The following is a 112,083-nucleotide window of genomic DNA, read 5'->3' as shown; positions in this document are numbered from 1 at the left end:
ACCGAAGTAGGAGTATATTTGCACCAGTAATTGATAAAAACAATGATTACGAAAGAACAAAAGATCAGTAAACATGACCTTAGAAATCGCTCTTAAAAGGTAGTTTTAGAAACGCATACCCTATTGTCGATGCGATGCACGCCACTGGCTCAAGGGCTGCCAGGCTAAGCGCTATTCGAATGGCAAGTCGATATCCCTGTTGACAGCGTTCTTCCGTCTGTTGTTTTTTTTTTTCCTTGACTCTCTCGGTTTCTGTTAATGTAGGTGCGCATTTGCCTTAACACGACATCAGACAGTCGATACAGACGTTTTACCGAGAAAAGCCCAGCCCGAAAACATCCGCATGCATTAACTTGCTGCTCACGGCACGATAAGCGCCAAGGTACACTGTTGTTCTTCGCTTACTGCGATGCACCGGTAGGACACTTCAAATAAAGCATAATAAAAAGCACCTACTGAAAACAGTTACTGTGAATCGGACCCTAACGTGAAAAATAGGGACAGTCGGCAAAATCAAAACAGCAAAGAAAACCATCTTCAGAAAATGTTGCTATATGTATTTTTTTTGGGGGGGGGGAAGCTTTTTCGGGAGATTGGGGATTTAATTCCCATGACCTCAATTCAACACACCAATAACACCTGATGTCTTTTCTGTTGCTACCGTAATGCTGTAACATTTCATTAAAACGGCGTATCTCAACGTACAACATTGACTGAATACGTGTTTTTTTAGTGTGAAAACTTTGATCAGAGCAAGTTCACATAGTGACTTTAGGTATTAAGTTCAAGATTTATTGAATGCCAGTTCTTTGTTGTTGTTTTCTTTTGCTGAAAAAAAGCGCCACCTAGAAAAGCAATTTCCTTACGATGCTGTTTTTTTTTTTCAGATGGGACGTGCCTCTTCCTGTGCGCTCCCTCTCCAGCAATGCGCTCTCATAAAGAATTTATAGGCATACTTTCTGTTTTCTGTTACAATAAGTATGAGCGTACTGTTCTTTCACATGGATGTTTTTGTGTGCGGCACAGAGCTTACGTGATGGCTTGAGTCAAGTTAGCTGAAGCACTGTGGACACGTGGCGTAGTAAGAGTACCCGACAGCTAGCTGTCATTCCTTAGTCTACTGAAACATATGTGTATTAACAGCGGAGCTGTTTAAGCCGGCTTTATTCTATCAAACGTGAACAAGTTTCCGTGGTACGATGAAGTCGCCGCGCGTTGCCTAGCAACCAGTTGCATAGCGGCGGCAAGGTATATTTAAACTGCATGGTAGCAAAACTTCCATAGAAGCCTCGGAATCGAGTTGTTGGCCACTCGTTGCCACCGTCGCTACATGCGTATAGAGAGGACAATTAACAGCTAACAAAAAATAAAAAATAATACATGACGTCACAACCAGAAGCGGTTGCGATGTCATGCATTTCCTATACAAGGCGCGAAGTTGAATTTTTTCCTTCATTGCTGAACGTTTACGTTGCGTTATAAATAGGCAAATTTATTGCATCTTATGGCTCGCTTATTGCGTGCGCGAGAGAAAAGAAGGATAAACATGAAAGACTGAGGAAGCAAAGTTGTTTTATTTGCAAAAAGAGTGTACTTGCAATATGCACCGGAAACATCGCAGTTGAAATTGTGACACAACTGTTCACGAGCACAATAGCGTTCCGCCCTGGTGGTTGGCTAAGGTACTCGGCTGCTGACCCGTGGGTCATGGGATTGAATCCCGGCTGCAGCGGCTGATTTTGCGATGGAAGCGAAAATGCAGTGTGCCCGTGTGCTCTGATTTGGGCGCACGTTAGAGAACCACAGGTGGTCGAAATTTTCGTAGCTCTCCACTACGGCGTTTTCTCATATTCATATGGTGGTTATGGACGTTAAACCCCACATATCAACCAATCAATCAACGAGCACAATAGCATAGTAATTGTGTAATAACAGCGTAATAATTGTGCGTTGCACAGTTGTGGTAAACCACTGCAGCGAGACAGCAGCCTTGATAATATCTCTTTGGCAACCGTAATTGATTTATATGTGGGATCTAACGTCCCATAACTACCATATGTATATGAGAGACTCTGTAGTGGAGGGCTCCGGAAATTTTGACCACCTGGGGTTCTTTAACGTCTACCCAAATCTGAGCAATCTTTGGCAACCGTAGAGTACAGCGTGTCGTTGCTTACAGTGTCGCATTCACTGTCACCAACGTCGAAGGCCGCGCGCACCAGCGATGGCAGTCGACAGTCACTTGTAGGAGCGGCTATTCATACAAACCATAAAAACTGTGTCGAGTTGTTGGTTTCAGTGATAGCCGTTATTGCGCACTCTAAAATTAATTTAGATTTGAAAGCGTTTTTAAGAGACAAAACACGCGTGCTCTTTGTCTCCGTTCGTGAAAACTAAATAATATCGTATTGCATGGATTGTTACATTACGTTCGGCAAACTGCGCAGTGTCTGCCGCAAAAAACAGTAGCCGGTAATTTTGCTCGCCGTGCCAGTCAAGAGCGATAGTCACAGTCCATTCGCAGCCCATGTGAATCAAAGCTAGTATTAGCGGTTGTTGCGAAGAGTGAATGGAGGGAATGGAGCATTTTTTTCACTGAATTAGTGGCATGTGAAACAGCCTTACGGCTGTTGCCTTAAAAATACGAAAATTGACATAGCACTGAGTTGTGTGTCTACAGTACTGACTATGTCTTTAGTGAACTAAACAAGTCTTGATTGATTGATATGTGGGGTTTAACGTCCCAAACCCACCATATGATTATGAGAGACGCCGTAGTGGAGGGCTCCGGAAATTTCGACCACCTTAGGCTCTTTAACCAAACAAGTCTTCCCTCTTTAGTTAATACATGTATGCTGCATGTATACGCATTCTGTACAGAGGTGGCGGTGGGTCGTTAAAGAAGGACAAACGTATATGAATACATAGATTGTATATTGTTTCACATGTATATTGATCTGTATGCCTCAAAACGCACTTTGGCCATCGTGCGAGCTGAATACCGTCAGTGCAACATATAATTACGAATGCGTTACTTAAACACAGGGTAGCCGTCTAAAGAACAGCGCTTCCACAAACATGTACACATTAACGATACTATATGTACACAAGATGACCGTCTCGAAAGACAGCGCCTCTACAAACATGTACACAGTCCATCATTACATGCTGCACAATCTGCGACGTATACATGGCATCGCTTATTAGAAAAAACTAGAGCCGACTGTAGACCGATAGAACAAAGCTGAAGATTTCACACTTGAACCACTATACATCCAGTTTCTTGCCGGGAATTACAAATCAGCCTATTAATACATCCTGGCTATATAGTGCAGTGCGAGATGATCAACGTATTATCCATCGGCGTTTCAGATAAATATTTCGAAAGCAATATCAAGATTCGTGGGAGGGTGCATTGACGTACGTTCGTGCGTGCGTTTGTATCACGTGTGTGCATATATATATATATATATATATATATTATGAAGTCTTGGTACTCTTGGCTGCGTCAGCGTTTATTTGAGGAAAGACCTCGCAAAACGAACGGGCAGAGCCAGTACACAGACGATGACGATGATGATGACCCAGAGTGGGAATGACGACAAAGAGACAAGCTGATGATGGTGATTGTGATCATGCAGAGTTGATGACGATGTAAGTAACAAATGCCCACACTAATTCCCCCCACTTGGAAGCGGACACCCTGGCCGCCGTAAGTCAAAGTGACGGGGAACGTCGCGTGAAAGGTTTTATGCGACAAATGTGGACAATCTCTGTGCTGCGGTAGCGGCGGTCTGTTGGGGCGACGAGTGGTGTGACACGATAATAAACTGGCGAAGTCTGATTTAAAACAATGTATGGCCCGATGAAGCGTGGTTGGAATTTGTCACAAAGACCAGGAGTGCGAATAGATGTCAAAAGCAGCACCTCGTCACCAGGTTGGAAAGACACAACGCGGTGGGATTCATCATAGATAATCTTCCGCTCGTGCTTTCTGCTTCAGTATTGATGCGAGCCTGATGGCGAGACTGGGCCAGGCAGGAAGTGTATTCTTCGCTAGAAGACTGACATGAATTCCCATGGCTGCTAAAGAAGGAGACGTCGAGAAAGGTAGTCGGGGTGCGTCCGTACACAAAGTAAAACGGTAAGTAGCAAGTTTTTCGCTGAACGGCGGTGTTGTAAGCGAATGTCAGGAATGGTAAAAGAGTGTCCCAGTTTTTGTGGTCGGGTTAGACGTAAACGGCTATCATGTCAGCAAGGGTTCGGTGAAATCTTTCTGTGAGACCATTTGTCTGAGGGTGGTGGCTTGAAGCTGTCTTGTGAGTAGTTCCAGAAGCACGCAGTACTTTATTTACCATTTGTTACAGGAACACTTTGCCGTGGTCACTAAGCAGTACACGAGGAGCCCCATGACGCAGTAGTATTGCGTGAAGAATAAAGTCTGCAACTTCCACAGCTGAGCCTGTAATAACACAGGAAGTCTCAGCGTAGCATGTCAGGTGGTCCACGGCGGTCACTATCCATCGTTTGCTAGCAGATGTGACGGGGAGAGGCCCGTAAAGGTCAACACCTACAACCTCGAACGTCATTGAAGGGCACGGAAGTGACTGTAGAGGTCCAGCAGGTGCAGACGTGGGGAGTTTACGCGACGCTGGCATGGGTAGCAGGAGCCGACGTACCGTATATATATATATATATATATATATATATATATATATATATATATATATATATAAAATTAAATACCCTGCGCCGAACCACTTGACAACAGCAACAACAGCCGGTCACGACGTACGTTTATTTGGGTGTGGAAAACATTTCGTCATCCCGTCAACAAGCAAATTGCTTGCAGTGCGCTGCCATCTATCAACAAATGTTACAAAAACAAGTGGCGCAACACTGGCAAATTTCTGCAAATCACGAGCCTGCGCGACTTTCCGCGTACAATGTTACGGGATTCGTGCACTACAAAAGCACTGACGAATAATGCAATATACATGTGAAAGAAGGTGAATTCCAATCAAATTCGTTAGACGAAAACATTCAACTAACCTATGCGGCTACAGAAAACCTTGCGAAGATTTATTGCATGCGTACTCTGAGGGCTATCATCGAAAGTGCGAGTCGCCTCAAATTCTCACGAAAATTCCGCGTGTCAAGAACGAATCAGATTTATCGTGTGACGAAGGGTTCGTATAATTCACGGACGCAGATAATGAGCAAAGTGGTAACGTTTTTTTTTTTTTTCTCGCTAACGCGTTAACACTGAAGCTAGCAGAGCCGAACTTAAGAGAGTCTGCCAACATACCGTCCATGAGAGGAGGCTCCTGAACTCCGCTTTTCGCTTGGCGGTATGACAGTCTATGAGCATTGCGGATAAGCCCGAGTCCAAAGCCTTCCAAAGACGGCCGTTAGAGCACCTGTCTTTCACAAATCATTGCCCATTAAGTATAACGCTAAGCGTGGCTAAGTAGAATTAGCGACGCTTTTGTTTTGCATACTAAACAATGCTCCCTCCTCGAATGGCAGCTGTTGCCTTTTAGCCTTAGATGGATATATTTGATACGAAGTAGCTTCTCGCGGAGTTCAATTCGGTGTGCGTAAGCACCTTTAATGCGCATGCGCAACAGCTGGCCAAAGCACTGCCAGAACCAAAGCCACCTAGCTGGCTTTGGTTCGGGGTGGCTTTGCCAAAAAACGCTCGCGTGTCAGCGCGTTCCGACCTGCGTAAGGGACTGGGTAAGACGTTGCGGCCTCTCCTTCCTACACTCTCTCAGCAGTCATGTGGTGGCGTCAAGGACGAGATTCTGCAGGCGCGCGATGAACCACTGCGCCGTGTCCTATACTCGGCGACCACTTTCTGTGGCAGCACAACCAAGGCTACGAAGCCTAAGCACGCCCTTTTTTTACTACGCTTCTACGCTTTTTACGACGCTTCAACGTATTTTATCCATGAACTCTAACAAAAGTTAGAGTTCATGGACTGCATGTAGATAAAATAAAAGATGTAAATAATATCTTCAATATATTTCTTATTATTATTGTGAAGCTTCACACGTGCAGGTTTTTTGTTCTTTGCTGTTTCTAGTTTTCTGGTGTCATTTCACCATTTTCCTGCCCCAAAGATGAATGTATTGGTGAAAGCTTTCTGCTGAACAAAGATTTTTACTGGTGCAAGAACATGTGCGTACTGCGATGCACCGGTAAGGCACAATAGATAAAACAAAACGCAGTGTAGCGCACGCAAAGCACCGTCAGCCACTAAGCTTTCCTCAACAGACTTATCGACTGTCCCACATTTCATGGTGAACAGAATGAGAGAAAAAACAATCATAATAATATAAGGTGCGAACGATGGTAATGAACGAATCGCACAGACATGCGGGCTTTCTGCGGTCTATCTTTCTCTCTTTTTCGTAATATGCAAATAACAACGATGTAAATAAGTAGTTCAGTCACGCTACATCAGTGCGTGGCAGGCGGAACACAAGCTAACCACGTACAAACAACACAGCAAAGGCGTGATTTAGTGCGATAGCGTGAAGAGAACTACCAAGGGCGAGCATCCCCATGAACACCAGAATGCGCTTTACTCGTGAAGAATGTTAACGTTGCATAGGCGTCGTGCACCGATTCAGTAGAGAAGAGCGTATTAACAGTACACTGTAGACAACGTATTTTATCCGCCGACAATCGGCTCAGGCCACACGCAACGAAGCGCCGCTGCGTGCATTTGTATACGCGCTGCCGACCATGTGTGTCTACCCCCACTTTCTCGGGACGGTGCTGCCACCTATAGCCCGATCTCGCCACGAATAGGTAAGTATATTCTAGACACTATACCTTTACACTCTATCTGCAATCACGTGATGGCGTCAGGGAACGAGATTCTGCAGACGCACGATGAATCCGTGTGCTCCCGCGTGGAGTGGCGATAAACCCGCGTGGCGTGATCCAACAAGAGTTCGGGACGAGTACCAGCAACAGAAAGTACAGTGAATTTATGATGGGCTCCACTTGCAAGGTTGCGTTAACATCGGGCAAGGTGACCGTGATAAACGGAACTTTAAGTCGACCCATGCGCTGCTACGCCTGATGGTTCCCTTTAGTGGGAGAAGGTGTAATTTTCTAATCGTTTTTAGATAAATAGACATACTGCAAAGAACAGACTCAAATGAAGACAGTGAGAGCCTCTGCAAAAGAAACAGCCTATCACAACAAGTGCGATTTTTCGTTATTACAGATGTCGGAGCTGCGTAGGCAGCATGATTTATTCACAGACGAGACGTATTGAAACGACGCAAGCAGTAAGTAACACACCAATATAGAACATAAACATACTCCTTTCAATGCCTACTATAGAGTGCTGCCAGTGCATTTATTGGCCGTCAGATCAAAAAGAAATATAAACCTCACGATTGAATGCTACACTTTGTGCAGATCAAAGCCGTAGTGAGCCGTTCGGATTCAGGTATCCCATCCTCGCCACAGCACGAGGGTTCATCTTGCAGTAGACTGCCATAGTACATAAAAGCACGGCCTGAAATTAAAATTGAGATGCATTGTGTAAGCTTCCGACGCGTGTACGTGCTCAAATGAAAATAAAAGGATTGTGTTGCACAAATGCTGCTTACCACAAGAAGCTGCATCTTCAGCAACGAATTGAGACCTTGCACGTATGGAAGACCTTCCATGACGTACGTGTCGAACAATATGCCGGCAATATTGCTGATAGAAAATCAAAGCAAATTTAAAGGAAAATGTCTGAGCGTCGATACTACCATACTCGATTCAAGAAATAAAAACATATGGCGATGCTTATATCATTTTGCGCCTCGTGAATGCAGCTGACCTCATGATGCTATAGCACAATGGCAGCACGTTCGTTTTTCGAACATTCGCCACTGTGGGCTATGGTGCTTGACTATATTGTGCCACAAGCTGTGAGATCGATCAATTTAGAACCGCGGTGGCCACATTTCGACGTAGTCGCAATGGTAGAGGTCCGTGCAGTCCCCGTATCCAGTCAGGAATATTTCTATGGGGGGGGGGGGGGCGCACGTGTCGCTTTTCTTTCAAAAAAACATTTATTGTTTCTCCTCGGTAAAATACCCCTTCCCCCATCAAAAAAAAACTTTATGGAGGGGGGGGGGGGGTCAGGCCATTTCTTTTCTCACGGTCCTGAGCACGTGTACTTCGATTTAGGTACGCGTCAATTAAAGATTCCCCAACGATCCAAATTTGGAGCTCTCTAGAGGTGTGTCACTTACAATCACATCGTAGCTTTGTGACGTAAAAAGTCGACAATGATCATGATTCTGATTGACAGACAGTCTTAAATTTAGACTTCTGGCCTCTTATAAAACAGCCAAACAACACCTACTCTACACTTCAAGCAAGCACAGTCACGTATTTCTAGAGAATTTAGTCTTTATAAAACCTCATCTGCATTCAAAATACTTATGCTTACTGCACATGCGGGATTTCTTTTGGACGTTATCTAGACGCATGCTTGCCACGTACGCAATCTGTTTGGCTTGACAGCGAACTTACCCAAAGCAGAGGGCTGTGCTTGTTACACCAGAGAGCACGATGAGAGAATACCTTGCCCCGACTTCATTCCTGAAACAGACCCAAAGAAACAAACAAAAGCTTGTGTTAGGAAGGCGTAGGCGTGGAGCGCAGTTGGTGCAAGGTGCTGGTTTGCTGTCACCACTTACACGTTGTGCTGATAACAGTGAACAAAGGCTGACATAAATGACATTCCGCAGCCTCCGATGATGAGTACCTGGCTTGTAAAGATTAAACACGTGCCATGACCTCTGCCAAGAAAGAAATTCGGCTATAGGAACTCAGTGATGACATCCTCTCTATACCCCTTCGATCAAAGAAAAGATCAACACTATCTTTTGCAGGCGCGCACAGTACTTATTTGCTAAGAGCTGTGCCATCGGTGGTTATTCAGAAGACGACGTAACCAGACGCTAGTTAGTATGAGATTTTATTTAATCGCTTGTGAGAAGAGCCCCAGTATTGGTTACGATAGTACTCTCTTGAGAAAGCTTCACAATTTGACCAGTATTGGAAAGAAAAGTGTGTCCTAATGGTCAGAATCTTGTAAGCAAGGTAGTCGTGTACCTCGTGTAAAATCAATTAAAGTCTCACCGAGCGCAGAATAACTGATAAAGTGTCATTCCCGACCTAATTTATGCTATAGATATAATAATGGCTGCATTCAGACGTCTTCGTGGTGATGGATGTAAAAAATGTTTATCACTGTATGTCAATCTGCAAATGTCGTCGAAAGACGATAGCCTTGCGTGTGGAGAGAGTGAACAAAACATTCATTTGATGTCTGCGCAAGAAAATTGGTGAATGGTATTTTGAAGGCGCTGCGTTAGAGCGCCTCGAATATGCAGTGAAGGTGAACGAGCGCATCCAGTCACGTCACACGTGAGACATGAGCGCTATATGGCAGTTTTCTTGAAAAACGAAGCATGCGGCTCTGAGACGGGCGTTCGCCTCAGAGGTGCTAAGGTATAGAACGCAAGGCGACGGGTAAATGCCACCACCGTGTCGTCTTAGCAAATTGGAAACACTCGCATTTTTGTGCAAGCGTTACATGGTCAGCGCAGCGTGATAAACGCTGCGTTCCTTAAAATTACTTATGTATGCCTTTTCTGGTAAAATGCCCACATACAGAATATATACATGTGGTTATGGTGCCTCAGATATGCGCAATATTGTTCTTAATTGACAATCGCACAAATATGAATGCTCAATCTTGAGCAACATTGGTGGGCGTTGCGGATGGGGTCGGCCGTTAGGGGTATCGGTAGTTACCGTTCAGAGTACCCGGCACTGTTAATGATGGACAAACAGACAACTATAAAGATAGACAGACAAAAGTTTTTGCGTCGAAGGTCCCCAAGAAAGATTATTGTCTTTAAAAAATGAAATAAGGGTTAGAGACAGGTGGGTGAGGCTTCTAGTCCAGGGCTGCACTGGTCTCAGCAGCCTGCCGCGCATGGTCCAGGAGCGCCACTTCGGCCTCCTTTTCCTCGCTGGCGAGCAAGGTCTCCCACTGCTCCATCGTGATTTTTTTTTCGCCGAAATCTGAGTCGTATTCATTTTAGCCGGCCTTAACTTACATTTTCATGTGATGTGGGTAAGTGTTGGCTGTCCTCCACATCACGGGCAAGAACCCGCGTAGGCGGTTGGGTGCATCGCATGTTTTACACGCAGGTGCCGATATGTATTTGTCTGCACGCGGCGCCATGGACTCATGCGCTTCTTTTACACTCAGCCGAGAATGGGACGGTGAGTATCGCCGTCGTTCTCGACGCTGGTGTTCTAAGATATCTCGAGGAGTGTGGGGAGCCTGGAGTAGCAAACGGGTATCTGGACGAGTGACGGTTGCTCGGTGAGTAATAGCTTGAGCTGCACTGTCTGCTCTATCATTACCCGTTTCCGCTACATGTCGGGGGCACCACATGATGCAGTGTTCCTGGTCTAGTGTTGCAGTTAGGTGGCGAGCGACGCACGCAGGTACACGGTCGTTAGTGAAATATCGACAGGCTATTTGAGAGTCCGTGAGGTTATAAGATTGCTGTCCCATTACGTCTTTGGTTTTGATGGCGAGCGCAACCGCGAGAGAGCTTCCACCGTGCCCGCTGAGTTCATCGTAGCTGAAGCACAGGTGAATAAAACCGGGCTGTGTACCGAACCAACAGCGGCCAATGAAATGCCATGGATACCGCAGCGCGCTGCGTCCATATAGAGGGTGTATTGGTCCGTTTCGAACTGTTTGGTGAGCTGCCGCACTCAGGCGTTCCGACGCGCTCGGTGCATAGTACAACAGATTCATGTTTTTCGGTATAGGAGTGATATGGATTTGGGCACGGATACGAGCGGAAAGGGGCACCATTTCCTCGTTACTGTATTGGGGCCGTGCAGGATAGCCTAAGCCACATAATATTTCCCTACCCGTAGGTGAGAGGCAAAGTCTTTATCACTGCGAGGTGAGGACCGTGGCCCTAAGCTCCTCGAAGGCGTTGTAAATACAGCAGTGAGGTTGGATTTTGTCAGCTTGCTTTTCAAAAGCCCTCGCGACATCTCTGCGCCCAGTAATTGTAAGTGTTGTCTGGACTTTCATAACCATCTCCGCGCTTTTTCCTGCACTATAAAAAAGTAACGGCGTCTTAATCAAGCCATGATTTTATATACCTTTTATCCCAATATGATTACCTATCCTGCGCACTCTGGAGAAAAAATAAATTCATTTTACATCCCCCTCACTATTACTAATTAAATTCTTAATACTTTTTGTTTTAGAAACTGTGTTCAGAAATGAGATGCCTTTGTTCCAGGATTTTGTATTATGTTCATGCGGCTCGCCCTCATCTCCCAACCACAATCTTCCTCCTCACTTTTTCTCCCAATGTGCCGGAGTAGTAGTGTGGATGTCAAATTAAAACGACAAACACTCACAATGCCTTTAAATAAATTTCGTTGTGACACCAGCTAACACGTTAGGGAAGCTGGACGACATTAAAAGAGTTAATCATGTACGACATTTCTGCAGCACGTTCAGGTTGTATGGTCAGTAACAAATCTAAGGTTCATGGCAAAAGAAGTTTGGCTTCGTACAAGAATAAAAAGGAATCGGGGATGACAACTAATCAGTGCACGCATTACGCTTTTTTCACCTCAACAGTGAGGTGTTATGTTGTATTATCTTTCCTCTGGCATCCCTGTCTGCTCGCCGACCTTTTTCATCTATAATCTGTACCAGCTAGATTTACTTTCTTTTGTTCTAAACAATGTGAATGCAGTGAAATGTAATTGTTGTTCGTTAAGATACTAGATGAGAAAACGTAGGAGTGGGACAAAGATTTAAGAATTGTGTACTAGTATGTTTAGAAAGTGGGCTCTGTACAGAGGTATCAGAGAATAATGTATACGTCGGTAACAATAAGATTACCCAGTTTATAGACAAGGCTTCTTGTATACATAGTCACCAATATCGTGAGGCCTGGGAATATTTTTACTTAAGTCATTTCAAATAACAGTAGTTGCTTTGTGATGCAACAATGAAGCAGCAATATGCTATTTGCAATATTTTCATTATAGCTCCTTTTTTTTTTCACATTCACTCACAGATAATTGACTTGCTCCCATACTTACAGGTCGTCGAGAAACTTCTCCAAGGACGCGGCAATACCGAGACCAACTAAGGACACTCCAACTCCCAGCAGTGACATCCGGCGTATCCTAACCTGAATGTTTATCAATATACAACGTGATATGCACCAGTGCGCGCAATAGTATTTCTAATGAAAAATAGTTATGCAGCCATTAGTCACTTCTGACGTTCTATTCACTGTTGAATAAAGCGGTGAATACTGAAGTGCAGAAAGAAATTAAAGACAGCTTTGCACTATAGTGGTGGCAAGGCTGAAGGAAAGTGCGGAGATTGGTAGCCTTCTTTGTTTCTTTTTCTACTTATCTGTATACTTTTCGTCTTTCTTGCTTTTTCTATATTTCCTTCTCTTTCTTTTTCGCTTGTTTCTACATTCCTTTTGTCTTTTTTTCTCTCTCGCTAATCGTTCTTCCTTTCCTTTCTCTCTACCTATCTCGCATATTTTTTATATGCTATACTTTACTCTCTTCCCTCCTCCTTTCTCTCCTTCTCCCGTTCGTGTCTCTCCTCTTTATCATCACTTTCCTGTCCCGCCCCTTTTTATACTCCACTACACAAAGCTATGCTGCGTTCTTCTAGCGTTCCCTGGATAGCTAAGCGGGACGCTCACCATGAGATAGTGTGTGCGCAGGTTCGGAATCCCACCTCCCCAACAATTTTCATTCGTTTCTTTCTCCTTTTCCTTTCTTTTCCTCTCTCTCTCTCTCTGTATTCATTCTCCCACCCACCAGAGTTACTGCACTCCGCACCAGGCAAATGGTTGCACACGTTCCACGAGTGAAGCAGAAGATGAAGAAGACGATGAAGATATAGTGTGTGCCGATCCGTGATGATACTTTCTGTCGACGTTTTAGACTAATAGTACGCTAAAACAGCTCCGCTGTTAAAACTCGTGCGTCGTGAGCCACCTTCTTCGAGTTTAGCCTGAGTGTAGAACATTTTTTAGAAGCTAGCGTTCGCTTAGTTAGTGAGAATTTAAGTATGAAGCTTTTATCTTGAGAATTAAGGCAACGGGAACAGCGTCTCAACATACTAATAGCCAGTGCGTCTCTTGTTCCCTACATAATGTAACTACATTGTCAGTGATCTCCAGTAATGAAAGGAGCAAATATTTCAAATGTTTCATAGATTTATAAGATTATCGGGAACATTTCACTTGCAAAATATTTTTAAAGAGGGAAAGAGAGAGAGTCGTTTGACAATGGCACTCAACTGAACTAATGTATACGCTCACAAACATTCCGCATACCCTCCACAAATCAATTTGGGGCATGAAAAACTTTGCTTCAACTTTTCCCCAGTTTCCACTGAGATGCGTAGTCGCATAAAAACGACTATACATCGTAATATTATCTTATCTGTGCTTACGCCTACGTGAAGACACAACGTATTTTGTCAAGGACTGCAATACCCTGCTAAACAATTTTAAATATATCATACACGAATCCATTACATTTGAAGTTTGTTTTCGAATAGGTGACTCTGGCGTGCGGTCATCCCAGCTATGGTCCCCTCCACTTTTGCAGCAGAGAAAAAAAAATTGCTCGCGGCTTTTTGAAGTAAGCGTTCGTAAGCGCAAGCATCGAGCCCCAGTTTTCACCATTTTGTTCACGCGTTATATCTGCATTTAGGTTTTAAACACAGCATCATTTTAAAGCATGTGCTATCTAAGGTACCTTTATTATGATTGGTGTAACTTTCCGAAGCAACGGGGTCGATAATAGATGCCATACAACGAATTAGTGCGCATTATAGTAAATTAATACGGACTGGAATGGCCTTTCTCTCGATATTGCCACAATCAACTGCTCATAAAGCTTCATGCATAGTATTTCAAATGTATATCTACATTGATCACTTTGACAACTCTGTCGATCGTACGTTAACTCGCCCCCTAGGGGGTGTTTAGAGAGACACTAGAGGCAAATGTCAACTTTATGATGACTGTTAGAATAGCGGTTCAGAGACCTTGGAGTGCTACTTTTGCGCCAAGGAAGTGCTTACTTTCAAATAAGGTCCTGTTTTAGAGGTCCACATAGCGTTATTGCACCTCAAATCCCCCGGCTTAAACAAATGGCAGCATATCCACGGAGTGAATGATGGAGAGTGGGGCGAAGCATTCATCCGTCCATGCGTCCGTCTGTGTGACCGTCCATGCGTCTGTTCGTGCGCCCGTCCCTGCGTTCGTTCATGCATCCGCTCCTGCGTCCGTTCATGCATCCATCCATGCATCTGTCTGTGTGTCCGTTCGTCCATCTATTCAACACTCCAAGTCCCACCATCTCGCATCTTTTCATCATATATTCCCCATATAGAAGCACCGCCATTCAGTGGACATTCCAAGGACTAAACGAGAGGTGGCACACGCACACTTTCTTACGGCTTGCGCTTCGGCTCTACTTCCCACCTTCAACCACCTTGAGTTCATGGTATATACTAGTTCACTGTATTAGTTCAACCTTTCTAAACCCAAGGAGGTTACGCCCAGCGAGTATAACGTAGCAACCTTTTCCTGTCAGATAGTGCTCAATGTACATGCCAGTGGCTGCTAATGTGAAATGAGAGAGAGGAGGATTCAGCTTTTAATTTCTTGCGGCTTGCGCTTCGTATTTGCTTCCCCCCTTAAACCACCTCGAATTCATTCATGGTATATATTAGTTCATTGTATTCATGGCCTGCGGCTCAACGCTTGCTAAACCTTTCTAAAACTAAGGAGGTTACACCCAGCGAGTATAATGTAGCAACCCTTTCTTGTCCGATAGTGCTCAATGTACATGCCAATGGCTGCTAATGGGGATCGCAGCGTGCGCATTGACTAAAAGCCGAATGCTCCTGTTTCTCATTCCCCATTAGCAGCCATTGGCATGTACATTGAGCCCTATTTTTTATTGTTAAACAACGCACAGAACAAATCTCTCACCGGCACCACCTTGGAGGTCAAATGTTATACCTATTTCGGGTATGTGCCATTGGTGGTTACGTACTACGAGGGACGCCCAAGCCACTCCATAAGAAGCTTCGCCCCTAAAAGGCCCGTCTCCCACACGCTTGCGGTGTACAACGTTGCCCAGCTTTACTGCGCGGCGGCCGACACTAGATGCAGCAACAGAAGCCATCGAACAATATTCTGCCATCTCGGAGGCTATGGTTCTGCTTTCTTGGCTCAACTGGGCTTCACTAGATGGCACCACCTATCTAGCCTAACCAGGCAAAAACGTGATTTTTCAACCTTGCGCGTCATTCCCCGTAGTAACGCCAGGCGGTTCTTTTTTTACAAGTCTAACAGAAATACACAAACAGCGTTTCACTGTGTCTCGTGATGCATAAAAGGTTCTTTTCTATTGCAGCTAGTTTGATTACGAGTGATTAATTGCAGTCCGACGCTCTCACATCACGGGGATCACTTCCAAAATACCCCACTAATTGGGCCCATCCTGTGGTATATTTAACTTAATTTGTCGGTAAGTAGGGCACCGCTGTATAATATGGCTGTTTTAGGCGTTGTCATACACTGAGCTTTTACTGTGACATAGATTGCTATTTGCTGTAGTGTCCTTTTAAGGAAATAAAAATGAAACAAAATAAAATGAAAAAATCAGTTACCAACACCTACTATTCTTTGAAGTGAACCGAAGATGCACGTTATGCAAGCGTAGTTGTGTCAGCGGCACTCGAGTTCGCACAGCTGAATTCTCCGGTAGCGTCTCCGTGCTTGCTCGGGAAACGCTGCACTGCGTTAACGTGGACTCCGAGCCCTGAGCGCGTCCACTCGACGCGGTTTCCCATTGGTTTAACGAACATTCAAAAAACAAAAAGTGAGCCTTCGAGCCGGGACCGCATAGCAACGCATCGCCAGAGAGGGGAGAACGAGCCGAGATTCGAGCCGGGACAGCAGAACAACGCACGGCAGAGCGAGCCGAGACGCGAGTGGCGTCGGACGTATCCGATCGAGCTCCTGCACCGAGTCCAGTTTCCTTATACATGTAACCACTGCCGACTCACCTGTAACTTAGCACAATACAGTTTTTCTTAAAATTTGAACCTTGCCTTGACTACATTCATTCGGACATCGCTGACAGTTGTAATACCATTATTGTATATCAGTTACTGCGCTGGCAGGGATGCGCAAGAACAATGCCAGATGAAATCACCTGGCTCATCCTCATGTTTGTCCACAAGCCAGCAGCCAGAATGTACAACGGACTGGAGAATGACGTCACTGTGTGGGTGTGAGCGCTGACGGGCCCAAACTGCAAGAAGAAAAAAGAAATTTCACGCTAAAATAAAACGTTTACATCACACACTACTAACTGGATGCATGACTGTTTACTCACGGCTCTGAAGTACGCCGTTTCCAGAGCATTTGTTATAAGTATTTAATAAGAATTATTATTATTATTATTATTATTATTATTATTATTATTATTATTATTATTATTATTATTATTATTATTATTATTATTATTATTATTATTATTATTATTATTATTATTATTATTATTATTATTATTATTATTATTATTCGGCAGATTCCGCGCCTTGAGGGAATCCATTGTATGCAAAGCAGTCTACGAATCATTTTCTATGCTGAAATTTTTCGCTTTCAGCGGCGTGTTACGGATTGGATCATCGTGTTTTATATGTATAAATGTGCGTGTACAGTGGAGTACAAGGCACGTCAACTAGATTGGCATTTAAAGGGTACCTTGTGTTCTGTCGTAACGTCAGTACTCACGGTAAATCAGGGACGGCAGTATTATCGAAACGAAGTGCGCTTTATGATGTCACGATCTAAATATCGCACGTAACTTTCGTTAGCGTACTCATCCACGGTCGAGCAACGCTTGAATATAGGTGGCTGAATCGTACAGGAATGCAAATTTCATTTTTCTTAGTCTGCTATCGAAGCGCAGCCAACCCTAAAACCGAAATGTATTTAGCCCTCTACATGACGCCTATATTAGATGAGCATAAATGTAATGCCTATTGCTCAGTTGTAATATTAGAAAGCCATCATTGTGACTACAATTAAGCTTGTACCAGCATTGCACCTGCATATAGGGCACTTTTACAAAGCAGTTTCAAGACCTCGCATGGCTGACTCGCATACCTGACTGGCAAGACATCTGATACCTGACTGGCACGCCGAATACCTTGGTGTGATTCCAGCTGCAATCCTGATGTTTTTTTAAATATTTGCATTCGTAGGGCCAACTCTGGCAATATCGGCCGTTTTTCGATGCTTTGAAATTTAAGTCGCCGATTTCGGCTCTCGCCGTTTCTGGGCAGACATATATTGGTCTAACACCTGTGGCTGATACCGGCATACCACGGCCCGTGGTATACGGGTATGTGCACGTGTCAGGAAGAGAGGGTTTGACGTTATCGCGGCATACCACGCCACGTGGTATACGGGTATGTGCACATGTCAGGGGGAGAGGGTTTGACGTTATAGCGGCATACCACACCACGTGGTGTACGGGTATGTGCACATGTCAGTAGGAGAGGTTTTGACGTTATCGCGGCATATCACGCCACGTGGTATACGGGTGTGTGCACATGTCAGGAAGAGAGGGTTTGACGTTATCGCGGCATACCACGCCACGTGGTATACGGGTGTGTGCACATGTCAGGAAGAGAGGGTTTGACGTTATCGCGGCATACCACGCCACGTGGTATACGGGTATGTGCACATGTCAGGAGGAGAGGGTTTGACGTTATCGCGGCATATCACGCCACGTGGTATACGGGTGTGTGCACATGTCAGGAAGAGAGGGTTTGACGTTATCGCGGCATACCACGCCACGTGGTATACGGGTATGTGCACATGTCAGGAGGAGAGGGTTTGACGTTATACGCGACAGGTTTCTCAATGCACTTTCACAATGCTATCCGCTCTTACGTGGCGCCGTTGCGGCTGTAACGATGCCGTAATAATAAAGTTACAGTAGTAGTAAGTGGTTCATGAAAAAAAAATGAGCTAATTTCTGTCTGGTGGTTGAACTTACGGCGATTTCCCGTTTCACTTTTTCCTTCGCTATCCTCCGTTCAACGGCTGGTCTCATCCCAAAGCTGCTTTCCTCCTCACTGAATGCCCCACTAGGCATCACGTGACGCACGTAATCAATGACGCGCTCTTCGGAACAGCGCCCTCTTCTGGTTAACATAACTCCATCAACTCCGTGCTTCTCGGCTAACCGCTGTTGGGGTCTTGCTGGCCCATGCTCCTACGGATCGTGCAGGCCCTGTGTTACGCACACGCTTTCAAATGTCGCCAACATGGTGGGCACGTTCGGTGACACACGGCGCTGGAGCACTTCCCCTAGAGCGCGGTCAGCTGCTTGAACACTAACTGAAAGTCGTAAGTTTTTGTTCGACCAATCACAGCATCGCTTGCAGGCAGCATGACACATTCAACGTGCTGACGTCCCTCGGCAAGCCGGAACTGCACGTAATAGATAAAAGGTTTTTTTTTTCTTTTATTTATTAGGATTTGTTACGTATCAGTGGCTTCTATAGCACCTCCAAGTGTGGCATCGTTAATCGTGACGGCATTTTGAATACAATGCATTGTTGCTTTCAAATGTTCGAAAATATATTGAAGGTAGTGTAAGGGGCCTTTAAAAATAATATCTGGGGTTTTACATCCCAAAACTAGGATATGGTTGTGAGGGACTACGCAGTTTAGGGCTCCGAAAATTTTGACATTCTAGTGTGTGTGTTTTTTTTTCTTGCGCGCTGACACAGTACACGCGCCTTGAGCATGCATTTTGCCTCCATGACTGCAGATGGCGGGATTGAGCCCGCGACACCTTCGTATGGAAAGTCTTTGAACGTGTCGTTGTCGTTGTCGTTGTTGTTGTTGTTGTTGTTGTTGTTGTTGTTGTTGTTGTTGTTGTTGTTGTTGTTGTTGTTGTTCTTGTTGTTTTTGTTGTTGTTGTTGTTGTTGTTGTTGTTGTTGTTGTTGTTGTTGTTGTTGTTGTTGTTGTTGCAGCAGCAGCAGCAGCAGCAGCTGCTGATTCAATGAGTTGCATATACTTTAATACTACAGTGAGCAGCGCCATTGGTATAGCAATGCATAGCAGTCCCGAAGTGTAGTGAAGTGGAGTAGGGTTGCCCATTTGACCTCCTTTCATTGATGATGATTTCAATCGTACCATTACATTGCTTTGTTCCATTGCATAAACCTATTTTAGGCTGGGTGGTGAAGGGAATCCTAACGTACGACCAGCGCTCATGTATCAATTGATGCCCGACATTCGAAAGAGCGTCCTAACGTGTGTGGCTATGGCTGGGATATTGTAAACCGTTCATATCACCATGTTATCATTGCGTGGCTAAGTCAGGATAAGGACTATTTAGTTTGGGAATATCCCTCAGCTAATTAATAAGAAGCATAATCTGTCTCTCTAAGAGTAATAGCAACACGTGCAGAACAACAGGGCAAAATAAGAATAAATGATCACCTTCTTAGAAACTCTGACGGCCACCCCTTTCAGAAATTATGTCAAGCGTAAACGATAACTTCGTCAGGGATATCTTTTTTTTTTTCATGCACATAGAGTGGTCGTTAAAATATCTTGGTTGCCTGGTTCCTTCGTTTACATAGCTAGCTCACTTCACCCGCATGTGGCTGAACATTTTGTAAGCAACCTGCATTTATCTATTACTATAGCCTTTTGAATGCGTCAGTATAGCACATGAAACATTGTGAACTCATAATAGGCACTACTTTCGACCTTCTAGTGAATTTGTGGACTTAAGCGGATCACGACGCTAAAGAAAGCCGGCTGTATAAACGTCCTGAATTTTGTTTGCCTCAAATTGTCAAAAAAGCTTCGTCAATCTATAGAGCCCCACAGTAGGTATACCTTGAGCAGGACGTCAGCTAGCGAGAAGCGGTTGCCGATGAATAGCAGGAACGCATTCGCCATTATCGCCAAGTCCAGGAGAACACTTGCGTCGGCGAGGAAGCTCCCAATCCCAGCTTTGAATCCACCATGTTTCTGCCCTGAAAAATTAAAGGGAATTTATCTCACGTATTGTAGTGCCGGACTAGTTGGCTGGTCGTTATATAGCGTGTGGCTGTGCACATCAGGTGAGAGGACAAAAATGAAAAAGGTGAAAAAAAAACAGCAGCGATGATATCGTAAGTGCTTCTGCTGCCTTTGTTTGTTTGTTTGTTTGTTTGTTTGTTTGTTTGTTTGTTTGTTTGTTTGTTTGTTTGTTTGTTTGTTTGTTTGTTTGTTTGTTTGTTTTGAAAAAGGGTTTGGAAAAAGGGTTTGTTTGTTTGTCGACCTTTCACTCGGTCTGCACTGCCTTACACCTTTACGTAGCCTCACCTTTACGTGATAGGTATTTGCGCTGTTACTGCAAACCTCTATCAATATAATATACAGAGGCAACGATCTCATTTTGGGTTAAAGAAACCCGTACAATCCTATGGAAATCATCAGAGTTATTAAATCTAGACAAATCGCTAAAGTTATGCACGTCCATTCTTAAATTAACCTTCGCAAACTTGCTCGAAGCTCGCCTTTAGCGCGGTCATAAACGTCCAAGATCGCTGGACGAGATGAACGATGCAAACGTTTCGGACTGCGACTATGGTGGCCCCGCCCTGGTCATACGAGTCTTCTAACGATTACCGCGCTGAATCCATAACAAACCTTCACTACGTGAACGTATATACGTATAGCAACTACCCGCCGCTTCGCAGAGCCGTGGTATTATAGATGCGTGTTGCGTCCTTTCAACTGACGGCAAATGCATTCTGTGCGCATACAGACGCATGGCGTGCGGCAGGCCACGTTGCCGAACCCCGAATCATATCTGAGTGAGAATACGTCGTCAAGTGTCCTTCTCCCGCTAGGTCTTCGCTTCCGAAAGATGTGGTTGCGGCTCAGCCAAAGCCGCACGCAAACGAAGGCGCTCTTTGCCGAAACCATCGAGTGGCCGAAATTGCCCCATTGTGTGCAGACGCTGTCCACGTACCTCGCTATTAGCGGCCCTAATTACAACTTGCAACGACGCCTCGACCGCGTGGGCGTAGTCGTACGGTGCGTTAACGTGTCCCGAGGAAATATGCACGAGCCCAGCATTTATCAAAGACAGCCGCCTCGTTTCCGAGTCCGAAATACCGCCTCCTGTCGTGTAGTTGCATACAGTGAAAAGGAGCCTTCGAGTATACGTGCACCCTAATGATTTCACACCTCTATATAAAGGTCAGCAAACAGAAATTCATGCCCTTTCACCTAAAAAGAAGGGGGGGGTAACTTCATTAACACTGTGTTTTAAGCTTTGGCGTTTCGCAGGTCGGCAACGCAATTCTTCCGCAACAAAGCTCGGTAAGATAAAGTTTTGTTTTTCCTGGTCCGCAAGGCATAACTTTGCTCCCTCTTTTTCTTTCTTTGGAGAGTCAAGACATTTGTGTAAAATTGTATAGTTCAGTGAAGGACAAACATTAATCTGCACTCATCTAATGCAAAACAAACAATATCGTTTCCATGAAGATTTGAACAAAGCTTCATGCAATTTTTTTTTCTTTTTTTTGTAGAGAAAAGGGAACAGGAGGGAAGAAGAACTAGCTTTAGTTCTTCTTGTAGTTAGCGACACAGTTCGACAATAATCCAGGCTACTTTAGCAGCGTTTAACTATAATCACTTAGTAGTGTGTTAATTCCTGGAGCATTATGCGCTTTTTGTATATTGACACAATGTGCAAATACTTGTGCCTTCTAGATGATTTGCGATGCACGAGCCTGCGGGACCCAGCTGCGCGCGAACCGGGTTGAAAGAAAAGAAGAACGTAGAAGAAGAGGCAGAAGGCAATCCTCGAGACAATCTAGCTGTGCTATATTTCTCGGGCACAAGTTCGCCCAGCCTACGTTAGCTTATTAAAAGAGTTTATTGAAAAGTGCGTTACAAATCTGGTGGAAGTGCTGGGTGTGATGCCAAGCCCCTCTCGAGTGACGGAGCACAGTCCAGAACCACAGCGATTTCGACCCAACGAGCTGACGCCTGTTCATCAGCGCTGCAGTCGACACCTACGTGGTGAGGGCCCTGAATTTTCACCTTTATCGACTTCGCTTGGAACATCAACGGCTGTGAACGGGTACGCAACTGACATGACAGCTCAGGTCACTCCAGCCAACATTGTCGTAAACCAGCCAATGCTACCAAAGCCTTTCCACGGTGAAAGCTACGAGGATGCAGAGGACTGGCTTGAGCACTTTGAACGCGTCGCAAAGGCTAACGGATATGGGGAAGAGCGCAAACTTGGAAGTGTTTACTTCGCACTGGAAGATAGCGCACGAACGTGGTATGAAAACCACGAAGCCACCTTCCGGTCATGGAATGATTTTCGACGGGAGCTGCTCGCTGCTTTCCCGAACACAGACCGCAAAGAGAGAGCTGAAGCTGCGCTCCAGACAAGAAATCAGCGCAATAACGAAACTGTCGCCATGTATCTGGAAGACATGTCTCGCTTATTCCGCCGAGCGGATCCAAATATGAGCGAAGACAGGAAGCTGCGCCATCTGATGCGAGGCGTGAAGCAAGAACTCTTTGCCGGACTAATTCGAAGCCCGCCGCGCACCGTCGCCGAATTTCGTTCCGAGGCGACTACAATGGAAAGGACGCTACAACAGCGAGCAAGGTTATACAACCGGGATGCGATCGTCACTTCCTTGGACATGTTGCCACCAGCCTTCGGTAACGGCATGGAAGCACTACGCGAGCTGGTACGGTCTGTTGTGCGAGAAGAGCTGCAGAGGCAGCGCCTTGACCAGAACGCTCCAATGCTTTCGTCTCTGGCCGATGTGATCCGTGAGGAGGTCAGGCAGGTGGTACGCGAACCTTCGAGCAACGCACAGCCAGGGCCGCCACTACAACAGAAGACGAGAATGACGTATGCTGATGTGCTACTACGAGGACCTCCAGGACGTGCGGACGTCGCGGCGGCTACACCTATGCAGTACCCGATGCCGCCGAGAACCCTGCAGCCAACGCCAGAGAGGAGACTAAGGAAGAGCGATGTCTGGCGCACTCCCGACAGGATACCGCTGTGTTACCACTGTGGGGAGCCTGGTCATCTCTACCGAACGTGCCACTACCGCCAGGCAGGACTCCGTGGTTTTCCAGTTAATGCACCTCGACCACGAAATGGTGAACGTCCCTTCGAAATTGAAGAATACCTGTCAGGTCGTCAAACCTCAAGTGGCTTCCAACGACACCAACCTCGGGCAACGACAACGGGGAGGTATAGATCGCCTAGCCCCCGACCTTCAGCAAGCACCCCAAGGTCTCGTTCCCCAAGCCCGCGTCGGGAAAAGAGTCAGCGACCTGTGGAGGCAAGGCCGCTGTCGACGCTAATGCAGAAAAACCTCCATTGCTGACTCTGAACGACCACCGATTCAGAAACCGGTGCTTCGATAGTGACGTTGCTTCCGATTTACGTGTGTTCGTTGACGGCTACGAAGTCATCGGACTGGTAGATACCGGCGCAGATTATTCAGTGATGAGTAGCGGACTTTCTAAAATACTAAAGAAAGTGCTGACTCCTTGGAAGGGACCACAAGTTCGCACAGCAGGAGGGCACCTCATCGACCCTACTGGAATATGCACAGCAAGAATCGGAATACGGGGTTTCACGTACGTCGCCAGTTTTATTGTGCTGCCGGAATGCTCAAGAGACTTGATTATCGGCATGGATTTCTTACGAGCTAATGGCGCTGTAATTAACTTGCGAGAATCTTCCGTCTCATTCTCGACTAGGCACGCGATTGGTACCTTTGAAACGGAAGAAAACGTATATGACCTTTGTATTGCAGATGATGGCGTCATGGTTCCGCCAAGATCGAGCATATCTGTCGCAGTAAACAACAAAGCATTCAGTGAATTCGAAGGATTTGCTGACAACAACACTGCCTTACTACTCCAAAAAGGAATCTGCATGGCACGAGGCCTTGTTAAGTTACGTGACGGATGTGCAAATGTTCTACTCACAAACTTTGGAAATGAGGTGCAGCACGTTGCAAAAGGAACCGTCATCGCCAGTCTGAATGATTTCGTCCAGGTTACGGAGCTGCGAACTTTTGAAACCAATGATTCTGATTTCGAAGACGTGGAGTCTGTCCTTGCAGCCATCGACATCGAGCCAGGCCTACTACCAAGCGAAAAAGAGCAAATAGAGCGTCTTTTAAGGGAATTCGCCGAATGTTTCTCGTTGTCATCTAAGGTTCGACGCACTCCTGTCGCTAAACATCGCATCATTGTCGACGAGTCAGTGAGGCCAATACACCAGCATCCCTACCGAGTGTCACCAAAAGAAAGAGAAGCTATTGGTAATCAGGTTAAAGAAATGCTCAAAGACGATGTAGTCCAGCCTTCATCAAGTCCATGGGCGTCACCTGTTGTTCTTGTGAAGAAAAAAGACCAAACCTTACGTTTCTGCGTTGATTATCGGAAGCTGAATGCCGTCACCAAACGGGATGTTTATCCTCTGCCAAGAATTGATGACACTCTGGATAGGCTGCGAAATGCCAGGTATTTTTCCTCATTGGATCTTAAAAGTGGGTATTGGCAGATAGAAGTGGACGAAAGAGATCGCGAAAAGACAGCGTTTGTGACACCGGACGGTTTATACGAGTTCAAGGTACTCCCTTTCGGCCTTTGTTCAGCACCCGCCACATTCCAACGGATGATGGACACAGTCCTTTGTGGTCTTAAATGGCAGTCATGTCTGGTTTATCTCGACGATGTTGTAGTTTTCTCTGCTACCTTTGAGCAACATTTGGAAAGGCTCCGGGCCGTGCTCACTGCGATCAAATCAGCGGACTTGACGATAAAACCGCAGAAATGTCATTTCGGCTTCCGTGAGCTCCTTTTTCTCGGCCATGTCATCAGTGCAGAAGGCGTCCGCCCAGACCCTGCAAAAACTGAGGCCGTAGCAAGATTTCCGAAGCCAACAGACAAAAAGGCTGTTAGGCGATTTTTAGGTCTCTGCGCCTATTATCGACGGTTCGTTAAAAATTTTTCACGAATTGCTGAACCACTGACACGGCTGACAAAAGAGGAAATGCCTTTCGTATGGCTTGCCGAACAAGAGGATGCCTTCAATGAACTACGAAAGTGCCTTCAAAGCCATCCTGTTCTGGCGCATTTTGACGAGGAAGCGGAAACCGATATCCACACGGATGCAAGCAATTTAAGTCTTGGGGCCGTGCTCATCCAATGGCAAAACGGACAAGAACGAGTCATTGCGTATGCCAGTCGCACTATTTCGAAAGCTGAGGTGAACTACTCAGCGACCGAGAAAGAATGCCTTGCCGTGGTATGGGCTATCAGCAAGTTTCGACCATATTTATATGGTAGGCCTTTTCGAGTTATAAGCGACCATCATTCGCTATGCTGGCTGGCTAATCTCAAGGACCCATGTGGACGGCTTGCACGATGGAGCTTGCCATTACAGGAGTATGATATCACGCTTGTGCACAAGTCAGGTCGCAAGCACAGTGATGCGGACTGCTTGTCACGTGCTCCGATTCAACCTGCTGCTTCTGCTCCCACCGAGAATGGTGAAGATTTTATTTTCTTGGGAGCTGTGACACCATCAGAGATGGCACATCAGCAGCGATCCGACCCTGAGATACTCCTCTTGATCAAGTACCTACAAGGACAGTCTGTCGATGTTCCACGACCTTTTGTCCGCGCCTTGTCAGCGTTTGTCCTACGAAACAACATCCTGTATAAAAGGAACTTTGACAACAATACAGCGACATTCCTGCTTGTCGTCCCTTCACCTCTGCGACCAGAGATTTTGGAGGCTTGCCACGACGATCCATCAGCTGGACACTTAGGAGTAAGCAGAACGTTAGCACGCATCCGCACTAAATACTACTGGCCGAAGTTGCTTAGCTCTGTACGACACTATGTCAGAACCTGCCGGGACTGCCAAAGACGTAAAACGCCACCGCTAAAACCAGCAGGTCTCCTTCAACCGATAGAACCACCAGAAGCCCCATTCACACAAGTGGGAATGGACTTACTGGGCCCATTTCCTACGTCATCATCGGGAAAACGGTGGATAATAGTTGCGACCGACTATTTAACCAGATATGCCGAGACATCGACTCTAGTTAAAGGATCAGCCGTTGAAGTAGCCGAATTCTTCGTCTCCAACATAGTACTGCGGCACGGAGCTCCAAAAGCGTTGATCACGGACCGAGGGACTGCATTTACGGCCGACCTGATGAAATGTATCATGAAATTGACGCACACCAGTCATAGAAAAACGACGGCATATCATCCTCAAGCAAATGGTCTAACGGAACGACTGAACAGAACGCTGGCTGATATGTTGTCAATGTACGTTGATATAGAACACCGTACTTGGGATAAAATATTACCCTATGCAACATTCGCATAACACTGCGATGCAAGAGACAACACGGATGACGCCATTCCAACTTGTTTTTGGCCGGACGGTAACGACACCTTTAGATGCAATGTTACCTATTGACGAGACGCCCGAGAATTACTATGACGTTCACGACTACATACAAAGAACAGAAGAAGCTAGACAGCTGGCACGATATCGCATTCTCCAACAGCAGAAAACCGACACGCATCGATACAATCTGCGAAGAAGAGACGTCCAGTACGCACCAGGAGACAGAGTATGGGTGTGGATTCCTGTACGAATACGTGGCCTGTCAGAAAAACTGCTTCGCCGCTATTTCGGTCCGTACAGAGTGCTCCGCCGCGTCGGCTCGCTCAACTACGAAGTTACGCCAGAGGGACAGGATATTTCATCCCGACGGCGGCATCGCACGGAAACTGTGCATGTCGTCAGGATGAAACCATATCACGACAGGCAATGAAACGCTGAAGATACAACGTTCTCTGACGTTAACGACATCCCCGACGAGGGTTTGTGAATGACTGCCATGCAACCAGTTTGACACAAGCATCGGGACGATGCACTCTGGAAAGGGGGGCAATGACACAATGTGCAAATACTTGTGCCTTCTAGATGATTTGCGATGCACGAGCCTGCGGGACCCAGCTGCGCGCGAACCGGGTTGAAAGAAAAGAAGAACGTAGAAGAAGAGGCAGAAGGCAATCCTCGAGACAATCTAGCTGTGCTATATTTCTCGGGCACAAGTTCGCCCAGCCTACGTTAGCTTATTAAAAGAGTTTATTGAAAAGTGCGTTACAATATAGAATGCGGACAAAAAAGAAACAACTGTTGCAAAACTATTCTATATCGTGGCTGGTACAACAAATCAAGACGAAGAGAGCTTCCTCGAATCCGAAACGGGCAGCGCGGAATTAAGCTCTTTTCTCGTGCGCATGCCTCATTTCCTCGAATTTCATGAATATTTTTTTACTCACACGTTCGACTATTTGAGATAAAGCGTCCGCACCAGACGAGAATTTCTTTCGCGAACGCGCTCTCAAACACCGCAGCTCTAACGCTTTCAATACACTGCATATAATAAACCACACAGCTTCTATATCCGTGCACTCTGCGGCAAAGTCGAAAGTGCTCAGCGCTGGCCTCTTTTACAATAAACCCCTCACGTTTCACGCATCGCTACACACTGAGGAAGCTTAACTGCACTGCATACCATTAAAACTAACGTCATATCTAAGTCCATTCAGTGCACTGCGATGTCGACAGTGCTCAGCGCTGGCCTCCCTTACTGAACTCACTATGTTTCCTTCATCGCTGCGAATAAACGGCGGTGATTCGCGACTCTACCGGCATTCGTCGCAGAGAGTGAAACAGGTCAAAGGCGTTTTCACAGCCCCAACTTCTATTTATTTGCGTAGAAAAGTTCCGAGTGCGTGTCTGATTAATAGCATGACGGTTATTCCCAAAACGTGTCAAGGCGAAACCGCGTGCGCCCACGGCCGAGTCGAGAGCCGCTTCGCTTAATTGCCGAGACACTTTTAAAAAACGTCTTCCGGTTTATTTTTATTAAAAGGACTAAAATCTAATGGAACCTATTAATAAAAGCGAAAGTGGATAAAAACACCGTATCCATCCCTACTCTACTTCGGTTAGGTATCACAGAGCTATAAATATAAGAAAATTTAAGTAATCGCAGAAAAAAAGACCCTTCTACTTCGTTTTGATAGTCCCTGTGGGGGGGCAAGCTATCTTTTTTTGTCCTCATAAATTTATTTCCAATTATAACACGAGCACCAGAAACAAAGTCTCCTTTCTTTGGCTTAATTGTCTTTCGCTTCCCATTAAAGTTGTGTGTTACCAAGGACGCTTCGATGCGATCTGTTAAGAAAATCCTCTCTCGTAATACACGTTGACATATTAGAGGTGTTTAAATAAAAACTTTTAACGTTTTCCGCGAAGAGATAATGTGGGCTAGAAAACGCTCATAACAAGTGAGATGCGAGACGCTTAATTTTCGGAGTGGAAATTAATGCACGCGTGATCCGTGAGCATCTATTAAAGGCGAGGGCTTTGCCCGTACGTTACCAGCCGACAAAAATTCAGCGCAGGTATTCCAGCGTTCATAATTATCGCATGCATTGAATAAAGGCAGTACCCCCGCTTGAACATCAAATGAGTTAGTGGAAACATCGCAAAGTTTTGAGGGCGAGAGATGCTTAATCACTTAGTTCACTTGCGATTTTCTCGCGACCATAAGAATATCTTTAACGGCAAGCTTTACTCTTGCCGTAAAGTTTCTACGTGAACGGCACTATCGAGGAAAGATAGCCACAAGGATCGACCACAAAAAGAGTGAACAAATGTGGCTTCCAGTTCGAGTCTACGGGCTGAGAAAAATTTCACAGCGTCTAATGGAAAGTTCGCTTTCGACTTACGGTATTGAGGAATCATGAACGGTGCCCAAAACGAGCAGATAATGAGCAGGCATCCGACGCAGGTGAACGGGAACATCAAAACACGAGCCTGTAGAAGTGGAGAGAGGGATATTGTGCCCGTTATCAGTTTAAAGATAGCAATCTTCGATCACTCACTTTTTGTGAGAACATTCATGTAAGAGCCTTAATAAGAAGCAAACAATATCTTCGTATGGTGCATGCTTTCGGCACTTATACTCTGCCAAATATTCTAGCAATTAATAGGAAGATACGTTAGATATCCCCTATTATCTCAACATTCCACCCTCGGTTGAGCTGAGAGGCTTTCGAAGGGCTACCATGTGTGGTGGCCTTCCTTTCTTTTTATCCCACTGCCCTATCCCTTTCAAGAGGAAAGATTAAGTTTTTACCTACGTACCTACCTCGCACTGCACCGAGTCTGCTCAGCTTGAAACGTTTTACGACCGTGGTTTAGTGCAGCGTGCCTTCATTTTTTGTAAGCGCGCTTGGAAAGAAAAACTGCTACGAATCTCCCCCATTTGGACATGTCACGCTCTCACACTTCTGCGGTTTCTTTCAACGCAAATAAATACCTTCTCAAATAATGAGTTCAAATACTTGTGCTTACCCGTTGCTACCAGAAAACTTGAAAAATCTTCGCGGAACTGGAATTCCCCGGGTTAACACACCGCAGAGCCGCGAAAAACATCTGTTGCCTGATTTAGCCATCTTCGTCGAATGCATGATCGCCTTGCTGGGCGTCGGTCACTGCGGCTTCTGTTCTCTGCCCGCCACAACTGGCTGTCTTTATCGTTCGCGAGATAACTGAGCGCAATCCAACTCGTAATGTCACTGAGCGCAGGGGCGAGAAGGAGCTGAGGCTAACTCAAGTGAACTACTTCCAGCACTTCGCCTGATTTAAAATTCACAAAATAAGCATCAAAAAAGACATTTCAACAAAAGAAAAGTTTGTACACCGGTATAGCATTTCTTTATTTGTGAAAACTTGCGAAACCCTATAAATGCGTATACATTCACATCAACTTCGCTCCATTCGACCGGATCTTAGGATGCCCGGCAACCGCAACGAGCGTGCATGTTTCTTGAAACCGAAACTACCGCTGTGTTTACGGGGTCTCATTAAGCCTGTACGGTACAGCGTGTACTGATCGCCGCACACAGCATAGTTACACTTGCCTTTGTGTCTGGCTTCACGTGGGTAGCAGTGAATACTAACTGCACAAACAGTTCGGGCTGTCAGTCCGACCACGCTGTCGTGTGTTCAGACGCTAAACATGCGAAAGCCGCTCAGAGTTGAGGATGTAAAAAAAAAACGGATCGAAGTGAACGGGCTACCAACCACCCCCGGCACACATGCGTGACTGGCCTTCTTGATTGAACCAAAGCTGTCTCAAAATGCTCGCATGACAGTTCGATCACCAAGCGTGTAGCAAGACATGTGCTTTCAATCACAAGTAAACTTTCAACAAACTACAACCATCCGTTAGCAGTCTTCAGTAGTTTTCTTTCAGTTCTGGTCAGTGACGAAGAAGAAAACATTGATGCATACATTACAAGCCTTGGGTGAAACGAACCCATGAATAAAGCGCTGGTATATAGTTTCAGCTTATAGGCATTTGTGTACAAATAAAACTAACTTCAGTCTTTGTTCGTCGTTTGTTAACGCTGTGTCTAATTATATCCAATGTAGCATACTGACATTGATTACAAAGGAACACACCACCTGAGAAGCACTGTGGCAAAGGTTTTAGAGTGCCTTTTGTTGTTGTTTTTTACATACACCTTAAACATAGCACACATAAGAGCTTTTTTGATTTTGTGTTATGTTGTGTTGCTTTGTATGTTGTTTGCCACATCTTACACTGCCGCAACAACAGTCACAAATAGGACCTCAAAAATAACTAATTCACAGCACAACGACGCCATAAAAATTGGGTCACGTTGGTGAAAAGCACTGTTATGAGACGCACACAAGAACTTTGTTGTAGCACCGAAAGGCGGGCGAGTTGGAACTTATCCATAGTGGGCAGCGCACAAAAGGAAACACACAAGAGAAGGAATCAGGACAAGCGCTGGTCTAACAACTGAAAGTTTTATTTGAAAGAAAGCATATATATACATGTGTACACAGAAAATCAAGTGCTACGCAAGATTACATCCGATCAATGAAACCAATCTCCTGTTCAGATAAAGAAACAGATGGCTGGCTAACGCAAATGCCAACACTCTTCGCCATGTGGTAAGCCTCAGCAATCTCACGTGTCCTTTGATTATGATGGCGGTCGATGATTGCGGTTTGCTCAAAAGAAGGAATACAACCGCAATCGCGGCAATGGCTGGCGAGGTGAGACAGAACCCCACCCTTTAAAGAATTTTCATGCTCCCGTAGCCTAATATTAATACATCTACCGGTCTGTCCTATGCAGACACTCCCGCACGAGCAAGGAATTTTATAGACTACCCCGGTCGAACATGCGGTATACTTCTTAACGTGCTTGATTGAACAAGTGTTATCAACCGCCCTCGTAATTCCCTTAACGCGTCTATGAATCTTGCCACATAAGCTACCCAATTTATTCCCACTTGAAAAAACAACGTCAACCCCATACTGCCCCCCAACTTTCTTTAATCTATGTGAAATGGAATGTACATAGGGAATCACTGCAAAACGCTTTTGCTCGCGTTGAGAGGTTGCTGGTTGGTTGGTGGGCTGCGCGTTACTATTTACTTTCTTTAGCAATTGAATTTAGTGGATCCATTCTTGGTTAGGAATTCACTACAGGTTGTTGATTTCTTGGGTAATCAGAACCTTTGGGAAAAAAAGTCTGCCTTCAGTGTCGATGTTCAGGACCTGTTCTACTCACTGCCGCATAATTTTCTGTTACTATGTGTTAAGGAAACTATCACTGAACTAAATGAAGAAACGCGGTTTGTTGACAAATGTGGTATTTCTGTTCAAAGTTTCCTTGAACTTCTTCGTTTTTATCTTGATTCTACTTTTGTTTCTTGGCAAGGGGATTTGTTTGTTCAGGCCTCAGGTGTATGCATAGGTTCCAGAGTTGCCCCGGTCCTAAGTGACATATTGTTGAGTAGAATTGATCGCGATCTAGAAAGAGATTTTGAGGGTTGGGGGACTCGTATATTTAGGTATGTGGATGATTACTTGGTTTTTTTGGATAGTGTTAGTAGCTTACATGATAAGGTGAACATTCTCAAGGCATTTAGGGAAAGGGGGCAGGGTCTTCAGTTTACGTGTGAAGTTCCCAATGAAAAGAATGAGCTTCAGTTCCTTGACCTAACATTGCGATTCCAGGATGCGCATGTCTGTTGGTTATACGCTCCCAGGTCGGCTAAACCCCTCCTAAACTTTAAATCTGCTCATTCTAAACTGGTAAAAAATGGTATAGTCACTTCATGCCTTCACGCAGCTGTCGCAAAATCTTGTTTCCATGCCACAGAGGAAAGCTTTCGTAATCAGTGTGATCGGCTTAAGACAGCGGGTTTTCCCACCGCCTTTCTCGTTTCTGCTTCCGAGCGTTTGCTAAAGAAAGTAAATAGTAACGCGCAGCCCACCAACCAACCAGCAACCTCTCAACGCGAGCAAAAGCGTTTTGCAGTGATTCCCTATGTACATTCCATTTCACATAGATTAAAGAAAGTTGGGGGGCAGTATGGGGTTGACGTTGTTTTTTCAAGTGGGAATAAATTGGGTAGCTTATGTGGCAAGATTCATAGACGCGTTAAGGGAATTACGAGGGCGGTTGATAACACTTGTTCAATCAAGCACGTTAAGAAGTATACCGCATGTTCGACCGGGGTAGTCTATAAAATTCCTTGCTCGTGCGGGAGTGTCTGCATAGGACAGACCGGTAGATGTATTAATATTAGGCTACGGGAGCATGAAAATTCTTTAAAGGGTGGGGTTCTGTCTCACCTCGCCAGCCATTGCCGCGATTGCGGTTGTATTCCTTCTTTTGAGCAAACCGCAATCATCGACCGCCATCATAATCAAAGGACACGTGAGATTGCTGAGGCTTACCACATGGCGAAGAGTGTTGGCATTTGCGTTAGCCAGCCATCTGTTTCTTTATCTGAACAGGAGATTGGTTTCATTGATCGGATGTAATCTTGCGTAGCACTTGATTTTCTGTGTACACATGTATATATATGCTTTCTTTCAAATAAAACTTTCAGTTGTTAGACCAGCGCTTGTCCTGATTCCTTCTCTTGTGTGTTTCCTTTTGTGCGCTGCCCACTATGGATAAGAACTTTGTACTTACTCCGATAAGAACTCCGCTACAGAACAACCACAGCACCATTCCTAGGCTGAAAACTGCTCCAATCCTTGGCTGCAAAAGTAAAAACATACATTGCTTGTTTTCCCTTACTGGTTTACAGCAGCCTAAGAATATCATATTTGAAATCAAGAAGAAATGGACATAAAACGGGCACTTAGCGCGTAGACAGGATTACCGCTAATCACTAAGGGTAATTGACTGGATGCCCAGAGAAGACAAAAGCGCTAGGGGGAGACAGAAAATTAGGTGAGCCGATAAGATTAAAAAGTTTGCAGGTATTGGGTGGCCGCAGAAAGCACAAGACCGGGTTTATTGGCGGATCATGGAAGAGGCATTTGCGCTGCAGTGGGCGTAATCACTCCGATGACGATGATGATGATTATGATGAATCATTTATCCACAGAATATAAGTTGTGAACAATGTCGATTTATGATTAAATAGTTTAAATAATGCTCTCGTTTTCCGCAAACAACTGACAACCTCCTAAGTCCTCCCGTCACAGTTAAGTAAAGGCGTATATCAGTTCGTTTCTATATTTTGATGAGGCTTGAATGTCTTCTCCACCATTACAACGACAATTCCACTGTCACTTTGTTATTCTACGTCGACTATTTTGTGCCAGCCATCGAACGATTGCTAAGCTCAGTCCAGTACCTCAGAAGTGATTCAAAGGGTCTTAATCGCAAATTATGTTCCGCGTAGTCTGGCTTAGGTCACGCTGGACTAGCTTCATCTTATGCTGTTTTTCACTGGTAGATTCGGAGCAGGTTTTTTTGCTCCGTGGCGACGAAACCGCATTTCACTGGTAGATTCAGAGTGGATCCGCGCTTTTCACTGGTAGTTTCAGAGCAGCTCGCTCCGAGGCGGATTGCTCGCACTGCTCCGCCGACAAGTCGCAGATTCGGGCGGAAACACGACGAGCAGCATACGTCACTTCCGTCGTTGTACGTTGCTGAGTTTTGCAAAATGGCTGCGTTCGCTGCCTTGGCGGAACTTCTGTCTAGCGACGAAAGCACTTCAAGCAGCAGCTCGTCCAGCTCAGACGACGAAGACTTCGAGGAAAGACAAGCGCTATGCGAAGCCTTCTTTCGGGAAACTTTTTCGGAGTCCCACCGCGAACGTCCCAAAATTTTGGGGTTCATCGAGAACGTTGCGCGGCTGTACACAGACGAGCAGGTAAGCGCGGAGCTCCCTCTTTTCATAATACTACATGAACCTAATTTCATCTTTTTATCATTTCCTTCTCTGCAGTTCCGTCAAGACTTCAGGGTGTCGAGGCGTGTCGCGGAAACGTTGATCCGTGGTTTTGAAGGCTCGCGTCACTACCCATGCAGTGATCGTGGTGGGTCCCCCTCGAAAACCGCGGAAGAGCACATTCTGGTCTTTCTGTGGTAAGTCTGCACGCTGTTTTAAAAGTCATGCCTACCAGTGTGTATAATCTTAATGCTTTCAAGTGCTTCGGCGTAGAAGTACGTTTTTTCGTTGCGTGCGCAGAATTTTGACGGGGAGTCCAACCATTATAAATTTTTGTTCGTGTGTTTATGTGCGCGTGTGTAGAGAATATACACATGTGAAATTTAACAATTTCGGCGGCGTTAAATCTCCCTAGTAGCCTTCCCGTGGCTACGCCGCTTGTGCTTTTTGTCCTTGAAAGTTGCTAAGTGTGATGCAATGGAAACCAATGAAATATGACCGCTTGCAACTGCACAGCCAGAGAGAACAGTGTTAAGAGCTTCTACTTTTCTTACGGCTGCTAATTTTGATGCAAATATTTCATGCCTTTATTTCACAAAGCAGGCTTTACTTGATCACTTTCTTCCATAATGTGTGTTTGCTGTGTCAGGTTTGCTGCAAACAAGGCGTGCCTGAGGGACGTTGCTGGACGCTTTGGCATGGCAACTGCGACAGCATTTAGAGTCGTGGAGCGCACGCTCGAATATTTCCTTGATATAGCCGAAGAGGTAATATCATTTCCAGGAGATCTTGATCAGCTGTCAGCGGACTTCGAACAAGTAAGAATTTTAGGTATTTCACTGTTCCATGGCAAACACAACAAATGAGTTGTCTAATTGAAGCTTACTTTAGAGAATAGTCACATAATACATTGATTGTAGCAGGTTAAGCTGCCGTTGGGGCACAGGGGATGTGGTACTAAGTTGCGCTTGAAAGATGGGGTTATTGTCAAGCAGTCTCACTATCAAATGAGAAATGCTAGTGAAACATGTATTGTTCATTTACAGTGCACATAAAAGCAGGGTGTCTGCCAACGTGGAAAAGTCAGGGAATTTCAAAAAAACCAGGCCAGGTCATGAAAACTGACAGCAGTTCTGTGGGACCGTCACAAAAATAAGCATCGCCATTCATCAAAGCTTAAAAAGTCTCTCAGCTGCAACTACAGTGGGCTGCTGGAAGGTGTGTGAAAAAAAAAAAGGACAGTGCATAACTCTTGCTTCTGAGTGTAAACGCGAAAGGGACCCATAGAACACAAAGTTTACTGACATTTCAGTACCTCATATGGGAGAGAGCCTTGTTTAAAAGTCATGAAAAAGGCACAGTGTACTTCAGTACGCCTAAATACGTGACGTAAGCAGAGAGAGTACATTGTCAGAAGCCTCCCATCACTCCTGTGCAGCGTATGTACAGTTGTCTGTATCTGGATTCGAGAGTTTTACAAGTCTATTTGGTGGTCTGTGATTCCGTGTGTTCAGGGAGGGCAGTCGAAGCCACGCCTCGTTTTGTGGTATCATATTTGTGTTGTTTAACTTTTACCAGTTTCACCGATGTACTGGTCACAATTATGTCAGCCTATGGCATAAACTAGACTAAGGAAATTTCTGCTCGGCAACTTGTCCTTCACATTGGCTAAAGCATTCTTTAACATCCATGTTGGTATATCCACTCTTTTGGTGCCTGTTGCTTCTACATATCACACGGCATATCTGACTCACGTCTGTAGATTTATGCATGTTTTGTCTATGCCACGATTTCGGCCCGGCTTGAAGGCCGTCTGGTTTTTCTAGGCTAGAACTGCTATCAGCTGAAGCTTGCTGGGCTACTCATGTCTTTTAATAATAATAATAATAATAATAATAATAATAATAATAATAATATTATTATTATTATTATTATTATTATTATTATTATTATTATTATTATTATTATTATTGGTGGTGCAACACCAAACGTCTTCAGCTACACACTTATGCTGGTAGCTCGTGTTTCAAGGGTAGAACTTGGGTAACTTCAGCTAAATTTTTCATTTCAGTTTTGTGAGATTGTGTAAATAAATCTGCAATTATTTTTCAGTGTCACGTCTACAGCAGAGTACGTAAATCAAGGTAACATGCGGACATTCATGATTCATCTATAGAATCAAGGAAACTGTTCCACCTTGACAAATTCATTCTCACCACCACATATTCAAATGTCAGCACTTTAAACGTTGACCCCAGCTTTCATTTCACTTCAAGTATGACAGCCCAGATAAATGCATGTGCTTGTCGTAAAAAAAAAAAAAACATTTTGCAGTATGGCTATGTTCTTGCAACGTTGTCGTTACTCGTTGTCAAGGCAAGATACATAGAATATGCGAGTAGTAGTTATTTACTTTTTTTGTTGAAAAGTATACTTTAGAGGTGTGCAAATTAGGCGGCGGCGCAAATCAATAGTAAATACATCAATCTAGGTCGAATCAGTTCTAATCTAATCTACATATAAATAGGTGAGTCAGTAAATACAGTAGTTCAGGTCGATCTAATTAAATCCAATCCACATCCTAACCGGCGTGGGCTACAGCCATTATAGTAAAATAGATTTTACTCCAGTGGCAGAACCGGCCAGGCTCCTGTGTTTTCATTTTACACGAATGCCACCAAATGGCACCACTTCTAAGTTTCTCAGCAGCTTTGACTGCGATGTCAAACGATCGCAGACACCTTCAAACTTCATCTGCGGTTACTCTTAACTTGTGTGTTTTCTTCCTGGTTCTTCGGAACATCAAACAGCTGACTTGCTCACTGCCTAGCTCAGGGGTTTTATTTTGGCCAGATTTACATGTTTTTTCACAATTGTCGCATGCCCTGAGAACATTTTGAGTGCGTCTGGTAATTATGTTTACCTTTATAGAGCGCCCGGTTTTTTTTTTTCTACTCGGGTTTGTTTGCAGTGTACAGTGTTTTCCATGCAAACGTGGCAGTCATGGAATTTGCTTTGAATCATGATGGAAAACCTGGGAAATTCAAGGAATTTAGAAATATGAAATTGGTAGACACCCTGAAAGGGACCCCTGGCACTTAAAATTTCTAATGCCTTTTGCTGTGGTGTTCCGTACAATGATTCCATAGTTCTGGCATGTAAAAGACTTGTGTCACCTAAAGTTAACTCCGCTAAGACCAACAAAACTACTGCATCAAGTGTTAAGATTATTTACTTCAAGAAGTTCACTACAGGTGTGTTCTTTTTCTCTCACTGTCACAGGTGTCAGGAGTGCCCAACACGATCGGTTGCATTGACGGATCCTACATAAGCATCCGCTGCCCTGCAAAAAAAGTGCGTTCAACCTATGTGAACAGGCACAGTTATCCGTCACTGACACTGCAAGCTCTGTGTGATCACAAAAAGAAGTTTCTCGATGTGACTACTGGACACCCCAGCAAGATTCACGATTCGAGAATCTTCAGGACATCGAGGCTTTCTTCAAAGTTGCCGCATGTGTGCTGTTCCGGGAAGTACCACGTTCTCGGGGACGCTGCCTACCCGCTTCGAGATTACCTCATAACCCCATTCAGGAATTATGGTCACCTTGACGCGAGGCAGCGCGCCTTCAATTATCACTTTTCGGCAACGAGAGTGAAGATTGAGAATGCCTTTGGAGACCTCAAGGCCAGGTTCCGCCAGCTGCTGCACCTGGACTTTCTGTTTGTAGACAAAATGAACAAGTTCATTATAGCTTGTTGTGTTTTGCACAATATGTGCATTAATTGTGGTGATGTGGATGTGCCGCCGTACATCGATGATGAACATGCACCGTGGGAATGGGAGGCACAACCGGATGATGTTCCCCCCAACAATGGCCCGCTTGCATCAACTGAAGATGCACTGCGTCGCCAAGGCGAGGAGAAGCGTGAGCGCTTAATGCAAGCGATGCGCATTTGATTTAAAGTTAGGACTGCCTACGTGTACACAAAACAAGAAACGTTAAGGTGTTGTAAATTTTGTTTCGTGTTGTAGAGATTTCTAGCAGAAAATAACACTAAAAGACGGGACGAAGCAAGGACACAAACTACGGCGCTGACTAACAAGCAAATTCGTTTTATTCTTCTAATCCGCGTATATATACTTTACCACAATCTCAAGGAAACAAAAAAAAATAGAATCATGATAAATGCATGCCCCTCATTTCTGAAGCGTATCATTTACAACGGCGGCGAAACATGCATCAGTTTCCCTTATATTTCCCTCTCTCTGAAGGAGTTACCTCTCCTGTCTTATTGAGCATTTCTTTCCTCCTGAGTCAGCCAACATTTGTGTGTGTCTTTTTTTTGCTTTTTCTCACCCTTCAGATTAGTGGTGGAGTGTATATACCTAGACTGGAAGAATAAGACACATTTGGCTGTTAGTCAGTGCCATGGTTGTGTCTCTGCCATGGTTGTGTCCCTGCTTTGTCCCATCCTTTAGCACTGTTTTCTACAGGAAACACTGTACTAACCAGCTAAAATGCATGCCGCACTGTGTTGTAGTGACTCATCTTGCTAGGGCGCAGCCTGATTTTTTTGTTTCTTAGCTTTGTGACACGTAGCAGCTTCCACATAGCGTGAGTCAACCCAAGATGTTTGCAGGAATCTGACTGGATCAGTGTAATTGTTTCCTATGCGAAGCCATCAGCATGCTTATTGCTGACTAGTGCTAACGCCGCAGCGTGTTGGTCGGTATGGCTACTGCAGCTGAAGATAGCTGGTGATATTGATAGTAACTGCACTCTTCGTGCTGGTGAGACACGAGAAAGTGACAAAGTCAACCGGCCAAACATAGCTGGGCTCCAGCTCTCGTCAGCCACCACAAACATTCTGAGAAACATGTAGTGACATTGGCATAAGTCCAAGCTAGTGCAGGCTACACTGAGGAGCATTTGTGTTAATGGAACAATGTCACCAAAATTACGAGCTTGAAATGTTTGTGTTGTTTGTCTTGCAGTTGGGGCACTATGCTTGTCAGTTAAACCTGTCGCTTCGAGGAATATTCGTAATGAACACCCATCCCGACTCATTGTTTCCCACGCATGGTGCCCAAATTCAAAAAGTGCGCTCTGAACGTCACAAAAGCCCGAGTCTACATAGTCTTATGACTCCTGAGATTGTTCGCTGTGTAATTTTTTGTGATTCCAGTAGTAGTTTTACAGTGATGCCAAAATTAGTCACAAGGAGCCATTCTTGCATTAATTACACAGTACATTGCAATATTTATGATCAAAGTTTGGGGACTACCGGACACAATGCTCTTAATTAAAGCATTCAAGTCAAAACAAAAATTTGTCAGGGGTCCTTTAGGCATGGTGACTGCTGCTGTGAGAAATGGCTTCTTTGTCATGCAATTTGGTTATTGCTTGTGCATTAACATTTCATTTGCCTGATGAAAATTTGCATGGACAAACGTTCTGCATTTCTTAGTCTTTGTTCAGCTTTTCTTACCATCAAAACGGCGTGAAATTATAATGATCATTGCAACTTTGTCTTGTAAAAGGGCCCTGGAACCCTTATTTCACCTCAACAACAAACATTGTCAATCTGTTATCAATGCGCCTGCCAACGTGCACATGTGTACAATGCTTACAATAAACATGCTTTTCACATTTTATTCATTTTTCTTCAAGTTGAAAATTTCACGGAGAAGATTCATCTTTTCTTTGTGCATTTCTTCTCGTCGCTGTGTTTTAGCAAGTCGTCGCTCTTCCCTCTTGCTGTCTCTTTCAGCCTTTCGCTCTGCTCGCCGTTCATCTAACTCCTTCATTTTTTCAAAGAAGGTTTGCAGGTGGAGCTCGCGTGCTGAATTCGGGCGTTTTCTTTTTGAATCAGGAGTGTCGTCCTGCCCAACGGAGCTGGATGGAGAGTGTGACGTTGACGAGCTTGAACCAGCAAGTGGAACAGACTCGGTGGATGACTGTGGACATGTCTTTTTTGATACCACTCCACTTGCGTCGCGTACCACTTCTGGTTCCAAGCTGTCGTCCAGCCACTTGATTTTTTCAAGCTCGGCCTCGTAGGGGACTTCTTGTGGGGAACAGCCAGACGTATTATTTTTCCCAGCTGCCACATTTTTTCTTTTCAGTACGGTTTTGTACCGAGAGCAGCACTGCTCACCAGTTCTCATTACACCCAGTTTATTATTAATGTCTGTTGCAATTTTTTCAAACATGGCCTTTTTGTTGCGAAATTTTTTCAGAGGGCCAACTTGAGGGAAATATGAGGCGTAGAGGTCCAGCAGCAGCTTCGTCTCGCCACTCGTCCACTCACACCCTGCAGCTGAAATATGCATTATACACACATAAAATACATATAAACTGGCATTAATAGACTTTTTTGATACAGGGCACGAAGCTATATGCTCTCTGAGCCATAGAACACTTACTGTAAAGCATTAGTACTGTCACACTGTTTTGGCACAGCAAATATTGGGTGCTGTGGGGATCGCTTTGCATATCAGAACAGACAATCATGCAAATTCATAATATTACTATACATAACTTATTCACAGCATAATTTTCTTAGAGAGTAAATTTGAAAACACTGCATAATAAATATGGGGCCTCTTCGTGCAGCTGACTATTCGTTGAATTCAATTTTATTATTTAAGCACCCAATATTGAGAAGCGTGAGCAAGAAGCCATTAAATGGTTTTGCGTAATTCGTGGTTTTTTTGAGAGGGTTTGCAATCTGCTGGACCTATCTTCATCCTAATGCCACTAGCATGTTTGTGTATGCATGCTTACCACGTGCAGGAGTCCCTGGCTGACAAGCCCGACTTGGTGACGCACCAGTAGACGCTGCAGAATCTGTGTTTGATAATTGAAAAGCATTGTAGTATGTTAATATGTGTTAATTTTAAGCAGGTACACAATTTTCTTCAAGTAGTCCTTACACGTTGCTCGTCAAGGCATTGTCCTCTACATATATAGACGACTGTATACAAAACTAGTTCTACAGAGACACATGTAGACCAATTTACCATTTCCTAAAAATGCGCCCTGTGTATGTGACAAAGCGTCGGTGGCGTCACACTGTGTAGCACCTTCAAATAGAGAAAAAGAAAAGACATTTGCGGGTTAACACCAAAAGAGTAGAGGTCAAGAATCACCAAGAAAACGTTACTTCTCTAGTAAATTTTTCATGCATGTATTCATGCGCGAATACAGAGATCGCCATGCATTTTTATTAAAGGTAATACAGCAGCTTGGTGAGCGCTGCGAAAATTCCGGCGCTTGTGATATTCTAAATAGTAGGACTGTAAGGTGTTGGGTAAGCAACTGCTCTGATTAAAAAAAAAAGCCTGCTCACAACATGCCGTATTTTTGCGAGCGCCGATTGCGGCCGTTACCACGTGTACCCGCATGCTTTACAATTATCTGACCAGTCTTCATGCGGAGCTATCAAAGTTAGCATTCCGTGCAGAGTTTATTATCAGCGTCAAGTACGTCGCACTTACCGTTCAGATCGTTGCCGCTGTTTCTGAAAACGCCCAGCAACAGCCGACGCACAGCCGGTGTCAATTCCGCGTGCTCGTCCATACTTGCTACACAACTGCTGTTCGCGACTGCGTTAAAGTGTTCTACAAAGCTTTAACTGCGTGGTCGAAATGCGCGCCCTGCAGTGGCGGCCAAAGTTGCCAAGGAAACGAAGAGAGCGGAAAAATAAACTGTTTCCGGAACCGGTTTGCGTGACGTATGCATAATCAACTTCCGGGGCACCTCTCACGGAGCATTCTCGTGTTTCACTGGCAGAGGTGGCTTCGTGCGATCCGAGTGCTCGCTCCGGGATTTCGGCGGTCGCTCTGAATCTCCCAGTGAAAAACACCATTAGTCACACAGCTTGTCGCTTACAGATTCTAGTAAAAATGTTGGACTGCTGCAGATTGTCATTACAAAGGTTTCTACAAACGTCGCCACCACAATGAAGTGAAAAACCTTGGAGTTATTTCAGTATTAAAGAGGCTCCAAGTCAGCATCATCTCTGGCAATGTCTTCAATGTGTCTATCAGTTGGGGCCAGTCAAGAAAGTTTTAAAAGCAAAGCTCCTTAAGGCGTGGGTCTGTACATCCTCCGATGTTTTCGTACGTATTCACCAGTGGCACATACCCACTCTAGAGCTTGTATGGGCCACAGGGGATGCGAGATGGGAGATAGCGGTACTTGCTATGTGGACGCATGGACGGACGCATGGACGGACAGACAGACAGACAGACTAGAAAATGAACGGACGGATGGGCGGACGCGCAGACCGGGTATGTGCCCCAGGGGATGCGAGATGCGAGATGGCGGTACCTGGAGTGTTCACTAGATGAACGCACGGACGGATGGACAGACAGACTAGAAGACGGACGGACAGATGGGCAGACGCGCAGACGTACAGATGGATGGACGCACGAAAGATGGATGGACGGACTCACAGACGGACTCATGGACAGACGGACGGACGCAGGAATGGACGCATAGATGGTCGCGCAGACATACAGAAGCCCAAACGGACGGACGGAAGCACGGACGGGCTGATAGACGCTTCGCCCCTTTCTTCTTAATTTACTCCGTGGATATGCTGTGATTTTTTTTTTGCGTTATGCCCAGCCCGCAACGTGCAAGCGGCCTTACTTCATTTGTAGCCTAATTACGCACAATATAACTTAACATGCCGTACATTCTGTCAAAAGTACCGACATCACTCACTATTAACGTGGGAATCTCTCGTGAAAACTGGACGCACACAATGAAGAAGTAGCCGGGAAAGACCAACGATGCTCCGATTCCCTGGATGGCTCGAATACTTCCCGTCAAGACGGAACGCTGGAAGGGCTTCAGGAACCTGCAAACCACATGAATGGAAGCAGAGCTTTTTGTACTTGATTATGGTTGATGTTTCACTAATTACTCACTCAATTGCCGATTTCGTGACCACGTACACACTTGAATATAATTATTCGTTCGTTTGTGTAATTTCGAATCAATGTGTTTTCCATACAGTCCCGTGGAGGGCACTTACTCGTAACTGAAGCAGCAGGCTCCTTCGATGAAAAGGCCCCAACTGAAAAGCTTGCGCATCTTGATGTCCCTCAGCATCTGAAAGTCAATGTCGTACGACGCTAATATATTTGCATTTCAGACAAACAAAAGCGGTGTGACGGGGTTATGCGGAATGTCAAGAATCACTTATCTATAGGCTTCGTTACCCATCATACGTGTAAATATTTTCAAACAAAACGATAATGGTAAGCAGAATTGCTCAGGGACTGCCGTGTCTAATCCTTTATAAGACACCGCAGATAGTTACCGAAGCCCACAGATGACTCAACAGGATGACTTCACTGTTTAGCCTGGAATCTGGAAGTACACCTTACGTACGTTAACTTAGGACTTCAGTTTGAAGCAGAACATAAGTCTTTACTAAAGGTGAAGCCATTAAATAGCCGTACCAATGTCGCGGTCCATGGCGTCAGCAGCAGAGCCCCTAAAATGTAGCATCCGTGCAAGCCGTTTGAGCCGAGGGCCCCGGAGCCTTTACGAGGAGTCAGCTGTGCAAGAATGTTGAAATAAATCAGTCACAAACCCTTGCCATAATTGCTGGATAAATTATCATGCTATTGGAGTCCGTGTGGTTTCAATACGTATGCGGTAGTCAATGTGAATTGGCTTCTCTACTAAAGCTGAGAGCGGCGACTGCGCTTAACACCAAACACCCTGTGAACACGATGGCCCGAAGACGCAAGTTGCCTCTGCAGATGCCGCGCTGCCCAGTCAAACAGCAACGTGATAGGTCAATCCCAGAGTCGACACAGTATTGGTACGTGGGCTCATCCCAAATTAAGTGCAATAATAAACGCGCCAAAGCTTTAGCTTTTCAAATACAGTGCGTAATAATAAAACATGACGCTATTTATGACCACAAACCATACCATGAAGCCTTATAAACGCGGCATGTGCAATTATTGATTACTGTTGTGAATACACTCATGGTGCTGAAGTGGCCTTTTTTAAAGGGTAGAAAATACATACCCGTGCGCCAAGGCGACTTTCCGACGTTCCGGTGATCCCCTTTTCTGTCACAACGACCCCCCCCCCTCTTCCTTTCTCCCTCTAATCTGCCATGTGTGTCATTGTGTTTGATGGCACGATGCATCAATGCAAGTGCATTGTTTTTATTTAAAGAAACGTTTTTTTATAGGTGCCTGTTCCTCGCTTTTAAATGAACGGACACCGAAGCTGTATACTACTACTAAGCTGTAAACTACTGCTACTGCTGCTACTGTTGCTACTGCTGCTGCTACTGCTGCTGCTTCTGCTGCTGCTGCTACTGCTGCTACTGCTGCTACTGCTACTGCTGCTGCTACTGCTACTGCTACTGCTACTGCTGCTGCTACTGCTACTGCTACTACTACTACTACTACTACTACTACTACTGCTGCTGCTGCTGCTGCTGCTGCTGCTGCTGCTGCTACTGCTACTGCTACTGATACTACTACTACTACTACTACTACTACTACTACTACTCGATAGATATGATGACGACGACGGCTTATGGCAGACAAGAACCACAGCTTTTAGCTTGAACTAGAATTTCCATCTCCGCTGCAATAGAGGTCATATTGCTACGGGTAGCATCTCGTCAGTTCATCGAAGTGTTAAACGCTTCCAACCTCGTTCTGGCAGAAGGGCTCGAGGATGCCGCAGGAGATGCCCTGCAGGAATGACGTCAGGAAGAGGAAGCGTCGCAGCGTCTTGCTCGCCGTCTCGATGCCGTGTTCCTCGTCGAGGACGTCCCGACCGGGGCTGCCGGGGGATGCCGGACCTTCCGCGTCGTTCCCGGTGCCAGCCATTGTCGGCACGCTCAGGCTCGCCGCATCTGGCAAGTAAGCAAGCGCCCGTGGACCCCCGGCCATTTATAGGCCAGTCTACTTCAGTTTTCAGCTGGACGACGCGGTACTTTTAAACAAACGCACCTGTCAGTTACGAATGTTTGCTTACTGCTGTCCATAGTTGCGCGGTACAGACGCTCTAGAGCAATGGACCGGGCATTTACGGAACGCTGGCGCAAAGCCAGGAACATGCAGATCATTCGCCGATAGCTATAAACGTTTGCAGCCGCTTGAATATACCATCAATACAAAAACGAGCTCAGGGCCCTGTTGTAATGTGATTTTAGTTTCAGTTTCGTTCTGTTCTTTGTACCCGAGAGGGGGCGTTGTGTATGTGTCTCTGCCCTGGATATATGTAGGTGTCCTGAGTAATAAAGCGGCTTCGAGTCCATGTTTCGGACTATCCATGGTCGCTCTGCAGACACTATAGGCCCGTTTGTGGATTGTGGACAAACTCGAAGACAAGACTGATTTGTGGAAGTCAACGGATTCAAGCACAAGGTCGTTGTGCAGTCGCAACGTGACGTGCACAACGAAATGAATTTCAATTTTGCAAGATGTTCGAAATGAGCATGTCAGGTCACTTTCGAGCAACAAATTTTATAACATAAAAGTTCTATGTTGGTACTCTGCTACAAGTAAATCACGAACGACTCACCAAATTTTCTGGCACAATCGTCTTTGGCACCTACGCTTGTGCTCGCATCCATCTGGCTGGCTACAGCTGGAAAATATAGCGCCTTTTTCTGAAAATATACTGCAACGCAGTTGCCGCGCACATTTAGTGATTCTATTCGTCGTTCTTTCATATATGAAAACAGAACCAATATGTAGCATCTCATTCTGGAAAAATACGACAGCAAAGATAAGGTCAAAACAGAAAGATTTAACATATTTTTCCTTGAGCAGCAATTAAACTCGTATAATTAACACCATATGGTGTAGTGGTGTTTTGCCTCGCCTATGCTACACAGTAGCTCTAAATGTATTGCAAACAGCCTTCTGCGGCTGCCGTTACTTTCAGCTTTCATCAACTACGTCCAATAAAGTCTCTAGGAAGCGGGGATATCGACCACATAGAAAAAAGTAGTGTAGAGCCCCACCATTTTTTCATCTTATAGTTACACAGCGAATTACGGTTGAAAAGTTTCTCCTAAATGACATTATGGCACTGCGCTGCTTGTAGGATGACATCACTCCAACCTGGAGTCTTATACGCATCAAGGTCAATGTTAAGGCACAGAATACATTCACAGATGGTCCTTCCGCACGCATGGACTCGACGTTAATTAATTATTGAAACTCTCTTGCTGGTAGATAAGCGATTGCGAAGAGTGAATGCTGACTTCCTGTTCTCATTAGGTCATAATCGTCATCATCATTACCACCATCATGACAGTGAGAACATGAACTCAGCCTTCACTCCTCGCAATTGCTTATCTCCAAGCTGTGTGCATTGTCCTCGCCGAGTCCACCCATACTGGTGATGTGCCTCCCCAGATGAATGCCCTGACCGAACCATATCTGGGGCGTTACAAGCAAGACATCTCCTTGGGTAATTTTCTGTGCAGTTTTCAAGTGTACAAAATAAACTAGCACCGTCGTGTAATGGCCCAGCGCGTAACGAGTCGAATAGCAGTGAGGAACTCACCTGAATGAGCAGACCTCGTTTGGAGCAATTGTTGTTGTTGTTGTTGTTGTTGTTATCCTATTGTTAGTGGCGCATACCCACTGTGGGGGATTGGCCAAGAATCGAGTGGTTTCAAAATTTACTGTTCAGACTTGGAATGATGGAGGTTTAACAGAAAGATTACGATAGCCTAGGAAAGTGGGGTGCTTAATGTAATGAATACAAATATTTTCATAAACGAATTTATTTTTAGAATAGAGCAATAATGTGATTTTATACGTATATAAATATGTGAACCTGTTAGGATAATGAAACTGGTTAATTAGTTAACCTATTAGTTTCATCAATATAGTTCCGGACGGCCGCGCATACTGTCGCATTGGAGAAACCAGAAATGGAAGCTCCAAATGACAAAATGACAGGCAGAGATAAGTCCATACCAATACCACGTAAAGGTATTTCTCATAGGGTTTTTCGTAATGTGTTAAACCGCCTGCAGGTCAAAAAGAAATGGTCTATTGTTTACAGTTCATCACAGAATGCACACAGTGGCGAAGGTGCCTGAGCAGACCTGTGTTTATAGAAATTTAGATTTGGTACCCGGCAACGCAATTGCTGTCACGCAAGCCAATCGTATCTTTCTCTTCTGCGTTTCACAGTTGCGCTTCATATGGTTCTTTTTTTATAAATAGTTTATCAATTCGCAATGGCATGGGCGGTATATTAAATTTTTAATTTCTTCGACATGATAACTTAATGTTCATAAGATGCATAATGTTCCTGATAAAAACCTTCCGTGCAACTATAGGTTGTAATAGAACACAAGTCGAAAAAAAAGTTGCAAGATCACTCGACAAGCAGATGCTATCTCTGTTACGTCAGGCTACCTCAAATATACAGTCAGTGTTGTTTCTAAGAACGTATGTCAAATTAAATCTACCTCAATGACAAACATATTATATTAAGCCCAGAAAAAGTCAAAGGGAACAAAGAGGAAAGAAAAGTGCACAATTACTGAACAAACAAAAAATCTATATTTTTGTTATTATTTTTTTGGGTAGTATTTAAATATATATATATATATATATATATATATATATATATATATATATATATATATATATATATATATATTCCTTTTTGTTAAGCTACCTGATTCTCGGCCATTCCCCTATGGTGGGTGTGAGCCACAAGTTTAGGATATACATCTACATGGGCGACCCAGTATGCCCGTGAGGCGGCGTCGAGGCAAGCCCTTGACGTCCCCTCATGGGAGGCCTAGCATGGCCACCTAAACTTGCTGTTTTTTTTTTATTAAAAATGTTTGTAGCACCGTCGTCATCTGCATCATCACATTTCAGTCACAACGCTGCGCCTCTTGTGCCGCTCGTTACCGGAGCTCACGGCGTGAGCTAGACGAGAACAAGTCCTCGCACCTGGCGGCTAGGAAGCAGGACCCCATCGCCGCTCGCTTTGGCTTTCAAGAATAAAGTGGTGAAATCCCGCAAGTCTCTCTACCTCTCGCTACAAGTTCATTCTTTTTAATCCTCCTGATAATGATGTGTTCATTCTACCCATGTAATTGAGCGATAACTCGTGTATGCACGAAGCACTAATTGTGTGGTTAGAATATAGGGCGGTATCAATTAGGAGCACAATGCACGACACCAGTTGGTAAGAAACAGACAACTTTATTAAACATTTCGGCAGAAAAGCGCACAGTTTTTAACAATTTACGGACACCTTTATACAAAAACAGTCCACGCCAACACTGTACAGAAAGTTGGGAATGGGGATAGAATGGAAATTGCATCTAAAAAATCTTTGTTTGCCGGGGAGTGTTTGGGTGTAGAAAATGAGGCACAAAAAGCAGGGAAGTCAGGACAGCTGTTAAGTTTTTTTTTTTCAATCGGGAAGAGTTGATTGCTAAACCCTTCCTCAAGAATTTATTTTACTTTTGTTTTGACCTAGTTAAATGCTTCATTTGCTCTTTTTAAATTCTCTTCATAATCCGGATCGCTCACGTGATTACTCACGTGATTACTCTGCAATCTGTATCTTTGTGTATACGAGCCAATCATAAAATAAAACTATTTAGCCAGCTAATCAATGACAATTTTTCAGCATGAGCTTGGGCGTCCACATTTTCCGTTGGGTATAGATGCAGCAACCACCGCAGGGCTTTTCTTACAGTTTTAAAAGCGTGTCTTACATGACCATACGAAGCTAAATCAGTGTAGACAATGTTCCTATGGTGGTGAGGCATTATGAGTAAACATTGAAAAAAAATTAAAGCATTTCTGTTCTAACCTCACTGAAAGTGTACCGCGCACTAACCTGAACAAAACATTGAGTGTTTCTTTTTATCGTTTTTAAATAGAAAAGCTACGTTAACGAAAATCTCAGCACCTCATAGCGAAGTTAAGCAGTAACTTCGTGAAGTATTTGTTTTAATTTACGGCTCTAACGGTGATTGTGAGGCGGTAATTACAAAATAAGAATGACATGTCTCAGGTTTCATGTTTTGAATCAAGCACTGCTGATTTGTAGTTCTCTCTGGATACGCCAGAGGTAAATTACTCAATACTCCATTAAAATTAGTCACTTGCACATTTGTTTGCAACAGAGTTTGCAATCATTATCGCGTTCTCCTAGAACGTCTAGGTAATTCAAGAAATGCGAGATACATGCTCAGGCACGTTCGTTGCCATTAAAAAAAGATGGAAATTGCGGAGTTAAACGTAAAGTGATTCGATGAAATGTGACGTTAGTCTTCTCTTGAAGATCAGTCGGAGTGAAGACACGGGGAACACATGGTGGGTCTTGGAAGGTTTCATAGGTTCTGAAATGAACAAAAAGTATATAGCATAACAACAGATGCGCTAAAGAAAACACTACTGCTGAACGAGGCATGCGCGTTATGTAGCTCGAAGTGGAGCGCATAAACTGAATACAAACAAAACACAATATCAACGTGTATGAAAAAGAAAGCGGCACTCCAAACAATCTTTAAAAATATTTTCCACTCAGCAGATAGCATAACTCAATTGTTGGTAATTAAATTGTGTATCGTGTTTTTTTTTTGTTTTTTTACACGCGCCATTACTTCATGTATTGGCGAGGCTGACATGGGAGTACGTAAGGTCAGTTCAGCTTATAAATTTTATTTTTGTTATATACAAAGGGAAGCTCGTGGGTTGACCAGAACTACACAGCACAGTTAGCCCACTCAAAGTACATCGACGAATTTTCTGGTTTGCGCCTACGCTCTCCACGAGACCGACCACGCAGTAAAAAGAAAAATGACACCAGTATAACCTCAGCGCAGCAGAGATACCTGACAAGCATCGCAAACCGTGTAACTAAGCAAAGCTCTTTGTACCCTATTTCTCAAGTATGAGGTTTGGATGTGTTCTCTTGACATGCAGTAAGGTATCGTGTAATATGTCTATCACTCTTAGTTCCCGGCTAAAGGGCTAGTTAAAGTCGGGAACTAGGTGAAGAGAGTCCATTGTTCTGGTTTTATTGGGCACTTTATGCGGTACAAGATTAAGGGTGGCACCACCCTGTTCAGCCTGCCAACATTACAGCTAACGAACCAGTAATGTGACCCGGCCTATCGTATACAGGCAGTATAGTGTACGTTACAGAAATCGTATGCTCGAAGCAGCCGCGACTAGCCATCTTTCGTGGAATGCAAGAAATGCTGGAAAACATAATGGTGAGAAACGCAACGGGCAGAAAGCTTTCGAGGATATCACCCGTATCTCAACACGCACCAACAAAGAATGATAAACGCGTGTACGAATATCGCACACTAGAAAATTTTCTCCCTCATATTTCTTCTTTTCAGCATAGTATACTAAAGCCAGTGACGGCACCCTATGTCGGGTAATAATTCCCCTGGTTGAACTTAAATGCCATGTCAAAATATAAATAAAGCTAGTCGGCGCTCATGCACGTACATTCAACCACAAAAGTTTGCGAACCTTGCGAGCCCCTGCCAAACTGCTGTTATTCACTGGCCTTTCAATTTTCTACTGCCACGTAGCGCACTGTTAGTTCGCAGTTCTCACACGAAGCGCTCATCTGCACTATGACTGTCACATTTCTATTTTTATAGCAAGATCAACGCTATCACAGCGTGCCTTGAACGGCGTTTCGTTGGCTAAGTGTCGCTTTGTAATATAGATTGTAAGTGACTAAAGTAATTTTCATAAACTGCATTCGAGGCAGAAGCACGTAGACGCAGATGACAAAAGGCGCGTCGCGGTGAGAAGCCAAAGCTGAAAATTATTTGCACCCTCTCAGAAAACAGACAGGTCATAGATCAGGGAAGGATGAGCCTCAGGCGCGGAGGCGCTGTCGATCTCCGCTGACGTAGCGGAAGTGTTCTGAAGAGGCTTTTGGCCACGCGCTCACATGGTTCGTAAACTTTTCCGCTCGACTGTGCAAGACATTCTCGACAACTTCACGGGAATCTCAATGAGACTAAGCCCAATCACGTGACCCTCGAATGCATCTTGGGTGTCTATCGTAAACACACAATTCACAGCTCTGTCTTCTATACCAAAGGATTTCGTCAACTGGCACGCAAATGAACTGTAATTAAACTATTTCCAGAGACATTAGGCCAAACTATTCTGGATCGTTGGGTTTATGGTACCGAAAGTTCTAAGTGTATTCCGGAGAATAAAATAGCGGACGCATCTGGACTACTTTTGAACGCGTGTAGTGTTATTTAGCACACACGCAAACCTAAAAACAAGACAGAACTCCTGTTACGTCCTCATTATCAATAGCCTGGCCGGCAATCCTATTCACATCATCATTCTTTGGAGCGCAATAACAAACCAACAAGCCACCACAGCTGGCAAATCCGTAAAATAAAAGCTCGAACTAAGCCGCTTGAGTCTCGACCAACTGCTCTTTTTGATATCCCGACAAAACCGTTATAAAATTTTCAGTCGACCCTCACTAACCTTTAGTTAAAGCGAATTACGAAAGTGAGAACAAAATGGCCACTGAATCTTGCGGTTAATCTTCGATCGGCCCTCTGCTGTGCGCACTCGGCGGTTGTGCGTGACTGTGTGCGAGCTCTAATGGCTCTGCCGCGTGCGACTGGCTCTGCTGGGTGCTTCTCGGCCCCAAGTTTTTAGTGGTTTGCGCAAGGCAAGACGACTCCCTAGCGTGCTTGCTACATGCAGGTACAAACTTGGGGCGCTAGCAGTGCAAGTTTCTATCCCTAGTGAGCTTAACTTGAACGCACTTGCACGAATACTCATTAGGGGCGGGTAACCGCAATACCACTCCTTAATTTCTGCTTTTCTCGCATGATCGATGACAAGTAACGGCTACGACGAAATGTGTTGGGTGTTCTGTCTCATTTATTTCTCCCCCCTTTTATTTTTTCATTCAGTCGCAGGAAGTCAGTACCAAGGTGCTTTATATTTTCGTTCCTAACTAAACTCCTGCATAACTATACGTGTAAAAAAGAACCTATCAGGAACAAAATGAAAAATGGAATGGTATAAAGCATGAAGCGAGCTTTTAATCGTGAATCGATGCACCTTAATTTAAACCCCAACCGATAATCATTAAAGATATGCCTGGTAATGCAGCTGAGACGACACCAAAATCTGGTAAATAATGTTTTGTTAGCAGCGCAGTGAAAATTTCAATCGGTCAGGAGAAAAGAGCTTTTTATTAGGACGTTGCTGACTGGGAATTTTTTTTTTCGTATTAAGTGGCTCCAATGCTGCTGATACAAGCATGACACATCATCTGAGTAGGGCCAGCTGTATCAACAGCCGTATATTCAATATTACGATAAAAAAGCAAGAATTAACGGAGAAAAGCCTTGTCTCCGAAACGAGAAAATCATCTTATTGCGTTCACGCAATAATACAAACGCGTACAGACAGCTGTAATAGCTGCACTGCCAGGAGCAGCACGTAGCCCACCTGTTAAGCGTTCAAGGCGTAGATGGCGAGATGGTGGCTCCCATGCGCCTCAGGGCCAGAAATGCATTCACCATTTTCTGGAAAACACAGACACCAGGATGTGCTAAATATGCTCGAGCGTAATGGCGCAATGACACTAAATCAGCCGTTTTGGTCACTCTGTAGACGGAGCGAGTTCATTTAACATACAGCAAGAATTAGGTTATTGATTGCCGAAACTAATCGAATGCAGCGAAGCTTCGTAATTGGCCACTCGGTTGGGTTGACTTCACAAATCGCAGTGCCGTGATGCGCGTGCGGTGATACGACTCCAAAGATTACGGCCTCTCTAAAAGTGATCATGGGAGCAAGCCTTGTACTGCCAGAGGACGCTGCGGTAGATTTAAAGGAACGCTGCAACACATTTTTAGCTTGCTCAGAAAACGATGCCGATCGGTAGTAGAAGACCGTGGCAACGTGTGGCACAAGCATTAAAACACAGCACACGGTCTCAAATTTAGAATCAATGTTCAATATGAGCTATAAATCACCCAGTCTTCTCTGGACAATTGATGTCATAATCCAAAATGACTGCGTCATAAACACCCAGTCAACGGCCACTAGCATTTTTGAACATTGCGAGTTGCATAGGTAACGCGGCTTCCGCGAGATGCCGCGATGTGCCCGTGCTTTACTCAGTCCTAGAATTGTACACAGTTGCAAATGCATGCAGCAGTACGCTCGTGATAACCCTTCAAGTAAGCCACAGTTAAAGAAAAAAAACAAAGTGCGCAAGGTTAGGACGCGCGCTGATGCACGGACGAGCACCTTCTTGTCCCATTTGTCATTTCCCGCTGCGTAGCTTTTATGGCGTTTGCTGGTACGAAACGAGACAGAAAGTGCTTAAAGCGTGCGACAAAATCTTGCAACTTTGTTCGTGCTTGATAGATTCTGAGTAATGCTTGTGGTAGTAAAAAATCTGTTAGGAAATAAGCTCCTTCTTTATGAAATCGCTCGATGATTATTTAAAAAGGTATTGCAGGGCCCCTTTAGGCCAACCTTCGCGAAAGAAAAACTCCAAACACATGAACATATACATACGCGCAAAAATGCCTCAAACGAAAAACATTAGTGAACTTTAGAGCCCCGTCAACGTAATGTCAGGCTTGCGACTTTTTCTACTTACCAAAATTTGTGCTACCACTGCAACAGGTGGACGCACTTTAGAGATGGCGACTTCTTATGTATATAGTGTGGCATTGTTTAAGAAGTACATAAACAGCCTACGCTAATATGACACACTCAGATATGTGCACGATTGGTTTAGCAAGGTGTCTCCGCGTCATAGTACAAACGTCAATTCAGTAGACATTCGAAGAAGCTGGACTCGTACCTGCCACCTCCTCCTGATGACGAAACGTTTCAGCTTCTTCTTGTCCAATTGCGTGTCGTCTCTCTTCTTATCCTTCTGTATCAACAAAAAAATCAGACAGTGGACGTGAGAATATGAAACACAAAGTGCATAGAAATATGGAAAAACATAGAATTTTGCACCCCTCACATTACCGTCCCTCATTACTGTCCCTGTTAATGTTAATACTATAAAAAAGCTGCTTTTTTTGATGATTTTCTCATATATGTGTACAACTTGCTAGTTTAGCTTTTTAAGCCATGTGTGGAGATGTGCATTAGCCAACGCTTCTACATAGGTTCTTTGACAACTCACTATTAGCTCCAAGCTTTTTCTGCGCTAGCATAGCGTGAGTACACGTTTCTTCGTAGCTATATACCGCGAAAACCTACAGCGTTACTTCAGCGTTTGCCATGCATAAAAACTGGAGCCGTAAAAAGCGTTATATTTTCAAGATTTCATGCAGTGTCCAGTCATTTCAAGTATATTTCGGAATGTTACGGTCTTTATAGTTATAGCAACTAGATGCGAAACAATGACTAGCTTTTCCGATCATACGAAATTGAAAAAGTAAGCAGATGCGAGAACCAAAGCCCGGTGCAATTATTCATGATCAGGTATGTGTGCAAACCTTATTATTATTTCCTTGCAAGACTGGTTTTGTCCCAGATTAAAAAAAAGGTGCACCTGGTGCGTTCAGTATAAAGCTCTGTCTTTACAACACGATGATGGGATACTATCACGACGCAGAAACCACATAATGCGTGCATTAGGTCGATCGCTGCGGTGGTAGTGAGATTGCACTGTCGAATTTTCGCCCTTAATTTTCGCAATCGGCGTTTTAAGCATCTTGCGAAAATGTGGCATACGTGGCATATTGGTTTCCTAGTTAATGCTGGGAGTTTCAGTGGTGATTAGTGGGTTATAAGATTATGTCGCTTTATTCGTGTTAAATCTCTGAAGAAAGAGGGATTCTCGGTTGGCAGCTGGAAAACGAGCAATCACTTCCCCTTCTCAAATGAATCGACTAGGGTCACATTCACAACTGCAAGTGTAGCATACATTCATCATGAAGCAGGGCAAGCGCAACAAAATACCCCATCAGCAGGCTGTCAATTGCACGGGAATAATGGTCTTCATATTTTGTTTCCTACTCTACTCACTGCGTTTGCAACGAACACCAATTATATTCTTTAAATTGGCACTTCAATAATATTGCCCTCACAACTAATCCCTATAAACGATGGGCAAAGTTCAATAATCCACAAACACTAGGGATTAATAGGGGCACAGAGCCGCAGCCTATCATTCCAATCATTCGTTCCAAACGCGGTTCGGGGAGGGATGCCTGGAAATCAACTAAGTGATCTGGATGCAGGACGACAGGCCACAGGTCTCTGGATGGGGGACCGATGACAACGGGCACAAAGTGAGCCACGGGTCTTTTGTTTCTGTGGACGGGGCTTCATCGGTCAGGTGGTCGTGCATTCGGGGATGGCTACCGCGGTGCCAAAGCACTGCGGCAAATGACCAACCTGAAAGTCTGGTGCCTCAATTTCCTCTATAGGCTGAGGAGTTGTAACACCTACCCGAAGCCACGGATGGTTCAAGCCCTGGGCGGCTGTCATACGGTCACTGCGAAAACAAAATGACGATAGTCAAAAGTTGTTGGATAGGCACAACAATATAATCTAAAGAAAGACGAAGAACGCAACCCACGTAGACGCAAAAAAAAAAAGAAAGCGACAGGAAAGCGACCTTTCTTCAGAATGAACCCGCTATCATCCCAAGAACAGGTTCTAGTAAACAACAATATACAATTGAGTCATTTTAGATTCATTGATTGGTTGGTTGATTGATTGATCAATTGATCGATTGGTTGGTTGACTGGTTGATTAATTGGCTGATTGATTGATTGATTGATTGATTGATTGATTGATTGATTGATTGATTGATTGATTGATTGATTGATTGATTGATTGATTGTCGACTAACAGGCCAACTGATTGTAGACTTAAGCCTAGCTATCCCTGTAACTGCTTCATTAGAAACTTCCAGATCTTCTCGAACTCTTGCCGTTTGTTAGACGTGCATCGCTATACACTTGTTACAGAAGTATACACAAACGCATACGCCTGTTTCATATTACACATTGTCTCTATTTAAATACAGCTGCTGCGTCCGGAAATCCAACCTGCACGGTACGACAACAAATGGAAGAATTGAAAGTCGTAACATGCATCTCGAAACAAGGAACATGCCGAAGGGCATTTTGTATTTTGCACGCGTCTACATCATTCGCAGCTGACACTTATATGTCTACTTTATGGTTCATTCACATGAACTACCTGATCAACGTCTTTCGCTTTTATTGCGGGTGGATGTCCAGACAGCAGCTCATTCTTCAGTTCTGGTTAATCTCTACCATCAGAGTTGTTTTTATGACATACGCGTTTGACGACACTCACTCTTTGTCTTTCAACAGGAGCTTTGCTATGAAGTCTTTTGCTTCTTCGGAGATCTGGTCAAAGCTCTCATCGTCGAAGTCGTATTCCGCTCTCGTGACGTTTGCCATCGTCTCGAGTTCGCTGTTTCCCATGAAAGGTGAGAGCCCGGAGAGCCTGTGGATTGGTCAGTGAATAGTTCAGACTCTAATTGCACGAAAGAAAAGAAGGCAGTCAAAGAGTAACTGAGAGCGACCGGGAACAGTGAATATTTCACAAATCTATCACACTTACTACAAAACTGGAATTGGGAAACGAGGCACACCCATTATTGACGCTATGTCACTCCGCTGCTTATTATCGAATTATTGATATAGCATCCGCACAAACTCATAGCCAAGTTACTGGTGACTACAAGTTCGGTTTGAGCATTTTAAGTAAAGTTGGTTAGCTTGCGCTGCCTCTCCATATCGTGTTTCAATGCGCACAGTTGTGAAAATCAGCTGTCAGTGGCACAACATTAAAACAGGCGTTTTGCATAAGCTTAGGTTATTTAGATCATTTAATTTTGAGCAATTATTTCTTCCTTGTACTGCTCATGTCGGCATATGTGCCCAGCATTATGAGTTTTAAGAGGTGGTCTAAAACGCGAGAAGAGCCAGTAAAAGCATCTCTATTTTTTTCTTGACTACCTCGCATCAGAGTATGTCATTAATGATGTTATTAATGCTGTCACTAATGTAATGCTGCTAGTAAAATGTCGTGGGACTACATGTGTTAATGGCAGTATATGTATTCGTATTCTTATTTAGGAAAAAAATATCCACAAAAAAGTACTGTCACTTTTGCGATCGAAAGCAACGCTGGCTAACGGACTGAAAATTTGCTGGCAGGTGAGAGAACATGTTTGGACGTGTGGGCGTATACGAAATGTCCTATCCATAAGTTTGGTCGCGCATAGTTTCGCCAACGATGCTATTCGTGTGTACATTAGTGACATGGTTAACTGGGGTATTGCAATTAAGAAATCGAACCAGCAATGCATTCGCTAAAGTTTGCTCAAACATCCTGTATGCTTAAGCGCTTTCGTTTGTGTAGGACCTCGAAATGCGAGAGTGTGCATTGGGAACGAGTGAGTAAATAGGGGTCGAGAAGTTATCAAGCGGCGCAGCGACTAATTCAAGAGCCAAGTGAACACAGAAGTCACATGATGGACTGATTTTTAGTTTTATAAAGTGAGCTAGGGGCTAAGTGATCGAGTCCCTCAATATGCTGTTTAGTACATGGTACATTGATTGATTGATTGATTGATTGGTTGATTGATTGATTGATTGATATATTGATTGATTGATTGATTGATTGATTGATTGATTGATTGATTGATTGATTGATTGATTGATTGATTGATTGATTGATTGATTGATTGATTGATTGATTGATTGATTGATTGATTGATTGATTGATTGATTTAGTGAGTGGGTGGGTGGGTGGGTGGGTGGGTGAGTGAGTGAGTGAGTGAGTGAGTGAGTGAGTGAGTGAGTGAGTGAGTGAGTGAGTGAGTGAGATGGGCAGAACAGATCGTACTACTCACAGGACATAGCAGATGACGCCGACGCTCCACATGTCTGTCTGGAATCCGACCTTGTCGAAGTTGACGACCTCGGGAGCCACGAACTCTGGTGTGCCAAACAGTACCTGCAGCTTCTTTCCAGGCTCGTAGAAGCGCGCCAGGCCAAAGTCGATCAGCTTAATGCGGTTGCCCGTGCGCGTAGTGCACAGAACGTTCTCCGGCTGCAAATGCAAGGAACGAGCAAAGCGTCAGCTGCGCCCAACTGGGTGCGCGCCAGTTTTGCCCACCAGGCCCGGTAATTAAGCGTTACCCTTCGCTTGCAGTGGACCTTATCAAATGAGTGCACCGAGTTTATTACCTCTAGCAAGTAACGAAGAAAAAAAGTAACAGCGTGCTGGCATCATGCTGACACTGTCATCAGCTCACATGCGCACTTGAGTATATGAAATATGGCCCCAATCAAAGCGCGATGACTGCAAGCGACGGCAAAACACAGTAAAGAAAACCTCTTCCTTTACTGCTGTTATTGAAGTCATCTATAACGACGCCTCGTACAAAGCCGCGCAAGCGTGCATGATGTGTTTTCAGTGTGTCTTTAAATATTAAGTGTTGACTGACGTAGCACGTGTTCTGCATCGCCTCTTGCACGATTCTGAACGCTAGTACGTAATATACTCTTAAATACAATAAATTTGTGTAACGTCTAGAATAAGAAGGGCCAGCACAGCAAGGAGGTTTCACTGTTTATTACAAAATTGTATTATCAGTAAGCTTTGCTGGATTCTGATCTTTGGGTGTTTGTTGTCCGTGAGTCAATTTTTTAGCGGTATGCAACTCCATTACTCCCCATACTTGTCGTGAAGTGCTTGCTCCTAAGGCAAACTAACGACGCGTCTCCGCAATTACCGGCGGCATTTATAACTGTGACGTGTCGTAAAGCTACATCAGAGATATTACTTCCCACGAAATGTTCCGCAACACGAATCGAGCTCCTAAATTGGCTCTCTACGGTGGTCTCACTAGTATACAGGCACCGAAATGAGTGGCTGCCATCTCTCCCTTCCTCCTCCCTTTCTCTCTCTCTCTCTCTCGTCTCATTGGCTGCTTCTTCATCGCTACACCCTTCCTATTTCAGGTTACTATTTTAGCGCGAATACCTTGCCCAGTGCGTGACTCACGTGTAATCCGGTTCCATTCTTTCAGAGGCGAGTCACTCTCGCCGGCGCTGCAGATGTCCGCCTACGCATCTTCGTAGTATCGCAGTAAAAACCGCGCACCTGTGCTTAGAAGCCTTTTTATGTATTTGATTCATTATCTCAATGTTTCATCTCTCTCTCTCTCTCTCTCTCTTGACTTTGGTCGTCTTTATTTTTGGAAGGGGAGGGCCCGAGGCGAGTGCCGATGCAGTGAGGCAGCAGTGCGTGCCAAAACGCCAGATTGTCAGTAGCCGGTGGAAATGATTAATGACCCCTCCAGCCCACCCACGCGGACGCTATGCGCTGTTACTACTGCTTGATGCAGTGCAGCCGCGAGAAACTAATGGCCGCGATTATGAGGCCTTCGCCATTAGTCATGCAGCCCGCACAGGTAAGTTACGTGAGAAACGAGAGTTAAGACGAGCTCAAATACGGCCGTGAGGATAGGAAAGGGAAAAAGGAAACGATAAAAAATTGTTCATGCACACACTCAATCTGCTTAACATTCTCTTGAAATTTCGCTCAGAGTGTGAACTATGGCGCCCGCAACTCTTTCCCAAGCATGGTCTCACTGTGCCCGATCCACTTCCCCGCGCACAGATGCACGTATTTACATGTCTTGAACGAGGGCTCTTAGGGTGCCACTATACTGCTGTCTGGGTTCATATAAATATGTACGGCTCCCCAAACAAATTCACTGCCGAGGCAACGACGTCAGCCTTTGTACTCTTGCGCAACACTTCATAGAGGAATGCTCCTGTTATCTTCTGGAAAAGTCTATGTACCGGCAGAATTGTCTGTATTATAACAACAGCTATCTCTCTATCTTACTCTCTTTCTTTTATACAAACGCACACACGCAGGCACTGAGAGAGAGAGAGAGAGAGAGAGAAACTGGCCGATTCTCTGCTGACCGCAATTGAATTTACGTCACACGATTTCTTCAAACACCATAGGCCGAGTACTCACTGATCTACGCCATTGAGTCTAGCAGCCTAGCAAGGAAACAGTTCATAGCGTTCGCATGCACCAGCGCGCCGCGCATCTCGAAGGCCATGCATTCCCGTACTCACAGCAGCGTTACTGGATAGCGCAGCGGCGAAGAGCGAAGCGCAAGGGCGTAGAACACACGCCTCGACGTGCGGCATCGATATCGCTATTAAATACTGCGTACTTTAACATATCCCAGCCAGCCAATGTCTCGTTACATTCGCCATTTCATTCTACATTTGTGTGTACTTCAGCGTTGAATATGCGAAATTATGTCCTCGTGCTAATCATATAAACAATACTCTAAAATCCAATTATAACTCCTGCTTGAACATAAATATATCAAAATTGTTTCCTCCTTAGCCTTCACACCTCTATCACTAAAGTTTTTTTTTTTTTTTGCACTTGCTTCGTATAAACTGAGCTGGCTCATGACCACGCTACTTTTACATTCAGAATCTCTTCTACCGAATGGCTCAGTTTACTCGGGAGCCAGGCGGCTGTGCGACGCTAAAAACTGAAAATAACTGTTTTCCTGAAACTTATTGACCGGTTGGTGTTGGATAATATTTCCTTCTCTTCTATCTCTCGCTTTCTCTTTCTGACTCAGACGCGCACCCACGCACGCGCTCTGCATGCATGTGAGTGGTTCAAAGTGAACACCTCTGAGAGTGCACGTGCGAGGACCAGCCGGCCGTGTTTTCTTCTCGCGCATTTCGCAACCTTCCCTTAGGCTTGACCATTAAAATGAGCAAGCAAGCAGCCTACCAACGCGCTATTTTCTCCTTGAATGCTACGCTTTCGAGGGCCACATTCCTACGTTTGATTGACGTCATCAGTGAACGGTAGCGGGATAGTAAAGAATCGGGTTTGAGGAATGTGACTAGAGCAATCTTGTCTCACCTTCATGTCCAGGTGGAGGATGTTTTTGGAGTGCATGTAGTCGACACCTTCGCATATTTGCCTAACGAAGATGGCGCAGGCTTTCTCGGTGAGAACGAAGTCGTCATCAATCACCCTCTCAAAGAGCTCACCGCCTTCGATCCTGGAAAAAGACGAGAAAGCCGTCAAGAGGCAAAACAGAAAGATATGTTAAGTCAATAGCCGTCACCCTTTTTTATGGTTCGCTAAACATAGACGTGAGTGTTGTTATCTCGGCAGGCACCGCACCGGTGTCATCATTAGGCCGTGTCAAAGCAAGTCACTCTCTCGACTAGCTGTTAGCTGCAGGTACGTTCCTCACAAGGTCGGTCTAAATTGAGGCCAACACTAAATTAAAGTCCTGGCCTTTCCGAACTTCCTGGTTGGCCGGAAAACACAGGCGTGCGAAAGGACACGGACGTACGGCCCTCAATTTGCTACCGCTGACGTCTTCCTCAACGTGGGGCAACGGAGCTGCTTCGACGGCGGCCGCCCAGCCAGCACACGTCGCACCATTTCCGCTTCTCTAGTTCACCACGGTGCTGCTCTTGAACAGCTATTTCGCTTCGCAAAGTGTGTTATTGCAGGCAATTCGTCAGTTCCGAAGCCCCGCAGCGCTCGCACGAATCGCTGAATTGTCAATGATAGCTTAAAGTGGTCCGTTATGATAGAAAGATCCTAAATATTAACCTTATGGTGCTTATTGAAAGCTGGGAAAATCGTGCCGGTCGCTACAACTTAACCACTTTGAACTGAGGCACAAGGAAAAAAAAAGTTAAAAGTGAAGAGGAGCCACATGCGCGATCGCTTATTTTCTTCTGCTCAGTTTTTTTTTTTTTTTTCTTGCTGCCTTATGATTCGGATACCAAATAAAGCGCTAGACATTACCAGTGGACCAGACCTTCTTTCTCTAGTTTTCCTGGTGAAGGTAGTGCTATATAAAACGTCTGATTAATTATGACACTGCTGGAAATTCACGACACTCTCGGCACACACGTAGTTCAGGGCCAGTAGTGATAAGTGGAGAAAATGGTAAGGAAGTTCACCAGTTTGAGCCTCGCTGAGTGCCTTGCACGAGGGAGAGGTAGGAGAAAGATGAGAAGTGCGGCTGAAGATCTTACCTTGCCCAAATATATATATACCAAGAAACGTTTGTGTACGAATTCGTCAAAAGTACCTGCAGTGATCCAGAGACCCTCAGTCGTTGTCATGAGATTGGCGAGCCTTAAGTCTATTGTGATATTTTACAGATGCGCTTAGGTGCTTCTACATTGGACTTAAGCCTCGCTGTTTTGTATCTTTGATTGTAACTTAAATGGACACTAAATCCAAATAACAACTTAATTGAGAGTGAAATCTCTATGTATAACAACGCCTAAAATGACGAAATTATCAACAGCAGAGCCCTACTTAACGATGAATTAAGGTAAATGCACGAGAACACATGCGCTGCTGCAGAACATTCGCAAAGCAACCCCCATCACGTCAGAGTTACAACCCACCTTTAATCACTACTAATCGAACAATTGCAGTAAATAAAGAACCTTCCATTCATCAAGAGACGTAAGAAAATGCTGATTGATTGTGTATGTTTGGTTCATAAAAAATAAAGAACCACCGGACGTTACTATAACGCAAGTGGTTTAAAAGTTCAATTTTTGGCTGGTTAAACTGAACAGGTCCTGCCATCTAGCGGGACTCATTTGAACCAAGCAAGTCTGCCATCTCGGAACCAGTGGTAGGAAATCGTTCAGTGGCCGTTGTTGCTCTGCTGTGGCCCCCATCGCTCTAGCTCTGCTGCTACTATAGTGTCGGCGGCTGCACAGAAAAGCCGGGCAACGTGCAGAAAGGCACGGCAACAGTTGCGTGAGACGTTCGGCTTGAGGCGGGTAATTTGAAGTGCGCTAACCCGATGCAGACCACGAAAACGTGATTTTATTTCATAATAAGCAGTTATTTGGCCCCAAAGTAACGTCTGTTTGTTATGAGGGCGAGACACGACCATGAACGAGTAAGCATCTTGCGAATATAAATGAGAGCCTTACTTCTTTAATTACGCGTGGCTCAAAGCAAAAGCTTCATGTCCCAATAGTCTGACAATATTTGATACTGCCAGTTAGAAGTTTTTGTTGGTCAGGTCGGAACGTGTTTAGGTATCTTTTACAGTAAGGTCCAACAATAACTCGTGAATACTCTGAAACTTACAATATCGCACGGACTACAAAAACGAAGCGTTTCTACAATACCTGGTCGTATTGATGAGGATGACGTTTCTGGAGTTAGCCTGCTAGACCTGCCTGGCAATAGCTCCGATAGAACTCATCTTGGCACGTAACATATTTTCCTTTGGGTCACCTCGTCTATGGCCTCCCTCATAAAAGCCAAAAGACTGCTATATACCCATAATCTCGCATGGTATCGGCACTCCTCCTGTGAAGATAAACAATCTTTTGAGGAAGACCTGTTTTTTATGGTGTTTTCTCCCACATTCCTCTTTTTCGGACAGAAGCACTCGACGCAGCACGTGAAGTGCTCAACATCTATGTATCTTTTTTTAATTCGGCAGTTCATTGTCGTCGGGCGCAGCACGCGCTATGTTCCGATGTATTCCGCCTTTTTATAAAATCCGACGTCAGTTTCCCCTTTTGAGTTTATTATTTTTAGTCTTTATGCTTTACTTCAATTGCATAAACTGTCACTAAACTGCTTGCTCAATTTATACACTTTCAATTCAATAAAAGTGTTCCCTATACTACGCCTCTGTAAGGGGTCGTGGTCCCAGCCAAGCACATTAGAGGCTTTTAGACCACGGCGCTCAACATCCCGAATGTTCAAATAAATAAAATTTGAAAGTTTCTAAGTTTCAACAGTACAGGGAAGCGACTTTAAGTAGAGACAAGAACCCGTCCCACGATCACATGCGTAGGGCCGCATTGGTGTCTCTCTCTGACGTCAGTCCACGTGGCATCCTCTCGACTGTAGGGCGAAAATATTTGCGCCCTTCCATGGCGAATCTTTGGGGCGCTCTTCCTTTATTTACTTTAAGCTCCCACATGAAGAGAAAGTAACCTGCCGACCGAGCAGCGGACTATATTTTCACCCGACTCGAGAAAGCCACCTCTCCCCATCCGCCCACGTACTACTCGGGCCGCCCGCAAAAGCGCCAGATGCCCTGGCTGGCACACGCTTCTTCAAATGCGAAGGAAAGAAAAAAAAGAACTTGAGGACTACGGGGAGTCAACAATCCTTCAACAAACAAAACGGTTACGTAAAGTGCCTCACTACCCTCCCCGGAGAATGGCGTGTAGCGCTGGGGCTCTCAAAACCCGTGCCGCACAGAGAGAGTCGAGTAGAAGCGTTTCCCAAACAGTGGACTGTGCACTGCTCGCTGCTGCGATCCTCTCTCTCGGGCGCAAATTATAGCATGCGCAGCTGCGCTGTGTTTCAAACCTCTCAACCAGCGCTTGTCACACGAAGCGGCAGCAACAGAAAGCGCGACAGTCGCTTGACTTCAGAGGCAAGTGGGCGTGGTATACGGCGAGAGGTCACTATGCAGGTCAGCGGGACGAAGGCATCGTAAAGAAACGGGGCTTCAAGAAAAACACGAGTGAGCGACGCGTCGCGGCTGGCCACCCTCGAATGCAGTGACGGATGCCCGTCATTTTTTCTATAAGTGCTGGGGCCTGACCGGTCTTTCGCGTCCCGAAAGTTTCACGTTCAGTCTTGGCAGCCGAGCTTCTTTCTATTGAAGAGTCACATTCGACTAACACTAACGCCTCCGTGATGCGCAGAACGAATGTGCCCTTCGGTGCCAGGCAGAGCGAGGGTGCATTATGCCAAGATAAGCATCTGTACGACTGACTGCCCGATTAGTTTGTGTAACGTTGTCGTAGCGACAGAAGAAACACGAACACGGGGCAAAAGAGCACCAGGACACTCTCATCTTACTGACAAGTGTCCTTTTTGCTTACACTTCACTGATTTACGATTTTGTTTTTCGTTATCATGGCACATTTGGCGGATGTCTAAGGACTCCTAGTTTTGTTCTGTTATCATGGCACATTTGGCGAATGTCTAGGGCCTCCTAGTTTTCTTCTGAGCCCTCTGATTCATGTCCTTATCGTTCATCGAAAAGATACCTTCGCATTATACTATCAGCTTTACGCCGGCTCGCGTTTAAACTCACGCCAACTCGCACATACTACTAAGTACCAGCGTTCATACGCCAGATCAATATTGTCGATCGGAGGCGTGAGTTACGAAGGAAGGGGGTGTCGAGACCTCCAACCCCAACCCACCCCGGAAACTCTTTCCCGGGAATTCTCGATAAATGTATCTTGAGTAAATGAACCCTTTTAATAAAGAATGTCCTTGTTGAATTGCTACCACAGATACCACATAATTGAAGTTGCAAAATCACAAGGTGCGAAGTAGAGCACCGAATACATCAGATATTAGTGTTCAAGAGCATTGACACCGAGTTTGAGTGGCCAATTGTACGCTAACAAACTTATGAATCGGCTCACTCATACTCAAATAGAGTCGTGCATCTGAGTCTAAGGCACATACTCACAAATCAACCTCTGCCTTACCTCATGTTATGCTCAACTTCCTGTACTCTCTACATGCGTTGTGAAGACACAAAAATGGTAACAGGGCGATAGATGAGGACAAGACTGGTTTATGAATACTGGGTCAATTCGTTTATCACGCGCAATAAAAGTTTAAATACGATAAGGAAAACTCGAGGAAAGGTTGAGGTTGGTTTGTAAATATGGGCCGGAGTGAGTCCAAGTAAGTAATATTTTCATGAACCTAAGTCCGAATGAGTCCGAAGGGCCAAATGTATTTCATGAGAGAGTCTAAATGAGCTCGACATTTGTTGTTGGCCTCCAGGACACAAGTTCACCCAACAACAAGTTTCGTCTTTCCAAGTCCGAGTGCATCCTTCTTCACCGTGACGACCACGTTACAGTACATTTCCTTTCTTTTTGCCTTTACGACTCGTCCACATATCACCATGTTGTGTGGCGCGTCGTGTATTGTATGCGTAATTGAAAGACGTTCGTTAATAGTATTTCGTCAGAATTGACTTGTAGCCCCTAAGGCTGCTGCTACACTGCTTCTATAATCAGGGGCCCATTAATATTTCGACCGCGTGACGGCTTTGCAATGTACCACAACCACGAAGCGTTCACGTAGCTGGTACATACACGTCAACTGTCTGTGGGGTATACGCCTTAATCATAGGTGCGTTCGTGTAGTAGGCGGCCGGTGGTGGGGCGAAGTGAATGAAACCAGCGACGAACAGCATGCTAGCACGGTGTACGAAAGTGCGCCGGTCAACAGAGCGGCGAGCATGCGAAGCCAGGCCCTCTCCTCCTCTCGAGCTGGCTGTCACCGGCCTCGAGGCACGCTCTCCTGGTGGCTGTCAGGGGCGGCGGCGGCGGCTATTCCTAGCCCCGTGCTTGGCATCGCTCCCGGGCACTGGGTCGCGCCGAACAAAAGGCCGACGGGCCTCGCATCCACCCCGGCCCTTGAAGGTTAGGGCGGCGCTTTAAATACACGCCGCGCATAGAGTGCGCAGGCCCGACTAACATGCTTCGCGAGGCTTTAGGTTTGCTCGTGGTGGTGGCGGCGGCAGTGGTGGTGGTGGTGGTAGCAGTCGCGCTCATGCTGCTGCGCTGGTCTGGTGGCAGGAGGCGACAACATCGGCAGCCAGGCGGGGTGGAAGCTTTTGTCCTCTCACGCAGTGGTGCGCAAGGCCGCGGAGTACGCCTTCCTCGCACATGCCTGCGGCTCACTCGCTTAGACTATCTCTCTCACTCTCACTCACTCTCTTGCCTTTCGGCCTCCAAACCCGCTTTTTATGCGCTCACAATCCGCGCATTCTTCTGCTGCTTTTGTCTCCCGTGGAATGACGAACTTTCTTGGACCTCCGGTTCTCTCCAAAACTGTTTCTTGCTCTTAACGACATCGAAAAAAATTTTTGCCATCCTCGCATACCCCGCGCATACGCGAGCGGTCGCCTGCTGAGGCATGTGAGAACATATAAAAGGATCGTCGACCAGTAATTCCTTTTTTTTTATTTATCGCTCAACAGTTCGAAAGGTCGGCGAGAACATTGGCGCCTGCATAACTTCTACTTCTACCATTGGAGTCACCTTTAAAGAAACGGTAAAAGTACTTCGAAACTTCGAGTTGTTACTGCTTGTTAAATGTCTTATTACCACCTTTATCACTTCACTTATTAACGACAAGGGCATTAACTTTTACGTCCTTTGTCATTACTAACAGCCTCAGTAACTTACTACATTAGCTGTTACTAACCCTACGAAATAATGTAAAGGTTGTTAGAAATCAAAGGTATTAATCGTTGCTAACATGCTCATTTTGTCAAATGAACACCTTCATTTTATAATAAATATTTAAAAACATACACTCATAACTCTACATTCTGACTGCAGGGTGGCGTGTGGCCTAAATAAGTGTCGAAGCACCAGGGCCTGTTGTTTATCGCGGCTGAGATTTCAAGATCCGACTTCCAGAGTTAAGTAACAATGCGCGTGGTGAGAACAGCACGGCGAAGTAACACTTTGCCGGACCGCGAGGCTGGGGCATGGCCAGCGGACGTCAGAGATTCCCGTATTTTTAGAACCCCTTTAACAATCAACGTGCTGAAAAGAAGAGAGTACCGAAGCCAAGCAGTTTCCTTCTCTTAACCTGTAACGCGATGATAGGTCGCTCTGAGTAAACAGGAAAGCGAATACCTCGTGATTTCGCTTCACCTATTCTTGCACACGCCTAAGTGCCGTCTTTTGCGAGTTTACACATAACAAGAGCCGTACCATGCTGACTTTTACACTTTCACCAAAAATGACCGCCAGAAGTGTACTGCACTATCGATCCCCATTCGTTTTTACTTGCCAAGTAAAGTGTATTGAAGATCGATATTACATGTTTGTCTCTTTGACTCTTTTTTTATTTCCCAGTTACATCGGCACGCACTTTTTTTTTCCATTTTCCTCTACCGCATTTTTTAATACGATCTAGGGACAACTGAATTTGCCTTGCATTTTGATGCAGTGTCTCTTTGAGAAAGCAAACTTGAAAGCTTTTTTTTTCTTTCAAGAAACACTCAGCTCATTGTAATCAATCGAGCTTTTAATATTACACTGTGGGCAATCTGCTTCCGTAAATTTGAAAAGAAAAGGCTGGGTCGTTTTTTTTTTGTTTTTTTTTTTTTGTTGTTCAAGTATAAGGAGCACTACATGTCCAAGCAAGTTCAATATCGTTGGGCCATAAAGTCAAGAATTAGTCGCACTTTACATTCCTCAGCTGATAACTTGCGGACAAGGCAGGGAAAAAAATACATGGATATTCCGAGCAAAAAGCTCGAAGGACTTAGAATTTTTTAGGCCCTGTCACTAATGTAATCCACGGAAAGCCAAAGAGGTGCCCCTGTAAAACTTCACAACAGTTGTGCCTAGTACGGACACGCTCGAAACATTTGTTTCTTTTTGTACAAAACATAGGAGAATCATTTCAAAAACAAGAAGACAACGATGTGAAGTCCGCGTACAAGAAGGAAACGAGAAACCACATGAAGCGCTAAAATCGTACTCCATCAATGACGACTCACAATTCCAGGATGAGGATCATCTGTTTTTTGGAGTCGTCGAAGGCATCGTACAGCTGGAGGAGGCGCGGATGCTGGAGCGAGCGCATGATCTCCACCTCGCGTTCCACGTCAGCGCGGTCTTCCGCCCGCTGAGTCAGGATGAACTTGGCCGCCAGTATCCGGCCCGTCTTCTTCTCCTCGCAGCGGTACACCGTGCCGAACTTGCCTCTGCGCAGCCACAATTTGGTCGTCAGAAACGGTATACCAGTAAAGCACTCATTATCTAGTCTTAACTTCCACACACCCGTATGGTTGCATACCATACTTTTTGTGAGGGACGGACAAACATCTTTGTTAAAATGCTGAAAATGTTCGCCGTTGCGTGGTAAGCTTGCGGTTGCAAACAAGTTCGGTGTGTGAAACGATTGATTCAGAAATGTTGTAGCTCACAAACATGTCATCATCAACATTGTCACCATCATCGTCCTCCTGAACACGTCACCTGCACGACAAAAGCAACTGTCATGTTCCGCCAATCAACCTGAATTGCTGCGGTCACGTTGTACACGCAGGCTTATTAATCTCATCGACCCACCAAACTTTATGTCTCCCCCCCCCCCCCCGGGCGCGTTTTCTTTCTCTTGCAATCTTCAACCATCCCCTAACGACCAACGGTTATTCCGCCCACGCGCTGCGTGCCCGGCCCATGTCTATTTCTTCTTCTTGATTTCAACTATGATATCCTCATAACCCGTTTGTTCACTGGCGCACTATGGTTCTTTTCTGTCTCTTAAGGGTATACCTGTCATTTTCAATTCCTTTGCTTGCTGCATCTTCTTCAATTTAAGTTGAACCCTCTTCTTAAGTGTTTCTCCTCCGTAGATAAATACCGGTAGGATGCAGATGTTATATACCTTCCTCTAGAGGGACATAGTGAGCTACCATTCCTAATTTGAGAATGCTCGCTGAATGTGATCCACTCCATCCTTATTCTTCTAGTTATTTCACTCTCATGGTTCGGCTCCACTGTTACTTCTTATCCTAAGTATGCATATTCATTTACTACTTCCAGTGTCTCGCAACATATCGCAAAGCGCTGTTCTCTCCCGAGATCGCTGTACATAGCTTTAGTTTTATGCATATTCATTTTCAGACCTCCTCCTCTGCTTGCGCGACCAGTCGGCAGGAGTGATCAGTGATCATGATGCAGTGATCACGAGTTGTACTTCATTAGTCAAGGTATTCATCAATGCGATGTCATCAGCGACATGCAGGGTACAAAGGGCCTCTCCATCAGCTATCATCCTTAACTCTTCTCAATCTAGGGTCTTCTGTAAACACGTGGTGAATAGCATTCGGGAGATTGTGGCTTCATGCCTTCCATCCTTCTCTGTTGGGATTCTGACGCTTTCATTATGGATGATTATAGAGGTTATGGATCCCTCATATATTTCTTCCAGTATGTTTATACACATACATGCTTCGTCAACGCCCTGATTCCAAAGTGGCAGCATGACCGCTAATATCGCTACCGAACCAAAAACTTTATCATAATGTAAAAAAGCTATATATAGCGCTTGGTTGCACACCAGTCATTTCTCTATCATCTTATTCTGCTTGGGTCTTTGGTTGATTCAACTCTGATGCAGGGACGCTTAACTTTAACCTTAATTTTATTTGCTAATATTTTTGTAAATAGCTTGAAAATACAAACAGTAAGCTGATCGGCCTGTAATTTTCCAACTGTTTGACGTCCGATTAAGGCGATCTTGGCATTCTTCTAAGATTCTGGTGCCCTCACCATCAGGAGGCAGGCAGTTCGTATACATAGTGGTCAGTTTTTATAATGCAATCTCTCTACCATCTCTCAACGTGTCTTATGTCCCCTGGTCCTAACCAGTGGCTTTGCTTCTTTTCTTTCTCTCGAGGACTTTTTTACTTCCCCTCTCGTTACTGCTGGAATGTCAGGTTCCTTGGGCTCTCACTGCTTCTTACGATATCATCCTGGTTGTCTAGGCTGCTTTACAGATCTTCGTGGAATTCCTCCACCAGCTGGCAGGGACCTTCGCTTTTTTGGGTTTCTTAATGCATACATCTCATTTTTGCCTATGCACAGTTTTGCCTTCCGAGCTCTTAAGCCTATTCCGCTCCTTAGAGCCTGCTCAATTCGCTCAGTGTTATACATTCTTATGTCGGCTACCTTGTGCCTATTGATTAGCGTCGAAAGCTCTGCGCGTTTTATCTTGTCTGTTGTGTTTGAAGTTCCTTAAGGAGCTTTTTTGTCTCCCAGAAGAGCTTGCCGTGGTGCCCTGTCTTATGGCTGTACCTCCGACTTCTACTGCAGACTAGCCAGATTATCATTCATTGCGTGAACGCTAAGGTGATTTTCCTTGGTTAGAGCCTAGTAGCTATCCGGAAGCAATACCTTCAATATCTATACTTTCACTCTCAGCTGTAGTTTCTTAATCGTCTTGCATATCAGTTTTTGCCATTCTTTCCTCAAGTCTAGGCGAATTCGAGACCTTACCATTCTGTGGTCACTACATCGTACCTTGCCAAGCACTTCCACATCCTGCGCGATACCCGTTTGTGCACACAGAATGAAATCTATATCACTTTTTCACTTTTAGTTTCACCATTAGAACTTCTCCACGTTCTCTTACGGTTCACTAGTTTTCGGTAGTAAGTGTTCAAGATGCGTAAATTGTCACGTTCTGCGACCTGCACTGGTCATTCCCATCTGGAATTTCTAGGATCAATTACCACATTTTCTCACTGCGTGGTCTCCAGGCTGTGTTTTGCGTGCCTTGGGGTTAAAGTCACCCATTAGTACAGCATACTGTGTCTTTACCTTACTCATTGTTTATTCTACGTCTTCGTAGAAGCGTTCAAATAAATGGTAATCGTGGCTGGATGTAAGCGCATAGGCCTGTACCAACTTCATATTTGTACCTCTTAAGTTTCATTGCGATACTTTCCGCCATCTCACTAGTGCTATAGTATTCCTACATGTTACCATAGCTATATATTTAAGGATAAGGAACCCCTACCTCCGCTCTTTTCTGTCAAGTAAGCCACGATAGCATAGGACGTGCTCGTTCTTCAGCAGTGTATAAGCCTCATCTGTCCTCCTAACTTCACTGATCCCTGTAACATCTTACTTGACAACCGCTAATTATTCAAATAGCACAGCTAAATTGGCCTCACTAGATAATGTTCTAACGTTAAACGTTGCCAAGTTCGGACGCCAATGGCGGCCAGTCCGGACACAGATATTTATAGCAGCCTGCTAAGGAAACTCATCATACACATAAGCAAATGCGGTAAGCGAAAGCCACAGCTTATGATCAATGATAGCGTCCAGGAGTTGGAATAAAAAAGCCTTACCGATTTTCAATACATCAGATCAACTGCAGCCCGCGCACAAAGCATTGGGTAAACGACTATGCATTCTCTGTGTTACTTATTTTTTTATTATTATTTCGTGCATGCGATGCTGATTAAGTAAGGATTTTGTGGTATACTTTTCATTTCGTTCATATTGTAGACACGTTTCTTCATCCCCCAGCACAAGGTAGCTAGCTGGATGCCTACAATCTTGATCACTCCCTCTCTTTCCCTAGTCTTTCTCTCGTTCTGCTACGATCTGCTGTGTTGGTTTAGTTGTTTCGTCTGGCAATGCAAAAGATCCAGAGCGAATTTTCTACCAAGACGCATTCTATCGTCACATGGTCTTACACGAAAACATAAAACGCCCTCCGGAGTTGCTCCAAAGGCTCCAACAAAAGTCGAAAGCCGTATTCCACATATCTTTTTTTTTCATTTTCATTTTTGTTCCAGTGTCATTCATCTGAATTTCCGATACTTTAATAAGTAGTTTGAAACGTGTCCCTAATATAATGCGATAAAGAACAAGCTTATCGCCAAGTCTGCAAAATCAAGTGCTGCTAACATTCACGTCGAGTTTCTGGTAGAAATACTAAAACAGACTCACAGCGCAAGATTTCAAGAGAAGTAAAAAATATATATTACTTTGTGGTTGCTCACCATACACGTCTGTACTCCCTTAAAAGCCAATGGCATAGTCATACGGGATAAGCAAAAATAGTATCTTACTGGTGGTGCTACCCAGATTCCAACGCTCTTAGACAAATTATTAATTTTAAATTATCGCCCTTCCAATTAACTACTTTAAAATAGTACCTCGCCATCGTGGTGTTCACCAAGACAGTTTTCAAAGGTAGAAAAAAATTATTCAAGCAAACTATAGGTCATGAGGCATCCAGCTTTTTGTTCTGCCTGCATGCGGAGGCAGATTTTCTAAGAGTATTCCAAAGCATGCCATCTCATCCGTTTCTCCATCCCCACCTTGGGAGCTTACTAGAGATTTACATATCTTTGACTGGGACGGAAATTACGTCATATCAGAAAGACGTTGAAGATGGCAAATGTTGACGACAGCTCGCTGCGAGTTTACTTACCTTCCCAGCTCATCCTTGAGTGCATATTCTGTTTTGACATCTTGGTTCTTCTTTAACTTTACTTGCCTGGGCTCAAAAGGAGGCTCAGGCTCTGTAAATTAATCAGAATAGTAATATTGCAAAAAATAAAGCGACTATAAGCATATTACATCACTATAAGCACTACAAGCATATAGTCACCGTATGCATTGACCCTATAGTCACTATGATCATATGGCATCCCATCAAGATTATCTGCCAATTCATGTTCACGCTTAAATTTGGTAGCTCGGCGCACGTAATAAAATTTGCCAAACCTTCTACATTTATGCGATTTTCTTTAGGTCCAATGCATATGTTTGAATTTTTTAATGTAATGATTTCGCTAAGAAGTTATACCCGAAAAAATTCAAATCCTATAACATCCAAAAAAGTTAACAGCTGGCCACCGGCATAACCTGTACATCAAATTAAGATTAATAAGACAAGAGGTTAGAAAAATTAAGGCTTATACATGTTGTATTAAGCAATTTAAGGAAATTTTTTATCAATATTGCAAACAGGACTGCATGTGTGGTCATTAGTAAAAGTATCACAAAGCAAAATATTAACTTTCTGCACCTTGCACTAGAACTAAAACGTTTTTACCACACATCCATGGCGATAATCGTGACTGTAATATAGCATGCATTGCGAAAATGGTTCCTTCGTTAGTTGAGCACGTCGAGTCAAGGGAAATCGATTGTACAAACATAGGCAACAACTTACCATGAAAAATCCTTCCGAAGTAAAAGAAAAAAAGATAAAAAACATTATAATTATTCAATAGCAGATATGAAGACATAAGCTCAAATTAAGCTAGCGTAATATATACTAAAACCACGCAGCTAGTCAATTTACTTTTTACAAACAAAAATTAATTAACAGCATTTGTAAATAAATATGCTGTCGAATTCTGAGCTACACAAATTATGATAAATAGCGAAACCGATATATTAGCAGGGCTGTGTAACTCGATTCGTTGTGTATCGCTTCCGTGTATTGATCAGCCAACTAATTTGATATTGGTAACCGTTCCATTCACGGACGATTAAACTCTACTTAGGTTTTTATGGATATCTAAAAGTTACTTTGGCATACACTGCGATTTATTTCCATACCCACTACGTATTTGAGAGAGAGAGAGAGATAAATAGAGAGGAAAGGCAGGGAGGTTAACCGAGCTTGGCTCGGTTGGCTACCCTACACTTGGGGTGGGGGAAAAGGGGAATAATAGAACGAAAAGAGACAGAAAAGAAGAGGAGTAAGAAAGAGAAGCATAAATAGTCAGCTCGAAACTACACAGCACGGCCTCGCACAGTTCTTTCACAAGCGGTCTAAGTTTGGTGTTCCTTAAAAAGTACAAGAGGGCTTTCGTGGCTTTGCGCGTATGGGAAGCCGTCGGCCAAGGTCCCAGGATCTTCTCTTCTAAGCGGCCGTGAATCCAGCTGACAGAGCTTGGCTTTCATAATACGTCGTTCGGTCTGGTATGCTGGGCAATGACATAGAATGTGCTCAAGCGTTTCCTCGCAGGCGCAGATGTTGCATGCCGAAGTGCTCGCCATTCCAAGGAGACGAGAGTACGAATTTGTAAATGCCACGCCCAACCTCATGCGACACAGTAAAGTTTCAGCGCATCGTGGGAACCCGGATGGCAAACAAAGTTGCAAGCTTGGGTCGATCGAATACAGGTGCGTGTTGGAGAAACCCTGTGTATTCCATTGTAGGAGAGATATACGGCGAGCAAGTGATTGTAGTAGCCTTGCAGCGTCCGTTCTCAAGAGTGGTATGGGCGTGCGCTGGTCTTGGTCATGAGCCGATCGAGCAGCTTCATCTGCGCGGTCATTGCCAACGATTCCGCAATGACTCGGCAACCACTTAAATACAATATCGTGACCTTCCGCGAGCGCTTCGTGGTAGTCGTGCCTTATCTGATATACTTATTGTTCATGTAGCCCGTGCTGCAGACCAAACCGTAGTGACTGTAAGGCTGACCTGGAGTCGCAAAAGATGGCCCATTGGTTAGGTTCCTGGTGAAGAATGTACTTTACTGCACCTTGAAGTGCTGCGAGCTCTGCTGCTGTCGACGTCGTGGTGTGAGAAAACTTGTACTGAAGCAACACATTTTCAGATGGAACAACCACTGCTCCTGTGGAGCTGTTGGAATTAGTGGAGCCATCGGTGTAAACATGTATGCGGTCGAAGTACCTTTCGTCCAACAGACGCAAAGTCAGTTGCTTCAGGGCTAGCGTTGACATGCGTGCCTTCTTAAAGATTCCAGGAACTGATAAGCGCACGTCAGGTTGACGAAGACTCCGTGGCGCAGTTGCTGGATGCATGGCAAGTTTGAAGCCAGGCGGTAGTATGTCCTGATGTTTTGTCACGATACCGCAGTACGAAGAATGGGGCCTCCGAGCTGTCAAACACAGTAAATGAGGTGACGGTAGCCGTGATAAATGCCGAATGTGCGCTCTCAGCATCTCGACAATGATGTGCGTTGTGACCGGTTGTTCTTGTGCAATAACAATAGTTGACACTGTCGATGAGCATCTTGGAAGGCCAAGGCATGTCCGAAGTGCTTGGGCTTGTACGCTTTGCAGTGCACGGATGTTAGTCTTGCACGTGATGGACAGGACCGGAAGGCTGTACCGGAGAGTTCCGAGAAAGAGGGCTGTATAGAGCTGCAACATGGAGCGCACGGATGGGCCCCATGATTTTCCGGCGACGAACTTGAATACATTCTCAATGCCAATGAGCTTTTTCTTCAGGTATGTGACATGCGGGCTCCAGGTTAGGTCACGATCTACGATGACGCCTAAGAATCTATGAGTGCTCTTATATGGGATTGATCTGCCATCGATGCACCATGAGTAGAAAGACATCAGTTTGCGTGTAAACACCACCGCTGCGCATTTTTCTGTGGCGATAGTCAAACCTTGCTGGCGAAGGTATGTCGATGTCACTGTTGCCGCTTTCTGTATTCTTGCGCGCACTTGAGGTCGTGTCACGCCGGACGCCCAAATGCAGATATCGTCAGCGTAGAGAGATACATAAGCCGTCTGTGGCAGCATTTCAGTGAGCCCCACGAGAACCAGGTTGAAAAGTGTAGGACTCAAAACACCGCCTTGTGGCACCCCACGACTTGTGAAATACTTATTCGTAGACCCATCTTCAGTTAAAACGAACATAGATCTCTTTGTGAGGTAGCTTCTTACCTATCGAAAGACACGACCTCCAAGTTCAGCTGCTTCAAGAGCATTGAGAACAGCCTCGTGGGTCACGTTGTCATAGGCACCCTTGACGTCTAAGAACAGAGCTACCGACAGCCGCTTCTGAGCTTTCTGATGCTGAACAGAGGTCACTAGGTCAATAATGCTATCAACTGAGGACCGACCTCGTCGAAAACCAGCCATATCACCAGGATAGATGTTATAATGTTCCAGGTACCATTCCATGCGTGTAAGCAGCATCCTCTCCATGACCTTGCCAACGCAGCTTGCTAGTGCTATAGGCCGGTATGATGCCAAATCGGATGGAGACTTTCCGGGCTTCAGCAAAGGCACCAGGCGACTACACTTCCACTCATCAGGCACCATTCCATCATGCCAAGACTTATTGAAAATGTCCAGGAGACAGCGCTGTGCCTTCGAGTCTAGGCGACGTAGGGCAGTATAGGTCACTCCATCCGGACCTGGGGACGATGAGCGTCTGCATGTGTTCAATGCCGCATGAAGTTCTTCCATGGTGAACGCAACCTCCATTTGCTGATCTCGTGCGACTGGAACATCCTGTGGCATTAGATCGATCGGTATAGAGATGTCGCCGGCGATCTTTGCACAAAATTCCCCAGAAACATCAAGCTGTGAGCGACGTTGATGTAGCGCCAGAGCGGCGAAGGGGTGACGCTGTTGCGGATGCGAGTGAATACCTCGAAGAGTCCTCCATACGGGAGACAAGGGCTTTCGAGGGTCTAGCGAGTCACGAAAATTCTTCCACCGTTGTTCATGTAGTTTGTGCATTCGACGCTGGATTTTTTTCTGAATGCGTCTGGATTCTCTGAGGCCAGAGATAGATTTCGTGCGTCTGAATCGTCTTTCGGCACGTCGGCGGACCGCTCTAAGTTGTTCCAACTCTTCGTAGAGTGCCGTGCGTCTCGATTCTTTCGAACATATCTTCGTGGAAGTCTCCATTGCACAACTAATCACTTCTTCAATGGATTCCGGTGGTCCGTGCATGCACTTGCTCTCCACTGATATCTGAAACTCTTCCCAGTCAATAAGTCTTGAATGTCCAGGGGAAGAGAATCGTCCAAACCTCTGACTGTCACGTACGTTGGGATATGGTCGCTGCCACGTGTTTCAATATCTGTGAACCATTGGACTTTCGTGACAATGCTATGCGACACTAATGTCAAGTCCAGGCAACTGCTGTAAGTTACTCCTCGGAGATAAGTAGGGCTGCCGTCGTTCAGCACCTGAAGCCCGTGCTCTGATGCGAGATCAACTAGGTCCGTGCCTTTTCAATTTATCCTGATGCTTCCCCACAATGGATGATGGGCGTTGAAGTCACCCATCAATATCCAAGGCGCTGGAGTCGTTGCAAATATACCATTCAAGATTTGTTGATCTAGTCGACCTGACGGCGCTATATATGCGCCTATCAGTGTAAACGACAGCTTCTTCTTTTTAACATATAGACACACGTAGTGATTTCCATTGTGAGAATCTACTCTTTGGAGAACGTAAGTGAGTTCTTTACAGATGTACACAGCAACTTGACTTCGCTCAATGCACGTTGAAGAAACGAACGATTCATAGCCCGACAGACGAGGTATTTTTGAAAAATGCGGTTCACAAATGATGATGATGGGAAACTTATTTTCGAAAATGAATTGTCGGAACTCAGGCATTCTTGACTGTAGACCTCTTGCGTTCCACTGAATTATGGAAGCATGCTTGACTTTTTCTCGGAAAGGCTGATGTGGTCTATGGTGCGCCATCTTGTTACTGAAGTCCGGCAAGAACTGGTTCTAGTGTGTCCAAGATTTGCAGCGCGCATTTAGCGGCGGGGATCTGTAGACTATCCAAAAGAGTGCGAAAAACACTCATGAACGACCTCACTACAGAAAATACTTGTACCTCTTGGGCGGAAAGACTGCCTGCTGGGGGCATATTCATTGTTGACTGTCGATATTGCGGTTCCGTAGACACGTGTACCCGCGGTAAAGTGGGCCAGTCAGAGCCGGATGTTCTCTGTAGCGCCACAGTGTCTTCCGGTACCTCTGGACGTACACCACCTGGTGGCGGGGGCGGGGGAGGTCTCTGTGGTCGTGGCGGCGGTGGTGGTGGCGGTGGCGGCGTTAGTGAAGACACCTTCGGCACAGGACTGCTTTTTCTTTTCTTCGAGCCCCGCCGTAGACGGGAACGCCGTCGTTAGACCACCGTTACCGCTTCCTTTCGTGAGGATCCGTCTTTAACCATTTGTCTCAGAATGCTCCTCTCTTTCTTCAGTACTGGGCAGTCTTTGGACGAGGTCTTATGGTTGCCGTTGCAGTTGCTGCATTTTAGGAGAGTTGCTTGGCAAGCCTCTGCTTTGTGGGGTCCGGCACAAAGTGGGCATGCTTGCTTGTTGTTGCACACAGCACTAACATGACCCAGTTTTAGACAGTTGTGGCACTGTAGTGGTCTTGGGATGTATGGTCGGACAACGTGACGAAAATGACCAACCTTTACATGTGATGGGATGCAATCACCTCTGAAGGTCACCTTGATGCAACGGGATTTGCCAAGCCGGCATACTTGCAATATGTCCATTGCCCCAGTAGCTGGCTTTATCAGAACAGAAAAGTCTGCGTTCGGTATGGAAACATCAACGTCATAAATGACGCCTGTCGTCGTGTCACTATCCTGCGGAATGTAAGTTCTGAGATAGATGCCTCCAAGCTCAGTGACAGTTCGCAGGGTATGTAGCGCAGCCGGGTGCTCAACGTCTATGGCCAGGATATTTTTCCGTGGGCTGAGTCTAATATCCTTTATCTCATTAGGCACGATAGCTTCGAGACGCGCTGATATCACTTGCCTGTTCATGTTCTTCAGGTTGATCGAAGAGTCGACAGGAACAAAAAGTATGGTATGGTGTTCAGAACTGCACGCCGCCTTCACGGTAGAGACGCTAGCTGGCGAAGACGCGCCGACCATTCTTCTTTTAGCTTTACGCTTCACTGCAAGGATGAAGTCTTCGTCGCTGTCTTCACTACTCGCCGTGTACAGTTCAGTGCTGTCACTGGTGCTGTCGTCCTCCCGGCTGTAGCGCTTCCTTGAGGTTGACGTCGAAGGTGACGCCAAGTCCGGATTGCGTACGGTGGGGCCTGGATCCATCGCTGCCCGCAGGAGAGCGATGATCCTCGGATAGAACGTAAATTCACACAAAAAACACCAAACGAAATAGGCAGCGTTCGGTAGAAATACACTTCGTCGTCGTCCCAAGTATTTGAAGTTTACAATGAGCTTAGGTATGTCAGTTGTACCGCAAGTGACTTTAACAAAAGATTAACAAAAAAATAGACAATATTGACACGTGCCCATTTTCCAGAAATCGGTGGGTATCCGGCGGCAGTGGGATTCGAACCCACGACCTACCGCAGCCGTGGCCTCGTGGTAGAGTGTCCGCTTCGGCTGCGGGAGGTCGTGGGTTCGAATCCCACTGCCGCCGGATACCCACCAGTTTCTGGAAAATGGGCACGTGTCAATATTTGCTGCTTGTAAAACGAAACATGAAGATATTTCCTTGAATGTAAACATTTGACAGATGTCTGTCCGGTTGGATAAGAAAACTGGGAAATGATTTGAACTCCAACCAGAAAGTACGTGAAGAAACCCGACGTTTCGGAACCGACTTGGTTCCTTCCTCAGGGGTGACTGGAACTACGTACCGGCGGCATCTTCAAACACTCGAAGGGCGGTTAATGACTGACTCTCTCTCTCTCTATCCCGTTTTGCCATGGAGCGCAGTCTATGTGTATACACTGGGGGGAGGGAACAAAACATCAACCACTCTCTCTGAACCCTTCCCCAAAAGTATACACACGGACTGCGCTCCACGGCAAAACGATAGAGAGAGAAAGAGAGAGGAGGAGGGTTCATTAATCACACCACGAGTGCTTTGAAGACGCCGCTGCTACGTAGTCCCAGTCATACCTGAGGAAGGAACCAAGTCGGTTCCGAAACGTCAGTTTCTTCGCGTACTTCACGGTTGGAGTTCAAATCATTTCCGAGATATTTCCTGTGCCCCGTACTGCCTTTGAGAAAACATAGACATGATCAATGTGATCATCTTTAGTAGCTTGCAATTTGGCACGCTGCAAGCTCACAGAGGCCATGCAAGAGCACAGCCGAAATTTCCTCACTTATCAAAAGCCACGTAAGCACTGTTGGGTATTATTAGTTCGACAGATCACTTAAATTTTTCAGTGGAACGAGACGCAACGTGGACTTACGTAAATTCGTGATGCGCATTTCTATAGTTATACGAAGCCCCTATTTTCTGCTGCGCCTTCCAAAAATCTGACTCTAGAGACCATTACAAATGCATAGCGTGATTAAGTCCCGATAGCTTCTCGTAGTTTAACGATTATGTGTTGTCTAACGCTGTGGCAAAGTAAGGGAAGAAGTGTAGATCTAAGGGCTCGTTCCTTTGTTAAACAAAATAATATTCAGAACAGACAATGACGATAAGGAAAGTATAGGGGATGTTATTAAAAGTAATTGCAATGTGAATGTGAAGGAAGGAAAGTGGACGAAATGATAACTTGTCGTCGGTGCGGATTGATTTGTGGGGTTTAACGTCCCAAAACCACCATTTGATTATGAGAGACGCCGTAGTGGAGGGCTCCGGAAATTTTGACCACCTGGGGTTCTTCAACGAGCTCCCAAATCTGAGTACACGGGCCTACAACATTTCCGCCTCCATCGAAAATGCAGCCGCCGCAGCCGGGAATCGAACCCGCGACCTGCGGGTCAGCAGCCGAGTACCTTAGCCACTCGACCACCGCGGTGGAGCATCGGTGCAGACCGAACCGGCTGAAAAGGAGCGTTCCACACTCGTCGTAGCGGTTGTTGGCGGCTCTAACTGACACTCTCACATTTAAATGCACAAATACATCCTTTAAAGCGGACAAGGCGATGACCACCACCGTAGCTCAGTGGCAGAACATAGGATGCGTTATTAGAAGGTCGTATGTTCGGTCTCAGCCGGCGACAAGTCATCTCGTCCACTTTTCTTTTTTTTTTGCATTTACACTACAATTACTTCTAATCACATTCCCTACACTTTTCTTGGCATCATTGTCTGTAAGTTCTCATAAAAGCTGCGATAAAAGGTTCGATAAACTTGCGCCCACTTACCTTCATCTGGATCTGTCTCATCGACATATATCATAGTAGGTTTGAAACTGGAACGAAAGCAAAAAAAAAAAAAATATGAGTCTTCTTTTTGCTGCTGTCATAAAAAAACAATCAATATAAAATTATCAGCGTTACACTTTGTGATTTTAATGCTACAGAGCTTCCTAAGTTTCGTCGTCGTGTGTTTCGCTAAACGGAATGGCCGCACGCAGCTCAGATCTCCGGGATTATAGCTTTAATCACGTCGTATCCGACGCGCAATCTGTTCGGACCACTTCCGTTGAAATCTGTTCCTAAACTTGGTAAAACGTACAAGTGGCTTACGAAGTAAAGGCTCTTTTTCAAACATTAGTTTTAATTCAGAAGTACTTGTTGTTGGGCTAGTTGGTTCGTCATACTGAGGGGTAATTCTAGACGCCTAAAGCACCACAGGAAGAACACAGATATTTAAAAATATTTTTTTCATGCGGTATTGATTGAATACTCTGAACAACGCTTGCGATGAATTCGTCTGTACTTATCGCACTACAGTGGCGATCGTGCGTCCCTTACCAGGTCACCTTCACCTATAAGGAAGAGTTTCACCATCATCGGCATGCTTAACATGAATCAGGATATCTAGGCGAAGCCCCATTATCAGAAATGAGCATCGACTGCTGAGCTACTAGTAAATCTTCACAATTGCGATATTTCTGCGTTGTTAAAGCGCGACACAGATTCCACAAGGTCACAGTGTATGTGTACGCATTTGGACGCCACAGAAGGCTATACCTTACAGAACTAAAACTATCTTGTGTGGATAAGCAAGAAGTTGTTATCGATAAGGTTGTGATGTACACTGTGACATCCTGTTCCTGAAGGATCCCACGAGTTGAAAACCTTGGCACTCGATCAAGTACACTGTTTTCTGTTTCACATTATCTTTGACTCCCCCACCCCGCCCCGGCTGTGGTACAGAATGCCCATGCCTACTGCGTTTACTCGAACTGGCAAGGACTGGCTAATATCAGCTCTTGCTGGCCACATTATGGCTGGTAAACTTTACTGTATTGTCTGAATGATGACGTTTGTTAGTTTACTGCTGACTAGTGTCAATTAGCGCTTCCTCGTCTTGGCTAAGTGGAGTGTAGCCTTGGCCAAATGGTACAAAGTGTCGGCTAATGCAGTCGATGTCGGCTGTCCGCTGTAATAACACCAATGTCGTCTCCACTCAAGCTCATTCAAATGATGATGTCGCCCATGCGCACGCAATCACCCTACCTGGCTGAGTTTCTGTCCTCGTTTTCTCTCTTTTTCCTCTTTGTTGCGAATGTGTGCACCCATTCGTCGATAGTGCCAGCGACACCGGACTATCATGCGGCTTGCTCACGTAACAGCGCAAGATAGCTCGCGTTGGTCTTCGCCCACGCGGCATCTGCCACCGTCAGGTTGGCGCGCCTTCGAGAGTTCTTGGGAGTCGCCCCCGGAAATACGCGCTTGGCATAGCATTCCTGCGACTCCCAGGAGAAGAAAAGGGAGGGCACGGCACGTCGGCGGACCTGTTGTTTTCTGGTGTTGGTTAAAAAAAGAAAAAAAAAGAAAAAAAGGTGAGGGCTGTGTGCGGGCTCACTCGCTCTCCAAAACACTGCTGATAGATGAGGAGCCGCCGCAGGTCTTGGACGCGTTCCCGCGACACGAGTTGTTGATGAGCATCCTTCCCAGGCGTCGCTCCTGTATACTTCTTACCGTCTTTCTTATTCAAAAGCCGCGTCCTGCTCTTCGCTCTTGCTTCACCCCCGTCTGGATGCACCTCCTTCCAATAGAATCTTCGGCCTCCTTTGTACAAGAGGCGAATAGCTACAGCTGCGGGGGGTGGAAGCCAGCATTGTTTTGGACGGCTTTGAAACACGAAGCCTCACAGCTACCGGCTGCAGGGTAAAAGATGCCTGTCGCAATCGCTTGGGCGGCTCTTTTTTCGGGGTAACGAAGTCGGGGGTGCCGGGTGCTATTCTGGACTTTCGGAAATTCCCGCCTATTTTCAAATTCACCGTCTTCTCGGTTCCGATTGGCTCGCGTGGCTGTCACCTCATCGCCCTCTGAGTAGATCAGTGTCAACACGGAGGAATGCGGTGTTGTTGCCTAAGTGTCACAACGTGGCCGAACATTAATTTTGACGGATGAGTCTGGAGTTAGAAAAGCTGCTTTTCGTGAATGAGCGTGTTAGAACACGAATGTGTTCTTCCCCTGTCTCTGCAAGAATTAGTAGAAGGAAAATCGCGAAAGCACAATAATTTGTTATGCGAGTTTGAGTTTTGCCTAAACCCTATAGGTTGATAGTGATATGATCCATTATTTTAATAGACCTGCACAGTGACTTGATAACAACGATTACTCTCCAACACCAACACTTCTTTTCGGGAACATGCCCCGCCGCGCTGGTCTAATGGCCAAAGTACTCGGCTGCTGAACCGCAGGTCGCGGCATCCAATCCCGGCTGCGGCGGCTGCAATTCCGATGGAGGCGGAAATGTTGTAGGCCCGTGTGCTCAGATTTGGGTGCACGTTAAAGAATCCCAGGTGGTCGAAATTTCCGGAGCCCTCCACTACGGCGTCTCTCATAATCAAATGGTGGTTTTGGGACGTTAAACCTCACATACCATATTTTCAGAAACATGCAAGAAAACACAGGTCAGCATGTGTCACGTGCTCTCGCTTGTTCCTCAACATAGTTGTGTTGTTCAAGGTAATTTAAAAGGTGAAGAGATTACATGTGAACCGCTAAGCCGCCACCGTTATTAAGTTACCGACAGCATGTTCTCATCTAAGCGCAAGTGTTGCAGCTAAGCAAGGTTAACCGTTCTTTGTCGCATGTGGCTTGTGGTGTCTTTTACGAACGCCTTTGCTTGCCGCATCGGATGGACAGACGGCGCTGCGTGTGATCATTGCGGCGCAGACGAAACCATCGAACATATTTTGTGTCAGTGCCCTCAGTACAGCTGTCAGAGACAGTCCCTGTCAGCAGTGTTTGCACGCCTCGACGACCAGACGCTTTCCGAAAAAATTAATTTTGGAATGCCGGAAAGATCGATCTTCACGCCAAGAAGCGACGAAGGCCCCCCTGAAGTTTCTGCGATCAACCCGCCTCGTCAAATGTTTGTGACGTTTTAGTGTGTTTGTGTTTTCAATTCCGTCGCACTCTCTTTCACTCATTCTCTTTTCCTCATTTTTCTCTCTCCCATTTCAACTTCTCCAGTGCAGGGTAGCAATCCTGACACTTGATTTCTGGTTAACCTCCCTGCCTTTCTTCATACCATATTTTTCTCTCTCTCTCTAAGCAAGGTCATATTTATGTACTTCTAGACGTTGCAGTGACCAGCTACAACTATATTTGGTGTTAACGATCGAGTTATATAACCAGAATCGGGAAAACTTGTGGCTTGGTTAGGTGTGAAGAAGTGTAAATTAAAACTCTTGCATGAACAACCCTCTGAACACGTACATTAACACTAATCCCTGGCAGCCAGAATGAAACTGGATAATCCACTGATACACACATCACTTGTGTGAGAAACACATCTACGACACCTTGTCCCATCCTTTCTTCGTGACAACAGCAGGTTTGAGATGCTGCGTTCGAAGTACAACGCCTCCAAGACCAGCGCCTTCAATACTCTTAAGCCAGACTATTACTACCTAAAACGTAAAGTGAAGTCCATACATAAAGCTGTATAACAAAGGTTTTCAACTGGGGTCACTCGTTTATAACACCTGATACCGAGCATGTATACCCATGCGCCAACTTACAACACGAAATCAGCAACGGATCACGACCTAACAGGTTCGCTTTTTTTTTCTTCTTTGGTGGAAGCACACAGAAGAGCATGACAAATGTTAAAATGTCACTCGGAGGTGGCGCATGGCTTCTGTCAGCTTTCTTTTGCTTTCTCACTTTTTTTGCCGTCCTGTGTCATCTGCAATCAGCGTCAACCTAGCTCGAAACGACAGACTACTCGGTCAACCTGTTCTGACAAGTTTTGCAGCTAGCTGCGTAGTCGTATCAAGCGAAAGCAAGGGAAAAATTTTCTACCATGTACTGCGCATTGTGGCAAGGCCATGAGTGTAAAAATACTGCAGCTCTGTAAATGGCGTGGCGGTGCTTGGCACTCTTCCAAACACCTGACAGCGTTCGCGTTCATTAACCTTATACTAACTAGACGTCTTACGACGCCTATCATCGGCGCTATACGCCACACTCTCTGCCTATTACATGGTGAATCAAAGTTAACGACCTGCCGCTCAAAGACCATTACTTTCGCTTTTGCATGAATCTAAAATGACGCTTCGCGAGTCATAAATAAAACGCAAGACACTAACTAATCATGAAAGCTATGAGAATGATAATGGGCGCATACCAATCTGTATTTCTTTACTACATACACAAAACATCACACTTACGAGCATGCCTGCCACTTAAACAACTTCTAGAGACAACAACGTTCTCAGTTCGCCTATAACATTTGGTGACTAAAAGTGCCTAGCTGAACGGCTAACGAAGCACATCACATCTGGGGCAAAAACAGTATAACCACATCATGTCAAGAGAAAATGAGAACAAGGCACGGTAAGATAGTCACGGTAAGTAGGTTCGAGTAAGATAGTCAGTTTTTAACTGAACAAACACCTGAAATAATCTCAAGAAACAATCACTGCTCTATATGCACGTTGCAAAGCCATATCTGAGCATACTAAAAAAACTGCAATATATCAACGTCAAATCAATTACGTTATCGATGTTAAGCATCTTTCACGACGGCTAAGTCAACGAAGGAAGTTCAACTAAGTTATACTCCTCGTTCCAAATGCATTTACAACAAAGGTGGAAATTTGAGACATTATACTGTGTTGTACTCGTCTTTCACTTCATCTTCAACAGAAGTGTGCTTGACGTTCTAACCCGTGAGCTCTGTTCTGAAGAACCGGTTCCTGCTTCACAGCGGCGTGCCTTTGTTCGGCGAAGTTCTTAACTCCGGAAGTTGACTAAGCAATCCCCTTCCGAAGATCAAACAATGTCCGATCATTTAGCACACGTTTGAGGCCGCGGAGTATTTGACGCTAGGAAAAATAAGCGCAGAGCAGAATCAATATACACTAATGCTCGGAAAGTGGGTCATCCGCTCAAACACTGAACGCTGATCAGTTTTCGCGGTGGCTTATTCATCGAGGTAAGAGAGCGTGCAGAGCATTCAGCTGGAAGTTCGTTGGCGAACAGTGATTGAATGGTTGGTAGCAATACTCCTCGTGGACCGATATGTACGATACAAAAGCTGTGAAAGAAAACTTTAATAAAAGGAAGAGGGTCTATTAGTAGGTCTAGTTGGATTATATGGAGGAAATACACTTATCAGATGAACCTCTTTAAAAAACCGACACGTCAAGCATCGCTACTCTTATACTAAGCTTCAAGTGTCGCCTTCACATTATGTGAAAGTCGTTCACTTTGAGTAAAAAAATATAAGCAGGTGATGCTTTAAAGCTAAATAAAACAGTCAGTAACAACACTCGTCGAACCTATTATCTGTGTTATATGCCGCTTTATGATGCGGCTGAGAGCACTGTCCCGTGGTACGTTTCAGCGGGGATTCTTTATCATTCAGAAAAATTGAGTATACGCAATTCTTACCGTCACTGAAAATAGCGCAGTTCGGTGCCCCACGTGGTTGACTACAAATGCCTCATTGACGCTTCAACAATTAGAATAGTAGTTCTAGAATTAAACGTGTAATTAATTAACGCAATTAAACGTAATTACCAGAATTATTATCGGCTAGTCCACTGTATTGGGAAGAATATGCAGTAGTCTTTTTTTTTTCGAGTAACACTGGTGGCTTTCTTTTTTTTTTAATCATGCTGCGAGTTAACTGGGGCACCCTGTATGTATAAGGTAGCGAAAAATGGTCAAGGTTGCGAAGCGTTACAATAGAGCTCAATGTTTGCATTGACTGAACAACTATATAAACAACGTGCCCTGGATGCGCCGACGACAACATATGAAGTACACATTCCAGCCTGTGTGTCTGCATGTGTGTTTTATATCTTTTAGTCGTGTCAGAGTTGGCACGAACACTCGCGACCAGTATGTAGGCTAAGGTCATTGAAGCACCCCGCTTTCACTGGAATTGCGCCTAAGCGCGCCATTCATAGCGCTTTAAATGAAGCCCCACATCATGTGCATGCCCCAAAATAAGGCACTTCTTTTAAGCTGAGCACACTTAAACTTCTTGCACTCAGTACACGTAATAGTGGAGTCTCAGATGTATGTCGGCCAAACATGCTCGGACTTGCCTGCCGCTGAAAGAGCACAATATAGCTGTCGCAACATATCTCGTGGGCATTCTACAGCCGCGCCTTAGCATAACCATGCACCCGAACTGACGAAAACATTACTACCTCGTACTAACCTCGTAAGTGTTTGTGTATGGGAGGAGGGGAAGGGGTTCAGGCTGGGATTGGAATGTTGTGTGACGTTCGCATTATTGCTATAGAAACGTGAAGACCTCCAGAAACAAGGTACGTACGTAATTTTTCGGTAAAGGCAGGCGAGAAGAAGCCAGAGCCAGCAACTTGAGGCTCACAACAAAGATAATGTTTTCGCTACTGCGAAATCCACGGGCAGAGGTGTCGCTGGAGCCAAGGTTTGTGCAAGTGGTCTTGTCTCGTTTAAGGCGGCAGCTTTGCGTCTTTTCAAGGCATCTAAGTACAAAATTCCTTTTCGAAACATTGGCTCGAATGACACTAAGTGTTCAAATATTTTTCATCTCCTCAAGCCTCCATCTTCTCCCGAAGTCTGTCTTTACTCTGGTAATATCATTTTTACCACCATAGCAACGAACACATACCGAGCACACTGAGAGAGGTATAGTTTAGCCATGTTGATGCTCTTACTTCATACTTTCTCCGATTACTGTCGTTAGCTGCGGTAATACTGAAGTCACCGAGGGTATTGCGACATGATCAGTATCTCAAGTCCTACACACTAACTAACCTATCGTCCTTAGGTGCTTTGTTGTCCTCTAACGAATAGAACTAAACGTTCAGCCAGCACCAACGAAATAAATAAGAAGTGATTATATTGCTACATAATGCCCGAAGAACATTCTCCATACGAACTAGAAAAAATGTGAAGAAGAATGGAACATTTCACTGAGTGAAAATGACCTAACTTTAAGCGCTTATAACCTTCATTATGAGACATTTGTGAACAAGCTTGAACCTCCTACAATAAGGAAGCTGAGTGTTCCCAAAGGCACATTCACTCTGCAACTAAAGAATTAAGAATACAGCGAAGGTTTTTCTTCCATGTTTAAATCTTATTTTTCTTTCAATTGTAACGACCAAACATTTTCAGCACGAAAGAAAGAAAACAGCGTGAGCGATGTGATACATTCGGAGTTTACATTAGTTGTACTTTCATGCAACGGTGAAATGTGTCCTGAGAAAAACACATCGTCTCCTGCTACTACTTAGAGCATTTCATGGTCCGATTGGCATAAATTATGTTACAACGCAACACCTAAAAGGTAATGTATGCGCAATGTTTACACGCGGAAACTGTTGCGAAGCGAATTGCTGGTACCTCAACTATTACTCCTACTTCAAGCTAAATGGTGGTCTCTAAAATGTATTCGCTAGTGTCATCAAAATAATTGAAAAATAACACCAGTAAAAACGTTTTCATGCAATTTCACTCCACTCAAAAAAGCTAATAGAATTTCTCTGAATAACAGTCAATTATTACTTCATCAAGGCATGAAATCATCAATGGTTTTTGGGGGGTAATCATCGATTCAAACATAAAGTACCTGTCCTACCTTTCACACCTCAAGCAAAAATCTGCCTATGGCATCAGGATCCTAATCAAAGCACATCCACATAAGGCACTGATCTAGCTCCTTCACAATATGCTCAAAACAAGGCCATCTGCATTATTACGTTTCAGTCACCGCGATTCAGTGCCTCTGTTCTTTTACTAGAACATCGAATAGTAACCATTCCCATTTTTTTAATGTGACAATTTTTGCTTACAATTCCTTTCACTAAAACTTTGCTTAAATAATTTTTGACAAAGGCGAACGCACTAATCAAAATAAGGTTCGATTTACATCAAATCATAGCTTTCTATTACCAAAAATTAAAACTAATTATGATAAATTCACCACTGGGTTCACAGCAGTGATCTTGAACAGCATTCCAGATTACGTTCAGCTTTAGAATAGTACCATCATCATCATCATTAGCTTGACTACACCCACTGCAGTGCAAAGGCGTCTCCCATGTTCCGCCAGTCAACACGGTCCTGTTCTTGCTCCTGCCGCTATATACCGGCAAACTTCCTGATTTCATCTTCCCACCTAACGTTTTGTCTTCCCTTCCCCCGCTTGCCGTCTCTTCGAATCTAGTATGTGATCCTTAATCACCAGTGGTTATGTTGCTTTGGCGCTGCGTGCCCTGCCCATGACCTTTTTTTTTCTTGATTTCGACTATGACGTTCATAACACTTGTTTGTTCCCTGGTGCACTCTGCTTTCTTCTTGTTGCTTACACCTAACATTTCCCTTTCCATCGCTCGCTGCGTCGTCCTGAATTCAAGCTGAGCCCACTTTGTAAGCCTTCATGTTTCCACTCCGTATAAGTACCGGCAAGATGCAGACGGTATATACCTTCCTCTCGAGGAATAGTGGCAATATACCAGTCATAGTTTGAGAATGCTTGCCGAATGTGATCCACTCTATCTTTATTCTTCTAGTTATATTACTCTCGCAGTTCGGCTCCGCGGTTACTACCTGTCCTAAGTATACATTATCTTTTACAACTTCCAGCATCTCTGCACCTACCGCAAAGTGCTGTTTTCTGCTGAGGCTATTGCACATGACTTCATGCATACTAATTTTCATGCATACTAAGTTTCATGCATACTAATTTTCAGGGCTACTTTTCTGATTTCTGTGCCCAGTTCAGTAATCACGGCTTGCAATTCGTACCTTGAGTTACTCAGCAATTCAGTGTCATCTGCGAAGCGCAGGTTATTAAAGTATTCTCCATTAACTCGTATTCTTAACACTCCCCACTCTATAGGGCACTGAAAACCTCCTGTAAGCACGCGGTAAAAAGTATTGGAGAGATAGTATCCCCTTGTCTTACACATTTCTTTATTGGTATTCTGTCGTTTTCTTTGTTTCTTCTCGTAGTACAGGCTGTTTTAAAGAGCGATTATTGTCATATTTACTTTAATTGTAACTATTCTTGCAATTTATGCTGTTTTCTTGGTTCTATCTTTCTGTCATTGATGCTTGTTGAATCGTATAACTTAGTTCACCCGTTTTATCGTGTGTGAAGTGTTAGCGATTTGGCCATTTTGTAACCTACCACTTTATCTTTTTTTTTTGAAGGCTTCAGCATTAATAATATACATATGAAACATTTTAGTATAATCAGAACTCCATTTATGAGTTCCATATTTTTACGTTACTATTTGTTAGTATTTGCACTCACTAGCTGCATTTTCATTGGTATTGGCCTGATTCTCTTGTTAGTTCAAAATGTAATGCAGTGTATTGTAATGTAAAATGTAATGCCGTGTGTTTCGATAACATCATTTATTTCATTCGCTGTCAAGTGTTATTGCTATTTTCCAAACTTGTTTGCTGTTAGCGAGTTGCTATTATTCATGTTTTTTATTGAGCTTGACCTTCTTCTGTATATTATGTTGTTATGTAAATTTTTTTAAAAGGAAGGTTTTGAAATCTCAAAAAAGAAAGCTGTTAGTGCACCCAACTCTTGAAAATGTGTATTACAATCATACAATCATATAATCACCAATGAGCATGGGGGGATGGTTTGGTGGAAAATCACGCCCTACATTGGTTTTGATTTTCTACGTTAAAAAGTACACCACTGCCCAACTTTAATTGCCTTCGGCGCTTCATAAGATTTGAGCGGAATTCTCATAAATAGTTAGAATAGTGATGTGCTTACGTTTTAGATAAATATGCATTTTAGGGGCTCTGAGCATACTGTGGAGGATCTATCTATCTATCTATCTATCTATCTATCTATCTATCTATCTATCTATCTATCTATCTATCAAAGTATCTATCTATCTATCTATCTATCCATCTACCATCTATCCATCTGTCTGTCTGTCTGTCTGTCTGTCTGTCTGTCTGTCTGTCTGTCTGTCTGTCTGTCTGTCTGTCTGTCTGTCTGTCTGTCTGTCTGTCTGTCTGTCTGTCTGTCTGTCTGTCTCGGTTAAACCGAAAGAATTTTGTGCTAACCGCAGTTATAAACATGAGCACTACTGACTGAATTTGTAGTCTAATTTCCAGCCGTAACGAAATTAAGGTCAATCAAGGCTCAACAGTGCATGTTTCGCCGCACCACACGACGACGCGAAAGAAACCACGGCTCGGACCCCGTGGGTCCGGCCGTCAAACAGAAAACGAAGGCTCACGTTGAACGCAGACACAAGCGACGGTAAAGACTTCGACGTTGAGCAGATGCGATGACGGTGGCAACGACAATCCCGGCGAGGCTCTGTCGTCAGCGTGGCGCTTATCCAGTACGCGCGACGATCACACTTTTCAAGGCGCACGGAACACGAAGACGACACCGGCGGCGAACACCGGGCTACGAGTCCCCCACATGCGTCGTTCACCACAAACTCCTTCGGTATCCTCCCTCTCACGCGCCTTCGGTGAACGGTGCCAAGTTCTCTCCATCGCCGCTCGAGGGCGCCACAAACAAGCTAAAACGGAGCGCCGCGTTCTCGCGGGATGGCAGGCCGTAGTTTTCCACGCGTGGAATGTTTCCTTCTTGAACGGCAGCTGACGACGAGGATGCTGTCGGAGTTGCGAAAAAATATACATAACACGAAGGGCAGATATTTTCCAGAAGCGTCGTTCCTCTCAATCACTCGTGGAAGGTGTTTTTCGCCGCGGCCTACTCTTGTGGCCGGGCTTTCTCTAACTCAAACAAGCAAGTAGCGTCCATACACCGTTAAGTGAAGACTATAAAGACTGGTGGCGTTTATATACTTTCCAAAGTTACATGCATGCGAAATACGTGAAGAACCGCTGTCAGTGGTCTGCAATTTATTGCAGCTTCTTCACGCCCTTTCACGTGCGTGAATGCCTTTCCGGGTAGTTTGGCAATCAGTGGGGAGGAAATTTAACACTATACGACAACAATACACGTTCCCTAGTGCGTACTTCAACCATTTAGTGCATACTTTTCACTGTGCGATGTTAATCGGAAATTTAGAATTCTGAATTACAACGATGTAATTGATAAAGTTGAAAGTTGCTTGTGTCAGTGAAGCTACCGCGTATAACTGCATTCTGTGTGATGGGTAGCATGCTTCGAACTACGAGCGATTACGCGCGTGAAATGTTTTCTAGCTCGCTATGCACCCACTACGTGGTAATACGCACCGAAACGTGCATGCCTTTCGTAATGTGTGGCTGGATTTAAACCGCGAAGTTGCTATGACACTCACATGTTCTGACGCCAGATGGCAGTGTACGCCTGCGCCACGCAGTATTACTGCGATATTACGTGTTGTACTGTGAAGCCAGTAATCAGGACGCATGTGTTTGTAAAGCATGGACGTTGTTTTTGTTGCATTCCCAAGCTTATAAATTTATTTTAACTCGGCTTGCCAAGCAAACGCGGGGCTCTGTATTAAGGCACCTGCTTGCCACGCAAACGGCCTGAGATCAATCCTAAATCGCACCCGGAAATGTTCATTATATCTATTGTATTTGCCTCTTCCTTGATTTCTCGCTCACAAGCAACGCCGCCCACGCTGACGCCCACGCCGAAGCCCACGCTGACGCCCACACCGGCGCCCACGCCGGAATTTTTGTGACACTAGCTCTTTAACGCTATCGCACTGGAAGGTTCGTTTCGTAGCGCTCACAAACGTGGTACGAAGCTTGCATTTGTTGTGAGCCCCTGATAAAAGGCGGAGACACGTAACGGAAACTGGATAAGCTAACGGACGCAAACATTTCTCGAAAGACCAGATAGCGTGGGACCACTGATATTGTGATAAACAAGCAGTGCTTTTGAGGCGGCAGCTGCCGATGACTGGCCGCACGACTTTTATTGGAAAGCACCTAATGTATGTATATTAAGGGGCCACCAATGAAGCGGCAGCTGCCGATGACTGGCCGCACGACTTTTATTGGAAAGCACTTAAAGTACGCCTTTTAAGGGGCCTCTACACCAACCAGAGAGCCAAATTTGGTTATGGGCGTTGAAGTTGCGCGCTTTATTGTGTACGAGTCTACAGCGAGCTCTAGCGGAGCTACACGCGTTGGCTCGTTTCGCTCTTTCCATACGTAACGTAGCACAGTGCCTGTCACTCGTGAGGTCACCTATTCAAAATATGACGTCATGACAGTCGTTGAAGAGGAGCACGCGAACGTCGGTTGGGGGTTAGGTGACCTTTAACACTGATTAACAGTACGTGGTAAGGCGTGGATGCACAGCATTTTTCATATTGAGACACGGTGATCTCGAGCTTCGGTTACGTCGTGAACGAAGCCGCAACAGGTGAAAAACGCTACTTTGTGCCAGCTGAGAAAACATAAGAATTCGCTCGACAAAAGGACCGGGTCAATTAGGCGATCCCTGACCCGCAGGTCGCGGGTCGAATCCCGGCTGCGGCGGCTGCATTTCCGATGGAGGCGGAAATGTTGTAGGCCCGTGTGCTCAGATTTGGGTGCTCGTTAAAGAACCCCACGTGGTCGAAATTTTAGGGGTGCTCCACTACTGCGTCTGTCATATTCATATAGTGGTTTTGAGACATTAAACCCCACATATCAATCAATCAATTCAATTAGGCAATTCCTTGTCAAGCCTGTGAATGTGTTCCTCGTTCAAAAGAAACCTTAGTTCTGGGTAGAAGTCTGGACAAAGTCACACGCCAGCTCAAAGAAGTAGTCTCTATGAACAAAAAGTGCCCATCCTGTGTAACAGAACCAATAAAAGTATTATACAAACGCCAAACGTCATTTGTAGAAGAAATGAATTAAAATTACTTCTCGCATAATGGTAAATTCTAACCTCACATGACCGAAAAATGGGAGAGGTGCTCTATTTAATGGGTTACACTGCTTTATCAGTTTGGAGATCATTGTTGTAGTGATCACCGCAATATTTGTTTCACTTTAATTTTAATTGGCTTTACGCCCCATGTCGTTGGTCATATTTCTATTTTTGTTAAATATAGGTTATCACTCACAACTTTTATCGGTTTTAGGAAGACCATGTGATTAGTGCGGTCGAAAAGCGAGCCTATAGCTATTCCCCATTTCTTCGAATAAAATCAGTTAGCAGGCGTTCGTCCATGTCTCGTGTGTTCGTCTCATTTGCTGCTTATTCCTTACGTAGTACTATGTGGACATCTACATGAACTTCGACGTGGAATACGATTGTTCAGAACAAAAAGTGTACCATAACTACCGTATCTTTAGAAGAAGTCATTATATCACAGGTGGTGCATATCGACAACTACTCAACATGCCGTTTCAATGTGAAAATACTGTGTTAAGAATAAGTTGTGAACGCTTTAGAGCACTATATTCACTCTACCATATGAGAGCTATAAGCTGTCCCAGTGCAGGTACACGTGAACCACCAAATCTCAGCCCCCCCCCCCCCCCAAAAAAAAAAAAATCCGAAATGAGTCGCATTTTTAGTACACCTATGAAAACCATGATTTTTCCCAGTTCTTGTGCCAGTATGCTCGACCATCTCGTTTTTACAAGAACTACTGATTGTTGTTTTTTGCTGAAACTACGGTGTCCTCCTAAATCGTAATAATAATAATAAAAGTACGGGTTTACCATTCCAAAATCACGGTATGATTATGAGGGACTCGGTGCTGCAGACATCTTGACTTCTTGAACGTGCACAAGATTCAATGCACACAGGCCTATCCCACATTCACCTCCATCGATAATGTGGGCAGAATTCTATGCAGCGACATTCTGGCCAGAATTCAAGCCCCATAACCATCGTGGCGGGAAGATTCTCTGGTGAAATCATATAAGTTTGTACGTGTTGGTATTTCATTCCGGCGTCCTATAGTTTACAAAACAAGGCAACGACCTTCGCCAGTTAGCAGCTTGCCACGCGGCCCTTGTGCTTCGCGCTACATGTTGAAATGTATGTTTTGCATATAAGGCCAAAACAAAAAAATTACGGCATATTCACGGGGTGAATGATGATGAATGGGCGAAGCTCCGGAGGGATTCATCGGTAAACTGTGAATCTTCCGTGTAATTCGCCCAGTCGATCATCATGTAAAGACGTGAGAAACGCTGTGTGTGTATATACACAAATCAACTTTTATTTGTTCTTAGACGATGGATGGCTTGCGATGTCCCTTGCCTCGCGCGCTCGCACATCGGGATTCTGTCTGCGAGCGCGCGCTGCTGCCGCCTTGCGCTCTCTCCGCTGTGCAGCCTTATCCATCCGGCGACTCCGAGCGCGCGCCAACAGCGAACGGATTTTATTACAACGCTCCCCCTAGCGTACGTCGCCGCACTGAATCGAACGATTGCCTTCAACCAATGACACGCGCCATATGTGACATCATTCCTATTTTATAAGATCTCGCGTCTTTCATCAACTACAAGTACCGCTTTCTAGTTTATAACATCTTGCATCTTTTCATCATCAGCTACAAGTACCACCATCCAGTAAACACTACAAGAACTAAACGAGAGGTGGCTACATACAGGATACGGTACCGCCATCTAGTGAACACTGCAAGAACTAAACTAGAGGTGGCTACGTACAGGGGACGGTACCGCCATCTGGTGAACACTGCAAGAACTAAACTAGAGGTGGCTACATACAGGCTACAGGGGACGCACAGCCCACGCCCTAAGGAGCTTCGCCCCTAAAAAAAAGAACTACTGCCATATTTAGATAACAAAGAAGAAACGAGACTCGGAATGCAACCTCTCAATGTTATGTGAGACCCGAAGAGTGTCAAAGGCACCGATCCAGCACTTCCTCCAACTCTTTCGCGCCGCACAGCCGCTTCAGAAGGCAAACCACTGCGGCAAACCACAGCGTCTCTCCCACGGTTTGAAGGGAACAAGTCGCTCACGTTGCACCGCTGTCGTCCCGCTTTTCACGCCCCTTCCGTTGCTGCAGGCTTTGGGTGTCGCCGATGCCGTGGCGCGCGCGCCTTTCCCTTTATGACGCGACGTCGGCGGCCAAGGCGAAGAACCCAGTTGGCAGCGGTTCAGGAGCTCGCACCAAGTGGGTCGCCCCCGGGGCACGCAGCAGCGACGTATGGTTCGACCCTGCCTCGCGCGTCTCGCTCTGGCGCCGTATAGTTCGAGGTCACCAGGGAGTGTGCCCCACTTTTACCTTTCTTTTTTTTCTTCTTTATTTTCTCTTTTTTTCTTATCCACGCGCAGCTTTCGTTAAACGCTTTCTTAAACGCTGCTTTTTAATTGTCATCGGTTACGCCAGAGTGGGAAGTCAGTCTTGATATTGTGTAGAGCTGTCAGTGTTGAAGCAGCCAGTTTTAACGACAGGAGACCGCATTCTCATGCCCTCGTTAACCGGAAACAGTGTTCTTTCTGCCTTACGGACCCGAACGTTACAGATACACAGGCGTTCAGTAGTACCACATTTTTTTAAGTGATTGTTTCCAGCGTCGAATCATCTCTCACTGTCGCTCTTTTGCTCTCTAAGTCTGCAACCCTCCATAAACCTGCTCCCTGAGGATGATTCATGACTCCCGATGAAAAATCCTCCTGCATTAGGCTATTTTCCAAGTAGGCCAGGATGAATTCACAATCACTGCTATTTTATGAAGAGCGCCCGCAACGGTGGTCTAAGTGCTTACAGCGTTTCAACTTCTCACCCGAAGGTCGAGTGAACCGAAAATCGCATTGCGCTCGTCCGAGTCTGCATGTCATAACCTTGTAATCTAAGTGCACAGCCATAGTTACCTACCAGGTATGATAAAACTCACCCAGCAACAAGTTTTACCGAAGTCGCATAAGTGAACTCGGCCGCTCTTCAATGAAGGAGCAATGCTAGAGGGCCGTGATCGTACATCTGGGGTCGCGTTAAAGAATCCCAGGTGAAAGAAATTTCCGAAACCTTCTGCAAAGACGTTTCTCACAGTCTTAACACCGATTAGACACGCAGAACTCCAATTATTATTCATTATGGACATTAGGAGGAAAATGAAAGGCATCCAGATTGACCGAAACAGTCGTATTCACAATTTTCGGCCATAATTGTACGGAAGGAGTTTCGCAATTTGCAGCTCGACATGACTATCATCAACCCACTTTGCGAACGCCACTCAGTGCAACTGTCGCTCTCTCATAGAGCCGCTGCATCAGGGTTCGTTGCAGTGAATACCCTCTGCCTGGCTCCAAAAACAAGGCCCTGACGGGGCAAGGCGGCTCGCCGAAGCGCCTCACCGCTCATTCGCTTCGTAGAGAGTTTTCTTGGCACCGGCGCCAGCAAGCCATCATCGCCGCCGGAGATACAGAGCTACAATGGCGCCTTCTGTTTTCAATGCGTTGCGTTGATAATTAATTACCACAGTCAAAGTTTTTTTTAATTTCGAGGCGCCACTGTTCAATCCTCCGTCCTTTTTAGTTTGAATCGCAAAGCAGAATTAATTGGACACATATCTTTCTCACAGTGAGCTTCTTTGAGCGCGTCGCCCCTCTTAACTTCACTGCGAACACAACAACGTTGCTCTTTTGCAACTTAGATTTGAATAGGGTTCCAGATGAACGTATTACATGCACATGTGCGGGCAAAAGTAACTTGAATGCGGGAGCAATGAGCAAAACTTCGTCCTACTGTCCTCTATCCACCCCGAAAAGAAGGTCGAAATTTCACACACACTTGCTAGCCAGCTTTAACACACAAAATGTTTCAGTCTGGAATATTTCGTAAGACAAAATTTCATTGAATCTTCTTGCAGAACACGTGATTACAGAGCGCACTAAGAATATTTTATCTTCGGTGGCGTTGAACAACCTGCAATGTTTGTGCGAATTCGTAACCCGTAGGTTTGAATGTCATTCAGTAGTATTACGACTGAACAGTTGCTGTGCTGGTTTTTTAAACATCTTTTGTATGTTTCGTGCCAGATTTAATCAATACATATGCCTTGGAGCCAGTGGCGTAAAGCATGAGAGAAAGGGAGGAAAGGGACTCTCCTTGTAAGTGTCCTACTTTAAATTAAACTATCGAGCGTCATAACTGAATTGCTCGAAAGTTAAATATTGCAAACTCTCCTTAAAGCCAACTTCAAAATTTGATGACCTTCCAAAGAGCAGGTACCAAGTACAAAAGTGAAACAAACCTTTTTTTTCCGTTTCAAAATACACTGTATAGAGCACGAGCTCTCTAAATGTTACGGGTTATTGCCGGCGTGAGGCAGAGGTTTGACTTAAAGATGGAAAATAAAGTCTTCATCATGTACAGTTATTTATTTACGTCGACGGTTTGGTGAAAGCCATTGTTGATGAAGTGTGACTCGGACTTCTCAATTATCATTACGTCACTTTTTCAAAAAAAATTGTCAAGGAACATAGTGGTGCTTTACAAACCAGTTATCGTGGCAGGCTATTTCTGACATATATACATAGTGGGGTACCAAGATGAAGTCAAAGAAATGACAAATATTTGATAAGTAAACCCGAGTGAAATGTAGGTTTAACCCATAGTATATAGGAACTTCTTTCTGGGCTAGTCGGTACATAAATTTGAGGAAAAAGTTTAGATGCCTATAAACACCACCATAATAAAGGCAAAGCGCAAGAAAAGAGCCAACTAGAAATATGCTAAGCCCACCTACGAGCTACACTTGGCAAATAATTAAAGCAACTTACCTTTCAACAATTGGCTGCTCAGTGACTTGGCGCCCACGGTCGTTTTTTGTTTCTTTTTCATAATTTCAGAGCATGTATTTTATTTTTGTATAAATAAAGAAACTTATATTTGTAAAAACACATCGGCTGCGATGGCAGGATGTTTGCCTCCCCCTTCCCCTCCCCCCCCAAGTGATTTTTCTGGGTTTACGCCATTTGGCCAAAGCTTATACAGCTAGTCATTTCTTTCAATGTCAGATATTGGATTGATTCACTGTTTTCCTGGCACCGCATTTGCAAAATTTTAACTCGATAAGCAGTGAATGTAAATGAAAGAATTGACTGGACTGGTGGCATTCTAATACATAATACAAAAAAATGATTCGAAATAACGCCTTTTAGCCCACTGCAAAGGTCGTAGGCATAGAAGCAATATAGATTGCGGAAGACCTGTTGCAAATTACAACTGTACTACAAGCTCAAAGTTCCTCTCTAACATACATGATAGGGTGTTGACCATCACTGCATGCTAAAATGACGCAGGGAGCGCCTGATACAAAACAACAGTTTTCTGATAGTTTACTGATATTTATAGGAGTGTACAGGCTTCGCTTTGGTGGGGGAGGAGGGGCTAGGTTTGACGAAGCGCCTCCCTTTCATATTATGTAAATGCGTGGGGCTACATTTGCGCCCCCCTCTCCAGCTCGTACGCACGCTTATGCTCATAATGCACTAGAGAGAACTCCACCTCTAGTGTATATAACAGCTGCGTCGCATGGCGCTTCAGCAGCCATGGAATCATGGCTAATACACGAATTTGCCTAAGCCTCGTTCTCTCGGCTCTCTTTGGCTCCGTATTGCGTGAAGCCGCTTTATAGCAAGACTAAGTTCAGGAAGCGTTAATCGATTCGAATCGGCTCACGATGTTCACAACTATATCTATTCTCTTATCACAACAACCGCCAGCAGAAAGGTAATGCATATGCGTGTGCTATCTTTCATTCGCATGGTGGCTGAATGATCGCAGCACCAGAGTTCCCTCTTGTAAATATTGTAGGTAACTTTGAAATCGGTAGTGCAATTCTTGTATATGACTGCATCGATATGTAAATCATTACATCTTGTGAATATATGTAAGCGTGTATACAATCACCTCTATGATAACGTAACACGTCTTTATATGATGGTATAGGACTTGTACGGAGAATTCACCGGTTCTTCCGATCAGTTCTGAGCAAGCTCATCCATCATCATTCACTTCGTGGACATTGTGGGATTTTGGTAAATATTGTAGGAGTCGAGGTTTTCCTGGCACAGCTTGCTCTTTTTCGCGGGCTCTAACTTCGGGGGTCCGCCTGTTGACGAACCTTCTTGGCAGCACAAAGTGCACACAATGCCTTACGGATGTGTAGCGGGTACCTCGCTTATCAGCAGAATTATGAATGTCATATTGGCATAATGGATGCTTCCATACGTCGTGAATGTTATATGGTTGACGTGTAGTGGGTACGTTGCACAGCTACGCCTCTGGCGTACATGCAAAGAGACATTCCTTCAGCATAAGAAGCATTGCGAGAGAGCTCCTAACAAGAACAGATAGATAGAACATACCGGCATAAAAAAACGAAGTGAATCTTCTATAAAACCTCTGAAAACAAATTTTTTGCATCTTTTTTCTATATTTTTCTGTTTTTTAGCACTCAATTTTTATTTCTGTTGCCTTTCGCTCTTCTCTAATTTTTATGTTGCGAAGTGTTGGAATTTTTCTTTATATGTGACAATGTGCTCTATCCCCATCGAGCCAGTTTGCCTTAGGCAACAAAACAAAGTTAACGAGAACAACAGCGTTGGCTCTAGCAACACTCTCTTTCCAAGAATATTTCATCTCATCAAGCCACCATGTTTTCCTAAACCTGTGCGTTAAAATAGCATGTAATTTTTGGCGCTGCACTAGCTTATGGTAGGAACATCGCACCATTTAAAAAAGAAATGTGTCATATTGTCAACTAATGTCAACTTTACCTTAACGCTCTGAAATGATAACTTATCCGTTGAACATGAATAAGTGTTTCACTTCAGCACTGATTTGTCAATAAATGTCATCTGTTAATTTCTTCATCGTACTTCGAACCACAGGAGAGGAAGAAGAAAACAACAAAGGAAGCGGCCACCATGGGTGCGTTGAAAATTTCTTTCTCGAATTTCTTGTTTTCTTTTCGCTTGGCAGAGAACAGGCTAAACGTTGCAGATATGCGCAGCGTACCGCGAATCTTTTTTGTCGCTGACAGAGTTCACGACCCTTAGACGTTTCCGTCATTTTCGCAACCCATGGCAATGCTCCTTAGTGCAATATCATGCGCAGCTGTTGAAAATTATTTTATGTATTACCTCTGCTATGCAAGAGCTAAAAGGGGTAATAGAGATTTATCAAAGCGTATTCTGCTATAGTTGGCGTGTTCTGTCGGTAGGATTTCCTTAAAACATCCCGAGAAAAGAATCTAAGATGTCGCGTAAGGCGATTTTGCACCCTTTAACCTCGAGTATATGCCGCGCTGAAATTTAATAAATGTATATTCATGTCTGAACAAAGGAAGTGACGAATAGTGTTGTTTAGCAGATAACACCTAGCTCGCGGGACTTGCATGCAACTTTGGACGACATACTACTGAAATGTATACGCTTCTTAATTTGTCTTGCTTCAACAGTCAACATAGGTGAGATCACGGAGACCAGTGGCTTCAAAGGTGCGTGCATCTTTATCTTAACTTCACTACTTATAATCCACAAACATCATATCCATGAGCAGTGAGGTACTTTCTTTGACACAAAACAGAGCGATAATCTTTAAAATGGCTTTTTGCTTTCTCGGCTCTGTCTTGATATTCATACAAAAGTAGCTTCAAAAGCTTCCTGCTGATTGGTACGCCACTTACTTTAATGTAATGAGAAAGATTGTTGCGATATATGATAGTTCTATTTCCTTTATAATGTTTCTGCGTGAACATTACTACCATGCGCGGATGGTTCTACGGCAAAAGTCTAAAGTCTAGCATAATATTTATTTCAATTTGCTAAAGCTAAAAAAAGGTCCACGCTTCTTGATCGAAAAACGTGTCCTTCCCAGTCAAAAACATTTTCTTATTAAAATACGCGTTTTTTTTTTCGGCAACAACTCTACGAAGAAAAATCCCGAAATTGTCTCAGAGTTCATCTAAAGATATTCAAAGATAGCGAAGTTCAATGTTATATAGATAACAGTACGTGCTCTCAGTATATAGTGATGAGACTTGGTAATAACTTAAAACTAGAAAAAGAATTGTCCGCCAAAATTTTTGAGCGCCAAGCCGCGGTGGTCTAGTGGCATAAGGTACTCGGCTGCTGACCCGCAGGTAGCGGGATCAAATCCCGGCTGCGGCGGCTGCATTTCCGATGGAGGCGGAAATGTTTTAGGCGCGTGTGCTCACATTTGGGTGAACGTTGAAGAACCCCACGTGGTCGAAATTTCCGGAGGCCTCCGCTACAGCGTCTCTCATAATCATATGGTGGTTTTGGGACGTTAAACCTCACATACCAATCAATCAATCAATCAATCAAGATTATTAGGTCTTTTCCACGACCCCTTTCGTATATTTGCTTGAAAACTTCGCATACAGCTGATAACAGAGTATCTGTGTTCCCATGAATATAATTTCAAAGTTATGAATTCTTTTCATTTAGGAAAAACAACGACCACGTAAGTATCTACTGACGAAAATTCAGCGTGGCACATCAATACGCACCCAGCTGTATTCGACACTAGACGTTTCATACATTGTGCATAATTGCCTACGTGGGTACCTTGACCTTTCAGACTCGAAGCCGAAGCGCCACCCGAACGAACCAAGTATCTCACCGTGTCTGCGATAGTAATGCTTGTTCTCACCTTCGGCGTGCTCTTCCTCATCGTCATTACAAACAGAGGTAAGGTTCTTTACAACATAGTGTGACTACTTGAAACGTGCTTCCGTTTAAAACTTCAGGTATTGAGACGATATCCTTGGACGCATCATTAAACGCGGGAATCGACCATCAGCCATGTCGGTGTCAACACTAGTGACGCAAAGAGTCGTGACGTAATGGCATCACCCTTTAACTTTACAAAGTATATCGCAAGACATTAACATTTGTGATGTCATTACGACTTGACATAAGCTCACGTCCAATAATGGCATCACACGTCATCGTCGCTTCATCAATCACGGTCTGATCGTGGAAACCGTACAACACCACCTGATTTGCATTAAGCTTGCGATACCTCCGATCCAGGGAGCAGTGAAAAACACTGTGCGACCCTGTCAGGGGTGGAGGCAGAGATTTTGTTTCGTGGAGAGAAGGAGGCCTCCCTTTTATCTAAAGTGGGGACCGGGAAGGCAGAAGTAACATGCACCTGCTAGTTCAACAAGTTTTACTGAAGGCAGATGTGATAGAGCGTCATGTCGGGGTATGCCATGGCAAACAAACAAAAAATTTGGGGAGGGCCGGGGCGCAGCCCAGGTGTGCCCATGACCCCAACTCATCGTTTAATAGAAATCAGCGCGGCTACACCACGAGGACCTCTAAAAATGAAGCTTTCGACCACGTGGTCACTTGCGTGAAAGTCTTGATCAACCCTTGTTTGGCCAAACATGCACTACACGCGGGCGAAAATGATAGCTGTAACCTAAGGGGCATGAAGAGAGTGGAGTGGGTCAGGCAATAAACAGATGTTAAGGATACCCTGGTCCAAGTAAAGAATAATTGATTGATTGATATGTGGGGTTTAACGTCCCAAAACCACTATATGATTATGAGAGACGCCGTAGTGGAGGGCTCCGGAAATTTAGACCACCTGGGGTTCTTTAACGTGCACCCAAATCTGAGCACACGGGCCTACAACATTTCCGCCTCCATCGGAAATGCAGCCGCCGCAGCCGGGATTCGAACCCGCGCCCTGCGGGTCAGCAGCCGAGTACCTTAGCCACTAGACCACCGCGGCGGGGCAAGTAAAGAATAAGAAATCGCCATTGACCAGACATGGAGCGCGAAGGCAAGAGAACCGCTGGTCTTTAAGAGCAACAGACTGGATTTTGAAAAAATGCATGCGTGTGAGGAAGAAGCAGAATGTTAGGAGGGCAGATGATGTTCAGAAGCTTGCGGGGATAATGTGGCTGCGGCAAGCACTCACAATGATGATGTTGATGATGATTATGATGATGATGATGATATGATGATTATGATGCACTAAACACGCGCGCAACGATTCTTCCATGCTCTCCAGGGCACAAGGCAAACCACAAAGAGGCCATAGAGTTGACGGAGGCCGATGAACCCGAGAAGTACGTTTACAAGCGTCGGAAAGCTACTGCTGCTGATGACAAAGGTACCAACGGCCATAGGAAGAAAAGCAAGAAGACTGTCCTCGAGTCATCGCCCACCACTACGAAAGCCGACGAGAAAATCCCCAAAGCCACCATTACATCGCCTTCATTCGAAACCGAGACACCAGCCAACGAGACGTCACCTCCAGCAAGGAAGACCAAAAAGCCAGCTGAGAACGCTAGGCCCAGGACGGCAAGCACAAAGCCCATCATGAAGCCGCCCGTCACGTCTACCGACGAACCTGCGAAAGCTGAAAAGGCGACGCTTTCGGAAGGATTGCCACCCGGTCAGTACATATGTCTGTAATTAAGCATTTATGAATTCAGAAAAAAACTAATAATACCAACACTTAAATCAAAGAACAACAACGCAAAGTAGGGCATCCTACTACACTCAGATACAACTTAAGGGTACCCTGCCACAGTTTTTCAGCATGGTCAGAAAGCGCTGCCGATTGGTATTCTGAGCTCCGGAGTACACGCGAGCCAAACGTTATAGCGCGACACGCGGCCTGTAATTGACAATTCTCCAAGTTAGCTATAAATAAATTCTCTCTTCTCTCAAGAAATGACGTCATATATTCAAATCACTGCGTCATAAACCCATGTGCATGGTCATTGGCTGAATTTAGCATCGTGAGCTGCATAGTTACTGTGGCCACCGTAGATTTCGCGACGTTCCCACGTGCTTTCGTGACCACACGAATTGTAAGCAATGCGTTCGACGTGATAAAGTGCTAGGAAAGGAAAATAACGAACCAGTTACGCTCTACAGCTCTGTCATTCAACGCGCGCAATCAAACGAAAGGAGTTTAGGGTGAGAATTGGAAGCGTTGTGGCTGTAGCCCTGATTTTCAATGCATGTAATTTTTTTTTAAGAGACGGGAAGATAAAGTTCAGCGCGAAACTATGAAAGCTTTTTAGGGGCGAAGCTCCTGAGGCCATTGGTCGTTCCATTCTGTAGTGGTATGAAATGGTATGTAGCCACCACTAGTTTATGAGCTGCTCAATAGATGGCATTGTGTGTATATGTCCTTGGGAATAATATAACTATATGGTGTTATTGGTTTTCACAGCGTATCCACGGATTGAATGATGATGAGTGGGAAGAAGCGTCCGTCCGCGAGTCCATTCGCCCATACGTTCATGCTTCTCTATATTTACACTTGTATATTTACACCTATAATTACACTTACAAACACAATTAAAATCAGTTGGAAGTCAGCGCCCGTCTTGTCTACTACGCGTCTCTGTCCATGTGCTTCGTAGCGCCGTAACCCACAATGTTAAAAAAATGCAAGCGCTTAAAGGGCCCCTAAACCCCTTCCGATATTTTCCCGAACAATTCAAGTAAACAAGCGCATCGCACGCAGAATGCCGTCGCGATCAACGATACCACACGCCACAGCGCTACAGGTAGCGGGCACGCCACAATTTCGAAAAAACAATAGCATCTCCTTTCCGGTCCCTGCCATTCCCGTCAATGACCTGTGGGACATCACCAATGAAACTCGGTGACCTTACCACTTTCGATGCTTTCGATTGGCCGAACGACAACCGACGACTTCCGGTCACTCTGCAAACAGCTGTTCGCGCGCCCTTGCTGTCATTGGTCGAGTTGCCGCTTGCGAATCGACATCTGCGGCCCTTAGGGGCACGACAGCAACAGCAGTTAGTCAACGATCAGTGCACCCAGATGACACACACAACACAGTTGACGGCGAGCTGGGTCATTGGATTGGCGGATCGCTGCAACCGGAAGTAGACGCTGTGTCGAACAGCGCGTCAGCGGTGACGTATGCCACGCGAGATGAGGAGGGACACTCAGCTGACTCAGCGAGGAGGGGCCAAGCGGTTTTGGAAGAGGGTAGCGTAGGAAAGAGCGAAAGAAGCGTTCGTCGCGTTTCGATCATCAAACACGTGTACCTCCGCTATTACGGCTCCGTTTCAAAAAATTCTCACAGCTACGTGTTCATTGTAAACTCGAGCACAACTTCCTCACCTCAACTAAATTTCGACCGCTGGGTGGTTTAGGGGTCCTTTAATGTTTCCCTTATTTTGTTATAAAGGCGTTTGTGAGATTATGAAAGATGGAAGATGCGGTGAAAATCGGTACACGCTGTGCATGGAGAAGCACAAAGATGTGTCATCACCTATTTTAAACTTCCAGAACACCGCCAGCTCAGTGCGTGCAGCCATATTGAAAAGCGCGTCGCGCTATCTGTTGCAAGCGTGGCGAAGCAACACATTAACACTGCCACGTGAGTAGACGCGCCGCAAACCAAACGCAAAACTTCACAAGCCGAGTCCCACTCTTAGCACGTTCCGCCTTCTTCATCTTCTATAATTTTGTGCTGATTTCATGTGAAACGTCGACAAGACCTTCCTTGACATTCCGGAATGCTTACAACACAAGCATTGCAGACTGCGAAAGCAACTTCATCAGCTGCGTACTATCGCTATTGAAAGAAACGCGAAAAGCGGAAAGAATTTTTTCGACTCCGTCGAACTGCGGCGGGCCTTGGCTGTGGCAAGGGAAAATTTGTGCTGTAAGCCAGCGTCAACTTAGCGCTAGAATCTCGCTCCGTCTTGCGCTCATGCACCGCATGTGTTTGTCATTTGCCAGTCATGCCGGGCACTCGGAACACACACGCGTTGCGACAGTGCCAGCCAGAGCAAGATTTTGTAATGTTACAGTGACGCCGGCTCAAAGCACAGATTTGCCTAGCGACAGTCAATGAACCTTGCAGTTCAAGTGAATAGAAATCCATGCTGATTGATTTTTGGGGTTTAACGTCTCAAAACCATTATTTGATTATGAGAGACGCCGTAGTGGAGGGCTTCGGAAATTTCGACCACCTGGGGTTCTTTAACGTGCACCCAAATCTGAGTACACGGGCCTACAACATTTCCGCCTCCATCGGAAATGCAGCCGCCACAGCCGGGATTCGAACCCGCGACCTGCGGGTCAGCAGCCGAGTACCTTAGCCACTAGACCACCGTGGCGGGGCCGAAATCCATGCTTTCTGCACTGTTCACGTCTCTTTGCTTCCCGATAGTACGCCGTTACGATTGCACCAAACGTGCGCAGTGCATGCATCCACGCGTAAGTCGTAATACATCCTATTATTGGCACGCGGCCTGTGAAGGAGTACGCAAATCATTTGGTGCCTATTACTACAGGCACACTGCACGCAAATCGGTGCTGTAAAGCGGAACAGCTGGCGTCGTGTTTGAGTAAACGCAATAAGTATACTTACTCGTACACTTTTACTGGGCTCGTATTTCCTGCGGATTGTGATTATCCACTGGTGGCGGAGCTCGGCATTTTTCGTTGCGGATGGAAATATGTGCAATCGGAAAACACCGCACCGGCACGATTCCCACGTCATGTTGTGATTGTCACAGACAGCGCTGAATAAGCTCTTCCTCTTGCGCTGATTGCTTTTGCATTCAAAGACGGCGCAGTGGTGCCAATAAGACACTTTGCAGGTTGTAGCGGCGGGAATAGGCGCTTTCTCGTATTTTAAACTCCCATATACTCCGCTTTCAGTGTTAACTTAGTGCCACAGATACACGCTTTGGCAGTTTAGGCATCTTGGTGCGAGAATATGCGTTGGCAGCCTAATCACCTCGGTGCGAGATAGGCGGGCTCTGGTCTATAGATGAAAATAGCAGAGCTTCGCCCACACAGTACTTTCTGCGTGTAAATTTTGTGAATTTCTGCGCTTAAATGCTGAGCTTGGCTGACTTTGCTAGACACCTTCATATATACTTACATTATATTAGGACACACAAAACTAATTAGGAATTACTCTTTGCGACAAATTAAGCGAAGAATAAACAGAGCTACCGAATGAATGAAGAGTTCGCTTTTCTTCAGCACGCTTCGTAAGGATTAGAAGATGCGTGTTTTATGTTAAACTTATTACCCAGCAATGGCATAAACGACTACGTGAACTATTACACGTGTACAGTAGTAAGAACATACCTATCTCGCCAGTTCAAATATATGCTTCCCGTAAGATAACGTCGATAACAGGGGTCCGTCAGAAACAATGAAACGTGTCTATCTGCAGCATGGAGACGCACAGCTGCGTGAAGGTAAATGCCACACTATATTTGATTGATTTGATTGATTTGTGGGGTTTAACGTCCCAAAACCACCACATGATTATGAGAGACGCAGTAGTGGAGGGCTCCGGAAATTTTGACCGCCTGGAGTTCTTTAACGTGCACCCAAATCTGTGCACACGGGCCTACGACATTTGCACCTTTACATGAAATGCAGCCGCCGCAGCCGGGATTTGAACCTGCGACCTGCGGGTCAGCAGCTGAGTACCTTAGCCACTAGACCACCACGGCGGGGCACCAAAGTATATTTAACTCCTTTTACTAGAGCATACCTCACTGCAAAGGTCCGTCATAATTCTACCTCTGCGACAGGTCCTAAATACATTTTGTTGGCGTTGTTGTTTTCGATGCATTATACATATTAGCGCATCAACATTTGCACTAACGTATCCCAAGCCAGAGTTACGATTCCCTGTTGAATTTATAACAACAGTTTTACGTGAGCCTTACGGTGTAACTCAATGCAATCGCAAAAACGAATTCGACAAAAGAAGCAGACCCCTGATATATTCGTTTCACCTACCTATCCTCGGTGCACGAAATGTGCGCCCTTCAGAGCTGGGCGAGAGGCCTCTCGTGTGCGCGTACGGCAACGGCAGTCACGACCCGCTGGTGTTCCCCGCGGACGGCCTGTGCGACGCAGTGTTCTTCGACTCGCTGTACAAGTACCCCGGCTACGTGCTCTCAAACGTGGACAACGGCTCCCTGGTGCAACTGAGCAGCTTTCTCAAACACGCCAAGAAGTACAAGAGGACCCGCTTCGGCATGGGGGTCGCAGCGCAGTGAGTGCCCATTTTACTCCCTCGAACGTAATTGTTCATTGCTTGTCGTAATGTATAGCGAACAGTACTGTTCGGGCGCGGAAACAACGCCCGGACTCGCTCTCTGGATTTCGTGCCGACCGGTTGTGCCTTCGCGATCTTCGACGACAGCGCAGCTCTGGCCGACTGGGCTCGCGCTACGCCACCTCCTGACGCCGACAAGAGCTCTTGCCGAGTGGTGCCCCGTCCTCGGACTACTGCGACCGTCTCCATCTTTCCTATATCCTCCTTACTTCCGTCGTTTTCTGTCGTTCGTTGTCCCCGCTCTTTCCTTTCTTCCTCTCTCTATTTATGTCTTTACATTTTAATCCTATTCTTTTTTTATCCCTCCTTTACCCCCACCCCTCGTGAGCTACTGTTGAGGTGTCGCACTCTGATGCAGACAGTTACGGGGCTCACTTTTCTCTTCTTTTCTCTTTAAGAATCACATAAGAAATGACGCCCGCCTCGTTTCGCTCCCCTTACAAGCTATGCACCTTACGACGCCGGTGGCGAAGTTGCCATCGACATAACTGTGCCATTATCTATAAATCCCAGAAAAAAAGAAACAAGTTCAGAAGAATTTTTTAAGCCCTACTGGAGAGTTAAACCTTCAGCTCACTACTCTGTGGCGTGACGCGTTAAACCTCTCCACCACACAACATATCGTTTCTAACAGACCAACGGCGAGCTATTTATATAGACCCTTTACCGCCGATGGTGCGCAGAGCACTGAAGTGCTTCAGTGCGGCGGAAGCTTGTTCACTGTCACCGTGAGATGGTATTAAAGGTCCATTTACAACGGCGACTAGCATAAGCTGCGCTATCACTTGCAAGGGGCAACCAAAAAGCGACACAACGTGACCGACGTTCACACCAGCGTGCGACGTATACCCGTCGCCACAGAGAAATTCTGTGTCCGCGCATCTGGCTCGCGTTTCCGTAGCCACGTAAAGTAAGCTGACGTTTTGTTTACGCACATCGAATCAAAGTTTTTTTTACACTACAGTGGCTTTTTTCCAATTCACGTGGTCGTGCAAGCAGTGCTACTCACAGGTGTGAACGAGCTTTCTTCGCCTGAGTTTCGATACACACCCGCCCTGTACTATGACCTAAATGGCGTGGTCGCCCGTGCACTATTCGCATTAGGGGAGGTTAGCACGTGTGCTTTCACCTAAAAGTTTGCGTTGACGCCATAGACGGCACAACGGTCACTTCGCCCGTTGCAGCGGCCATTTTTGCTGCAGAATTGAGCTACTCGACTTTTTCGTGTGACATTCCAATTTGTTGCATCTCATTCATTGCTTCGCAACTGCACCAAAAGAGCGACTTTTTTATTCGCGTTTCTAATCCTTTCCGTCTGCTTTGCTTTTGAGTCCAATTTGTTTTGTTTCCTTTATTTTCTTTTGACTACTTTTTGCTTATTCGAATTACCCTACAATATATCCGTAGTAACGTTCTTTTCCATTGACGTAAACTAACGTAGGGATCATTACTCTACCTTTCCCTGGTTTACTCGTTTCCTTGTGTACCGCTTGAGCCAGCCAAGTGTTATTCCAGGCGTCACGTCCGCGAATATTTCGGAATATACACCGCACAAACAATAAAAATAACATAAAAGGAAACTTAAGATAAAACCACTTCCGTTTGGGTGACAGTAATCAATCTTTCATTCGTCACTAAAATTCTCACTACCCCCCCCCCTTTCCCCGCTTCTTCTTGCCCGTTCTTTTA

At 45.0% G+C, this 112,083-nt stretch overlaps 3 protein-coding genes across 4 annotated transcripts; all 3 read right to left on the bottom strand.

The window, feature by feature from the left end:
• Positions 1 to 7,357: 7,357 nt before the first annotated feature.
• LOC119169281 (uncharacterized) lies at positions 7,358 to 45,468 on the bottom strand. The gene is made up of 13 exons (XM_075879607.1): positions 45,271 to 45,468; positions 44,050 to 44,148; positions 43,620 to 43,696; positions 43,307 to 43,442; positions 33,357 to 33,425; positions 29,056 to 29,143; positions 20,074 to 20,213; positions 16,354 to 16,452; positions 12,187 to 12,278; positions 8,721 to 8,822; positions 8,554 to 8,622; positions 7,635 to 7,728; positions 7,358 to 7,540 (listed from the first exon to the last, which is right to left on the bottom strand). Exons 1-13 carry the CDS (start codon positions 45,448 to 45,450, stop codon positions 7,442 to 7,444), a joined length of 1,344 nt encoding a protein of 447 aa, XP_075735722.1. The 5' UTR covers positions 45,451 to 45,468; the 3' UTR covers positions 7,358 to 7,441.
• Positions 40,212 to 42,442, bottom strand: LOC119159534 (uncharacterized). Its single transcript, XM_037412333.2, has 4 exons — positions 42,073 to 42,442; positions 41,596 to 41,658; positions 41,360 to 41,422; positions 40,212 to 40,892 (listed from the first exon to the last, which is right to left on the bottom strand). The coding sequence occupies exons 1-4, from the start codon at positions 42,152 to 42,154 to the stop codon at positions 40,225 to 40,227; spliced, it is 876 nt and encodes a 291-aa protein (XP_037268230.1). The 5' UTR covers positions 42,155 to 42,442; the 3' UTR covers positions 40,212 to 40,224.
• Positions 45,469 to 49,493: 4,025 nt separating the features above from the next.
• Positions 49,494 to 92,799, bottom strand: LOC119170123 (myosin light chain kinase, smooth muscle-like). Of its 2 annotated transcripts, none has more exons than XM_075879582.1 (11): positions 92,600 to 92,799; positions 82,116 to 82,162; positions 73,696 to 73,786; positions 69,236 to 69,442; positions 61,576 to 61,717; positions 58,508 to 58,707; positions 56,941 to 57,093; positions 56,008 to 56,107; positions 54,455 to 54,529; positions 53,083 to 53,159; positions 49,494 to 49,961 (listed from the first exon to the last, which is right to left on the bottom strand). In XM_075879582.1, the coding sequence occupies exons 2-10, from the start codon at positions 82,147 to 82,149 to the stop codon at positions 53,094 to 53,096; spliced, it is 1,068 nt and encodes a 355-aa protein (XP_075735697.1). In that variant the 5' UTR covers positions 82,150 to 82,162; positions 92,600 to 92,799; the 3' UTR covers positions 49,494 to 49,961; positions 53,083 to 53,093. The 2 variants fall into 2 exon arrangements, with proteins under 2 accessions (XP_075735697.1, XP_075735705.1); XM_075879590.1 differs by having other exon boundaries at positions 56,062 to 56,107.
• Positions 92,800 to 112,083: the final 19,284 nt, after the last annotated feature.

The sequence above is a fragment of the Rhipicephalus microplus genome, chromosome 2 (genome assembly GCF_043290135.1).
Source record: "Rhipicephalus microplus isolate Deutch F79 chromosome 2, USDA_Rmic, whole genome shotgun sequence".
In the NCBI taxonomy this organism is placed as follows: Eukaryota; Metazoa; Arthropoda; class Arachnida; order Ixodida; family Ixodidae; genus Rhipicephalus; species Rhipicephalus microplus.
Note: the sequence above shows the minus strand (reverse complement) of the source record. Positions and strands in the feature narration are given on the sequence as shown.

Coding starts and splice junctions, on each gene's coding strand:
- LOC119169281 (XM_075879607.1), bottom strand. CDS start 45,450: ATGGCTGGCACCGGGAACGACGCGGAAGGTCCGGCATCCCCCGGCAGC. Junction 8,623..8,720: donor CACTGTTATCAGCACAACGT/GTAAGTGGTGAC, acceptor GGTCTGTTTCAG/GAATGAAGTCGGGGCAAGGT. Junction 7,541..7,634: donor TGAAGATGCAGCTTCTTGTG/GTAAGCAGCATT, acceptor TTTTAATTTCAG/GCCGTGCTTTTATGTACTAT.
- LOC119159534 (XM_037412333.2), bottom strand. CDS start 42,154: ATGGACGAGCACGCGGAATTGACACCGGCTGTGCGTCGGCTGTTGCTG. Junction 41,659..42,072: donor CAGCGGCAACGATCTGAACG/GTAAGTGCGACG, acceptor CTCTATTTGAAG/GTGCTACACAGTGTGACGCC. Junction 41,423..41,595: donor GGGCGCATTTTTAGGAAATG/GTAAATTGGTCT, acceptor TATCAAACACAG/ATTCTGCAGCGTCTACTGGT.
- LOC119170123 (XM_075879582.1), bottom strand. CDS start 82,149: ATGATATATGTCGATGAGACAGATCCAGATGAAG. Junction 73,787..82,115: donor TGAGACAGATCCAGATGAAG/GTAAGTGGGCGC, acceptor ATTAATTTACAG/AGCCTGAGCCTCCTTTTGAG. Junction 53,160..54,454: donor TCATCAGGAGGAGGTGGCAG/GTACGAGTCCAG, acceptor TGTGTTTTCCAG/AAAATGGTGAATGCATTTCT.